Below are 144,179 nucleotides of genomic sequence, written 5' to 3' on the forward strand. Positions count from 1 at the left end.
ACAGCAATTATTCTTCGAGAATTATTCTTTACATTGTAAATAACAGGAACTTTGCGTACAACCGTTTGCCAATAAGAGAATTGAATGTTGATCCCCATCTTTGGCGAGAAACGCACTAACGGTAATAAGAACCAGTAAAACATTTCAAAATATTACAATACAATAACTCACAGATTTAGGAACCTTGATGAAAAGCAGTGAATAGGCGAATTGTATCTGAGGCAACATGTTACAAATTATTATCACTCAATACAACCTGTAATAAACGCAGTAGAGCAGAAATTAACATTGAACGATGTAGTTCTGCTCGTTCGTATGTACTGTGTTTTCAAATAATGTACTCTGAACACATAACAACACTAATTAGTAGAAACATACACATCGCATTTGTGAGCAACGGTCAAAGACTGCAAGTGCCAACTAACTGTAAGAAAACAAACCTGTGAATACACAGGCAGATCAATCATCAGCACCAATAGGTAATGGCAAAGTGAAACTTCCGTATGTAGTTTACACACAATTATAGAAAGGGAAATATCATGTCCCCCCCCTGCCTCCCTTTCCCCTCCCCTTTCCTACACCTCCCTTCCTGCCTCCCCCTCCCTCGCTCTTCCGCCCCCCCCTCTCTCCCTCCCTCTCTCTCTCTCTCTCTCTCTCTCTCTCTCTCTCTCTCTCACACACACACACACACACACACACACACACACATACCAGACTGTGGCAAGTAGCATGGCAGTGAAGTTAAGTGCTGTGATAAGATGTGTTTGGAGATTGCTGGTTCTGTACCTGATGCGCACATCATCATGCGATTGCCCCACAGATCACTGCAGCATTACAAAAACATGCGCTGGTTGCAGTTGTTAGAAACTGGCTCTGTGACGTCTTGTTAAGGGCTGAAACTGAGTGCTACATGTAGAAACACCTGGATACCTTTTCGCGTCACTCGTGTACTTGGGAGAAAGACCACAGAAGGTAGTAATTCGATGTAATATTGCCAGACAGATCACAGAAAATGCAATAGGGGCTGAGACCACAAAAACTTCGTCTTGCTTCTAAATTGATTCACGACGCCTGAGATAGCCACACTTGATAATTGACTTTAGGCCTGAAACCGCTCGTGTATAAAATAAATGTGTAGCTGGTGCTGAAATTCTATTCATGAGCTACAGTTGAGTATACCCTATGTCTTGATGTTGGTCATGTCTAACTATTAAATAAGACAATAACGGTTTTAGTCTGCATTTTACGTAAAAAGCGATCGATAAGAATGATTACCAATATCTGGCTATCTATTCTGGACGGAACGCCAACTGGCTCGAATATGTGTCCTGTCCTGAAGACGATACATGCGTTGCCGACATCTGCAAGGGCTAAAGATTATGAGATGGCAGCACAATTACAACTACCTCATGCTTCCGTCGTACTGGCAGCTGTCTTATATCTGAGATCTTTCTGTTTCCTTCACGTTAACAGAGACTCGTTAGGTAATTACCAGGTGTTACTATAGAACGAGATGAAGGCTCCAGCATTTCGAAGGAGTTCATTTGGTTACAATATCTAAATATCAGTGTATGCTTATTATAGATTTTTTTTAGTCGTCAGTCTTCTGACTGATTTGACGCGGTCCACCACGAATTCCTCTCCTGTGCCAACTCTTCATCTCAGAGTAGCACCTGCAACCTACATTAGCTGGATGTATTCCAATCTCTGTCTTTCACTACAGTTTTTGCCGTCTACAGCTCTATTAGCATGGATGTCATTCCTTCATGTATTAACAGATGTCCTATCATCCTGTTGCTTTTCCTTGTGAGTATCTTCCACATATTCCTTTCCTCTCCGATTCTGCGAAGAACCTCATCATTCCTTATCTTATTAGTCTATCAAATTTTCAACATTTTTCTATAGCGTCACGTCTCAAATGCTTCGATTCTCTTCTGCTCTGGTTTTCGCACAGTCCATGTTTCACTACTGCACAATGCTTTACTCCAAACGTACATTCTCAAAAATTTCTTCCTCAACTTAAGGCCTACTAGCAGAGTTCTCTTGGCCAGAAATGCCCCTTTTCCCAGTGCTAGTGTGCTTTTGATGTCCTTCTTGCTCCGTCCTTCATTGATTATTTTGATTCCTAAGTAGCGGAATTCCTTAACCATCAATCTCGATGTTTCTCCCTGTTGTCATTCCTTTCATCGATTTACTTGCAGTTTGTATTCTGTACTCGTTAGACTTTTCATTCCATTCAGCAGATCATGTAATTCTTCTTCACTTTCACTCAGGTTAGCAATGGCATCAGCTAATCTCGTTATTGAATTTTAATTCAACTCCTGAATCTTTCTTTCATTTCCATCATTGCTTTTTCTATGTACGGATTGAACAGTAGGGGTGAAAGACTGCATCCCTGTCTTATACCTTATTAATCCAATCTTCTCTTGGTCATTCACTCTTATTATTCTCTCTTGTTTCCTCTACATACTGTATATTACCCGTCTCTCCCTACAGTTTACCCTACTTTTCTCAGAATTTTTAACATCTTATAGCTGCAAATGCAGTACTTCATTATCTCCTAAACGTTCGGTATAAAATCAGATTTTTCCCTTAAAAATATTGTCAAATACGGAATACAACTCTTATCATCTAACGTATTAAACCTAGTGACGATGGCCCTTATAATGTCGTACGTATGGAATGTCAATTACAATGTCTTACTTCAGTGGAAGAAAACTCAAACCTAGCGTACCGAATTGTTTCAGTTGGTTACAATACGTAAATACCAGTGCATGCATGTAAAAGTATTATAGATGCGAATATTTAGGATGAAAATATGTTAGTGATGAAATTCGCTGATAAAATTATCATCACTGAAAGTGAAGAATAACTACAGGATCTGTTGAATGTGATAAACAATTTACGGAGTACAAATTATGAGTTGAGAGTAAATCGAAGAAAGACGAAAAATAATTTCAAGTAGCAAAAATTGGAACATCGAGAAATTGGCATAAGAACTGGGACCACAAAGTAGACGAAGCCGGGAAATTCTGCTGCCTGGGTTGAAAAATAATCCATGATGGATGGGGTAAGGAGGACACAAAAGCCAGAGTAGCACTGACTAACAGGGTGTTTCTGGCGAAGAGACTTTTACTGGTATCAAACACAGGCCTTAATTTGAGGGAGAAATTTCTGAGAATGTACATTTGGAACACAGCGTTTTATGGCAGTGAAACATGGACTGTGGGAAAACCGGAATAGAAGAGCATTGAAGTATTTGAGATGTGGTGCTTCAGAAGAATGCTGAAAATTAGGTGTACTTATAAGGTAAGAAATTAAGATGTTCTCTGCAGAACTGCGAGGAAATGTACGTATGGATAACATTGACAAGAAGAAGGGACAAGATGAAGGGATGATTGAGACATCAGGGAAAAACTTCAGCAATATTAGAGGGAGCTATAGAGGCAGATACTGTAAAGGAAGAATTTAGGGAATTGCAGATTTCTAGTCCCATATTGTTTACATGGCTTTCGATTGGTTTAATGTGGTCTACCATGTCTTCTCTTGGGCCAATCTCTTAATCTCAGAGTAGCTTCTATATTGACCGTTCTCTATTATTTGTGGATATATTTCAAGCTGTCTTTTCCACAGGTTTTTCTCTCTACGACTTCCTGTTTTTTCATATTTAACTTTTCCGTCTATTCTGTGGGTGATGTCCATATTTCTTAAAAGTTCATTTAATTTTCTGATTCTGTAACGCCAAACTGCAAATGTTTCTATACTGTTCTTTCTAGGGTACCAAACGGTCCAGATGGACATTATCAAAAAAGTTTTTACTCATATCAGTACCGATGTTTCATGCCAGAAAACTTCTTTTATCGAGGAATGTCCTCTATCACTGTGCTAATCTGGTTCTTACATGCTCCTTAGTTCCCCCATTATGCGTTATTTTGTTCAAAAGCTAGCAGAATTCCATTGTCTGTTACATGATTCCAGATTTTGGTGTTACGTTTATCGCTATTCCCATTTCTGATACTCCTCATTACTTTGGTACTCCTTTGGTTTACTTTCAGTCAATATACTCTGATTATTACGCATTCAACGGCTCCCGTTATTCCTGCGAACTTCCACTGGGTACAGCAACGTCATCAACGAATCTTGTCATTGATATGTCTCATATTTGAACTTCTATTTTGCTTCATTTCTTTTTCAATGTACAGGCTGAACAATAGGAGAAAAATATTGTATCCTTGTTGATATGCATTGCGCAGGATGAGACGCTATGAGAAAACAGCCCCGGTAAATAACGTAGAACAGTATAATTACGTAGGATTCCGCGGCCAGAGTCAGTCGACATGAAAGTTTTCTGGCTGCGATACCGCGCCATAATTTATAAAACTACTGCTGCTGGAGAAAAACCAACGTTTCGACCACGGTTGCAGCGGCCTTTTTCTGGGTCTACGCTATACCACACCCAGAAAACTTTTATTTCAACGTAGAACAGCTTCATTAATAAACGTATCAGCCGGAAGCTGCTCTTCGTAGAAATCACCACGATAGTTTATGAAAATTCGTGATTAGCACTGAGTTTACACCAGTGTAGGCTGTAGGCTGTAATGATCTAACAGTCACAGTTTAATATTTACTCGGAGGTAGGTCTAAGTTAGTGGAAGTCGATGACCGGTACTAAGTCCTGGTCGTCTCCGATGCAGAGGTCAAGCCCTGATGATGGTGAAGGCAGGCACTGACGGCTCTCTCGGTTGGCGGTGGCTAGTGCGCCACCGTTTCGTATGTGGCATAGATTCCGAACTGCACTCTGATTGGGAACTGCGGATGTAGTCAGCACGTGGGCCAGGCTTCGACATGAGACTGGCTTGGAGTGGCGTTGCACCGCCCCAAATGCCCAGTCCACGTAGAAGGAACTATTGGCGATCACGTGGCCGACAGAGGCAAACAGGTCCACGTGGCCGGCGACCTACAGCAGCCCTTGCGCTACCACCCATTGGCCTAGTCAACGTGCGTGATTGTAGTTTTGTCGTCTGAGGATGTAATCCCTTTTGGGATACACGCTAGCATACCACAGGTGCGAGACAGGTTGCAGGTCTGCCGGGTGAGCGGCCCATACACCACACTAGCCTTACATACTCTTTAGTCCAAAAAATTCTCTCTCCATAGGTACCATAACTAAAAGGAGAGGTGGTAATATCACTGATTATCTTTCAAATTTCAAAAATTCCTTCTGGGTTTGTGACCTCGTCATAAGTAATGAAGCTACTGTAACCGCGTGGCAACTAGACGTTACTTTAGGTGATAGCGTTAGGTCGTCGAATTCAGGATCAGGCTGGACCGTGTCTGCCTAGGGCATGGTTGAACGACACCACGGTGGAAATTGGCCTGCTTGACGCTTGAAGACACTAATACAACGTCATTAACAAACAACATTTAGTTGTTCCAAAAAATATTTTTAGCTTCATTTAGGGCTGCCAGCGGTAGCGGCGGAAAGGAGGTCGCTAGCGACGCCAGAATGCTCTGACGCCCGCACGTGCCATCTCGGCTGCAGCTGTAGCGGAGGCATGTACTCAAGGCCAACGATGTCACGGCTCATTGTCTACAGTTCGGTTGGTGTCATCCGCGCTGCCACTGGTGTTAACAGCTCGGTACAGTGGATTTCCAGAGACCTAACCGTAACATCATAGGCGACGCCCCAGTAAGCATCCACTGGCTCTGTACCGAATGTGCGCCGTTAGGATAGGTGACACACAATGGTCCAAATAGCTCTAAGCATCATGGGACCTAACATCGGAGGTCATCAGTCCCCTAGACTTAGAACTACTTAAACGTAACTAACCTAAGGACATCATACACATCCATGCCCGAGGCAGGATTCGAACCTGCCACCGTAGTAGCAGTGCGGATCCAGACTGAAGCGCCCAGAACCGCTCGGTCACAGCGGCCGGCTAGGTGACACAGCCTTCGACGAGATAAGGCCCGCAGCTCTGCAGGGCATCAGCAACCGAAATTGGACAGCGGCTACGGCATGTTCCTCCACAATGACAGTTGTTTTCTGATCCTTGGACTGTCTGGTTAGGAGACCAAAGAGTCTGTTGGTGTTGCCAGAGCTTTCCATCAGTCTTGTCACCAACAGCAGCACTATAGCTTGCAGTGCAATATCCCCCACGCTGTTCCACTAGGGGCTGAAGATGATCTCGTGAGCAGAGGATAGATTGACAGACGTCGAGGTTGTCGGCTGAGAACTGAGCACAAGTAGACCAAGCCAAAGGTGAGAGAAATATTTGTACGGGAAACGTCTCGCACACATTGGTATTACGGTGCGACGGAGACTTCAGTTGGCCTGCTTTTACTGACTGACTGGCTTTCTGGACACTCTGTCCGTATCCGACAAAATGTCTTTCTTTTGTCTTGGTATTGGAGTGCGTATTCTCCAGCGTCAGTGCTCAGAATAACCATCCTTACTTCCAACTTAAGCCTGTTACTTTTCTCTGTCTGGTGAACAAACTAACGGCATCCTACAATATCTGTGACGTCGTTCTGTTGTGCTGGCGCTTTGCACACTCAGCTCTTACGGTTTATAATCGTTTATTCTGTATTGTGGCTGTATGACGGAACATCAGCACTCCCTTCTTCTTGGCATTCCACCTGTCTGTTGCGTACTGACTTGCTTTGCTCGCCTCTTGCATTACCGAAGGAAGACTTCTAAAATTCTACTCAATTCTCATGCCTATTCCTTGGGAGCTGTTCACCACCAGCGTTTTGGGTGAAACTGCCAACAGTCATCATCAGGGTGACTACTGTAGCGTATGGTTGCTTCCTTTTCTTATTTAGTTATCAGTCTTCTGACTGGTTTGATGCGGTCCGCCACGAATTCCTCTCCTGTGCCAACCTCTTTATTTCGAAGTAGCATCTGCAACCAACGACCTCAATTATTTGCTGGATGTATTCCAATTTCTGTCTTCCTCTACAGCTTTTGCTCTCTACAGCTCCATCTAGTACCATGGAAGTAATTCCCTGATATTTTAACAGATGTCCTATCGTCCTGTCCCTCCTTGTTGTCAGTGTTTTCCATATATTCCTTTCTGCGCTATTCTGCGGGGACCCTCCTCATCCTTTACGTTATCGGTCCACTTAATCTTCAACATTCTTCTGTACCACAACATTTCAAATGCTTCGATTCTCTTCTGTTCCAGTGTTCCCATCGTCCATGTTTAATTACAGTCCAATTCTGAGCTCCAATTACATTTTCAAAAATCTCTTCCTCAAATTAAGACCTACGTTTGATATTACAAGACTTCCCTTAGCCGGGAATGTCCTCTTTGCCAGTGCTAGTCTCATTTTTTGGTCCTCTTCATTCTGTCCGCCGTGGGCAGTTTGCTGCCTTGGTAGCAGAATTCCTTAACTTCATCTGCTTCGTGATCACCAATTTTGATATTAAGTTTCTCACTTTCCTCATTTCTGCTGCTTCTCAATACTTTCGTCTTTTTTTGATTTACCCTCAGTTTATATTCTGTACTCATTACACTGTTCACTCCATTCAACAGAAACCGTAATACATCTTCACTTTCACTGAGGATAGCACTGTCATCAGCAAATCTCAATGTTGATATCCTTTCACCGTGTATTTCAGTTCCTCTCTTGAACCTGTCTTCTATTTCTGTCATTGCTTCTTCGACGTATAGATTGAACAGAAGGGGTGAAACACTACATCCCTGTCTTTCTCACTCCTTTTTAATCCGAGTACGACATTCTTGATCTTCCACTCATATTATTTCCTCTTGGTTCTTGTACATACTGTATATTACACGCCTTTCCCTATAGCTGACTACTACTTTTCTTACACTTTCTATGTCCTATCGTCCTTTCCCTTCTCCACTTGACATTGCTGAACATTTCTCAAGGTCAACAAATCCTATGAACGTCTCTTGATTTTCCTTTAGTCTGTCTTTCATAATCAAAGGCAACGTCAGCGCTGCCTCTCTGGCCAAACTGATCATCGTCTAACATATCCTTTTCCATTCTTCGGTATATTGTTTTTGTCAGAAACTTGGATATATGAGCTGTTAATCTGATTGTACGATAATTATTGCACTTGTCAGCTCTTGCAGTCTTTGGAATTGTATTGATTAAGTTTTCTGATGGGACATTTCCAAACCCATGTCTGTGTTCTAGAAGCCAGCGTGAATAGTTGTTTTGTTGCCACTTTCCCCAATGATTTTAGAAATTCTGCTGGAGGGTTGTTTCAAGTCTTCCAAAACTCTTATGTTTCTAATTTTTGATACCCTATCTATTCTACATAGACATCTCCTTTTTCTAGTGTATAAACTTTGTCGGATGGGGAGTTTTTCAGTCGTTATCACATACCACAGCGTCCTCTCCGCAGTGGGAAGGAAAGGCGACTGTATGCTATTCCACCCAACCAGCTGCTAGATGTCGCCATTCAGTCACATTAACAGGCAGTGTCCGTTGAAAGTAGCGATAGAAGCCCTTGGTTCAAGGCACCCCATGGTCGGTGGGACATCCAGCTGGTAATTCATGTCGACTATATAGGTGCGGTATGTCCAAGAGGAATCGGTGGCCGGAGGCTACCCTCTCAATCAGTTTGTCAGTCAGGGTGTTGTTGTCCGAAGCACACAGGTGATACATCGTCAGCAGAATTAGAGACCGCGCCCTATTTTGCCCGTTTATCATTCCACTGCCAACACCATGTGTGGGCAACGTCAGTTTCTCATAACAGGTCTCGAGCATTCTACAATCACTGAGAAAGTGGCCTAAGATCTCCAGGAATTTGGTAGCCTCTGTAGCGGGCATTGGGAGGACGTGTGTGTAGTGCAAGATTCGGAGCGAGATTGAAGTTCACAAAATGTACCCCCAAGACAAGCGTTTGAAAGGTATGTGGAGAAACTTGTGTGCGGATAATATTAAGTAATCTGTGATAGGTAGCTGCTGCCGCACGCTGTACGTTCCCATGTAAGGTCATTCCCAAACATTTCATTGTTGGGACCTCGGTAATGGGCACCCGCGTACCGACGGTGAGTCTTCTGCCCACATCCATGTAGTTCGACTTCTGCAGGTTGATACGGCTGCCGGCCACCTCGCCGTGACGTGGAAGCCACGCGACTGTCGTACAGACATTTTCTTCCGATCTCGCCAAGAAAACTGCACTGTCCACGAAAATGACACATTTAAAATGCACATTGTGGGGGTAAATTGCCCCCCAAAACGCTGACGTAGACCATGAAGTGCAAGCTCGAAGGTGACGGCGAAAAGGAACGCTGAAGAAGACAGCCTTGTCGCACCGAGTACTGAACAGTGAGTGGTGGCGAGCGGTAGGTATTGACCAGCCTCGCGGGGGAGACGGAGAATCACGGCAGCTGATTCTGGGGACAGACCCATCTTCTCAGCCCGCAAGGAACGGTGCTCAAGCCGGTCGAACGCGTGGTCTAGGTCAACCACCATGAGGGCTCCTTCCAAGCGACCCGCCGAGAAGAGCGCCATCACATCCCTATGTGTGTATTACTGACATCTCCCAGGCATGTTTGGCCGACGTGAATGGCATCCGGGGCAGTAGCTTGGAGGCGAACACAAAGTACGCACGCAATGAGCTTATAATCCGAATTCACTAACGTCAGCGACCGGCCGTTCGGTTTTGGCACACAAACCTACGTTCCCTATCAGGACATAAAAGGTGCAATAAAACTTAAGCGAAAGACCATGTGGTCCTACGGATTTGTTTCTCGCTCCCCGCGGCAGGGCGACGCGCAATTCTTGTAGGGTGACTGCTTTCAGAAATGTGTCGTCTCCTGGTGCTCTACACGAAGGCAGAAGGTGGTGCAGGTCGTCCTCAACGTCATCGTCAGATCGTTAACCAGCCAGATGAAGAGCAAGTAATCTGTGATGACACGAGTGATGACGATGTGTGTCTCTGCACGTTGCCCGTTCACCACAATAACTGCTGTGATGAGTCGTCTCTTACGATGTTTCTTTTCTCTGACGACGTATAGAGAGAGGCACGTTCATCCGTGATGGAATATTGAAGTCTCGCTCTAACCCGAATGCCTTCCAATCTGCCCTCCATGATCTTCAGGAGCCACGCCTGTTTCTGGTGGACGGCCGTATGGCATTCAAAGGAAGGTGGTATCGATGCAAGTTCCTTAAAGACCGTGTAATGAAACGCAGAGGTTGATCATTGCCAAAGCGATCTGTCTCGCCCATACGTCTTGAGCGTTTGACGAATAGTTGATTTGGCGCAGTGTGTCGACATCCAAATCGCAGAATCATAGATGTGGGTGTGAATCGCAAGCATGACGTCGTTCGCATTTGTCCCAAATATCAGTGATAACTAAACAGCAAGTCACTTCCATGGGAATGTTGACGTTAAAAGGCCATGGCCCTCCAGTACAGTTCATCTGTTGTAGTGGTAGGGTCTCGGCACAGATGAGGGCCTGGTTTTTGGTGAATGCGGTGGGCCATAGCTTGGCACCGACAGTTGAAGCCCGAAGACCTCAGAAAATGTAGATCCTATCCAACCACCCAAGTGGCTGGTGAACACGTATGCCCGAGTTGTTCACAGTTAATGATTATCAATGTATCGTGCAACGGTAGGTCCCTCACCATCGAGTGAAGGGCCGGACTTGGGATATGAGAAGGGATCTGATCCTTAGGGAATAGGACGCTGTTAGTCTCCGTCCCCCCCCCCCCCTCACACACACACCACTTACACTAAGTGCTCTGTGGCGCCTTGAATCAACAGAGCCACTCCAGTAGAGTAACAGTGTGTTCGCTCTCGTCTTTTCGCTATTCCAGACGGGGCGTACAGATTCACAAGGTGGACCACACCGACGGTGAGCACAATGCCTAGCGCTGATGGCAAATACTGAACATCCGTCGCTTCCGTGCTATCGCTTATTAGTACTGCTCTACCACCACCACCTTCGGTAGTTGAGCTGCCGTAAGAAGTGTGTCCATAAACATACAGGCGCAGATCAGGCCGTACCTCTTGCAGAAGCACGATATTAATGTCCGCCGCCTAATCATGTCCTGATGGTTTTGATCGTGGACCTAATGCCATTGATATTGACAGTACCTGTCTAATGGATCTGAGTCATTGTATACTACGGTGACGTATCCTTCAGTCGTCTGAGCCAGTAAGCACCATGTCACCCGTGTGATCGTCCCTGTTACCGGTAATGTGGTGTTACCGCCAGACACCACACTTGCTAGGTGGTAGCCTTTAAATCGGCCGCGGTCCGTTAGTATACGTCGGACCCGCGTGTCGCCACTGTCAGTGATTGCAGACCGAGCGCCGCCACACGGCAGGTCTAGAGAGACTTCCAACCACTCGCCCCAGTTGTACAGCCGACTTTGCTAGCGATGGTTCACTGACAAATTACGCTCTCATTTGCCGAGACGATAGTTAGCATAGCCTTCAGCTACGTCATTTGCTACGACCTAGCAAGGCGCCATTATCATTTGCTATTTATCTTGTGATGCATGTACCGTCAGACCGATGTTCACCAATTATGGATTAAAGTTAAGTGTTCCAGAAGCTACGTACCTTTTTTGCTAGTCTCTATTCCTTTAACTGTTCCAGACCTCACGCCAGCCTGCGTGAGCTTAAACGCGTGCCTTTCGGCTACCTCCTAGTGGCTTGGCTGTCTTGCCAAGTCACAACAGGTAACACGCTTGTTAGTGATCGGCCGAGACTAGATGCCTGTCCGTCGGTCCACCAGTCGCGGGCATCAGACGGTCTCTCGAGTCCGACATCATTCTTTTCATCTCCACCTCAGACGCGCAGTCACCAAGCTGGAGGTGCGGTACGTTACCGAACTGATGACGTTCGGGTGGTGTCTCAGCCGCAACATCTCCAGGGAGCTCGTCAGTGCGTTGAGCAAAGTGAAACTTTGTTCACGGTCGGTCATTGCCTGTAACGAACTATGTCTGCGTCCTGCGGATCACGACGAACAGTAGGCACCTCCAGCATCTCCGTGTCCGAGCCTTAATCGACCTTCAGGCGCTTCCCTTCTTCAGACTCATGAAGTGCAGACGGAATCCCTGCTGTCGGCACGTCGACGGTTCCCACCCAGGCAGTGGCGTCGTGGGCTTGGAAACCAAGCCCGCAGGGGGTCGGTAACTGGAATGGATAAATGTTCGTGTTCGTCATCTTCCTCGCTCTCTCAGCTAGTTGATAGCGTCGTCAGTTGCGGTGTAGACGTCGAATCAGCACGAGGCATCTGTAAGAGAGATCTATGAAGGCATTTAGAACGAACATGCCCATCCTGCCCGCACTCCGCACAAGTCCGCGGTTGACCGTCGTAAATGATGATCGCTCGACAATCACCAAAGGTCACTTACGAGGGAATGTGACTGTGCAGTTCGATTCGACCTGGTGCACACCATTTAGAACAGTATAGGTCTCGAACGTGTGCCACTTATCTTCCACGTGACTTAGTACCTCCTCGTAAGGCCATCGTCGTTCGAGGTGATCTGTTTACACTGTAGTACCACTACCCGCGCGAGAAAACAACGGCCCGCTCGTGGAGCGCCGCGCAGAGGCTCGCACACGTCCGCTTCGAAACACGGCTCATATGACCCTAGACCACGAGTGCTTCCTTTACAATTGTTATTTGAAAATGGAGTAATATTATTTGCCTGCCCGGCTAGCCACGCAGTCTAACCCTTTCAGGCCCATGAATAAACATAAGAATAAATTTTGTAACGGTTTCTTTCAAAATCTATTTTTATTGTCTCAAAAAGCAATAATATAAATAACAATAAAATTTATATTCCATAATAAAATATTCTAGGTGGTTTCAAAGTGAAACCACTGGGCTGTTACGACAGTTTTCATGGCTACATTCTCTTATGAAATTCAGTGAAACAGTTTTTTGTTTTTGTTAAGCACAAACCCATATTACACGTTTTGCAGAATGATCTTGTTCGATGTGGCTCTTTAGCAGTACTACAGCGTGAACATCTTCGAGACGGTCCTTTCTCTGGCACACGGGATGCGCTGTCAAATCGCTTTTCTGGTGCAACAAATAGCTTAAATTTGTTCCGCTGGATCTGAGATCTCTCGATTAGGAGTTGATGACAAAGTTGCTCCAACTAGACCAGCAATTACAGACAGTCTAAATGGCTTCAGAGTTTTCTGATCATTATCACAATGTTCACTATAAATGATGCAGGTACTTACAACAATGACATCAAGAAAGTGCCAGAAAATTCTGTGCCACCATTTCTTGCTTTTTCTATCAATCTCATAGATTGATTTCAACATGTCGGATTAATCTACAAGACCCATATAGGTATTGTAATCTTTTACAATATCTGGGCACGAAATTTCTGTGCGAGAAACATCTTTGGATTTCCGAGATGCTGTGTTCACATTTTCAATGTAGTGGAAGTTTCAAAGAAACTGTATTGGTTTACGATCTTTCCAAACCAATGCCGTGATACCTTGGCTACTACAACGAAACTGTAACTCTCCTCGAGACATGTTCCTTTCATTTTTGAAGTAGTTTGGGAACCCAACTCTGCCTTTCCTCACTGTCTCAAAGGCATATATTCCTTGTTTCTTCAGATCGAGCATCAGGGGTACAGAAGTAAAATAATTATCAAAGTACAGCTTCTGATGCTTTCCTGCTAATTCTGAACTAAGGTGTTTTACAACTCTGGCAGCTAGACTCTTTTCTACCTCCTGACCAATTTTCCCAGTATGAAGCTGAAATTTGGAAACGTAACCAGTTTCATTTGCCAATACCCAAACTTTGTACCCACGTTTTATGGGTTTTTGTGGCATATACTGCTTGAGGCTGGATCTACCTTTGAAATGAATCATTGATCGTCCACAGAAAGGTGTTCTGTTGGCTTATAACTTTCTGCGTACCTCTTGCTAAGGTATTCCAATAGTGGGCGTGTCTTGAACAATTTATCGAAGCCTTTTTCTCCCTTTTTTGATTGCTGGCTGTTATCATTTGCATGAGTATGGGCTAGCAACCACGAAAATCTATTCCGAGGCAGAAGATCTGAAATGTATGAATCATGGAGAACTGGGTCAGAGCACCAATAATCCCTATATGAAGGGTACTTTTTTATACCCATTGGTAAATGTATGGCAAGAAATTTTTACAATTCGCCAATATCGGTTGGTTTGAAAACTGTGGAACCTCCAAGCTTTTGAGTTGCAAATAAATTTGTTTAATACACTAGATGGTCTAATAAATCATCACCAAATAAGCAACCAAATATTTCAGTGGGACTTGATTTGTTATATTTGATATTTGAACCATATTCCTGTGAAAACTGAGTTGTAGCATTTGACAGTATCTGTTGCACCCATTCAATATGCTCATTTATTTCTGTATTGTCATCACACACATCGCCGTCATTGTTGTCACTATTAACGCGAACAGAGTCACATTGGGGTTACACTCGTCTGGTGTGAGACGTTCCCGGGGGAACGGGGGGGGGGGGGGGGGGGAGGGAAGGGGTCCACTGGAGGCCGAACCGCATAATAACCCTGGGTTCGGTGTGGGGCGGCGGTGGGGTGGGTGGACTGCTGTGGCCTGTTATTGAGTTGTGAACCACTGAGGGCTACGGCGGGACGAAGCCTCTCCGTCGCTTCTAGGTCCGCAGTTCAATACGTAAAACAATATTTGGCCATAAAATCAATGGGAAGGAGTTTCAGATCCTGCAGTTGGAAACTTCGATGGCGACATAAATGAGAGACAAATGTAATACGTCAGTTTAAACAAGGGCATGTTTTAGTCAGACAATCGCTCAGTACTAAGTGAAAAATCACAGAGGATGTCAAAACACCAAGCAAGCATCGATCATGGAGCGCGAGGGGTTTCTACGTATCTTCGCCATCCTTATTTCCAGTAATCACAGGCCGGCGACGTGTCGAATGTGCTATAGGATGTGCCCTATCCCGAGACATAAACACCACAATGTAGGCGACAGGGAGCAATGGCAGCTCTCAGAAGCCGCCAGCCACTATGTTAATAACACTGCGTAGCGATGGCAGCTACCACAAGATTAGCCGATGACTACCAATAAAAGTAAGCATCTAATATTCATAGCAATAAGCATAAGAAAATTGAGGATTCCATAGCTGGCATTCAGTCTGGCTTTAAGACAGGTAAAGGCTACAGAGAGTCAGCTGTGACATAGCGCTTCACGATGGTAACAAGACTTAAAGAATTCAAGAAACCATTGTTTGATTTATCGACACAGAGAAAGCGTTAGAAAACGTAAAATGGAGTAAAATGGAGTAAAATGTTCAGAATTATTAGAAAAGTAGGTGTGAACCATCGGGAAAGATGGGTATTGTACAAAAAAAATGGTTCAAATGGCTCTGAGCACTATTGGACTTAACTTATGAGGTCATCAGTCCCCTAGAACTTAGAACTACTTAAACCTAACTAAGCTAAGGACATCACACACAGCCATGCCCGAGGCAGGATTCGAACCTGCGACCGTAGCGGTCACGCGTAGCGGTCAGACTGTAGCGCCTAGAACCGCTCGGCCACCCCGGACGGCTGGGTAGTGTACAATTTGTATCAGAACCAAGAAGGAAGAATTAGAATGGTATGACAGGAACGAAATGGCCGAAATAAAAATTTGTAAGACAGGGATGCAGTCTTTCTCCATTACTGTTTAATCAGTGCGTAAATGAAGCAATGACGGAAGTAAGAAACTAGCAAGAGCGGGTTTGATTTGCGGTGAAAGAACGTCAGAGATAATATTCGCTGATAACGTTGGTATTCCTAGTGAGAGCACATATGAACTGCACGACATACTGAATGGAATACGCAGGCAACTGAGCACGTACTATAGACTTGGAATAAATCGAAGAAAGGCGAAAATGAAAAATATTAGCTGAATTGAGAATAGCGGTAAACATCAAAATTGGGGACTACGTGACAGACGAGGGGATTTTGCTACCTTGGAAGCATAATAATGTAGGCTACCTGTACGATGGATGAATCAGGAGGTCATAAAATGCAGATTGCAACAGGTCAAGAAGGCATTTCTGGCCAGAAAAGTGTACTAGTATCAAACATTGTCCTTGTTTGAGGAAGAAGTTTCACAGAATGTGTTTGTGAAGCACAATATTGTTCGGAAGAGAATCAATGTCGGTGGAGTAAACGAGAAAGAAGAAAGTCGAAGCGTTTGAGTTGTGGTGCTGCGGATGTGTGTTGAAAATTAGGTGGACTGATAAGAAATGGGCAGTTTCTCCACAGAATGGGGAGGAAAAAATTATGTGGAAAAGATTGACATAAAGAAAGGGCAGCATGATTACACGTGTATTAAGACATCGCGGCTTAATCTCCACAGTACTGGAAGGAACTCAAGAGAGTAAAAGCTGTAGGCAAAGGCAGAGATAGCAACACATCCAATAAGTAACTGAGTGTGTTGCATGTAAGTGCAACTCTAAGGCAAAGAGGCTGGCCCAGGAAGGAAGTGGCCTCATCAAACCACATGCCTGTCGGAAAAAGGAAAAAAAAAATCTATATCCTCCGTCCCCTTGTCTATTCTGCAGCCCATGAAAAATATACTACGCTGTTTCCAAATAATAAATATACACTGTGACAAAATCATGGGATAGCGATATGCATATATATACACTCCTGGAAATGGAAAAAAGAACACATTGACACCGGTGTGTCAGACCCACCATACTTGCTCCGGACACTGCGAGAGGGCTGTACAAGCAATGATCACACGCACGGCACAGCGGACACACCAGGAACCGCGGTGTTGGCCGTCGAATGGCGCTAGCTGCGCAGCATTTGTGCACCGCCGCCGTCAGTGTCAGCCAGTTTGCCGTGGCATACGGAGCTCCATCGCAGTCTTTAACACTGGTAGCATGCCGCGACAGCGTGGACGTGAACCGTATGTGCAGTTGACGGACTTTGAGCGAGGGCGTATAGTGGGCATGCGGGAGGCCGGGTGGACGTACCGCCGAATTGCTCAACACGTGGGGCGTGAGGTCTCCACAGTACATCGATGTTGTCGCCAGTGGTCGGCGGAAGGTGCACGTGCCCGTCGACCTGGGACCGGACCGCAGCGACGCACGGATGCACGCCAAGACCGTAGGATCCTACGCAGTGCCGTAGGGGACCGCACCGCCACTTCCCAGCAAATCAGGGACACTGTTGCTCCTGGGGTATCGGCGAGGACCATTGGCAACCGTCTCCATGAAGCTGGGCTACGGTCCTGCACACCGTTAGGCCGTCTTCCGCTCACGCCCCAACATCGTGCAGCCCGCCTCCAGTGGTGTCGCGACAGGCGTGAACGGAGGGACGAATGGAGACGTGTCGTCTTCAGCGATGAGAGTCGCTTCTGCCTTGGTGCCAATGATGGTCGTATGCGTGTTTGGCGCCGTGCAGGTGAGCGCCACAATCAGGACTGCATACGACCGAGGCACACAGGGCCAACACCCGGCATCATGGTGTGGGGAGCGATCTCCTACACTGGCCGTACACCACTGGTGATCGTCGAGGGGGCACTGAATAGTGCACGGTACATCCAAACCGTCATCGAACCCATCGTTCTACCATTCCTAGACCGGCAAGGGAACTTGCTGTTCCAACAGGACAATGCACGTCCGCATGTATCCCGTGCCACCAAACGTGCTCTAGAAGGTGTAAGTCAACTACCCTGGCCAGCAAGATCTCCGGATCTGTCCCCCATTGAGCATGTTTGGGACTGGATGAAGCGTCGTCTCACGCGGTCTGCACGTCCAGCACGAACGCTGGTCCAACTGAGGCGCCAGGTGAAAATGGCATGGCAAGCCGTTCCACAGGAGTACATCCAGCATCTCTACGATCGTCTCCATGGGAGAATAGCAGCCTGCATTGCTGCGAAAGGTGGATATACACTGTACTAGTGCCGACATTGTGCATGCTCTGTAGCCTGTGTCTATGTGCCTGTGGTTCTGTCAGTGTGATCATGTGATGTATCTGACCCCAGGAATTTGTCAATAAAGTTTCCCCTTCCTGGAACAATGAATTCACGGTGTTCTTATTTCAATTTCCAGGAGTGTAGTTAGCGGTAGTATTGCATAAACAGGGTACAAAAGGGCGGTTCATTGGCAGAGCAGTTACTTGTATTCAGATTATTCATGTGAAAAGCTTTCCGATCTGATTATCACGGCACGACGGGTATTAACAGGCCCTGTGCGCGGAATGGTAGTTGGAGTTAGACGCACGGGACATTCAGTTTAGGAAATCATTAGAGAATCCAATATTCTGAGATGCACAGTGTTAATAGTGTGCCGAGAATACCAAATATCAGACATTATTTCTCACCACGGACAATTCAGTGAGCGACGGCCTTCGCTTAACGACCGAGAGTAGAGGCGTTTGCGAACAGTTATCACAGCTAACAGATAAGCAACTCTGCCTGAAATTAATGTAAGACGTACGGAGAAGATATCCTTTAGGATTTGTTGTTGTTGTGGTCTTCAGTCCAGAGACTCGTTTGATGCAGCTCTCCATGCTACTCTATCCTGTGCAAGCTTCTTCATCTCCCAGTACCTACTACAACATACATCCTTCTGAATCTGGTTAGTGTATTCATCTCTTGGTCTCCCTCTATGATTTTTACTCTCCATGCTGCCCTCCAATACTAAATTGGTGATCCCTTGATGCCTCAGAGTATGCCCTACCAACCAATCCCATCTTCTAGTCAAGTTGTGCCACAAATTTCTCTTCTCTACAATTCTATTCAATACCTCCTCATTAGTTATGTGATCTACCCATCTGATCTTCAGCATTCTTCTGTAGCACCACATTTCGAAAGCTTCTATTCTCTTCTTGTCTAAACTATTTATCATCCACGTTTCACTACCATACATGGGTACACTACATACAAATAAAACTTCCTGGCAGATTAAAACTATGTGCCCGACCGAGACTCGAACTCGGGACCTTTGCCTTTCGCGGGCAAGTGCTCTACCAACTGAGCTACCGAAGCACGACTCACGCCCGGTACCCACAGCTTTACTTCTCCCAGTACCTCGTCTCCTACCTTCCAAACTTTACAGAAGCTCTCCTGCGAACCTTGCAGAACTAGCACTCCTGAAAGAAAGGCTATTGCGGAGACATGGTTTAGCCACAGCCTGGGGGATGTTTCCAGAATGAGATTTTCACTCTGCAGCGGAGTGTGCGCTGATATGAAACTTCCTGGCAGATTAAAACTGTGTGCCCGACCGAGACTCGAACTCGGGACCTTTGCCTTTCGCGGGCAAGTGCTCTACCAACTGAGCTACCGAAGCACGACTCACGCCCGGTACCCACAGCTTTACTTCTGCCAGTACCTCGTCTCTTACCTTCCAAACTTTACAGAAGCTCTCCTGCGAACCTTGCAGAACTAGCACTCCTGAAAGAAAGGATAAAGCGGAGACATGGCTTAGCCACAGCCTGGGGGATGTTTCCAGAATGCGATTTTCACTCTGCAGCGGAGTGTGCGCTGATATGAAACTTCCTGGCAGATTAAAACTGTGTGCCCGACCGAGACTCGAACTCGGGACCTTTGCCTTTCGCGGGCAAGTGCTCTACCAACTGAGCTACCGAAGCACGACGCACACCCGGTACTCACAGCTTTAGTTCTGCCAATATCTCGTCTCCTACCTTCCAAACTTCGCAGAAGTGCTTCGGTAGTTCAGATGGTAGAGCACTTGCCCGCGAAAAGCAAAGGTCCCGTGTTCGAGTCTCGGTCGGGCACACAGTTTTAATCTGCCAGGAAGTTTCATATCAGCGCACACTCCGCTGCGGAGTGAAAATCTCATTCTGGAAACATCCCCCAGGCTGTGGCTAAGCCATGTCTCCGCAATATCCTTTCTTTCAGGAGTGCTAGTTCTGCAAGGTTCGCAGGAGAGCTTCTGTGAAGTTTGGAAGGTAGGAGACGAGGTACTGGCAGAAGTAAAGCTGTGGGTACCGGGCGTGAATCGTGCTTCGGTAGGTCAGTTGGTAGAGCACTTGCCCGCGAAAGGCAAAGGTCCCGAGTTCGAGTCTCGGTCGGGCACACAGTTTTAATCTGCCAGGAAGTTTCATATCAGCGCACACTCCGCTGCAGAGTGAAAATCTCATTCTGGAAACATCCCCCAGGCTGTGGCTAAGCCATGTCTCCGCAATATCCTTTCTTTCAGGAGTGCTAGTTCTGCAAGGTTCGCAGGAGAGCTTCTGTAAAGTTTGGAAGGTAGGAGACGAGGTACTGGCAGAAGTAAAGCTGTGGGTACCGTGCGTGACTCGTGCTTCGGTAGCTCAGTTGGTAGAGCACTTGCCCGCGAAAGGCAAAGGTCCCGAGTTCGAGTCTCGGTCGGGCACACAGTTTTAATCTGCCAGGAAGTTTCATATCAGCGCACACTCCGCTGCAGAGTGAAAATCTCATTCTGGAAACATCCCCCAGGCTGTGGCTAAGCTATGTCTCCGCAATATCCTTTCTTTCAGGATTGCTAGTTCTGCAAGGTTCGCAGGAGAGCTTCTGTAATGTTTGGAAGGTAGGAGACGAGGTACTGGCAGAAGTAAAGCTGTGTATACCAGGCGTGAGTCGTGCTTCGGTAGCTCAGTTGGTAGAGCACTTGCTCGCGAAAGGCAAAGGTCCCGAGTTCGAGTCTCTGTCGGGCACACAGTTTTAATCTGCCAGGAAGTTTCATATCAGCGCACACTCCGCTGCAGAGTGAAAAATCTCATTCTGGAAACATCCCCCAGGCTGTGGCTAAGCCATGTCTCCGCAATATCCTTTCTTTCAGGAGTGCTAGTTCTGCAAGGTTCGCAGGAGAGCTTCTGTAAAGTTTGGAAGGTAGGAGACGAGGTACTGGCAGAAGTAAAGCTGTGGGTACCGGGCGTGAGTCGTGCTTCGGTAGCTCAGTTGGTAGAGCACTTGCCCGCGAAAGGCAAAGGTCCCGAGTTCGAGTCTCGGTCGGGCACACAGTTTTAATCTGCCAGGAAGTTTCATATCAGCGCACACTCCGCTGCAGAGTGAAAATCTCATTCTGGAAACATACCCCAGGCTGTGGCTAAGCCATGTCTCCGCAATATCCTTTCTTTCAGGAGTGCTAGTTCTGCAAGGTTCGCAGGAGAGCTTCTGTAAAGTTTGGAAGGTAGGAGACGAGGTACTGGCAGAAGTAAAGCTGTGGGTACCGGGCGTGAGTCGTGCTTCGGTAGCTCAGTTGGTAGAGCACTTGCCCGCGAAAGGCAAAGGTCCCGAGTTCGAGTCTTGGTCGGGCACACAGTTTTAATCTGCCAGGAAGTTTCATATCAGCGCACACTCCGCTGCAGAGTGAAAATCTCATTCTGGATACATACAAATACTTTCAGAAACGACTTCCTGATGGCCGGCCGGTGTGGCCGAGAGTTTCTAGGCGCTTCAGTCCGGAACCGCGCGACCGCTACGGTCGCAGGTTCGAATCCTGCCTCGGGCATGGTTGTGTGTGATGTCCTTAGGTTAGTTAGGTTTAAGTAGTTCTAAGTTCTAGGGGACTGATGACCTCAGATGTTAAGTCCCATAGTGCTCAGAGCCATTTGCACCATTTGACTTCCTGACACTTAAATCTATACTCGATGTTAACAAATCTCTCTTCTTCAGAAACACATACCTTGCCGTTTCCAGTCTACATTTTATATCCTCTCTACTTCCGCCATCATCAGTTATTTTGCTTTCCAAATAGGAGAACTCATTTACTACGTTAAGAATGTCATTTCCTAATATCGTTTAGGATAGTGCAGCGAATTTTGGCGTTAGTGAACTATGGCGGCAGACGACCGAAGTGAGAGCCTTGCTAAGAACACGACATCGCCTGCACCGCCTCTCCTGAGATCGTACCTGTATCGTTTGGGCCCTACAGGGCCGGAAAACCGTGACCTGGTGAGATGAATCCTTATTTCACTTGCTAAAAGTTGATGCTAGTCTTCGAGTGTGGCATAGACCCAACGGAGCAATTGACTCAAGTTGTCATCAAAGCACTGTACAAGGTGGTGGTGACTCCATAGTGCTGTAATCTGTGTTTACATCGAATGGACTGGATCGTTTGGTTGAACTGAACCGATCATTGACTGCCAATGGTTATGTTCGCCTATCTCGACCTTATTTGCAGCCATTCATGGACTTCACGTTCCCAAACAAACATGTCATGTCACCGCACCACAATTGATCGCAATTGGTCTGGAGAACCTACTGAAAGATGCGAACGAGTGGTTTGGCCACCAACATCGCCCGACGTAAATCCCATCGTATATTTAGCGGACATAATGGAGAGGTCATTTCGTGCAGAAAATCATGCAGCAGTAACCATATCGCAGTTAAGGACGGTTATAGAGGCAACATGGCTTAGAATTTCTACAGGGCACTTGTTGAGTACATGTCACGTCGAGGTGCGGCCCTACGTCGGGCAAGAGAATGTCCGACGTGATGTTAGAAGGTACCCTGTGACTTTTGTCACATGAGTGGAAAGCAGGAAGTGCGAGAAAGGGTTGTTAACCTGATGACGGACGTCTAGAACAGCAACTGAAACGTTACTATAGTTATTGGAATACATGATGTGTCCACACAAAAAAATGGGTCAAATTGTTCTGAGCACTATGGGACTTAACTTCTGAGGTCATCAGTCCCGTAGAACTTAGAACTACTTAAACCTAACTAACCTAAGGACATCAAACACAACCATGCCCGAAGCAGGATTCGAACTTAGGACCGTAGTGGTCGCGCGGTTCCAGACTGTAGCGCCTAGAACCGCTCGGCCACTCTGGTCGGCTGTCCACACACCCACAAGTAGTTTGCTGAAACGGAGTCCTGTGACGAACTTTTTCATTATTCACTTTTCTGAATTTAATACCTTTAATCACTGGAATAGCTCACTGTCACGACAATATACCGCGTCATGGCGAACGCAGCAGCAACTTTTTTTTGTATATAGTGCTTTGCGTCATGCAGGTATTTCGTGTGATGTGTCGCTCACAGGGCAGTAATTTTGTCTGAGACGGACAGTTGAGCGGCATCGGTGCCTGCTCCCGCGGGCCATTAATCCGCGGACCGCAGCGGAAGGAAGTCGTGGCTGCCCAGCAGTCAAGACGGCCGGCCGCGCCGATTTATGCGACACTCCATTATCCAGTGGGGGACGCCGCGCGCCGGAAGCGCCGCGACTAAGTTGTGTCGGGTCGCGCCGAGCGCCGCAACAAAAGCAAACATTACCAGCGTAACGGAGCGCGCTGATGTACGGCAGCACCACCCAGCCCGCCGCGGCACAGCACAGCACAGCACAGCTCAAACGGAGCAGCTCTCGCTGAGCCTCGACGCCGAATGCGCCTTCTCTCTTTCTTCACTCCTGCCCCTCCCCCACTCCTTGTCTCTTTCTGCCGCGCATAATGGGCTCTTACGATACTTCAAAGGACGCTTTTTTCCCCCTTTTCCGCACACAAGAGGGGCTGGAGACCGGGGAATGGTTTCCGAGGGGGTGAGACCCAGAAAAAGGCAGTGGTTCTCCCGGTCGTGTAGTAACATACAGCTTCACTGGGCGCCCGCATTCTTCCGGAGGTGTGTGCGCCAAAGGAAGCGCTGCACCGCACCGCACAGCACAGTGCAGCACACCTGCGGTACCGGGCGGTCCGGCCGCACAACCCGTAGCGTCGCTGGAATTACTGCATGCCCGCGATAAGTAAGTTCAACGGGGCTCCGCAGCAGGCAATAAATCTCCGGAAAGCGCTTTACGAATGCGCAGTGACGGCGCTGCGAGATGCGTTATTCGGCCAGTTGGGGCTCAGGAGCAATGGACACGAACGGCCCGTGGCTAGGAGCGAAAGACTGCCTTTAACTATGTTGCAAGAAAGAGTAATCTGTTTCCCACATACGGTTATTTTTATGTTACCTCTGTCCTGAATCAACACATCACACGTCGAAAGTTAACAAATGCAACGAGGTCATCCCCTGAAAATGTTAAAGTGTAGTACATTACACCTACACCCACACTCCGCAAGCGATTTTATGTTTTCTGATGGATGGTACTTTGAAACTTCCTGGCAGATTAAAACTATGTGCCGGACCGAGACTCGAACTCGGGACCTTTGCTTTTCGCGGGCAAGTGCTCACAGTTTTAATCTGCCAGGAAGTTTCATATCAGCGCACACCCCGCTGCAGAGTGAAAATCTCATTCTGGAAACATCCCACAGGCTGTGGCTAAGCCATGTCTGCGCAATATTCTTTCTTTGAGGAGTGCTATTTCTGCAGGGTTCGCAGAAGAGTTTCTGTAAAGTTTGGAAGGTAGGAGACGAGATACTGGCAGAAGTAAAGCTGTGAGTACAGTAGCCGGCACGGTAGCTCATCGTGTTCGGTCTGAGGGTTACGTGCCCCCTGTAATAAAAAAACTGAGTTATACGATCATCAACGAACTTACAACGGATGTCTTACGACGTCCGCCCCGAGCAGACGCAACGAACAAAAGCGAACAAAATAAGATTAAAAAAAAAAGTTGGTAGAGCACTTGCACGCGAAAGGCAAAGGTCCCGAGTTCGAGTCTCGGTCCGGCACACATTTTTAATCTGCCAGGAAGTCTCATATCAGCGCACACTCCGCTGCAGAGTGAAAATCTCATTCTAGAACTTAAAACTACTTAAACCTAACTAACCTAAGGGCATCACACATATCCATGCCCGAGGCAGGATTCAAACCTACGACCGTAGCGGTATCGCAGTTCCAGACTGTAGCGCCTAGAACCGCTCGGCCACTCCGGCCACATGTAATCATACTGCAATGGATCTTAATTTATACTCAGTACGTTGCATTTGTTGTGCAAGAAACCACGGAAATTAGAGGTACCAATAGAGTTATTAGCAAGACCAGCTAACATCAACAGCTTAACGCAGTCGTGTACAATTATGTCGAATGTTAATATGGATGGTAAACTGACTGCTAAGTTACTTGTTGTGCTGGGAGAAGTTGCCACCTAAGATTCTTTCTCGTGAGCGTGATCTTGAAAGGGCAGTAGCGAATATTTATGTGACAGCAAGCGAGAGTGGGAAAATGTCCGTAAGAGAAATACAACTATGGTAATAGCACTGATTTTGGCAAATAGCTGTTCAAAATAACTTGCTTTTGCTTAGTCCCTGTTCGATGTACAAAAATTTTACTATTTAGACCAAACTTCCCCCCTGAAAATTGTGTGATGTTGCAGTTTGTACCACATGGAACTAATGGCCAAATTCAGTCCCTGGATGTCTGAATTTTCCGTGCCTATAAAACATACTATCGCACTGTCTGCAGCTATGCTTAAGGACAGCCAGTTTCACGACTTTGAACGTCGTGTACAGTACTGCCACTAGACACAAGAGAAATTCCGGGATGATGTCAGATTTTTTGCACGCGTGCTATTTAGCGACGAAGAGTCATTTACCAACAGCGGTAACGTAAACCGGCATAATATGCACTATTGAGCAACGGAAAATCCACGATGGCTGCGACAAGTGGAACATCAGCGACCTTGGCGGGTTAATGTGTAGTGCGGCATTATGGGAGGAAGGATAATTGGGCCCTATTTTATCACTGGCTATCTAAATGGTGCAATGTTCTACCGATGTTACTACAAGATGTTTCGCTGCATGACAGAACGGTGATGTACTTCCAACATGATGGATGTCCGGCACATAGCTCGTGTGCGGTTGACGCGGTATTGAATAGCATATTTCATGACAGGTGGATTGGTCGTCGAAGCACCATACCATGACCCGCACGTTCACCGGATCTGACGTCCCCGGATTTCTTTCTGTGGGGAAAGTTGAAGGATATTTGCTATCGTGATCCACCGACAACGCCTGACAACATGCGTCAGCGCATTGGCAATGCATGTGCGAACATTACGGAGGGCGAACTACTCTCTGTAGCGAGGAATGTCGTTACACGTATTGACATATGCATTGAGGTTGACGGACGTCATTTTGAGCATTTATTGCATTAATGTGGTATTTACAGGTAATCACGCAGTATCAGCATGCGTTCTCAGAAATGATAAGTTCACAAAGGTACATGAATTACATTGGAACAACCGAAATAAAATGTTCAAACGTACCTACGTTCGGTATTTTAATTGAAAGAAACCTACCTGTTACCAACTGTTCGTCTAAAATTGTGAGCCATATGTTTGTGACTATTACAGCGCCATATACTAACCAAAGAATATAAATTGCCTTGATTGTACATTCTCAGAAATTAATTGCTCACATTATTCTCTATCTTCGATACTAATAGACTTCATTTGGCCCGGAATTCTGCCTTACTTCAGCTACGCCGTTTTTTGCGTCCTCCATGCTTCGTTCGACGTACTTTACTTTGCTTCCAAGGTAGCAATACTCCATCATTTTGTCTTCTTCGTGGTCACAAATTTTGATATTAAGTTTAGCGCTATCCTGATTTCTCCTACCTCTCATTACCTTTGCCTTCCTTCGGTCTACTCTCACTCAATATTCTGTACTCATTAAAACTTTTATTCCATTCAACAGGGCATAGCGATGTTACAAGCGACTCTTACCACTGATATGCTTTCTCCCTGAAATTTAAACTCACTCGTGTGCGTTTCTTTTACTTTCGTCATTGCTTCTTCGATATATAGATTAAACAGCAGGGGTGAAGGACTACATCCCATTTCAAACAGTGCACTTCGTTCTTGTTCTTACACTATTATTCTTCCTTCTTGTACCCTATGGCTTACACGTCGTATTTTCCTGAGAATTTCGAACATCTTACGTCACTTTAGTTTGTCGAATGCCTGTTACAGGCTCAGAAATCCTATGTAGGTTCCCTGAGTTTCCTTATGTCTGACTTCCACTATCATGTGCAACCTCAGAAGTGCCCCTCTTTCGCCCTTATCTTTTTCAAAGCCGAATTAATCGTTATGAAACAGATCCTTAATTTTATTTTACAATTTTTCTGTCCATTATTCTTGTCATCAACATGGATACAAGAACTGTTAATCTGACTGTATGATAGCTCTCGCACATATGTGATTTTTCTCTCTTCATAACTGCGTGGACGATATTTTTCCGAAAGTCTGATGGTATGCATCCAGTGTCGTACATTCTACGCATGAACTTGAATAGTCTTTTAGTTAGCCGATGATTTTAGAATTTCTGAAGAAGTCTTATCTATGTCCCCTGCCCTATCCCCTGCCCTACTAGATCGCAAGTCTTCTGAATCTCTGTCAAACTCCGATTGGTATAATGCATCTCCTATGCCATTCAAATCGACTCCCATTACTTCCTCCATTACGTCGTCTGACAACAGTTGTCGTCCCACCGCATTAGAGGTCCTCAGTGCTTTCGTGTATTCTTCTCACCTATCGGCTCTTTCCTCCTTTTCTCAGAATGCTGATATCTTTGCTTTTAATTTCACGGAAGGTTGTTTCGACGTTTCTGTATGCTGAATCTGTCTTTCTGACGATGACTTTCTTTTAATTTCTTCGCCTTCTTCCTGTAGCCACTGGGTCGTAGCTTCTGTATATATCATTTCTCAGTGATTTATATTGCTGAATTCCTGTTTTTCCTGCGCATATGTGTCTACTTCATGTTTCGTTGGCAAATTGATGATTTCCTTACTTTCCCCAAGGTTTCTTTGCAGTTACCACCGTTTTTCCTGTATTTTCTTATGCAGCTTCTACGAATGCCATTTCAGAGCCTTCAACTGAACTTCCTTCTGTGGTAGTCAGTAAGGCATTATTTACAATCTCAAGGAAATTACTTCAGCACCTTATCCCACAATGATTTATGCAGACGTTTCTCTCAGCCTTGAACGTAAACATTAGTAAATTGTGGTCTGAGTCTATATCTGATCCCGAATGCGCCTTTCTGTGTAATATCTGGTTTGGAAATGTCTGGCCATGACGTGATCCAGCTAGTGCCTTCCCGTGTCCAGACCTTTCCAAGTATACCGCCTGCTCTTATAATTATTATTGTATTCGCTGTTACCACGTGATATTTACTGTATATTCTATAAGTGTTTCTCCCCTCTCATTCCTGCTCGCTATTCCATATTCTCATTTAACATCACTTCTATTCTTCTCATACCAAAGCGTTCCAGTCCACCATGATTCTTAATCATCTACCTTTACATGATGAATCACTCTTCCAAAGCCCTGGCATATTATCTCTTCATCCTCTGTATGTGCCGGCATAATGTATACCTAAACCATTGCTGTTGGCATTGGTTTGCTATTTCTTCTCATTAGAATATTCGTATCACTGAAATGTTCAAAGTAGCTCATTCTCTAGCCTTCTCTCCTATTCATAAGTAATTCTAATCGCATTATACGGTTTTCCGCTGCTGTTGATGTTACCCTATATTCGTCTGACCAGAAATACTTTTCTTTCGATTTAACTTCACTGACTACATCTAGATTTAGACTTAGCATCACCATTTCCCTTTCCATATCTTCTAGCTTCACTGCAGATTTGGACTTCTCATATTCTACGCTCCATTTCCTAAAATGTTAACCGTTCGTTGGTCACTCAGTTTTTACCTCATGGTTGTCTCCTCCTTGGCGGTCACGAATGCGAGAATTCTGTGGTACTTTTTCACTATGGATAGACCAACGTGAAACTTTTCCAATTACAGGCCACATGCGTTTTCGATAAAAAAATGTATACCTTCAATGCAGTGGATTCCCCTCCGCGGCCTCCGACCATTGCAGGGGAAAGGGATTGCCATGAAACTCTGTCGGCTGATCCGCTTTCTTTGGCAAGGCCGTTGGCAGACCAAGGATGGTTCTCGATGACAGAAGTCTTCGCCCGTCACTAATGATGATTTTTAGTCAGAATTTAGGTAGTGGCTAGAATTGAAACCGGGATTCAGAACGTGCTCATTATTAGTCATAAACGCTATCCCTACACCAAGGTGCATGTAAATGAAATGGATAGGAAAGTATATCGAGGTCCAACCCACATTAAGCTATCAACATATAAACAGGGTCGTTACTACGTGTTTTGCCGTCCTAAGCGAGAAGTGAAAAATTGTGTCTCCTCCTCTTTACTAACGTCAGTCTCCCCGATCCAAAACCACAAATACCCAACGGCCAACAATGCAAATCTCCTATTATACTTGTAATCATTAAACTAAGGCGACCAGACGGCCTTATTTTCTGTGAATAGTCATCAGCTTCCATGGTTTTTCCTCAATTCCTTTAAAACTGATTGAGGACAACAAATCTCCGCAAATTCTTATTTTTTTGTCCTCTGTTTTTGGAATTTCTCCAGATAACTGAAAGAGGAAGAAATGCTCAATATACCAGTGCAACCAAATTTGGCATCGGTTAATTATTTTATGCCATACTGATGGGAAACACGCCAAAGCATTAAACTAGGTCATCTGGATAACAGTAATGTTATTTCGTTTCTGTTTCAATTGAAATACTTTTACAATGAGGAATAAATCTCATCTATAGTAGCATCAACTCTCTTGGGATTAAATAAATAAAAGCCGCCTTGTTTACATTTTCTATTGGGAGTTCTACAGCTTTTATTAGCCGTCACAGTGGCTTTCAATCATTCGTCCGAGATGGTGAACCATGGATGTAATGTTTGTATAAAGGCACTGGCTAAAGCAGAAAATGTTCTTTCGCACGTTATTTGTGTAAATGCAACCGTCAGCAAAGTGCAGGATGCCACACAAAGATTGCAATATGCAATAATGTTAAAATTGTGTTGGCACACTAGCTTAGAAGCACAAAGCAAATTATTTATTCTTATTTTTTGTCCTCAGTTTTTGGAATTTCTCCAGATAACTGAAAGAGGAAGAAATGCTCAATATACCAGTGCAACCAAATTTGGCATCGATTAATTATTTTATGCCATACTGATGGGAAACACGCCAAAGCATTAAACTAGGTCGATAAACAAGTCATGACACTCTCTTCCTGGTTGTTATTTGTACATAAGGCAGATTTTAGAAACGACAGCTAATTTGTTTCAGAAAAGACAATGTAGTTCTTTTTTCGTGCTGCGAGTCTCATACACTCAGAGACAGACTTACAGTTGGCACCAGATCATTGTTATAGATGGGTATGATGAACTCCACGAATCTTTTACTCCCTTTAGATACGTTGAAAGACTAATACAAAACCTAGTTACTGAAAACGCGATCGATTATCCACAGCTAATAATAGAACTGAAAGCGTCAACTTACCTCCTCAATACAACTGACGCTTGAGAAATGATCTGCAGAGAGCAAACAAAGAGAGGGCCCGAGGGAAGTATAGCGTCAAGTCGCAACGTGATCCCAAGCCAGCACACGTTTCCCGCTCCAGTTCTCAACAGAGATCAAACAAGGTCATGTTTGTTTACGTCTCGTACTCAGTAACTGCTACGTTAGCTTGGAGGAACTTAGAGGCAATGTGTTTCTTTTCGTCAAAGTAAATAAAGACTTATTAACTAACAGTTCCGTATATTTTTGAAAACAATTCAGTGTTTAAATTTTTCTTCCTTTTTATTTTTTCTCCTCACCTCATCAGATGTTTCGCTGTTCAACTTGGAATTAAATTTTTCCGCTCGTTGTCGCCCCTAAAATTTTGCCGCCCTAGGAGGCCCGCTAATCTTGCCTAATGGTAGAAACGGCCTTGCATGTACACTGAAGACTCAAAGAAACTGGTATAACTGCCTAATATCGTGTGGGGCCCCCGCGAGCACACAGAAGTGTCGCAACATGACGTGGCATGGATGCGACTGACGTCTGGAGTAGTACTGGAGGGAACTGACACCATGAATCCTGCAGGGCTATCCACAAAGCCGTAAGAGTACGATGGTGAGGAGATCTCTTCTGAACAACAGGTTGCAAGGCATCCTGATATGCTCAATAATGTTCATGTCTAGAGAGTTTGGTACTCCTCGAGCCACTCTAGCAATTTTGGACGTGTGGTGTGACGCATTGTTCTGCTGGATTTGCCCAAGTCCGTCGGAATGCACAACGGACATGAATGGATGTAGGTGATCAAACAGGATGCTTACGTATGTGTCAACTGTCAGTGTCGTATCCAGATGTATCAGTGGTCGCATATCACTCCAACTGCACACGCTCTACACCATTACGGAGCCTCCACCTGCTGACATGCAGGGTCCATGGATTCATGAGCTTGCCTTCATACCCTTACCCGTCCATCCACTCGATACAATTTAAAACGAGACTACCCCGATGAGGCAACATGTTTCCAATCATCAACCGTCCAATGTCGGTGTAGACGGGCCCAGGTGAAGCGTAAAGCTATGTGCAGTACAGTCATCAAGGGTACAGGAGTGGACGTTAGGTTCCGAAAGCCCATATCGACGATGTTTCGTTAAATGGTTCGCACGCTGACACTTGCTGGTGGTCCACCACTGATATCGGCAGCAATTTGCAGAGGGGTTGCGCTTCTGTCACGTTGAACGATTTTCTTCAGCCGCCGTTTTTTCCGTTCTTGCATGATCTTTTTCCGGCCGCAGCGATGTCGGTGGTTTGAAGTTTTACCGGATCCCTGATATTTACGGCACAGTAGTGAGATGGTAATGCGGGAAAATCCCCTCGTAAACGCAACCGCGGAAATTATGTGTCCCATTGCTCTTGCACCAACTATAACGTCACGTTCAAACTCACTTAAATATTGCTAACCTGCCATTGTAGCAACAGTAACCGATCTAACATCTGAACCAGACACTTGTTGTCTTATATAGGCGTTGCCGATCGCAGCGCCGTATCCTGGCAGTTTACATATCTCTGTATTTGATACGCATGCCTATACCAGTTTCTTTGGAGCTTCAGTGTATGACTAATCGCTGTAGACTCACATATTACGCTGTCACACTGTAATTAACCAAAATGTTTGTTTTCGAAGTTACTTACGTCATTACAAAATACAGATGTGAAGGCACCATTTAAGTAGTATGGAAAAGAAAAACGTGAAGCAACATTTGCTGTACCTGCGTTCGAAGTGAATTATAGAGCAAACGTTCCGTGTATTTCAATATAAGTGCATGGCACATGACCGGTAATTCGGTCAGATTTTTAGCTTACCTTCTCGCGATGCTTAACAAAAGGATAAAGCGTACCTACAAAAATTTCCAGTGCCCTCAAATACAGAATAATATTGAACAAATTGCACGATTTCACCTGTTAACGGCATGGAAAATTATTCTACAAGCGAAACGCAATGCTGAAAGTTGTCGCGGCATTTATATTTCCATTTGTTCGTGCAGGAGACGTGATGAGGGAAATTTCACAATGCACGTAACACTACACAAAGTTTTATTACCAACTGCAGTTCCCGTGACGCAGTTCCTTGAGAGGATCCAGCAGCAAGAGTGAGTCATTCAGAATAATTCATCTGTAAAACGGGCAGCGAGAGCTCACACCACATCTTTGGTAAACGTTCCAGAGTCAGTGAACACATCCATGGCACAGAGCCGAAGACCTTCCTACTTCAGGTGTATCGATAGCACAAGTACGTGTGCTCTGCACTTATTAGGACCTGGAGTAGTAAGAGTTGCTATCTATTTATGTGTATTGTACTTTCAATAAATCTTAACGTGATGAAAATTTATTATTTTATACATAGCTGCCATGCCATTCGAATACTTTCAAAGATAGACCAAATATCAGGCCGCTGTAAAAAATGGAAAATAACCTTAATGTAGAGAACGAGAAAGTTACGCACTTTAGGGAATAACAAAAGCGTGACCATGAAAGGAGAAAATACCACAGACGCTCAGTTAAATAAGTAGCAGACGACTGCAGTTGGTCTACCGAGAGGTCTCATTTCTATAGTTGCGCTGAAACGAATGTATACCAGACGGATAGTTTCAATGGTCAGCTGTGTGTACGACACGTCGTACATAATAACAGGAATATTAGAAAATTTCAGCTGACGCATGTATGTATTAAGAAGATTCTGATAAATGTTTTATTACCTATCAGTTTACAGCGAATTTGTCGTACACAGGAGGAAAAAGAACAAAAAAGTTTTTCTCACATACCCTCATTCAAAATGAATACAATTGCTCATAGGACAGTGCCGAGTAAAGTATGACGTGCATACGCAAAAACATTGGCAACTCGTCACAACATAGTTTTGAAGTGCAGAACGAGGTGCTTTCAGCCTCAAGGAAGTTCACGGGTCTTAGCACGCAACAAATGTAGTAGACAAAAGTGACTTCAGCGGGAACTGTCGAATGGCAAAGAAGGAATGAGTAGAGGTGAAACAAAAAGCTATGGAAGGATCCGTAACTATGTGACAGATATATGCCACTTGAGTGGACATTAAAGAAATTTCTGTCATATAGCATTAATATAAAGCACCCTCTGCCATAGGATATTGACACGATGCAACTTCTCCCACACAATGTCTGTGTAGAGCTCCCCCTATCATGTAACTTTGGCACAGAGCTCCCTCTGCCGTGCACAACCTATAAAAACCACCTACTGCCAAACCGTATGGAAAGAGGCTCCGTATTTAATTAAAAACAGAAAACTATAAAAAGCACCCTCTGTCGCACAATACTGCTATGAACCACTCTCCACCACGCAACACTGGATCGAAGCTATCTCTAGTACAATTGATTGGTATGAAGCACCTTCTGCTACGAACCGTCGTCACGAATCACACTCTTACGTAGTACACTCCCCCACAAAGCACTCGTACTAAGTTGCTTGTGGCACACAACATTGGTACAAAACACCAAAGCGCACTCTGTCACGCAACACTGGCACACAGCCCCCTCTGCCACGCAGCATAGTTACGTAGCAGCAACTTCCATGCAACACTGATATGGACCATCCTCCGTAGCAAAACATTGTTACGCTGTACCCTCCGTTATACAACATCGTTATGAAGCAGTATGAACTGCATAACATTAGCACGAAACACCTTGTGCAACAGAAAATCGGTAGAATGCGCACTGTAACATGTAGCATTGGTATGTAGCATCCTCTGCCGCATACGATGTAAAGAGCCCCTCTGCCTCGCAACATTGTCAAAAAGCGCCCTTCGCCACCCAGTATTGGCAGAATGTACCTGCTACCATGTAGCACTGGCACTCAACTCCCTCTGCCACTCAATGAAGATACAAAACAGCTATTTCTATATGGCTATGATATGGAGCAACCTTTGCCTCAGAACATTATTACCTAGTGTCCTCCACGACGCAGCATTGGTATGAAGCAGCATGTGCCATACAACATAAGTATGAATCATCCTCTGCAATGCAAAATCACTATCCTGTCACAAAACATTGTTACAGAGCAGCCAATGTCACATACATGTACTAAGCACTCCCTCCCCCCCCCCCCCCCCAAACTGACAACATGATGTGAAGCACCCTCTGCCGTAAAATATTATTACAAAGCACCCTCAGCCCCACAGCGTTGGTCCGAAGCTCATTTTACACGTAATTTTACTAAAAATAACTTTCTTCCACAAAACATTGTTCCGAAAAACCTTCTACTATCTAACGTGAGTAGGAATCATCCTCTATCATACAGCATTAGCACGAAGTACTCTCTGCGACGAAACATTGGAGCACAGCACTTTCTGCCGCGCAATATTGATACAAAGCACTCTCTACCACACAGCTTTGATATGAAGTATTCTGTCACTCAACACTTGTACACTGATACGAAACACTCTCCGTCAAACAGCAAACGTAGGAAACATTAGCAGGAAACAACCTGTGCCCTGTAACACTGGCGGCCTCTGACACTCACTTTGGAACGAAGCAGCATGTGCCATGGAACACTTGTATAAAGCACCCTCTGCCACGCAATATTGGAACAAAGCACCCTCTGCCACAAAATATCTTTATGAAGCACTGTCCGCCACACAAGAATCTTACGAAGTAAACGCTGCAAAGTAGCATCACTACAAAGCAGCCTTTGGCACGAAACATTTTTATGAAGCACTGTCTGACATGCAACATCAGCGCAGAGCACCGTCTGTCGTGGATCCCTGGCACGCCTCACAGCGTTGGTATGGTGGCGCCACTCAGCGTTGTGAGGGTGCACTAGCTCCAGCACAGCATCGGTATGAAGCACTTTCTGACATGCAACACTGAAACACAACAGCCACTGCCACTCAAAACTGCCACAAAGTAGTATGTGCCGAGAAACACTGATAAAAAGCACCCTGTGCAACATAACATGACCACGATGCATCCTCTGCCACCCGCCATTGATGCGAGAAACCCCCTGCAGTGCAACTTTGATACGGAGAATCTTCTATTACACATCATCGATAAAGTGCAACCATTGCCACACAGTATTGGTAAGAAGGTCTCTTGCACAAAATATCGGTACAATATTCTTTGCACATAACGTTGGAACGAAGCACTGTTTTGCACGCGACTTCCATACGAAAAATCGTATGTCATGTAACACTGTTACAAAGTACTGCCCCAAAAAACTGACACAAAGCTCTCTCTGCCACGCAAAAATAGTATGAAGCTTCCTTGGTCACGTGCCATTGGTACAAAGCAGACTCTTATCAAGTAGCATCGGTAGGCGTCCGACAGCAGTACCAGGCTGTGTAAGAAACAGCGATTCCAACGAGTACTACCACTCACCACAAAATGGCCATGGCATCGTTTTCGCAGCACTAAGGAACTTTATCTGATAATAGGTAAAACAATTGGCACGAAATACGTGTATAAAATATGGAGAAACGTTCTTCTTAAAGTGGACACCAAATCAAAATTCCTACATTAGCTTATGGATTTATCTCGAACATACAAGCTGAACTCCGGCAAGGGACTGAAGTTTATATATGTACAGAACAAAAGTAGAAAAGTGGATAGATATACTCATAACATTGATAAGAAAGTAGAGCTGAGCATTGCGTTCGATCTAGCTACAGGACTGTTTGCATCAGGGTCAACAGAAACGCAACACCTACAACAATAGTTCAGGTATACATGCCTACTTTAAAAGATGAAGAGGTAGCGAAAGTATACAAGGTTATTAATGCAGGGTGTAAAATGAGAAAGGAGACTTGTACAAAAAGCTTAATGACTCGTACACCCAATTTGCTGACAAGGATAATATACAGAAAAATGAAAAAGAAATTTGAAGGTCTGTTATAAGACCAGTTTGTCTTTAGAAGATGTATAAAACCACTAGAGGGCCCTACTAACGTTGCGCTCGATAACGGAAGCAAGACTGATGCCGCTCACTTCGAAAAAGCATTCGACAATGGTAAATAGTACAAGATGTAAATTGTGAGGAAAAATAGGAATAATCTGCATGAAAAGACGGTTAATATACGAGGGCTATCCACAAAGTACATTACGTTTTGGAATTAAAAATAAAGAAAGTATTGGAATTTTTTTTATTATATACAGATGAAAGCGACACTTCAATACTACTTTTCTACATAGTTGCCATTTAAATTAAGGCACTTATCGTAGCGATGGACGAGCTTGGAAATTCCTTCGGCGTAAAATTCGGCCGCCTGCGCCTTCAACCACGTGGTTAATCAGTAACCCGGTAGAAATACGATTTTTGTGGATTTCCTCGAAACAGGCACTACAATAAACTCTCAAAGGTATTGCCAAACTCTGCACAACCTCAGAAGAGCAATACAAAACAAGCGCAGGGGAAAATTGGGCTCAAAGATCTTGCTGATTCACGACAACGCCCGGGCCCACACGGCAAATGCCACTCGTGAAGTTCTCGAATCTTTTAAGTGGGACTTGTTTCCCCATCCGCCGTACAGCCCGAACTGGCACCGAGCGACTTCCACTTATTCCCAGCAATTAAGAAGTGGTTGGCATTGCAGCGTTTTGATGACGACGCACAGCTTCAAGAAGAGGTAACCACGTGGTTGAAGGCACAGGCGGCCGAATTTTACGACGAAGGAATTTCCAAGCTCGTCCATCGCTACGATAAGTGCCTTAATTTAAATGGCAACTATGTAGAAAAGTAGTATTTAAGCGTGGCTTTCATCTGTATATAATAAAAAAAATTCCAATATTTAATTTATTTTTAATTCCAAAACGTAATGTACTTTGTGGATAGACCTCGTACAACATGTACAAGAATCAAGAGGAAATAATAAGAATTGGGGAACAATAACTAAGTGCTCAGACAAAAAAATGTGCAAGACAAGAATGTAATATTTCGGCTATATTACTCGATCTATACATCGTACAAACAATTACCGACATACCAGTAAACGTTCAGGATTTTGATTAAAATTGAGGGTGAAAAGAAATGAACTATAAGATTCGCTGATGACACTACCATCGTCAGTTAATGTTAAAAAGAATAACAGGATCTGTGGAATGGAGTGAACAAGCTAATGAGTACAGGATTGATGGTCACGAAGTAGATGTCGCTCTGGGTAGTACAATAACAAATGACGACTGAGCAAACAGGACATCAAAAGCAGATTAGCACGGGCAAGAAAGGGCATTCCTGGCCAAGAGAAGTTTGCTAGTATCAAATATACGTTTTAGTTGGAGGAAGACATTTCTGAGAATCTATGTTTCGAGCACAGCACTATATGGTAGTGAAACATGGGCTATGGGAAAACCGGAACAGAAGAGAACTGAAGCATTTGAGATGTAGAGCTACAGACGACTGTTGGAAATTTCGTGGACTGATATGGTGAGGAATGAGGTAGTTCTGCGCAAAATTGGAAAGGGACGGAATATGTGGAAGACACTGACAAAGTCGAGGGACAGGATAATAGGACATTTGTTAGATGTGTGACTTCTGTGGTACTAGAGGGATCTGTAGGGGCAAAAACTGTAGTGGAAGACAGAGGTTGGAATACATCCTGCAAATAATTGAGGACGTAATTGCAAGTGGTTCTCTGAGATGAAGAGGTTGGCACGGGAGAGGAATTCGTGGTGAGCAGCATAAAACGAGTCAGAAGACTGAAGACTTGTCCCCGCGATGGAATCAGCAAAGGGAAATGCACCGAGTTAGTTCTCGATGTTTATAGGCAGCAGTGGAGCCTGCATCAAAATTAAAACGTAAAAATGGAGTAGTCGACCCCGTGGCAGGGACCTCGCAAACAGATCTGTAGACGAGGGTATTACGAAAGAATCTGCGGGCATTCCAAAAGAATGTGACACTTCGAGCCTTCAAACAAAAGAAGAAGTAGCTGTTGCAGTGTACTATTGCGTTGAGATGTTGAAGAAATTGTCTATAATAAAACTTAAACAAAATGTCTAACCCATCGAAAATCGTTGGTACAGAAATGGCGGAAAGAGTCACCGATCTTATCAACAGATGGGTGTTTGATGATGAGACAGAATTGTTGACTGCAGAGGAACTGTAGAGAAAGCGTACTGCACAGGCAATCGCCGAAGAAAATTCTTTCACTTCACCATGGAAATGTGAAGACGTGCTAGAAATCTAACCAGTTCCACTACAGTTGAAGTTAAATGGAAATCTATATCGTTTTATAAATTTATTCGCGAGACATTCATGTAACGTTACAATTCTGAGCATAAATTTCATGAGATAAAAGAATTTTGTAAATTTGTGGGACCAAACTGCTTAGGTCATCGGTCCCTAAGCTTACGTGCTACTTAATCTAACTTAAACTAACTTACGCTATGGATAACATTCACATCCATCCCCGATGGAGGCCGTTACAAGACGCCTTAAACCGCGCGGCTACCCCGCGCGGCTAGATAGAAGAATACTCTTTCATTTTTGGCTATTGGTAAAGGCATTAACACTAGTCGAGCTTCATCCAAACTGCACACTGAAAACGATAGTGTCGAAAAGCACTCGCAAGCTACAAAACAATAAACAGCTATGGGGATGTAAGCATGAAGCGAAGAAGGGTGGAACAAACCATGAAAAATATAAAATATAATTCGTGGGTCTACCATTGTTCTGAAGAAGCTAGAAAGAACGGACATCTGGTAACAATCCGAATATTACGCCCGTGGGCGATGGCGCCAGTGGCTTACCTGCAATCCAAAGGTTTTGAATTTAAAGCTTCGCAAATGTGGTATGATACGTCCATGGCAACATGTTACCAAATATGTCAGGACAACGACTGAACTAACTGCCAACAGTCTTAATCTGTCTTCTTTAAGTTAGCGGACAATACGGTCTTCGAGTGAATCACTTAACGGAAAAACATCCGAGCGTGTACGCAATTGCCACACAATCTGGAAAGGTGACGAAAGGAACATACATCAGTTCTGCGATCGTATGTTAAAATGGAGCTATTCTTGTTCATCAGTGATTCATCGGGTGGACAGGGCGCAGGGCGATCCGCTGTTATACGACGAAAAATCATGTATGAAGACTGAATACCAACTTTTACCGGCAAATAAAACATTTAATCCGAAAACTGCACCATTACTCTATGCTCAGTTCACAGTACGGGGATATCACAGCTAACCGCGTTGCAGTAAAAATTCATGCATTGGTTCATAATCAATTGCAAATCATTAGTGATTCATTGGGTGGACAGGGCGATCCGCTGTTATACGACGAGAAATCATGTATGAAGACTGAATAGCAACTTTTACCGGCAAATAAAACATTTAATCCGAAAACTGCACCATCACTCTATGCTCAGTTCACAGTACGGGGATATCACAGCTAACCGCGATGCAGTAAAAATCCATGCATTGGTTCATAATCAATTGCAAAAGCCACTTTTGGGAAAAATGTTTCGTCATAGGTGGTACATACGATATTGCCAAATCTGCAGCAACGTTAATGACGTGTCTCTCCAGAGTAAGCCTCATTGGAAGGTACGTGACTGCGGCAAACCTGCTTTCGCGCAGTGGTCGTGGTGTTCAGAATTTCTGCGATTCGAATCTTTCTACGAAGGATATAATGCAAGGGAATGCACCAAACCTTCCTGAAGAATAAACATAAGACTAGCACATCCGAATTAATACAATAATTTGAGAATGAAATGTAACTGTATGAGGATTTAAAATTATTGTAGCCGCTGAAAATACCATACAAACATACGTTATATAATAAATTTATGACACTCGATGTGACACCCAGTTGCAGTTAGCATAGCGCTCTTGCATCTCCTACCTTGACGACAAACATTCTTGTAGTAACCTCCTACGAACATGATTACATGAACGAAACCGGAAAGAAGAAAATAAGAACGCCGGCCGGGGTGGCCGAGAGGTTCTAGGCGCTACAGGCTTCAACCGCGCGATCGCTGTGGTCGCGGGTTCGAATCCTGCCTCGAGCATGGATGTGTGTGATGTCCTTAGGTTAGTTAGGTTTAAGTAGTTCTAGGTTCTAGGGGACTGATTGCCTCAGAAGTTAAGTCCCCTGGAGCTCCGAGCCATTTGAGCCAAAATGAGAGCAATAATCGGGTTTCAAACACAGGGAGCCGTCACGTTAGCCGTTGCACCAGCACTGCGAAAGATTTTATCGCGAGCTAGAAGGCATCAAAATTGCGTTGAATCTTCGAGAGTCGTTTTCTCGGAAATGGTCGAGTACTTACGAATAAGCCGAGACACGTGTTCGCTTATTCTGAACCTCTTCCACTGAGCGAAGTTTTTAGAAAAATCGTGATATGGCACTTGCCGTGTTCTCCTCGTGAGTGCAGTGCTACGTCGAAAGCAGGGGATTAGCAAACTGAAGAGGTTCTCCAACGCAGGTAGGTGCATATCTGACGTCAACGTTAACGTTACCGGAGCGGCATGCAGTTCTCTGTGAAAATAACTTCACGTCACACTTACTGGCTGAACAACGAAATGTAACGTTAGCATGAAAGCAACCAGCTTAATTCTCAAGGGAGGCTAGGAATATTATTTTACAGAAAATTTCAGGTGGGTCATTAAAAAAACGGTGGACTTCGCTGTATTTTACTTATTTCAAAATCTGCAGTTAATATTCTTGTTTGAGTAATGCATTATAGAGGTAAAATTATCACTGCTGAACTGAAGCAGATACATTAATTGCAATAATAACCATCACTGAGTACTATCAACAAATAATACCACACCGGTGTATGCAGTTAGGACATCCTTCCTTTCATCTTTATTCCCCTACACTTGTGAGTATGTGAAGTTATTCTTGAGTTAACTTTTGTTCTCGTGATTGTAGGAAGCCGTGAAAGATAAAACGTTTCGCTACCAGCAGGTGATATACAATGAAGGAGAAATGTAGAATACTTTCAGTCGATGGTAGGCAATGAAAATCTCGTAACTCCATCTCTCTGCGAAAACTTGTAATTCCAGTAACCAGTAGTTCCGTAATCCAAAAGACATTTGAAAGTGCATGGATTTCTCTAATCTCTCAATTAAAAAAATGGCTCTAACCGCTATGGGACTTAAGAATGAGATCATCAGTCCCTCAGACATAGAACTACTTAAACCTAATTAACCTAAGGACAACACACACATCCATGCCCGAGGCAGGATTTGAACCTGCGACCGCAGCAGCAGCGCGGTTCCGGACTGAAGCGCCTAGAACCGCTCGGTCACAGCGGCCGGCTAAAAATCTGTCAATAACTAAGCTTCTACTGCACAGTTACAAATGTAGCAACTTTTTGTATCACTTTATATTATTTTTTAAGAAACCTTTTTTGCTTCACCTGCAAAATTTTAACAAAATAGAGTAACAAGTTTTCCACTGCCTACCATCGAAACGTATTTTAGGAGAACTTTGGAAACATTAGTATCAAATCACTCTGCGAAAACTTTGTAACTAAATGTGTCATTTCCATTGGATTTACATTTTGTAGCAGGATCAAACCATATGACAGCGTTTTTCTTCTTTTGAATACCATTTAAAAACCAGTAGTAGATTTTTTTTCCATACAAGGTTAAATAAACACCCACTCTATGATATGTTCATAGATGTACGAGAGATATCCTACCACGATTACTTTTGAAATACTGGAGCCTAAGACAATTATGGTCTAACAGATTGAACGTCCGACAGTTCACATCTGTTTCACATCATTTAATCACCGTGGAACTTTGTACTGTCTCCATATCGTGCTAGTGATCATATGCTGCAGGCCACATAGTTTATTTTTATGATTCAGGATAGCAACATATTCATATTCATGTCCAAGGAGGGCCCGATCCGCATCTTGTTCTGGATCTGTGACCAGTAGTACGTCTTACTTCTGTGTATGATTTCCCCTATGCTTCTTAGTCGCAAATAATGAGGTGAATGGATTCCATCGAGTATCACTAGAATTTTGCAGTAATAGCAAATCTCTTGGTTCAGGACAGTGTCTGCAGGCACCGGGTGTGAAATTTGTAAATTCATAATCACTATAAGGATAAAAATCTATAGCGTTTTAAATACCCTGCCATCCTGGTTGTGATTGGTAGATGACGGAAAATTTATCAAAATGTGTGCCGTTGCCGTTTACAGGATTTCATTTGAAATCGCCTGCGGTTAGCAGAGCAAAACATCACATTTTTATGATCTTATAATTATCTTTTCTTTAAATGCCTTTGTTTTCAAAATCACGACATCTTAGTTAGCCATCACTGAGTGCTTTTTAACACACACAATAGTTTAGTTTCTCCATGACTATTTCTAAAAACTCCGTCCGAACAGGTCGCGGAAGGTCCAGTGGTTCTGACCGACCACCCTGACATCCTCACTCTATAGACGTTCCTGGATGCGGATATGAAGGGGCGTGGGGTCAGCACACCGCTCTCCCGGCTGTTATCCGTTTTCGTGACGGGTGCCGCTACTTGTCAAGTAGCTCCTCAATTTGCCTCACAAGGGCGCCCGGCAGACCGTACGGTGGCCCATCCAAGTGCAAGACAAGCCCGACAGCGATTAACCTCGATAATCTGACAGGAACCCTGTTGCCACAGCGGCAAGGCCGTTGGCATGACTATTTCTCAATTATTATATATAATAAACCACCTCTGTGACCATTGGCGCGCACAGAGTGAAAATATCCATTTCAAGCTATATCCATTGCTGTTAGGACATGGCAGGAGACGCTGAAGGAATGTTTCGTTCTTGGTAACACTGAGGAACGGACTTGCGTGCAGGTCACGATACAGTGAACACCTGTAGGTTTAGTTTTCTGGACGGAGTATGGCCCCAGATGTGCACAACTGCACTACTTCAACGTTTGAGGAGCGAAGTTACGACCCAGTAACATTTAGTCATGTCGGTGATAGACTGTAAAGCAGCTTAGTGATGAAGTTTATTCACTAGATGCAGCTACCGACTGCCGAACCAAGTTGCTTATTTGCCACGAAATGAATGTTTTATTGGTAAACAAATAGAATTCAGAATGAGTTTTTCACTCTGCAGCGGAGTGTGCGCTGATGTGAAACATGCTGGCAGTTTAAAACTGTGTGCCGGATCGAGACTCGATCTCGGGACCTTTGCCTTTCGCGGGCAAGTGCTCTACCACTGAGCTACCCGAGCATGACTCACGCCCGATCCTCACAGCTTTACTTCTGCCAGTATCTCGTCTCCTACCTTCCAAACTTTACAGAAGCTCTCCTGCGAACCCTGCAGAATTAGCACTCCTGAAAGAAAGGATATTGCGGAGACATGGCTTAGCCACAGCCTGGGGGATGTTTCCAGAATGAGATTTTCAATCTGCAGCGGAGTATGCGCTGATATGAAACTTCCTGGCAGATTAAAACTGTGTGCCGGACCGAGACTCGAACTCGGGACCTTTGCCAGAATCTCATTCTGGAAACATCCCCAAGGCTCTGGCTAAGCCGTCTCCGCAATATCCTTTCTTTCAGGAGTGCTAGTTCTGCAAGGTTCGCAGGAGAGCTTCTGTAAAGTTTGGAAGGTAGGAGACGAGGTACTGGAAGAAGTAAAGCTGTGAGGATGAGGCGTGAGTCGTGCTCGAGTAGCTCAGTGGTTCCCGGCACGGTAGCTCAGCGTATTCGGTCAGAGGGTTAGCTGCCCTCTGTAATAAAAAAAACTGAGTTAATGGATCAACAACGAACTTAAACGGATGTCTTACGACGTCCGCCCCGAACAGATGCAACGAACAAAAGCGAACAAAATGAGATTGAAAAACAAAAGTGATAGAAGGCTTGCCCGCGAAAGGCAAAGGTCCCGAATTCGAGTCTCGGTCCGGCCCACATTTTTAGTCTGCTAGAATGTTTCAAATAGAATTCAGTTGTAAACCTTTGTTCTCGCGATAGGCATTCGGAATCAGTTTAAAAGTAATCTCTTAATTTTATGCATTTCATATCCTGCAGTGAGCGTTACAAACTGTATGTTGTAATCGATCTATTTCTCACTGATCTACGAGCGTAGCTAGTCGAAAGTCTTATAAAATTTATAAACATCGCTCGTGCATTCACTTAAGCACCTTCTAGCTGGTAAGAAACCAAAATTTCGTTTTCATAAGGGGTATCAGGTCGCAACAGCTGCGTAAAATCAGTCTTCATAGTGAACAAAACAGCAAAAGGAGCATCCTTGTGATATGCCGCCCAAGGTGCTGTCGGCGTGCAGTGGACAAACCACCTCCAGGATGCGGTCAGCATCTCTTCGTGGGACCCGTCTTAAATCTTTTCTGCTTAGGGCTGGGATGAAAGCTCACTCCATTGGTGCTGGTAGATAAAGACGGAAACGTTCGACCTTGTGCCGGTTTGTTTCAAGACGTGGGGGAGGTGTTCATAGGCCGTCATGATAGATATCCTTGTTTGAATTAGCCTCAGTGTCGAGGTCTGAACTTGGCTTTAGATCCACTGGCATTCTTGTTAAGCTGCAGTCTGTCCAGGCTATAGATATATACAAACAAACGATCATAAAGAAAGAACTTGACGTTTTATATTGTTTGGTAAATACATAATACTCCTCTCACTAGTGCATGAACAGCGCTGAATCGTATGGTGCACGGTCGCATGCACACAAGCGTTTGCTGTGCAGCAGGCAGGCGTACTCCTAACAATCAACATTTGGACCCACTACAAAAGTTGCAGTGTATGCTGTGGTTAGCAGGGTTAAAATCTGTAACATGTGTTCAACGGAGTGCAAGAAGAGCTTGGAACATGGACCTTTCCACATGTAAATCCACTTATCAGCGGGACAGAGCACTTTGAGCAACTACAAGTGTGATTTCAAATGCTGTACAACATCCTAAAACACGTGTGAATAACGAACGCTAAGCATTCACTAGAAGCCCACATAAATCCATTAGACAAGCTAGTAGGAAATTATACGTCCCCCATTCAACGGCACACGATACTGTGCACAAATTTCTCTGGTTGCATAATTCCAAACTTTGCGTCACATTAAGCCTAAAGATATCACAGCAGACGTTGTGATTTGCTGTTGAAATGTTGCAGCGTTAGCCGAGAACGACTACTTCATTGCAGTGCTGTTCGGTGATGAATCTACCTTCGCCGGCCGAAGTGGCCGTGCGGTTAAAGGCGCTGCAGTCTGGAACCGCAAGACCGCTACGGTCGCAGGTTCGAATCCTGCCTCGGGCATGGATGTTTGTGATATCCTTAGGTTAGTTAGGTTTAACTAGTTCTAAGTTCTAGGGGACTAATGACCTCAGCAGTTGAGTCCCATAGTGCTCAGAGCCATTTGAACCATTTTTTTGAATCTACCTTCCACGTCCGTCAGATATGGGGAAGTCAGACTCCAGGAGAAATGACTGAGTACGAAAGGGATACATAAAAAGTTTATGTGTGGTTCGGGTTACACAGACATGGTGTGACTGGTTCATAATTCCTTTATGGAGCCTGCAGTGACAGGTCACGCCTATCTCAATATGCTGGCGAATATGCAGTTCCACAGATGCCTCCCGACCTCATTTTACAGCATGGGTGCGCCCCACCCAATTGCTGTGGGGATATTATCACGTCTCCTGAGCGTCGGATCGGAATGGAAGGTCCTATTACCTGGCCCTCTTGGTTTCCCTACCTGACTCCGTTTGATTTCAGTGCATGGGGATTTAGCAAGGATACTGTATACAGAACAAATGTTCGAAATCTAGTAGATTTAAGGCAACGGATCCACGCTGTAGTAGAGGCATAACTTGTTTATGAACATGTGGCGAGAAGTGGAGTACCGTTTCGGTATATGTCGAGCTTCAAACAGACGGTGACCCTATTGAATTGTACCGACCTGCAGAAAATTATTTAAGGTCAGAATTAAATTTTCAATCTGCAGCAGAATATGCGCTGATATGAATCTTCCTGGGAGCTTAAAACTGTGTGCAAACTGAGATTCGAATTCGGGACCTTTGTCTTTCGTGGGAAACTGCTCCACCGAGTGAGCCACCCCTGAGCATGCCTGCGAAAGGCAAAGGTCCCGAGCTCGAGTCTCGGCCCGGCACAGAGTTTTCATCTGCCAGGAAGTTTCATGTTTAAGTACTGTCTGCAATGGTGGACAAATAAAGTTACAAACCTTAACAGGTGCTGCAATATAAAAAAGTTTTTTGAACATGCGTGTCCGAAGAAATATTAGATCGTTTTTCATAACAACACATGTCCGAAGAAACACTGCATCAATTTTCTTAACAACACAGGTACTGCAACATCATTTTTATGCGCTGATAACAGACAGCGAACTATTATTAAATTGTCCTCCCCTGGTGAGAATTAAGTAATATGTGAGGAGTACAGGCTGTGACGCAGGAATGTTGACACGTGGAAGTTTTTGGGTCAGTCGTGGTCGGACAGGCAAAGTAGTTAAGGCGACCACTCGCATAAATCCGGAAATCCCGCACAAATATACTCTGCCATCGTTTCCTTATATAGCTGATTGTTGTCCGTATTCGGAACTGCGAACACATTTTACAAATTTAATATTGTTAACGTGGAATTTTGATGAGTGTTAAACAGCATTATCAGTGGAATCCGAACTGTGAGGAAGGTGGATACTTAGGGCAATATTTCTGGCAACAGGATGGGGATCCGGCTACAGAAAATCTTTAATCCTGTTATTCTATGCACGTAACTAAGACTGACTTATCATCGAGGGCACTGGACTGATCTCCCAGTTGTGGTTCTGCTTACTTCCCACGCACGCGTAGGAACAAGTTTCTGCCTTTCATAGCAGCTGATGCCACATCTTTCTTCATCAAATGTTATGAGCTCACCGAGCTAGGATTTTTCCACATCCTTAAAAAAGCACAGGTAGATCCGGAGCGTGATGGTGTAGAAGTTATACCAGCCAACTGAGGTAATTCATAGAAACGAAACGAGGACTGCTTACCGTTTTTATGGCATCAGGGCACTAAAATGTGTCAAAGAGACGTGACAGACAAGTTCCATCATTTATGGACGTACCCGCAACCACACCGTAAATGGTGGTGAACGATTTGTTGGTGTGTCAACGGGAGCTCTCCAACGGGTCTACGAGAAAATAGTGTTCCATTAGCAGCCATTTAACACAGTACAGCAACAATGACCGTAAAAATATCCTGATCGGTAGTGGTTAGGTATGAATCTCATGCATTGTCACCGATATCGATTTCAACCTCGATAGGAATTGCTGCTGACAGTGAATACAGGTCCATACCAACCAGTTTCCGAGTGAACATTGAGAACGGAGCTGCATGCAGGGGAGATGTGGAGTCCAGTACACCGCAAAAGGCAATTTGCCACAGTGGCACATAGATTTACAAGTTTCCAATGGGAGCCGGCCGAGGCGGCCGAGCGGCTCTAGGCGCTACAGTCTGGAACTGCGCTACTGCTACGGTCGCAGGTTCGAATCCTGCCTCGGGCATGGATGTGTGTGATGTCCTTAGGTTAGTTAGGTTTAAGTAGTTCAAAGTTCTAGGGGACTGATGACCTTCGAAGTTAAGTCCCATAGTGCTCAGACCCATTTGAACCATTTTCCAATGGGCCAAACAACAGAGTATGGACAACTGATGACTGGAGGTGTGTAGTATGGTCCAGTGAGTCGCAGTTACCCTCTTTTCAAATGTCACAAGATCTGGAGTCATCTAAAGACACTATGATGCTTGGAGTCTGTAGTTCAGCTGGAATTGGTTCCGTGTGTTGTGTTATCGTGAAGGTGAACCTGAATGTTTATTTCAACATTCTTGATGTGCAAGTGTTCACCTGCTTAAGGAGTACACTGTGAACATATCTATCTTCCAAGATGACAACAACTTTGTTCGTACAATTGCTCCCTTTTGTTCCAGGTTTGACGATCGATGAAGCACCCTATTGCACGTCATCGTCCCACTAAAACAGTCTATTGTAACCGGATAGAAAATGTACTGCACTGTTTGAAACAGTGGATAAAACGGTGTTTGTAGCTCCGCAGCGTCTAATCCTCGATGGGTGGCTTCAGCTCGTTATGCTATAGCTGAAGAAGAGCGTGCATTTTCTTCCCCGCCAAACTGAAGCCGCTGTGAAGGCTAAAATTGGTGTTAAACGAAAATCTCCTATATAAGAATTAATATGCACTCCACAGTCAGATATTTTGCAATACTTTGCTCGCTCAGTTCCTCCTTGAAAAGCGCTGTAGACAAACGGCGCTCACGTTGATGTTGTGTTCTGTGACTTCATGAAAACATTTGACACCCTCCCGCACTGTCCTCCAGTAAAAAAAAAAAAGAAAAAAAATACGAGCTCCCAGAGATTCGTTACTGGATTCAGGACTTCCTTGCAGATAGAACTCATCTCCCTGTTGATGGAACAGATCTACAAATGTAAAGATAATTTCGTAGTACCCCAAGGAAGTTTGACTGGACCATTACTGCTTACAATGTATATAAATTACCTAGTAGAAAGCGTAACTGGTCTTTAAGATTGTTTCGTAGATGATGTGGTGGTCTATAAGGAAGTAGCAACGCCTGAAGATAGTATCGATTTGCAAAATGACCTATAGAAGTTAAATGAATGGTGCAGTCTTTGGCAGTTGACCTTCAATGTAAATAAATACACTGAAGCGCCAAAGAAACTGATATAGACATGGATATTCTCATACAGATATATGTAATCAGGCAGAATACGGCGCTGCGGTCGGCAACGCCTAAATAAAACCACAAGTTTACTGTCAAAAGTAAGACAACAAGTGTCTGTGCAGTTGTTAAATCGGTTACTGCCGCTGCAATGGCATGTTATCAAGATGTAAGTGAGTTTGAATAAGGTGTTATAGTCGGCGCACGAGCGATGGGACGGACTTAGTATCTGTGAGGTAGCGATGGAGATTTTCCCGTACCATCGTTTCATGAGTGTCCCGTGAGTATCAGGAATCCGGTAGAATATCAAATCTCCTACATGGCTGTGGCTGCAAAAAGATACTGCAAGAACGGGGCCAACGGCGACTGAAGAGAACCTTTTGACGGGATAGAAGTGCAACCATTCCCCGTATTGCTGCAGATTTTAATGCTGGGCCATTAAAAAACGTCAGCGTGCGAACCATTGAACGAAACACCATCGATATGGGCTTTCGTAGCCGAAGGACCACTCGTGTACCCTTGATGACTGCACGACACAAAGATTTACGCCTCATCTTGACCCGTCAACACCGGCATTGGACTGTTGACACTGCAAAGATGTTGCCTGGTCGAACGAGTCTCGTTTGAAATTGTACCGAGCTTATGGACGCGTACGGGTATGGAGACAACCTCATGAATCCGTGGACCCTGCGTGTCAGTAGGTGGAGGTTTTGTAACAGTGTGGGGCGTGAGCAGTTGGAGCGATATGGGACCCCTGATATGTCTAGATACGACTCTGACAGGTGACACATACGTAATCATCCTGTCTGATACCTGCATCCATTCATGTCCATTGTGAATTCCTACAGACTTGGACAACTCCAGCAGCACAATGCGACACCCCACACATCTAGAATTGCTACAGAGTGGTTCCAGAAACTCTCTTCTGTGTTTAAACACTTCCGCTGGCCACTAAACTTCCCAGACATAAAGATTATTGAGCATGTCTGGGACGCCTTGCAATGTGCTGTTCAGAAGAGATCTCCTCCCCCTCCCACTCTTACCGATTTACTGGACAGGCCTGCAGGAGTCGTGGTGTCAGCTCCCTCCAGCACTACTGCAGACAGTCGAGTCCATGTCATGTCGTGTTGCGGCGTTTGTATGTGCTCGTGGGGGCACTACACGATATTAGGCAGTTTTCTTGGCTCTTCAGCGTATAATATATTGCTCATAAATACGAAAAGAATAACTCTACTATACAAGCACAGTATTGAATACAAGCAAAACAGTACATTCCGTAAAGTATGTAGGAGTGACCTTAAGGGAAATGATCAGATAAAAGAAACAGTAGGAAAAAGGAGTCCAGACTAAATCTTGAGGAAATCCACGAAACAAAAGGCTTACAAGGATTTTGTTCAATCGGTTCGTTACCCGTCTGCTGCTCATCAGTCTAAGGTCTTTACCATGTAGGACTCATAGAAGAGAGAGTGGAGACACAACGTTGCGCGTTTCGTTTCGTCAGGGGAGCTTTATTCGGCATGAGAGCGTTGCAAAGATGCTAAATAAATTCCAGTGGCAGACGCTACAAGAGAGGCGTTGTGCATCGCGGAGAGAGCTGCTATTGAAATGTCGGGAGAGTATTTTCCAGGATGAATACTCCCAAGTACATCTTGCGAAATGACCACGATGAAAAATTCAAGAAATTAGAGCTAACACAGAGGCTCACCGACAGTAATTCTTCCTAAGCGCCATTTGCGAGTGATGGAGGGAAGGGGGTTCCAGGAGAACACGGCAAGTGCCATCATCCGATATCCCAGGAACTTTACTCAATGGAAGATGAGTCAAAACAAGCGAACACGGTCTGGGCTTGTCTGTGGTACTCGACCGTTTCTGAACAATCACGCTGAAAGCTTTAGAGGTATTTTCGAGGTACTTTATTCACCCTTTTTCGCGCGATGTCCACAATGGGTAGGGTCGTAGGACCTTAATTTTGCGCACCCTGTTTGACACCCTATTATTGTATACATTTTTTATTTTATTTTTAATGTTTTCATTTATATACCAGAGTCCATAGAAGGTTACTAAGAGTACACGAATGTTTCTTATCAAACTAGGGGATACAAGGACGTTATATTAATTGTAAAATTACAGCTGGATTTCACAATAAGTATGACACATTTGCTATATGATACATGTCTGTATGGTATGGCACCCGAACACGGGGCGCTAACCACTGTGCCACCATTTCGTCTGAGAATATTGGGCGGCAAAAGGCACATAAAATCTTTTTAAATTCACATATTCCTATATTTCATTCTCGTATCAGTTCTTATATAAGCTTTTATATCTTAATCATACGTTTATTCTTCAGGTAGATTTGGTATATTCCCTCGGATGACACCGATCGTAGAAGCATTCGAAACACAGATATTCTGAGCACCATGAGCATCACGTGAATGCAGGTTTCCCCCAGTGACACTTCTATATACGGATCTCACTCGGGAAAGAAGAGTCATCATTGCTGAAGATTTCTTGCGTTGGCTATTACTTCGCGACGAACCTAGCATAACGGATCACTTGTCCGAGAACTGGCGCTAGCTGTTGATTGTTAATCACGATACACTACAGAAATTTCAGAGATAACAATTTCCTATAATTTTCTCATGCTCTCTCTCCCCCTCTCTCTCCTTCTTTAATTCGTTCATGTGACATACAGTTAGTAGAATAATAATAAAAATGGTTCAAATGGCTCTGAGCACTATGGGACTTAACATCGGAGGTCATCAGTCCCCTAGAACTTAGAACTACTTAAACCTAACTAACCTAAGGACATCACACACATCCATGCCCAAGGCAGGATTCGAACCTGGGACCGTAGCGGTCACGCGGTTCCAGACTGAAGCGCCTAGAACCGCACGGCCACACTGGCCGGCAATAATAATACGTTGTATCAATACATACAGGAAAACACTCGTGCAGTAACCTTATACAGTATGGATATGTAAATGAAAACTAAAATAATAGTAATAAATGGTTTTCGAACACAGGCGCTATCCACTGTGCCATCATTTCGTCTGAGAATACTGGGTGGCAAAAATCACATAAAATCCGTGGAAAGTACCTCAAAAACCATGACGGTGGTTTTTTCAGAAACGTTTGAGTGTCTACGGACAATTCGAGATACGCGTTCGTAATTTTGACGCCTCTTTGTCTAAGCGAAGTTTCTGTGAAATCAGGTCACAGCACTTGTCGTGTTCTCCTCGTTAGTCGTGTCAGAAGTATCTCCGCCACACACCGTCAGGTGGCTTGTAGAGTACTGATGTAGATGTAGATTAATGGCATATCTCCCGGGGGTGATTCGTTTTCTGGCTGTTGTACCTCGTCAGCACATAAATTTCTTCTGTGATCTTGGAGATTGATTCTTAATACTTATATGGATATGGTGTCTGTTCTTTCGGACATGTCCGAGAGAACGGACACCATATCCATATGACTATATAGTTCTGGCAATACCGGCCATGACCTTCTTCTGTGCGGATGCACATATATTCCTCGAACTTTTACGGGACTTGGTAAGAATGTCTTCCACGAGCAATGTGTGTGCTAGGGAGGACAGTACGAATGTAGTGTGCGGACATACACGGTGAGAATGTGGGTGTCACGGGAGGCGTGCGCGAGATAGTCCCTGCAGTCGCACTATCCTCCACGCGCTCGGTGGCTCAGATGGATAGAGCGTCTGCCACGAAAGCAGGAGATCCCGGATTCGGGTCCCTGTTGGAGCACACATTTTCACCTGTCCCCTTTGATATATATCAACGCCCGTCAGCAGCTGAAGTTATTGAGATAATTCTAAATTTATTCTTAAGGTTGTAATGTCCATCATCTGCAGACTCTGCCTAGAGGTGGGACAAACACAAGAGAAGAAGAAGTAATGTAGTGATACGAGTGACTGGTGCACCTGTTTGCGCTGTATTTAGCGCAAGCACCTGGGCGCCAGGCCGCGCCAATCGACGCGACGCCAGTAGTCGGTGGCAGTGTGCGGCTATTGCTGGCTGCGCTGCTGGCTGCGGCGGTGTTGCGGCGCGACTGGCGCCACTAATTGCAGCCGCGGGCTCACCCCGCACCAGTCGACGCCGCACCGCGCCGCCGCCGCCGCCACCACAGCCCACACGCACCACAGCACACCACAGGCAGCGGTACGGCATAGCAAGGCGCCTCATTTGCGTCCCACGACAGACACACTGCCTTACGAGGGAGCAGCTCCTTCCGCTGCACTAAACGCCGTCAGATCATCGTCTATGACAAACGCCGGGAGCCGCCACCAGCTAATGTTTGCCTCTCTCTCACAGTCGGTACGTAGCACTCGGCCACTACAATACTGCAGACAGATTGGAATTACAGTATGCGAAGTCAACGTTTCGAATATGCTCAACACAGAAGCTCCCGCTGTCTTGATGGAGACAATAGGGTCATTTATGGAGGACAGTTGGGAAATGTCGACGCTTGTCATCAACTTCCTCGCTGGCTGCAGTCCAGCGGAAAAATGTGAACCTACTACCTAGCCAGTATTGTTTCAGTTTAAAAATTATACTACTTTTCTGTGGTAAAGTATAAAGCGCGGCGGAAACCTCGTGTGAATGCTCTGAAAAGCTAATCATTTGCATAATACAGCATATTCTTCCTTTCGGTTAAATTTCGCGTCTGTAGGACGTCAGCTTCGTGGTGTAGCAATTTTAATGGCCAGTAGTGTATATCAACATAATACAAGAAGCAAACTCTGTATAAGGCTTTGTAAGGCTGGATGGACTAATTGATCAGTGTCTTGAGACTCGTAGATAAGACAGTAACGATAATCGGGTAACATGTGTGGCTGTTATATTCATGTCGTGCAACACGCCCCGCCGGATTGTGGGTTCCGTGCTGCAGAGATACGCGTTGCGGGCAGCGGGCTATTGAACCTCCTAGCCGCGCTGCATTGCCCGCGTCTGCTAGAACAATAGTAGGATCACGCGGAATCTGGACACGCAGCCGATGTTGACTCTGGCGGCGGCGGATGTCGCGGCCATTGGCCGGCCACCGCTGCGGCGCTGGGGGCGTACGTCAGGTGGCGGGCCGGCCAGGTGTCGCGGGTTATCTGCGCGGCGCACGCCGGCACCGGGCCGCACAATGCTCTTTCCGCGCCACGGGTCGCTTTCACGCGCCGTATTATCACGCACCCAGCCCGGCCTCACTCTCTCCACACACCAGACCCCTCCCCCAAACCTCCACCCCCCCCCCCCACACCCACCCTACACACACACGTCGCCACTGGCTACTGGTCGCGGCAGCGTATCTCTCGCCAGAGCGCTCCGGAATGTACGTGGCCCTTTGATCATTCCGCTACGGGCGTTCGCGCTAAATGCGCAACAGCCGGCTATACGATTGGAATACGTGTGTGCATATATGTGTGTGCGTATGTGCGTGTGTGTTCTGCACTTGGCTAAAACGAAGAGAAACGTGGCAAAAATGTTTTGGCCGCATTCAGCGGAGCTCACTGCGGAATTCAGACAATTAAGGACAAAGTATTTCTATTCGAACTGACAAGCAGGCCGAACCAAAGTTTTCCCTGGCTGCCTAGGGGTGAACGTAATACGGTGAGGCACATGGATATAGAGGCAGTAAACCTATTTGAGTAGCATTGTTGTATTTTATGCTTCTGTCGTACTTATATGTATCCAAACTATGATGTAAATCCAGAAAATGTTCTCCACTTCCTTGCTGCGAGTAGTTAGGGGGAGTGGGGAACGGACTAGTCGCTGCTTTCACTCCAGAATTACATCAGTGTACTTAGATCTGGGATAGCGAGTAAACTACATTGTGGTGAGAGGACCTGCATAAAAAATGAAAGGTTAACATTTGTTAACTGAATACTCTGTTTACATTTCAAGTTACAAACGATGTTCAATATCAGACCACCTCTAACAACGACAGCCTGGAACGGCACAAAAGTTCTCATTTCATAATTGTCTGCAGCACTTTTCGAGGGAGCATGGTATGTTCAAAAATGGTTCAAATGGCTCCTAGCACTATGTGACTTAACATCTGAGGTCATCAGTCCACTGGACTTAGAACTACTTAAACCTAACTAACCTAAAGACATCACACATATCCATGCCCGAGGCAGGATTCGAACCTGCGACCTTAGCATCTGGGAATTCCGGACTAAAGCGTCTAGAACCGCTCGGCCAAAGCGACCGGCCATGGTATGTTCAGCTGTAGTGATTGCTTGAAGATAACACATTGCTTGCAGTATTTTCCGCCATGCAGTAACTTCAACATTTGGTCGTAGGCTTTTTCTGTGAACACTTTCAAAATCGCTATTTAATTGAAACTTCCGGATCATGTTGTTCAACCCTGGTGCGAAAAGAGAACCTCTCCCTGCTTCTTTAAGGCATCTGTATTCACGAAATGCTGCAGCACTGTTCTTTCGATAAAAGAGTGAAGACCTGCGCACCTTTTCCCTACCCATGTCGATTGCCTGTAAGTCTAACACACACTCATGTTTATGTTTCAACCTTATGTCGCCGTAGCTGTACCGGCGCCCAATGCCGTGATCCGGCAGCTGTTGTTAAGTCATGACACTAACACTGTTAACAAAGTAAATCCTGCAGACACCGTCTGAACAATATTCCTATGAAGTTGGGGACCCGTACGATAAATAGTTTTCCGACCACAGTGGCTCAAGTAGCGAAAGCTTGTTCCTCCTCGATCAGCGGTCCCGGGCCAAATTGTAGATTTGTATGGATTAACCATTTTCCCTTCTGAAGAGCGTTTTTCGGATTCTTTTGTTTACCTGAGGGCCTGCCCATGTGGATTGGCTAGCGGTCTGACCGCTTGTAGAGAACATGCCACCCAAGAAAAGGCGCACTTTCGCAAAGTGATAGTGTTGGGTGCCAACAATAAATCCGAAAAGATTAGTGAGCACACGGGTAGAACTAACAAATCACAGGAAGTTGACCAAGGTAACGTAAAAACGGAAACACCTTTTCCCAATGAAAAAGTAACGGAATGACGATTTTTCCTTAAGTATGGGAAAACGACCGAAACAAATAGCATTCCCCATTCACACTTTCGCGTAGCCATAGACTGCAGGTGTGTGTTCACAGTGATAGTGCTAACTGAAAAACTTTTAATGGTGAATACATACTTTCAAATGGTTGATGTGGCTCTAAGCACTACGGGAATTAACATCTGAGGTCATCAGTCCTGTAGACTTAGAACTACTTAAACCTAACTAACCGAAGGACATCACACACATCCATGCCCGAGGCAGGAATCGAACCTGCGACGGTAGCAGTCACGCGGTTCCGGACAGAAGCGCCTAGAACCGCTCGGCCACCGCGGCCGGCCAATATGTCTTTTATTGTCTAAATTTTGATGTTGTGAAAGTGGACATACTTCGTTGCTATTAAATGTGAAAAGAGATCAAATGAAAGGACACTGCGCTCAGGCTTTGAAGATCACGCAGTAGCCGACCGACCGTCGTGTCATCCCAAGTCATTCATTATCGTATGCGGTATGGAGAGGTATGAGGTCCGCACACGACGCTCCCGGCCGTTGTCGACTTTCCGATCTTGGATTCACTACCTCTCAGTCAGGTAGTTTCTCAGCTAGTTGGCATCACAAGGCCGAGCACATCACGGTTCAGTTCTTACAAGGAAAAATTCCTGGCAGTGCCGGGAATCGAAACTGGTTCCCCACATGCGGGTCTGTCGCGTTGACCTTCTGGCTACAGAGAAGGGCTGTTAGCTGCTACTACAGTCCCTAAAGGAAATGAATTATAAGAACACGTATCGTGTCCTGGGACACGTCAAAGCTAAGAAATGAAGTTGATGTGGTCTGAGTGGGACATCCATGTCGTTCACGACGGTATTTTTCTGTAATAATACTGTACCAACAGTCGTTATTTTGATATTATTTTATTATGCAACCAGTTTCGACATTCCAGTCCCGTCATCTTCAGGCGTGTCGCATGAACGACACCAAGTATCATTCCTGCTTGCGCAAGTCAAGGCAGCAATAGTCGTATCTGGTTACGTAGGTACCCTAGCTTCATGAACATGTGTGCTCTTCAAACATGCTCATGATGTTCGGATATCTATGGAACCACGTGAGAGCATTGGCACGTTGCTTTGTACATGGACGAGTGGTACTTGGTGTTATTCATGCGACAAGCCTTGGTGGAAGGACTGAACCGCGATGTACTCGGCCTCGTGATGACGACTTGAGAAACTACCTGACAGAGACGTAGTGGATCCAAGGTCGGAAAGTCGACAACGGCAAGGAGTGTCGTGTGAGGACTCCATGCCTCTCCTTACCGCATACGATAATGAATGACTCAGGATGACACGACGGTCGGTCGGCTATTGCGTGATCTTCAAAGCCTGATCGTGGGGTCCTTTCATTTTATATTTTTTCCCATTTAATCTTTACCTAATAAAACAATATCGAAGTAACGGTTGGTGGTACAGTACTATTACACTTCACCACCAGCCGCTGGCCCACGCTTCTCTGCTTGGCGGTTTCGGGTTGGTGCTGCGGAACAGAGGAGAGTCTTTGACAGTGATGGTGATCTGTCAGAGTAATAAGAAGGTACGAACTCTTTAAACAAGTTTACACATATTTATATGAGAGTTATCTGACAAACAATTCCACTAACACAAACACATCAGCTAGATTCTGTTGTATTACATACGGGATTACCACTGTCAAGAGACTAGACTTCTTGCACGTTGTTCTAATCACTACCTGGGGTACCAAACACAGAGAAAAGATAAATCTTTGTCACTTGTTCTGCATTCTGCAGAATCATAAGTCTCTTGGCCTAGCTATTAAATCACTGGTCACATTACCGAATTTTAAATTATTTGGAACTTTGGCCTAATTCACAGGACACATGTTCTATTCAGCTACTTGGTTCCACTAGCAAGTGGAATCCGTCACACTACTATTTGAGACAGAAGCACTATTCAATGAAACATATACAGCGTGTAACCGGTGCAAGTACAAGTTTTTTATTGGTGACTGAGAACAGTGTAATAAACAACACTACATCGGTATTTACGTCATTTGCAGACTAATAATTGTAGCTGTTACGTCGTATGTCATTAGGTTGGTTAGTAACTCAAAGTACATGTGGCAAAAGCAAGGCCTTAATGCTTATTTTTCCCTGGGCAGCAAGTGAAGTGACGAAGTGTGGATACGTTGACCTAAAACGGTTGTCTGTACTGACAGGAGTAGTCCATTCAATGGAGCAGTTTCAACTGCGCAGAAAAAATCAGGTTGTAAATTGTGTGATTTGTTTTTGGGAAGTCAGTTCGATACAGGGAAAGAACAGCCAACACCGTGACGTGAGTAAACTTTAAGGCTTCACAGACTGAATGGATGATTCATTGATACTCTCACCTCTGATCTAAATTATTTCAGATGATAATTGAGGGTGTTTTACACTCGATTGTGAGTGCACACAATGATCTTCATTATCTGTCTGGCCTGCTAGAACTTACCTTCACTATATGACGATCTTGATTTCGTCCAGTAGAAAAGGCTCTAGGACAGATTTTTCCTGTCATGAGCCCAGCTGCGAACCTTCGTCTTCTTTGCCTTCTGGAAAGTGGTAACTAAAGTAGGCTGACTTAAGTGATAACTCAATAGAAAGCTGGGTCCAAACTGATTATCTATTCCAAACATCCTGCCCATCATTCCGTCACCTTGCAGCTACACAGGCCCACCCACTCAGGACTAAGTCGAGCACACTGGTCTTTTCACCTTATAAGATAACATGTAACTAAAATATTACCTTTTTCCCGACACATCCCTCCAAAAGTAATGTGCACTACACAAATTTACATTAAAACAATGAAAAATTTAAATGACTAGCTTACACTACCCTGAAAGAGAACAACGACGTATGATAATTACCGTCTATTTTTTATGTTTGCTCTGCCATCGGTTTCTCTGGGACATCTCTATTGTATCGCAATTTCTTTACTTCTCTCTATTACTTGCGGAAGCAACCTAGGCGTCTCTGGGGAACTCATTACGGTTTTCCTCACACAACTGGAACCGCAATAACTACCTTTTCCAGGTTCCGCGGACAATTTCTTATATAAATATTTGGAACAATTACCTTTGGAATAACACAAAAATACAACAGCAATCATAATTGAACGTATGTATGTTAACTGAACATGTCTAGTCCCTTTTTTCCTATTACTTATCTATGAATTTGTCAGTTTCTTCCAGTCGCCTACCAGCTGTCCTTAAATCACCTAGATTCGATGTATCACTTATCCATAAACTCCTATCCAATGAAATCACTATCTTGCTACAATTATTAGATAAATACTTTCTTCTTAACAACTCACTTCACAGTGTTCTTGGCCATATATCGAAATAATCATAAAGGTTTACTCACAGATTTTCTTCCCTTTGTCCGTCTGTTTACATTCTAATTGATCAGTTGGTAATTTTATGTATAATTTATTAGAACTATCTACAAATAAATTATCTTTCTCTGGCAGTATAATACATATTTTTCCATCGCCACTTTACCTGTAAATGTAACATTTTATATAAATTGAAGTCCATATTCTTAATTAATGGAATATTAATTGTGCACCTTACACATCATTGGTTACTAATACATCTAAATCCGTTATTTTCGGTCGCACATTTTCCGTATACATATTCTTGATTAGAGGTATCAGAAACCTCGCATTTCTGAATTCATCTTGAATCAGCGTTAGGCATTTTATAATATTTACTGGATTTACAATATGCCTTTCTGTGTGTGACCTATTGTAGTCACTAATTGTTAATATCGTATACTTAATTCGCTAACTAGAATTTGTAACTTCATTGAACGTCATGAAAGCTGTAAATCTCTTTTTGCTCATATCGGTTGTTTTTAAAGAGTACTTGATGAACTGCTCTAGTTTCGTCATTCCGTTTCCAAGAAACTGCTCGTTTGTGGTGGTCAAATCACCACCTGATTCAAACTAGACAATGTGGTGTACTTGACTACAACTACTTGATCTTTAGACAATTTCAGCCGTTGTTCTCTCTTAAGGGTCCTGCATATCTAAGAGCATCTTACGATACTCAGAATCCGCCCCATTCAAGGTTCTGAACAACAGTTTGCTAACTTTTCCTATCAAATTAAGAATTCTTCTTTTCTTTCTCCTAACCTAGTTATCATGTGTATTAGGGAATTCGTATCTTGAAACCTCTCTACACTGACTGTGACCGCATCAGTCAACATATTACATTGTGTTTTACTGATATTTAGATTCTGTAGTTTATCCTTACGCTGTTCAACTATCTTTGAACTTCTTTCGTTACCGTATTAAATATTTTATCCATTATTATGAGATATACATCTGTTGCCGACTTTCGGATTGTACTGGTAACTTCGATTTCTTTACTCCATTGCTAGTATGGTTTTAACCTATTGGGGGTGTACCTTTAACTCGTGTCTCTTATTTGCCGTAATTACTACATTAGGCATTGCTACTTTTATTGCTTACTTTGGTCCCCTGAAGTGGGGATTAAGCTTCTTTGATCTCCCCTTCGTTACTCTCTCATCATACAGCAATACTTCATCACATATCGAAAATGTTTTTGAGAGCTCTGTTTTATCATAATGGACTTCGCGAGCTTCTTTGGCTCTTTTGTTTTATCTTTGGCCTCTCCTATTGTAGCTTATCGTAGCTGTCTTTTATTGTAATACTTCTGATCGAGTTACTGTTCTCTCCAACATTAAATAGAATGATGTGTACCCCATGCTGCTATGTGGTGTCGTTTCCAAAACGAAAGCTGTGATCTTCATTTACGGAATGTCTCAAGTATTTCACTAACATTCTGTGAATTATTTCCGATACTACATTTGTCAGGGCAGGACAAGCGATCGTCTGTAACTTACATATTGTCTTTACTTAGAAAATTAGAATCTTGTTCCGTTAACATCAATGATGGATCTCCACAACAGTATACAATTTCTTCTACAAACCTTTTCTCTGCTGTATCAGTGTCTTGACAATCTAGGGGGTGACTAGTATACTTTTTCTTACATCAACCTGGAATATCAAAATACCGGGTGAGTCACTAACTATTGACATCCAGAATAACTCCGAAAGTATGATAGCAACTGAAAAGTTTCTGGGACAAATGTTGCATGGAACAACAGGTGCCTAAATATGATTTTGGTTGTCTGGTAATATTACTGCAGAAACATTAGGTCTGTTATTGGAAAAAATACCTTTAAGAACAATGAACAGAATGTAGTTTCAACACAATGGGTGCCCGGTACATTTTTCGCTGGTGGCTAGAAAAAGAGTTGCAGAGACAATATCCAAATTGTTGGATTGGTCGCCGGGGAGATGTGTCGTAGCCGATTCGTTAGCCAGACTTGCTGCCTCTGGATTTTTTCTTGCGGGGATTCGTAAAAGATATTGTTTATAAAGACGTTCCAACTACACTTGAAGATATGCGAGAAAGAATTGTCACAGCATGGGCTTCGATAAGTGCCGAAGTGATGAGGAATAACACTCAATTCATGATAAGAAGTTGCAGCACTGCATTATACTAATGGTCATCCCTTTGAACACCTTCTGTAAATGGACGTTCATGCCACCTTTTTGACCTTAAAATACCTTACTGTTACACATCATTGGATTCGTCTCGATTCCCGCGTGTCAGAAAATAAGTACTAAACTCTGGCACCCCATTTAAAAAAACAAAGTTGACATTCATATCTCTGAAGTGACCCCACCTATCAACAAAAAATCAACGTCATATTATGGCCCCCGTTGTCCCATGCAACTTTTGTCCCACAATCTTTTTAACTCCTATCAAACTTTCGGAGTTATTCTTGGTATCAATAGTTGGCGACTCACCCTGTATATCAATTTCCTTATTACATTTGTCAAAAACTCCATTTATGTCACGTATGTAATAACTAGTTGCATATTTGTCTTAGTTTGTGTAAATTTATTGACACATAACGTCTCTTTACTTAATCCAACGTGCTATGTGTACTCTGATGAAGACCCAATGGGTTTTCATACATTTCTTTCATAATTTCTGATTTCTGCCCATTGCCAGTTTCTACCGTCTCCTCATCCAGTTTCTCATTATCATTTACTATTCTTGTATGCTCTTCTGACTTTCAGTTGCCTCACCATCTGTTTACATATTCTACTTAATGCATTGACATTAGCATTTAATCAGCCCCTCCTATAATAGATCTCACATGTATATTCTTCAAGTTTCAGTCTCCATCTTAATAATCATGAAAAGGTAGCTTTCACATTAAATAACCACGTTATAGCTTATGTTCTGTCATGATTGTGAATTTCCTGACATACACGTGAGACGGAAATTTGTTAGTTGTCTACACTAGTGCCAAACAATACAGCTCAGTTACTGAGTAACTTTTCCCTGCTTTATTTAGTTTTCTTGAAGCGTATGTTATTGATAGGTCGCCCCCATGGTTGTTTTGTGAAAGAAATGCTCCATCCGATTCAGCACTCGCCTGTGTAATACTAATGAAGGGTTTCACAAAATCAGGTTACTGTAATGTGGAAGGATTTATTAATTTTTCTTTTAAGTTTTCGAAGACATGATATTGTTCTCTGGCCCACACATGTTATTCGTCGGCCTTTACTAAATTACATAACGGGGCCGTAGTTTTGCTGAAGGCTTTATAAATCTTCGAGAGTATCCTGTTAAACTTAGGTATCGATTTAACTCGTTACTAGTCCTTGACTCTACGAAATTCTTCACTTTCTCTATATTTTGCTCTCTGGATGCATTCCAGTATCCGTTATCTTATGGGCCAGCACTTGTCTTGCATGTTCCTGTAATACCTTCTTCTTTGATTCCAACATTAATAGCTTTGCCTTTATCTTCAGCCAGTATGGGAAGTGTATGCTTAACAGTTTCGGTAAATGACAGTCTGCTACCGATTGAAGGGAATACAGCGCAGTATGCATTGCACAATTTTTGTAATTTTTGTTTTTCTTCCGCTGTAAGGGGCCGTGCTTGCATAGCTCATCTAACCAGTGCGACTCCAGTATTGTATTCTGGTTTGTGTTCTGGAGTTTCTCGTAGCAACCTTACTATTGTTTCGCTGCACAGTCCTTAAGTAACCAAATTTACAGAACTTATGTCACACCCATCGTCATTGGTGTTTAATACACTATAAGACAATCTCCTCGTGTATTTTGCACTAGAGCTTCTGGACTGTATGTTCTCTCAGTACTTCTTATTTCGGCTCTATAACTTCTTCCCTGCCGGCCGGAATGGCCGAGCGGTTCTAGGCGCTACAATCTGGAACCGCGAGACCGCTACGGTCGCAGGTTCGAATCCTGCCTCGGGCATGGATATGTGTGATGTCCTTAGGTTACTTACTTTTAAATTGTTCTAAGTTCTAGGGGTCGGGAAAGCGGTCTGCGTGGCTCCACCTGGGGAAGCTGTGTTGCCTTCCGAAATTGGGTTAAAACCGCCAGGAGACACTCTGATTCCCGGAAATCTTCAGAATGTCTGAAGTACTCTGTGGCTCAGAGGAACCTGAGTGGGGCGGGGAACGTAATGTCCTATCCCGTGGCCTTGACGTGGCCCTGGCGCTCAGTAACCCCCTTAGATGGGGCGAAGCTAACACGGGAAGGGCCGTCCATGCATGACGTTAAAAGGCTAGCCCTTAACTGGGTGCAATCCTCACTGAACCGCACTGGCCCACCGTGAATTATCAAAAGCGGTGGGTGAGACATGGTCGGCCATGATCCCCCAGTACGTGTGGAGGCCCTCCGGGGAACGTAACTCGGGTTTGAGTGCCGCACCGTCTCGATTATGTCAAACTCCACAACATAAGACCCGGGCCATACCATCATTTTTTATCACATCATCACTCTCATAACACCTCCCGGCTGTGGAACGGTGAGGGTTGTCGTTGTGTCAAGGAAGGACGTTAAACTCCCGTCAAGGTAGGACGTTAAACGCCCCCAACCCAAGGCGAAAGTGAAGGGTGCGTGGCACATGGAGAGCTGTGTCTGAGGGACTAACCATCTGTCCCTCCCTCAATTCGCAGGGCTCAAGACCAGCTGGTGCTCTGCATGCCGGCGACCTCGTTTGTCGGCGTGGGACCTCGGCGCAAGTCGGCAAGTGCGCTTCGCCGCGCCCGTGGGTAACTGGGGCGTGTTCTGTCAAACCCAGGGGGTGGTGACATCTCCTGGACCAGGTTAGCTGGGTCCAGACCGTCCAACGACTGGGTGACCGGCCAGCCACCTGAGTAGGAGCGGGTCCTTGGCCTGCAGGTGGGAGCTCGGGCTAATAGGCGGCGAAGGACGAGAAGTGCATCAGCTTCTCTGGAGTGCGGGGTGCACTTGCCGATGAACACTGGGAGAAATCGTCGGTGACGAGGCCACTGAAGGGGATCAGTACACTGGCAACGGTGTGCTGAACTCGGCGGCTCGGGGATGCCCTTGACCTAGGGACGAGGTTGGTGGGCGAGCTGCATCTTAGCCCCCCCCCCCCCCCCATGCCAGAGGAGTTGGCCCGGGGTTAGAGAGGGGCTCCCAATCCCCCTATTTTTTCGCTTGTCAAATCATGGCTGAACCAGAGACAAGCGATTCATGTGCTTCTGCGAGAGCTTCGATGTTTTCTGCTCCCGACCCATCGGGGCAAATGGAGGACGTAGATGAGAGTGTAACTGAGAGACACAACAGGATCACGCAACTGTTGGAGTCCAACGTCAAAAACGGAAAGATTAGCCAAACTGCAATTCTGGCAATAAAAAATGAACTTGCCTCCTGGGCGATTGCTCATGCTAGGCTTGAGGGGCGAGTTGTTAATTACAACGGGAAAACTTCACCCTTAGGAGACAACCGGCCAAGACATGGGCAGCTGTAGTGGCTCAGGCTGCCCCCAAAACCCAAACAACCAAAGAGACAATAGCGAAGGTGACACAAAAGCCGGACACGGCGGTCTTCTGAAGACTCCTGCCCAGCAAAGACACCAAAAAGGTCCAGGAAATTTTTACCACCATGGTAAATCCAGTCAAGGACAAAATAAAGGTAAACAAAGTTAAAGCAACAAAAATTGTCGTAATTGTAGATGTAGCAACTGCAGAGGACAAAAACAAAATCATAAATACTCAAAATCTGTGCAAGGCGGTCAGGTGTGAAGCCCCAAAGCAGAGGAATCCACTCGTAATCATGTACGATGTACCGGTTACGATGGACAACAATGAATTGTGCCACACGATAAAGAATCAAAACTATGACAATATGACTGATGAACAATTTAGAAATGACTTTAAACTGAAATTTAAGACGGGACCAAGAGACAGACAAACAGTACACCACATAGCAGAAGTAACAGGATCTATGTGGAAAAAGCTCACATCTATGGGTAGAATATACGTTGGATTTCATGCCATCAACGTGCGGGTGGCGCCCCGCTGCCACAACTGTGGCGATTTGGATCATATCCACAAGTACTGTGACAGGAAGCCGGCTTGCTCCAGATGCGGAGCGGAAGATCACGTAAGAAAGAATTGCACCAAATCTGGAATCTGCATTCCATGTGTAAAGAGAGGCAAAAAGACCTCTAACGCCTCAGGAAGGAATTGCCCAACCTATAGGATGTTGGAGCAAAGATTGATATCAAGAACTGATTATGGCTGAAGCCGCAGCTGTGCGTAGGATGCCAAAAAGGAAGTCTCCGGGGAAAAGGCGCAGAGACGCGGCTAGGGATGCTATATTCAAGCAATTCTTAACCTTCGATGAAGGCAGTAAAACTGAAAGAACAGGAATGGTAGACGTGTCCGTCCAGACGGACCTGTGTGAACGGGAAGATGCCGCTCTCTCCTCCCCCTGGAACTCGAGACCGCCAGAAGATCGGGCATCCGAAGTCAGACGTCCCGCAATAGCGGGCCAAATAAAAGCTACAAGAAACAGCTCCACATCCGAAGAACCACTTCAAGTAAACACAATCAGTAGCACAATAACCACACCTACTTCTGACCAATCGTTAGTAAAACGTCTAGAGGTGGATCCCATCGGGATCTACCCAAATCGGGAACATGCCTTGCAACTTTCCCGTCTGGAGGAGCCGGCTGTCCTGACCACAGCATTTTGGCACATAGTGAGGGTGGGACACCAGTATGGACCTTCTCGGCCATGGAGGCTGTCGATAGAATACAGTTAAAGACCATGAATCTCCCCACTGACTTTGGCACCCTGCGCGACCTTTTCAAAAAGGTTTTTCAAAGAAGAAACGAGAAATTTGATCTAGACGAGATTTACAATCAGGCTGTCTTAGCCAATGGAAGGATAGCATATGACTGGAGGAAGACCTTTCCAGAACAATATGTACACACGTATTTTCCATGACCACTAAAATACAGCTAGGACAACTTAACGCACATAACAGCCGATTAGTCATGCAGGAGCTCCGAAGGGTGGTGGAGGAGATGAGTCTCGACGTACTCTGTCTACAGGAGACATACTCTCTTGCGGGTAACATAGCTTTCGCTGGCGTTAATTGGCAAATAGTATCCTTTGGAGATGACCCTAAAGCCACCACTATAGTCATAAATAAAGCCATAAGAGTCACAGTGCTCGCCCATCTCTCAAATGAACATTGTATTGTAACCGAACTCCAGACTCCAATTGGAGTCATTCATTTAGTTAATATGTACTACCAATATGGTGACGACATTGAGACATATTTAGATCAACTAGCACGAGTCACAACAGCACTAAGAGGCCGAAAGATAGTGGTGGTGGCAGATGTCAACGCGAAGTCCCCCCTGTGGCACAGTGGCACCCGGGATGCCAGAGGGGAGAAGATGGAGGAAACAGTAATGTCACTACAGTACTTGGGTGCCAACAGAGCCGGGAACCCCCCCCCCCCCCACCTACACGGGCGGAGGAGGAGAAGGAACTAACACTGATTTAACATTAATTGCATCAAATTTTGCTGGTCACTTGAACATCTGGATAGTAAGAGACCAAGTAACAACAAGTGACCATAACTTAATCACATTTGAGCTCACCGACAGGGAATGCCACTGGGACATAGGGTGGGAATTTCAATTAAATTACAGCAAAACTGATTGGAAGCGCCTTGCAAGAGAGTTTGTTTCCCCGACATGGCCGGAAGGTGATGAAGACGTCGACAGGCATGCTGAAGAGCTGGTTAGTGCCATCACAAAAGCGGTAAAGGCTGCAGTACCAACTAGGAGAAGGGCTGTCGCGGTACCTCCGTCACCATGGTCCGTTGAACTAGGGCAGATGCGTTAGTCGGTCAGGAGGGCGAGGAGGTCCTACCAGCGAAGTGTCGTCTGGGAAGAAAAACAGAGATGGCTAGAAATCTATAGGAATGCTAAGGAAGAGTTCCAGAGCGAGCTCAAAAGGGTTAGACTGATAAGCTGGGAGAAGTATGTCCAGAGCCAATTGGCTACAGATCCTTGGGGCATGCCATATAAGATAGTTAGGGAAAAAATCAGGTCTCCTATGGTACTATCAACCATCTGGGATGGGAATCGGATGACAGGGACATGGCAGGAAACTGCCAAAGTCCTTCTCCGGTCCCTGCTTCCGGATGACACGGAAAATGAGGATACAGAAGAACAAGGCCTAATTAGGCAAGCTCAGCAAGAAGAGTGCCAAAACAACACCTTGGTGTACCCTTTCTCGGAGAACGAGGTGGCGGTGCACATTAAGGCACTTAAAAGAGGAAAAGCCCCAGGACCAGACGGCATCATAGCGGAGGTGGTGCAATACCTCGCTCCTCAACTAGTAGCACCTCTAGCTAGAATCTACAACGAGGCCCTCAGCCTCAGAAAGTTTCCCACCATCTGGAAACAAGCAAATGTAGTAATAATAAAAAAGGGATTGGATAAGGATCCAAAAGAGGTCAAGTCCCATATGTCTGTTGGATCTGCTAGGAAAATGCTGGAGAGGCTGCTGGCTGACAGGCTGATGGCACACCGAGTGCTTTGTGGAATGAGCAGCAGGCAGTTCGGCTTTAGGCCAGGGCGTTCTGTGTCTGACGCAATCGTCATGGCGGCTGAAGTCTGCAGGTCGTCCACACATAAGTACATAGTTGGCATCATGGTGGACACCAGCGGCGCCTTTGACAACCTGTGGTGGTCTTCGCTCTTCTCTCGCTTGCGAGAGAAGGAGTGTCCAGGGCCGCTATATGGGTGTCTTAGGAGCTATTGCATGGATAGGGAGGTTTGGCTATCATCCCCTAGCGGAAGAGTGGGCAAGAAGATAACAAAGGGGTATCAACAGGGCTCTGTCTTGGGCCACTCTTTTGGGATATCAATATGGAGCCTCTCCTTGAGACCTTGGAGAACTGTGCAGATGTGCTAGAGGTGATAGCTTACGCTGATGACCTCCGCCTGTTGGTTGGCGGTCGGAGCCGAGAGGAATTGGAACCAAAAATTGAGAGGACCATGACATTACTTTCACAGTGGTGCCATAGAACCAAGCAAAAAGCAACACCAAACAAATTCACCTACCTACTCCTAAAGGGCCAATTGGTCAGAAACCCTACAGTTAGGATGGATGGCACACCAGTTATACGTCGTCGAGAAGCTAGATACCTAGGGGTAATGCTAGATGAAAAATGGAGCTTTGACAGGCACATTGAGGTAACAACACATAGGTCAATAGAAGTGTCAAACAATCTCATCACCATAGGCCACAGACGATTTAATCTCCCACCGAACCTCATCAAGCTCTATCATAACACCATTCTTGTCTCCACCGTGGGCTATGGGTCCGGGGTCTGGGCCCACAGGCTCACGAGGGTCGTTCCTGCTACGGCTGTGAGGAGAGTGCAGCGGAACATGATACTACGATCAGTGGGGGCATCACCAGGGGGAGCATTACTAATACTCATGGACCTGTGCCCCCTTGATGTAAAAATCAGGGAGCAGGCTGCATGGTATTGGGTCAAAAAGGGGAAAATTGAAAAAACTAGGGATATAATGGGGGTCAGAGTAGGGGACAAAATAACAATTAAAACAAGGGGAATGGAACTTTGGCAGGAAATCTGGGATGTGGATGAGACAGGAAGAAGAACTCACCAATTATTACCAAACGTTCAGGAAAGATTAAGGATGAAACATTTCCAGCCAAGTAAGGGACTGCTGCACTTCCTCACTGGGCATGGCCTGTACCCGGCATATCTTTGCCGGTTCATGAAAAGAGCGACACCATCGTGTGACTGTGGTGCCGAAATGGGCACACCGGATCATGTAGTATACGAGTGTCCTCTTTTCGACGACGTTGCAGCTAACTTACGGAACTCATTGCCTAACACAGACACCTTTCACCCTATTAGAGACCCTACCACCTTCACTATCATCGATAAATTGGCTAACGAGGTATCCGCCAAGAACCTAAGGGAATATAGAAGGGAGATCGAGTAGATAGGAAACCAATATGTGACATCACGCACCATCCCATTCCGCCAGGGTGTGTACTGGCCGACCGTCAATGACGATCGGGATCCGACGCATCCAGGACCAGGGGGAGGGTGCGACCACACCGACTAGAGACTACAGCACACCAACTATGACTGATAAAAAAATTATTATTATTATTTGTAGAAGTAGATTGTAGGAAATTTTCTTTAGACCTGCAGCGATTGCGGTAAGGCCAGCCCAGTGCCAGGGGCACGCCCACTGGGATTAGCTCGGTGGGTATGGCCATGAAATAGTGGTTTATATTATATACTGGCACACCTGTAACGCTGCAGGATGTAGTTGTTAGTAGTAAAGTAGCATGATTGACTAACAGTAAATCATATAGATACCCATAGATAATATAGATATCCATAGATAGAACTAACTTCCTGTAGCTGATATTAACAACAGAATATAGAAGAGTTGGTAAATGCTGCTAAAATGTAATATTGTATCTAATTTCGACCCACCAATGATTTTAGGTGGTGGGTTAGATTGTATAACATTGGGTTTTGATGAATAAAGATTTTTTTAAAAAAAAAGTTTTAGGGGACTGATGACCTAAGAAGTTAAGTCCCATAGTGCTCAGATCCATTTTTGAACCTCTTCCCCTTCTGGACTAATACCGAGTTTCCTTACTCGAATTTTCATGACCTTCTCATTCCATGGTCCGGTGATTCCCTTTCGACCGCAACGTTCGCTTTTCCTTCCGCTCGTCGCGTAGGAAGACCGAAGAAAGGCAGAAATACTGAATTCAGTGTTCCGAAACTGTTTCACTGCGGAAAATCGTAACACGGTCCCTGACTTCAGCCGTCGCACGGACGCCAAAATGGAAAATATTGAAATAAACGATATCGGAATTGAAAAACAACTGCTATAACTTAGTAGCGGAAAAGCATCCGGACCAGACGAGATACCCTTAAGATTCTACAGTGATTATGCTAAAGAACTTGCCCCCTTTCTATCAGCAATTTATCGTAGATCGCTGGAAGAACGTAAAGTACCTAGCGACTGGAAGAAAGCGCAGGTCGTTCCCATTTTCAAGAAGGGTCATAAATCAGATGCGAATAATTATAGGCCTATTTCGCTTACGTCAATCTGTTGTAGAATAATGGAACATGTTTTGTGTTCTCGTATTATGACGTTCTTAGATAATACAAATCTCCTTCATCATAACCAACATGGATTCCGCAAACAGAGATCATGTGAAACTCAGTTCGCCCTATTTGCCCAAGAAATTCACAGTGCCGTAGACACGTTTAGTGAAAAAAATACGAGCTTACGGAATATCGGACCAGGTTTGTGATTGGATTCAAGATTTCCTAGAAGAAAGAACACAATATGTCATTCTTAACGGTTCAAAATCTGCAGATGTAGAGGTAATTTCGGGAGTACCGCAGGGAAGCGTGATAGGACCTTTATTGTTTACAATATACATAAATGACTTAGTTGACAACATCGGTAGCTCCGTGAGGCTATTTGCAGATGACACGGTTGTCTACAAGAAAGTAGCAACATCAGAAGACTCGTACGTACTCCAGGAGGACCTGCAGAGGATTAATGCATGGTGCGACAGTTGGCAGCTTTCCCTAAACGTAGATAAATGTAATATAATGCGCATACATAGGGGCAGAAATCCATTCCAGTACGATTATGCCATAGGTGGTAAATCATTGGAAGCGGTAACGACCGTAAAATACTTAGGAGTTACTATCCGGAGCGATCTGAAGTGGAATGATCACATAAAACAAATAGTGGGAAAAGCAGGCGCCAGGTTGAGATTCATAGGAAGAATTCTAAGAAAATGTGACTCATCGACGAAAGAAGTAGCTTACAAAACGCTTGTTCGTCCGATTCTTGAGTATTGCTCATCAGTATGGGACCCTTACCGGGTTGGATTAATAGAAGAGATAGACATGATCCAGCGAAAAGCAGCGCGATTCGTCATGGGGACATTTAGTCAGCGCGAGAGCGTTACGGAGATGCTGAACAAGCTCCAGTGGCGGACACTTCAAGAAAGGCGTTACGCAATACGGAGAGGTTTATTATCGAAATTACGAGAGAGCACATTCCGGGAAGAGATGGGCAACATATTACTACCGCCCACATATATCTCGCGTAATGATCACAACGAAAAGATCCGAGAAATTAGAGCAAATACGGAGACTTACAAGCAGTCGTTCTTCCCACGCACAATTCGTGAATGGAACAGGGAAGGGGGGATCAGATAGTGGTACAATAAGTACCCTCCACCACACACCGTAAGGTGGCTCGCGGAGTATAGATGTAGATGTAAATGTAGGACGATTCTCACCAGACAGCTGATTTCGTCTGTTACTCTCATTGACAATGTTCTGTCATTTTAAATTCCTGTGGCCCAAAATGTCAAGCTGTTTCATCTCATGGTACTCATTTACCACATCTTATGTAAATAGTTTCCAATTTGTCCATATATCCGTAGAATAACTTTTTTGATTCCGTTAACCCTTTCGGTACCTCACCATCGGGTATCCTCCCCATCTGAGTGCCCCATCTACTCGCTTCTAACCATCTAGCGTTATACTCAATGACCGCTCTCTGTACCGTGGGAAAACCCTTCTAGTAAATCATTATAAAGGAAGCCTATTCCCTTCCTCAAAATGTGAAACTAGTGTTCTTCGAATATATTTCCCCCTATCCTTGGCTTCAGCATAGATGACGAATTATGTCCAATGTGCCATTTCTTACCCATTTCAATCTCCCCGCCTCATGCATATTAACTGATATATATTTTCTCATACGTGTTCTGTAATTAAACTAATATCCCCTCTCATCCCTTTTAATAAATTTCTACTCTTTACCCGATCCATTGCAATCGGATGACATTACCTCGCATTCTGCCTTGCGGTCGCTTATACTACTCCGGGGCGACATTTGGTTACTCCAAGTACCGCTTACGTCTTTTGCCGTCTGTTTTCCAGCATCCGTCCCGAGTTTCTCCCTATACTCGTCGCTTGTATGTCCATATTTGTTACACGTATAACCTCTGAGAGACCGACAGTCCTTTGCTTTATGCCGACGACTCCGATAATTACAACGAATAATTATATGGATACGCTTCACACCTGTCTGCCTGACTCATCATAATAGTAACAGAAATTTTGAGAGTCCCAGCTCTTTTCATGAGTCGCCATTATTTCAGTGTCTGAATGCAGCAAATCTAAGAAATTCCTTTCGTCAAGTACATAGATTGCGTTCAACACAAGGTACACCCATCTATTGGATGGTGAAAATCCTACTGCGTAAATCACATGTGATCCTAAAATTAAAATCAGATCTTCCAACAGAAAGCGGTGCTTGGACAATCGACAGAGAAGACTACATTTAATGTTGTGTTTAAGGGCCACTAGAGCATGGATAAATGTTTAAATGTGTGTGAAATCTTATGGGACTTAACTGCTAAGGTTATCAGTCCCTAAGCTTACACACTACTTAACCTAAAACACACACACATGCCCGAGGGCGGACTCGAACCTCCCCCGGGACCATCCGCACAGTCCGTGACTGCAGTGCATGGATAATGAACGCCTGTATGTAGTCTCTTATTCGTCCGTGAGATTCCCAGTAATGAAATTCTCACAGGTGTAACGCAATCACATATAATAATAAGGTCCAGTTGCATTTAATGTGCTTCTCCTTGTGTAAATTCTATAATGGGTGAGACGCCATTTTTTCTGATAAGTGTTCATCAATCTGATCTGACATGTCTAATTCCGGGAGCAGATTTGTCCTCAGGAGCCAGTGTTAATTAATAGCTTTCTTAATGTATACTAGTACTGCATCCTGAGTAGGGTCTCACTGAATCTTCTACTATTCCTTTCTATGACGTGGGATTTACTGGCTATGAAAGTAAAACACAGAAGACAGCAAATTCAGGATTTATTTCATAAACAGCATTGAAACTTAAAAGACTAAACATCCATTATTTACAATCTCATTTCTGATGGAACATGGCGGGTCCCTTGGAAGTCATACGGCACGTATGCAGTGATTGCACGACGAGAAGCTGACGGTTGATGAAGACTAATTTCTTACTGGTGCCGAGCAGCTGTTACGGGACCCACCGCTTCCATGCAAATCAACAAATTATGATACCCATCCGTCCCTAGCATACTGGTGGGGCAATGTAATCTTGTGAGTTGCGCTGGTTGCCTTCGAACCACAGTAACTCAAAGGGGTCATCCGTCATTGCTGACCTTTATGCAGTATTTTGCAGGTGTCTGACTTCGAATTTCTCACCTAGGTTCCGAAGTCAGAATACGAATGTTAATCTTTCTATAGCAGAAAGCCCCACTCAGATTCTAATTTTTCTTCGTTGACCATCCCATTCCCAATGCTAATCTTCCTTAAATGACCATGTGACTGTGAATTCTAATCTTTCTTAATAGACGATCCGATTCCAAACGCCCACAAAGAGCACTCCATGCCTGGCGACAGCTCTTCACGCGCCTGAAATTTCGTAACCAATCTCACGCTTTGCCACCAACATTGGCTAGTAGACCAGTTTTATAAAATATCTCACGTTGCCTGCATCAGCTCCACTCCTCTCCTAATCAACTAACTTCTTTACAGCCCGTCTCTGCCCAAAAAGAGGAACTCAAGACGTCACATGCCGCCTATCCATGACAGCTCGTTTATTTTCCCCCGCCAGCGCGATTTCACCACTGTCGGCAGTCAAAAATGGGAAAAATACGTTCTTATCACATAGTGTTGATTTGGACCCCCCCCCCTCCCCAGCCCTACGATAACAGTATAGTAATGTTTTTTGGTACATTTTATAAAGATGCAACCTGCATTCAGAGTTCACCACCTCTGCACACGCAGACGAGCGTTTCTCTGAATTCCCTCAGACCACCGGCGAATTTTACTCATCCACTTGTGGACTCGCTGCGCTATCTGCAGGCTGGCATGGAGGAAGTGGTTGGAGGGGTTGCATTTTTACCAACTTCACCGCATCCTGCTGTATTGTCTTGGGCTTGGACAGTGCGGGGCCCGGAGTCCACCCATCCTCTTATCCAGAACCCTTGCCTGCCGCTCTCTCTCTGGTGTGAGTGGACTGCACAGCTACTAAAAGACACCACTGCCCGCATCCCAGAAGAATGACACCTGCGGCGGTCCCTCGCCTCCTTGTGTTCTCCAGCACTGGATGGCAGAGCATGCATCTTTAGACATCCAGACCTACAACCCCGACAGGGAAAGTGGAAACGTAGACAGTTATTGCTGCCTTTGCAGTCATGAAACATCTGACGTTGTGATTCTAAGTTAAGTTGTCCGATTCTACATGACACTAACAAACTACTCCGTTCCATCTTTATGTATGAATGAAATGGAGCTAGCCGGAAAGGGTAGCCAACGCTCATGAAACACTCTTCGCAATGTAAATTTTGTCCAGGACGTCCCATACTGAAAAACTGCTAGTGTGGCATCTCCACAGCAAAATTTTGAGAGCATCTCTCTCGTCGCCATACCATTGTCATCTTCCTATATTGGAATAGTATAGGATAGCAGTGAAGACGTTCATGTTTCATCTTTCTAACACAAAAAAAGAAATATAGTATCTACATAATCATGAAAATTTTTCACTCATTCTCGTGGGAACCACACTTTTTTAGTATATTTAGTAATGCGCCTGTTCCTGAAGGCAATGTCTGAGCTGTTGTGGAAGGCATTTTAATACGACAAACACCAGTCACCAGAACTTTACATGAGCAAAGTATAAACATGACCCATCAGTTAGTTAAAACCGCAGCTTAAAGAAGGGGAGAATTCACTGTTACAATATTTATCTTTTCCCATTCCACATAATCAAAAAAATGGTTCAAATGGCTCTGAGCACTATGGGACTTAACATCTGTGGTCATCAGTCCCCTAAACTTAGAACTACTTAAACCTAACTAACCTAAGGACATCACACACATCCACATAATCAGTAGTGGTCCCATGCATAATAATTCCGCCATGTAGCTCAATAGGTTGGTGATGTATGATCCAGAGAGACTTACATACATATTATACAACAAAATTTCTATATCAACCGGAACTACGTCAGCAGTACATAAAAATTAACTTGAACAGATATATGCTACGCATGATCTTATGTAACGAATTGGCATCTTTAACTGAACAACGAATATATTATCTTAATCGGAGCAGTATTTACACATCTCTGTCATTGTCTTTAAATCAACAGTAATTGACTACTAACATATATTTAATTATATAGTGACATGGAAATGACATAAAAATTATATCAGCAATGAGTAATAATGTATGTAAGAAATATACTAAGTATACAATAAAACCTCACTAGTTTATAGTTTTGTATTTGAAGTCACGACCTAATAAATTGGTACTTCCCCAGACAAGGTAAAATCGTTCTGGTTGTGACATGGTGGAAGCATGAGTAGAGAAAACTTATCTCCTTCAAAATGGTGGCGGTTAACTACCCAAATACTATTTTATTCAAAATCCATTTAAATAAATATGTACAAGCACAGTAATGTGTGTATGTGTTTCACGAAATATCAATGAGTAAATGAGGAAGCTACATTTTCGCATCCATAATCCTATGTTTATAAGGTATGCCAAATAAGACCTAAGGCATCAGTCCACTGAAGAAAAGGAGAAAAGGCACAAATACCATTCACAAGAGAGCAGAACATTCTGTCTGTACTTAAAATGAGTAACACTGGCATTCATAACTTGGTTGTTATCGTATGCACTTCCACTCACGAGAATGGTCGTTCAGTGCTGGCATTGGAACGTATGTAGGCACAAGGCTGTCCTGAAGTTGTGACCCTAAAACTAGCTGCTTGTGCTTCCCCGCTGATCATTCGTATTACTCCCTAGCTCAGTTGACACGGTCTGAAATGTGCACAACCATTAGAACGCACCCTATTATTCCTCTGTTCCCGGTCCGGTCTCTGCAGGATGGTAGACTTCAGTGTTGTGTAAACACCATGGTTTAAAAATTCGATTTCCTGCAGAAGGTCGTTGATCTCGTCTATATCACTGCACAACACAGAATCTCAGGGTCTCTTCTGTGGTGTATGGTACATCAAAAAATTTGTTTTTCTTCAGCATATTTCTGCTCTTCTTGAACGCATGATATTTGTCTCCTGACTTGTAGTGCCTAAAGTTGAGCTGAGTGCCTTTGATATGTGCCCAATCACCCTTTCCACCCTTTCAGATCCTCAGTCACAACAGCCTTTGTAAGTCATCTAAGCACCACACAGTTGTGGAATCGTTCCTTACTATTGCTTGCAACTGTGGTGCTCATCTCCTGTGTTTTCAGCCCATTGTCATGAACTAACTGCCGTAATATTCCCATCAGATATTCTTATTGACAGAACCCATCTATCAATATACCCTTCCAGAATATAACAACACTGGTCAATGCCATATTTTAATTGACAGATGGTGTTATCACCACGTCCAACACATACACTATGTGATCAAAAGTATCCTGACACCTGGCTGAAAATGACTTACAAGTTCGTGGCGCCCTCCCTTGGCAATACTGGAATTTAATATGGTGTTGGCCCACCCTTAGCCTTGATGACAGCTTCCACTCTCGCAGTATACGTTCAATCAGGTGCTGGTAGGTTTTTTGGGGAATGGCAGCCCATTCTTGACGGAGTGCTACACTGAGGAGAGGTATCGATGTCGGTCGGTGAGGCCTTGCACGAAGTCGACGTTCCAAAACATCCCAAAGGTGTTCTGTAGGATTCAGAAAAGGACTCTGTGCAAGCTAGCCCATTATAGGGATGTTATTTCGTGTAACCACTCCACCACAGGACGTGAATTATGAACAGGTGCTCGATCGTGTTGAAAGATGCAATCGCCATCCCCGAATTGCTCTTCATCAGTGGGAACAAGAAGGAGCTTAGAACATGAATGTAGGCATGTGCTGTGTTAGTCACACGCAAAAAAACAACGGGTGCAAGCCCCCTCCATGAAAAACAAGAACACACAATAACACTACCGCCTCTGAATTTTACTGTTGGCAGTACACACGCTGGCAGATGACGTTCACCGGGCATTCGCCATACCCACACTCTGACATCGGACCGCTACGTTGTTTACCTTAATTCGTCACTCCACACAATGTTTTCCACTGTTTAATCGTCCAATGTTTACGCTCCTTACACAAAGCGAGGCGTCGTTTCGCATTTACTGGCGTGATGTGTGGAATACGGGCAGCCGCTCGACCATGAAATCCAAGTTTTCTCACCTGCCGCCTAACTGTCATAGTAGTTGCAATGGATTCTGATGCAGGTTGGAATTCCTGTGTGATGGTCTGGATAGATGTCTGCCTATTGCACGTTACGAGCATCTTCAACTGTCGGCGGTCTCTATTAGTCAACAGACGAGGTCGGCCTGTACGCTTTTGTTCTGTACGTGTCCCTACACGTTTCCACTTCACTATCATATCGGAAACATCCAATCACCTGACCACGTTCGAAGTCCGTGAGTTCCGCGGAGCTCTCCATTCTGCTCTCTCACGATGTCTAATGATTACTCAGGTTGCGGATATGGAGTACCTGCAGTAGGTGGCAGCACAATGCACTTAATATGAAAAACGTATGTTTTTGAGGGTGTCCGGATACTTTTGATCACATAGGGTATACGTACATTAAAATACAAGGTGCACAGAAAGATATACGTACTATTATTTTCGTGCTTGTGGTCTTATTGCAAATGTAATCTTCTTTTGTCCTTATTCTATTCTGTTCAAAAATTTCTTGCAGCCATTCCTTCCATGGCTACCAACGGTACTCTAAAATTTTCCGACGGTTATTGGAAAGTAAAACGCATTTTCAAATCCTGCCAAATGTGAGATCCCAAACCCCAGTCCAGATAAGCTTTCACCTAGCTGACCTGACTGGTCTAATTTTGGTAACAGATCTCTCCTCAGGAGCCAGTGCTAATTAATAAAGTTATGCAATGGAGTTTTGCTAACGTGATCTGCTAGAAGGGACGCTAGGCGCTGCATCTTGAGCAGGGTCTCATTGAATCTTCTATTACTCCTTTCTGTGACATAGGCGTTATTGGATATGAAAGTAAAATGATAAAATACAACATTAAATCTTCCAAAGATTGAAAATTCATTATACTCGATCTCATTTATGGTGATACATGGTAGATCACTTTAATCATTATCAGTACTGAATGGCACGGTCTGGAAATGACGATGTCAGTTTGGGTTTGGAGATTCCCTATATAATTATCGAAGGATGAAGTCAAATGGTAGGCATGCAGGAGGAACTGACAGTGAATGAAAACAGCAAAGCAACCATAATGGAAGCCACCGCTTCCATCCAAATAAGCAAATTGTGCTGCCTTTCCATGCCAGCATTCCGATGTGGTCTTACCGTGTTTTGCACTGGTTGCTGTCAAAGGGTGGTAACTCAAAAGGGTCCTCCATCGATGCTGGCCCTTTTGCACTACTCTGCAGCCATCTGGCTTCAAATATCCTGGTGAGATGTCAGATCGCGCTTAAATTCCAAAGTCAGAATACATACGTTAACGTTTCTACGTCAGAAGTCTTTATTCGATTTCTGATGTATCTTACTTGAATGCCTGATTCCAAATGCTAATCTTTCTTACTTGATCATCCAATTCTGTGTCCTGCGTTAACTGCCCAACTACGAGTAAACACCACTGCCTGCATCCCAAGAAATGACTCCTCCAGTGGCCCGTTCTTGCCCTATTCTCTTCTTCTCTGGAGGGCAGTGTCTGACTTTAGACCTCCAGACCAAGAGGCCTGATAGAGAAAGAGCAAGTATGTACAATATTTACCCATGCTATCGTGCCACATCTGATCTTATGATTCTCCCATTCTACATGTGATTAGCATATACAACACCATTCTCTCCTTACTTATGGGTGAGTTGTGGCTAACTGCAGAGGGTAGCCACCACACGAATGCTAGCACTGCTATAATGATCGAAGATTTGTAATCACACTAGTGTACTGCATCGACCCACCTATGTTTGTATGTATGTATGTATTAAACCGCGGACTTAGAAACGATGGGGAGGCTTCGTCTGCCGTAGCCCACAGTGGCTCACAATGCCACAAAGGCCGCAGCAGTCCACCCACCTCACAGCCACCCCACACCGAACCAAGGGTTATTGTGCGGTTCGGCCCCTAGTGGACCTCCTCGGGAATGTCTCATACCAGATGAGTGTAAACCCAAATGTTTGCGTGGTAGAATAATTATGGTGTATGCATACTTGGAAACGGAGTTTGGCAGGAGTCGCCGACACAGTGTAACTGAGGCGGAATTAGGGAAACCAGCCCACATTCGCCGAGGCAGATGGAAAACCGCCTTAAAAACCATCCACAGGCTGGCCGGCACTTGGGATCTCGACACTAATCCACCAGGCGGATTCGTGCCGGGGACCGGCACGCCTTCCAGCTGGGAAATCAGCGCTAGACCGCGCGGCTAGCCGATCGTGCGACCCACCTATACAAATGTTTTGTTATTCCATCGAACAAAGTCGTAGTAATACTCAACATCAAATATCTTACACAAACACAGCTTTGCTGCCACACCTAATGTCTAATACACTACACACAGTGTGGTGTCTCTTACTTCACACACAATATTACACATCTAAAGAAATACTTCACAAACAGCTCCAGAGTGCATGGTGGAGGGTATATTGGACTACCTTCTTGTAGACAACTGCGGACATGCGAACCCAATGTTAGAGGTAGACCCAGTGGATACACATGTGCTGAGAAGCACATTCACACAGACACGCTGGAATAATGTGGAGTTAAGCCTCACATTACACTATTAATTTTTTTATTTAGATTCATAAAGGCCGCGCGGGATTAGCCGAGCGGTCTCAGGCGCTGCAGTCATGTACGGTGCGGCTGATCCTGGCGGAGGTTCGAGTCCTCCCTCGGGCATGGATATGTGTGTTTGTCCCTAGGATAATTTAGGTTAAGTAGTGTGTAAGCTTAGGGACTGATGACCTTAGCAGTTAAGTCCCATAAGATTTCACACACATTTGAACAATTTTTTGATTCATATAGAAGAACAATCCTAGGTTTGTTTCACACAGTATAGCACCCTTTAGGTAGGTGTGTCGGATGGCTGATAGATGACAGCAGCTCACCTAATCGGTAATACTATGATGCTGTACATGAAAACGTTTTATTTGTTTCTTTTTCTTCATGTATAGGTTTCCCGCCTCAATGTATCATCTAAGTGATGGAACTATTTTAATCGGCATGTTTTGTCAGTTTTATGTCTTTAATGTGCCATGGAACCTGACGTATGTGCAACACTACATTTGTAATATTTGACATGTGTATGTGATGGAACATGCCTGTCCCCATGTCACAAAAAGCAAATTTATAAATATGAAGCACACATCATCAGTATCATGCATTTGAAAACCACTTAATCCAGAAACTGGCCGGTAATGCTGCTTATATGAACGATGCATTAAAGGAATAAGACTGACAGACTACCGTGGTTAAAATGATTCCATCATTTAAACACTTCATTTGCCCAACTGCAGTTCACAGTGTGTAAATGCTGGGATTTGACCTGACATTCAGGTTAAGGTGGTAGCTGATTTAGAGGATATTGTACAATTTAGGAAAGTTCAGCTCATGCAAAGGCTTGAAAAAAAGAAAAGAAAAGAAAAAGAACATCTGTTTCTGTGGCATAATTTGTTGGAGGAGCGTGTAGGGAAAGAGGTGGCATTCGCATATGTGAAGTGCCCCGTAAACATTAACCTCAAGGACGTTATAGTTTTGACTTCATGCGCTAGGAGCGCTGCTGTCAGATCACGTGACGTCGCTGCTCGCGAGCTGAAGTAAGCAAGCGAATCAGACCCACAGGTCACCAGGGGTGCGTGATTTGCAGTGAGTACGTAGTCACCAACCTCAACGTCTCGGCTCTTCTAGAGGTACTCATCGCTGGACGACAGTTTTATGTTCCTGTCATGGCTGCGTACAGAGTGTGCTGATCCCTGTACATGTTCCATTAATTTGCCATATCCAATTGTAGCCCAGTTAAGCTGTCCGAGATGATGCTACAGACAATTATTAATCTCAGTGGCGAAAATCAATACTGTGCCGATCCTCTTCCTTTTATTTTGAGCTAGGTCCTGCTGTACCCCTCGCGTAACGTGGAACCTTTCCCTTGAAGTGTGGCCTGAATGTTCTAATGACTTGCTAATGCCTGGAAAATTCGTACTTTGCCTGTCTTGTAAGCAGTCTTGTAACTTACAGTCAGTGGTTACACGACCAGTGGCCTGTCGTTATGTGACTGTTCTCTTTCCCTGCAGTCCGTGACCTGTTTGCTCCGATTCATCAAACTGCTTTTTATCTAAGAACTGAAAGCTGCATGATATTATCCACTCAGTTGAGACACTTAGTGCATCGAAAAGTAATTCATACGTATTGACATTCTGTATGAAGCAACTTTAAGGGTCACTCTCTGAAATCTCGTAATTGTCTTCCAATGCGGTCGGAAGTTTGAAATTAAGCCCAAGTTTGCCTACGACCCTCCTCTGTAATTGTGTAATAGCGTGTGGCACTCTGCGACATCACTGTCGGCGACACTTCAAACAGCAACACAGCAACATGTCGACACACGCTGCAAGAAAGGCCAGTGCCCAGAAGTTCATGAGAGCTATCAGGTAAGTTAATGATGTCACATTAGCTCAAAATTTCGCAGCAATTCTGCCTAACGCCACCGTGGACATGTCACATGACGGCCACACTTCATTCCTTCACTTCACTCCTATGCAGTGGAGGACATAAACGCCATGCCTAGCGTTAAAATCACTCGGTCTTCCTCTGGGTGTATGGTTGTACGACGAAAATATTTCAGACACGCTGCACCTCGGAATCGACACGAAAAGCCCTCAGAAAAAGATATAAATGGCTTCACTGAAACCACCCCTTCCATTGGGGCGTTTATTCCCATACATTTTGCTGTTTAAAGCGTCAGTTCGCAGTGCGGTGAGCATCAGGGCGACGCTCCTAACAAATTACGAAATTGCTCCCCCCCTCCCCCCCCCGCGCCCTCCCCCGGATAATTCAACCTTTTCCTAAGGCCTAAGGACACCACGGAGTTTCAGCCTCATGCATGGGGTTGGGGGAGGGGGAGGGTCGATATTGACGGACACGTGAATGAACTAGCAAACGGTTCCTCTAAGAGCCCCCCATCCCTCCTCCACGGATTTCTCATCACGCTTGGCACTATACGAACACCTTTGTTGAACACTATAAAAATGTCCGTATCCATATACACTCATTCACCGATACCTACCCGCTGGTGGGACCGGCAGCTCGCCCAACACTAGCGCCTGCTGGCCACATGTCATATCAGAGGATTGTTGAATGCGTTGCCTATCTGGTCGGTGGACAGAGATCCCTTGATGTGCGTCTCTCTTCAGAGACATTTTGAAAGTGCTCAACAAAGTTGCGCAAATGATACCGACTACGTTGCCGAACTCTTAGAGGGATGCTTTGCCATTTTTTTTACGCACGTTTCAATGTCTCATCCCCGCCAAGTCTACCCGTGCTCACGCATCAATAGCTGGCTAAAGAGGAGTAGTGAAAAAGTGTAACGAAGGATTTTTGTTTCGAATCATGTCAGATTTCATCGAATGTTTTTGGACGTTCTCTAGTGGTTCCATCTGGTATATCGTTGCAAAATTTGTGGTCCATCTACATTCGAAATGGGTGGCGTCAGGTTCAGTGAGTTGCAGCACCATGATGTCCACAGAAAAGGGTTGAATCGTCAGAGGTATATTTTCGATGAGAATCTTTGTCAAGAACCTCATCCTGTTTGTCGGTCACGCATAAGAAAACCGCGTTATCGGACTTTCATTGCAGAGGAGTCAGACGAGGAGGTGAGACATAGGTAAGAGGGAGGAGGGGATGGAGGTGACGACAGACCCATCGTGTGACACGTACACAATGGCGTTGGACGGAATTAAGCCGAAATTTTGTGCCAATGAGACACAGTTAACACACTTTACAGCTCACATGAACTTTAGAGCTCTGGCTTCTTTTTCGCATGTTTCGACTCGTCTCTGTCTGAAGCTTCGTCTAACACGAGTGTAACGTCGCAGGCCGTCACACTTCTGCATCAGTACAGAGGAAGGTTTTAGACATCTTTGAGCCAAATTTGAAACTTGTGAGTCACAATGGAAGGCAATTAAGGGGATAAAAAGTGACCATTTAATTGTGTTGTGCAGTTTAGAAATTGTTTAATGTACAGGATGACAATTATTGAACTATATGAAAAAAAGTAAATTAGTTACAAACTATTGCGTTCACACGCTTTGTCCTAGATGTAAACGTCTCCACAGATATTCGGATTTAGGTTATGACGCGTTCTATATGCCTGCCATCAATGTTCATTCAAACGTTCAAATGTGAATGAAATCTTATGGAACTTAACTGCTAAGGTCATCAGTCCCTAAGCGTAAACGCTACCTAATTTAAATCATCCTGATGACACACACACACACACACACACACACACACACACACACACACACACACACACACACACACCCATGCCCAAGGGAGGAGTCGAACCTCCGCCGGGACCAGCCGCACAGCCCACGACTGCAGCACCTTGGACCGCTCGGCTAATCCGGCGCGGCTGCCTGCCATCATTGGTGATAATGTGGCGCAGACGAATAGCGAAATTCTGCATAATCGACTGTCGACGACCTCCTGAATGGCTGTCTTCAGCTCAACAATGGTTTTGGGGTTATTCCTATCCACATTGTCTTTAATATAGCCCCACACAAAGGAGTCGCGTGTGTTCAGATCCGGGGAATATGACAGCCAAACGAGGCCTATGCCAGTGGTCTCTGGGTACCTCAGAGCCAGAATGCGGTCCTCAAAGTGCTCCTTTAGGAGATCAAACACTCTCCTGCTTCGACGGAATCGAGCTTCGTCTTTCGTGAACCACATATTGTCGAAATCAGGTAACTGGGATGAAATCATCTTCCAAAACCTTCACGTACTGTTCGGTAGTCAGTGTTCCATCGAGGAATATCGTACCAATTATTCTGTGACTGGACACTGAACACCACACAGTCACCCTCTGATGGTGAAGAGACTTCTCGATCGCGAAATGTGGATTCTCAGTCCCCCAAATGCGCCAATTTTGCTTATTGACGGACCCATCCAAATGAAAGTGAGCTTCGTCGCTAAATCAGGCCATGCGTACCCAACTAATTTCCGTCATGCTCTGCGGCCAAACATGTAGTTATAACGTCCTAACATGAACGGTTCAGAAGTTACGACGATTTTGTTTCATTTAGTTCAATAATTATCATCCTGTATTAGGCTGTTCATGCAGGCTATCGAGAAAATCTTCAAAAAATTGTAGTTGTCGAACTTGTGATAGCAATCTCTGAGTGTGAAACAGAGAGTTTTTAGACTATTTTACGCAGTAATTGATTCGGTTTTTATGCGCCTAATTCCAAACAGATGAAACGCACTCTTCTGCCTTTATGAGAAGGCGTTGCATTCTTGTTCCCTATCTGCAACGAGACAGACTGTCGCAGTGCTGGGCTTGGGTAAGAGGGCAGCAGAAACGGCAGAGTCAGTGGATGAGAGGGAAGGCCACTGCAGAGGGAATGGGTGGGCGGCGCCGTTTCGCTGAGGAGCGCACATCAGTGGGTGGTTAGGCTGCAGCCAGAGCCGCGCTGCCGGACAAGTCCCCGGGGATCCGAGCCGTCGGTATTGGCTGCCGGGCGGCGGATAACAAGGCGGCGCCGCGATGCCAGCTGGACAGCCGCGGCTGGGATGGGGGGGGGGGGGGGGCGGAGGGCGAGGCGGCGACAAGGGGCTTTAGGGACCACACGGATAGCCACCGGCTGAGGCGGCGTGAGGCCCGGCATAGTCTGTCTGCAACCTGAAGAGCGGAGGGAGTTCTTGGCGGTGGAAAAGGGTGCACCCAGGAGAACAACCGCCAGGCGGGCACCCAAAGTGGATAACAGCTGATGCTCCTTGAGACCCTTTTCGGATGATGCTGTTGTGTATTACAGACGAATCGCAATCGTAAAATCGAGTATTAAAGTCACACTCTGACAGGTCTTTAGAGGACTTCCAATCATACGCTACTCAAAAGAATAAGGGGAAAACTTGAAGCAAAGTCCGGTATGTTAAATTTTTACACACACGCTATCTGTGGTGTTAATACATGACTTGAGATAGTTTGTTGTAATGTATGCAATAATTAAAATCATCTGTTAGGGGTGTCATATATTACTGGGAGGTGACTCCTCAGAAGGAAGTGAGTACCAGCGTAGCAGTTGTTTCTAATGTAGTACAAAGAGGGCAATTGTCATTTGTGGACTTTGTATTCACCGAAGCACTTGCAGTGCTACATCCCAATGCAATACAACTTGCAAAGCAGTCTGTTTAACCAAAAGGATTGGAGTTTCCGTCGTTTTGCTCCACCTGCCGTGCATAGGTTGAGGACACGATACAGGGAAACAGATCAGTACACAAGGCTGGTTAGACGAGATCACTGACATATTACAGCCGCACGATACCCATCCATATGTGAGCTGCGGCGTCGCACGGATACCGTCAGAGCACTGCAAGAAGACGTCATAAGTGTCGTTTGAGCCGCTTTGTCCGATCTGACTGTAATGACCATGCTACGAGAAAGTGTCTTACGACCGAGACGTCTTGTTCGAGTACCCTGCTTAACACGAGATCTTCGACGTCGCCCTCAGTTCTACCACTGGCAACTTCGTTACTGGAGAAACGTGTAATTCACAGACGAGTCCAGATACCGTCTGATGCATGATGATGGGCGTGTTCGTGTGTCGAGACCCGTAGCGAGCCATGTCTCACGGATGTCGCCCAGGAATCGACAGATTTTCCAGGTAGTAAATCCAACAGATCCTGTTGTACCGTATGGTGGTTGGTGCATCAGATGGTGGTCCTGAAATCTTTCTGATGCGAGGGTCTATGTGGCGGGCATCGGCAGGGATCTTGGACATTGAAGTAAGGGAGTGGCTGGCCCCGTCGAGTAAGTGTGGGACATGCATGACAAACGTGTTCTTGGTCTTTCTGTTCCACTACAGACACTCCAAGAACTCTCACGACCTCTCATTCAAGAATGGGAACAGATATCAAAGGGCGACCTTCGTAGACATACGTTGCATTCCATGTAGGTTTTACACAGTGATAAACGCTCAAGGGGGGCATACACGTTGAAGCAATCAAAGTTCCATGAAAAGCACCCAGAGTGACGGGATGAATGATCGTTTCCACTTTGTTTTCGACAATTCTGCGACATTTCAGTACTTTTTATGTAAATTATCGAGGATGTAATGGTTTTTTGTTGTGAACTTAATCTGTGAAAAACAAAGGTATAATTTGGTGACATACTCGGTCCTCAGTTATTGCTCAATAGGGTGTGGCAGACGCCCAGCGTGTTGTTCCACTAATTATTTTTAGCAACGTATAAGGCGGGTGCCACTGATAACGCTTCTTCACATTTGCTATAATTACTGGGGGACGCAGCAATCAAACAACTGTTCTAGCTGGTGAGTTGAATCTATTGGAATGGATATATACCATCACATTTCGAATAATATCATCCACACAACTCTGAAGATAGTAAAGGCAGACCAGTGAGACAATTATCGCAGAATTAGCTTCTTGTTGGTGAAAAGAATAATATACAGAAGAATGAGTAGGAAAATTGAGGAACTGTTAGCTTAAGATCAGTTAGGACTTATGAAAGGTAAAGGCACCAGAGAATCAATTCTGAAGTTGCACTTCATTATTGAAGCAAGACTTTAGAGAAATGAAGACACTTTCATAGAATTTGTCGACTTAGAAAAAGCGTTGGACGATGTAAAATGTAGAACTCGTTAAAAATTCTCAGGTAAATGGTTTAAACGTAAAATCATGTGGCACGATTGGAAAGGAGTTTTGTTACCCTTCGCGCACTCCCACTCCTTTGTTCTGTAAGTGTGCGTCATGTATATGTGGATCTGTTACGTGTAGATGACTTTAATGTGCGTTTGTGCTTGTACGTATGTAGTGTGGTGTCATGATCGCGTTGTATGATGACGAGAGAACGAAGAGTCTGAAACTGAGTGCCACCACACAGCCTACTCCTCTCACATAGGACGAAGAGGGCCGCCGGGCTCAACATCCCCTCAGACTGATGGTGTGCTATCAACAGTGTTGCATGCCCACATTCCATGTGACATTGTGCAGGGATTTGGAATTTAATCCAGGACATTGGCACAAAGCCTGGTGACCAGGAACCTTACACCTCCACCATCTCTCCGGTCCCGTTCGCGGGAACTGCAAAGAAATAGCTACCAACAGTGCGTGGCGTACCCAGACGGCTACCCATCCAAGTATCTGCCACGGCTGACTTCGGATACCTTCAGTTACTTCACTGATCTGATGGGAACGGGCCAATTCTTTTTCTTTTTGATCAGTGAGCTACGGACATTTTTTAAAGGCGGTCTTTGGGGGCTCAGGGTGCAGAGCGGGCAGGTGGGGTCGAACCCAAGACCTGGCCACAGTGTGTTACCTCACCACCATCGAGCCAGATGGATATAGGAAGCTGGAGAAACGGGAAACTTTATTCTTCGCAAAAACCTAGTATATCCTGGAAGGAACCCGCTGTCGTCAGACAATGAAGCAGGAAAACAGCAAAGACGTGGAGCCATATGTGACATCCTTCAACAGTTCACAAACACAACTAAAAACAAAACTGAATGCCTCGCAGCTGTCATCTTTGGTAACTATCTGGCAAGTCTGCAAAAAAGTTACTAAAAAATTTGGATGTGCCACAACGCCATGTGGCGTGGACTCGACTAATGTCTGACGTAGTTCTGAAGGAAACGGACACTATGAAACCTACAGGGCTGTCCACAAATACGTAAGAGTACGTGGAGGTGGAAATCACTTCCGACCAGCACATTGCAAGGCATCCCAGATATGGTCAATAATCTTCATGTCTGGGTAGTTTGGTTGCCAGTGTTTAAAGTCAGAAGAGTGTTCCTGGAGCCACTCTGTAGGAATTCTGAACGAGTGGGGTGTCGCAGTGTCCTGTTGGAAATGCCCAAATCCGTCGGAATGCACAATGGACATGAATGGATGCAGGTAATCAGACAGAATGCTTACGTACGTGTCACCTGTCAAAGTCTTACCTAGACGTATCAGGAGTCCCATATCAATCCAACTGCACACGCTCCACACAATTACAGAGCCTTCACCTGCTTGAACAGTGCCCCGCTGACAAGCAGGTACCATGGATTCATGAGGTTGTCTCCACTTTGAAACGAGACCCTTCCGGCCAGGCAACATGTTTTATCAACGATTCAATCTCGGTGTTGACGGGCCCAGGCGAGGCGTAAAGCTTTGTGTCATGCATTCATCAAGGCTACACGAGTGGGCCTTCGGCTCCGAAAGCCCATGTCGATGATGTTTCGTTGAACGGTCCGCACTCTGATACTTGTTGATGGCCCAGCGTTGAAATCTGCAGCAATTTGCGGAAGGATTGCACTTTTGTCATGTAGAACGATTCTGTTCAGTCGTCGTTGGTCTCGTTCTTGGACGATTTTCTTCTGGCCCTAGCGATATCGGAAATTTGATGTTTTACCTGATTCCTGCGGTACACTAGTGAAGCGGTGGTCACGGGATTAGCCGAGCGGTTTAGGGCACTGCAGTCATGGACTGTGCGGCTGGTGCTGGCGGAGGTTCGAGTCCTCCCTCGGGCATGGGTGTCTGTATTTGTCCTTAGGATAATTTAGGTTAAGTAGTGTGTAAGCTTAGAGACTGATGACTTCAGCAGTTACGTCCCATAAGATTTCACACACATTTGAACATTTTTTTTTTTTGAAGCGGTAGTACGGGAAAGTCCCTACTTCATCGCCACCTCGGTGATGCTGTGTCCCATCGCTCGGACGCCGACTATAACACCACGTTCAAACTCACTGAAATTTTGATAACCTGCCATTGTTACAGCAGTAACCCATCTAACGACTGCACCACACACTTGTCTTATATAGGCGTTGCCGACCGCAGCGACGTCTTTCACCTGTTTACATATCTCTATATTTGAATACGCAGGCCTATACCAGTTTTATTGCCGCTTCAGTGTAAGACGTAATGGAATTATTTCCATGGTACTTGAGGGAGCTGTCGAAGATATATCCGACAACTAATTCAGGACATTTGGTAAAATTGTTATGCCGAAGTGCAGAGTTTAATGAAATACGTAAGTCGTGGCGGGCTGCAGCAAATAGAGGACTAATGAGATTGAAAAAATTTTAAAGGTGCACTTCCAAAAATGTCCTGGGAGGGATCGACTCATTGTGAACCGATTGTCAGCTGTACGCCGAAATAACCAGATGTAGCGTAAATAGTGAAAGACCCAGTATTGTTTGATTCCACGATTAGTGAACAATCACTGGAAACACTGAAGGAAGGAAGGACGAAGAGAATTTAACATCCCATCAACGATTAAATCATTCGAGTAGGAGCACAGCCGTGGACTGGGAAAGGATGGAGGTGGAAATGGACCGTGTCCTTTCCAGAGGGACCATTCTTGCATTTTTTCTGATCCGTTTGTGGGGAAATAGGGAAAACTAAATCTGCATGTCCTAACGGTGATAAAGCGAATCCAGTATCTTACCAGTACGCCACTAACGCGAAACGCAGATCCATCAACGATAGGGGAGTATGCGTGCAGAGCGATTTAAAGTAGAAAGACTACATGATATTATTCGTAAGTGGAATCATGGAAGAATCATCCTCGTTTATAGTCTGCCGACGAGGGAGGTAGCTTACGAAACCCTCGTTGAGACTTCCTCAGTCTGAGACATTTATCAGGTACAACTGAGGCGTTACAAGAGAGGTGCTGTGCATTTTGGTTTCATGGTACGGTTTACTATCGAAATTCCATGAGCCAAAGTTGCTACAAGAATAAAGAAATTACTTCCTTCTACAAACATTTCTAGAAAAGGCTGTGAAGGTAAAACTGAAGTGATTCGAGGCCATACGGAGATTCATTCGTAACCAGAACAGAAAAGGACAGTGACAGTAGTACACGAAATATCCTCTGACATACCACGAGGTGGCTTCCGAAGGATAGATGTAGATGGTTGTTTACCCTCCTGTATTGTTTTATAGCTCGTGGTGGTAGGGTAAAGTATTTACATCTGCACCTTTTTTGTCACTTTAGCGTACTTTTTTAACAGTTTCATAAATTTTACAGTTATGTAATTAGTGAATTAGTTGGTAACATAATCTTTAAGAACCGGTACGCTGTTATATTTGAAGTGTTGATGGACAAACTTTTCACCTTGAAATAAAATAAGAGCGATATGAAGAGAAGTTACATGCGCAGTAAACAGCGTTTATTGATTGCAAGACTTCTTTAATATAAGATATTTTGCAGCCACAAGTGCTGGAAACACTAATTACCGCATCCCAAAACGCTGGGTAATAATAGAGGGCTGTTTGCCTGGGTTGTCTGCTAGAGTGGTGAAAGGTGTTTGCTACTGCTATGGAGGTCTGGTTTGTTTTCGGTTCTTATCTCGATGGAAGCAGATAGACTATCAGTAAAGCAATTTAAAGAAATTCTCGCGCTCCCAATACGTTTTATTGCTACCTTTATTCTGTACCGGGGCCCTGTGGATGTCAATATGAAACTCTTGTAGAATTTCATACTTGTTACTGCCTACTTCTTTCGCTTCTGTCAATAGCTGAATTGACCTAACTGAATTTCGTTATGAATCTTCACGCATTGCTAAATTTGCACACTTTCATGGTAGTTCAGCAATGGTAATCTAGTGTGACTGGCCTGAAAGTTGACGCAGACTGTTTCGCGGCCGAATGTGCATAATATTTTGCTACTTCGTAACGATCTGGGGTTCTTCGTCTTACTAAAACAGTTATGTTATCTCGATAAGCTGAAATTCATTTTTATTAGTACAGTTCATACTAATTAGCGTTTATTCTATCATTTACATCTTATATTTACGTGTTGTGTTCAACACACTAATCAGCATTACCACAATTGAAAACAGTCTGACAAAGGTCGGATAGTTTTTCAATTTCACGCCTGTGCATCGTATGTTGGTAGCACTTGGCCCCCTTGCCTGTTATGCTGTGTAGCAGACTTTAAAACTGTGTGGATCAGCAGAGCGAAAAGGCGAGGAGTCTCGCTCGTTCGGTCCACGACTGTACATTCATTGAAATGTTAAATGATTTTGTGATGTTCATAGTACCTAACTATCTATTTAGGTATATATGTACGAATACCTTTCTGGATTTGGCTCATCTGAAGATGGTAAATATCTGCCAAAACCGGCAATGTGAATACTTTTTATATATCTAAGGGATTGTTGACTTAGTAGATTGTTATCTTTATTGCCCAATTTGAATGGAAGAAGGGATTAGTTGATAGGACTCATTCTGAGGCATCAAGCAATTGTCAGTTTGGTGTTGGAGGTAAGTGAGGGGGTAAAAGTTCTAGAGGGAGAAAAAGACTTGAACTCAGTAAGCAGATACAAATGGATGTACGTTGCTGTTGTTACGACGAGGCTTGCACAGGATAGACAAACTTGAATAGCTACATCAAACCAGTCTTATGGCCGCAGAGCACAAGACCGACAACTGGTTTAACTTTTATATCAGTTATCTTTGGTGCGACAGGGATGATGACCCTTACTTGCAGTACGTGGGCAGTTAGATAAACTGTACATTTGCTGTAAAAGTTAACTGAATTGTGCTATGTATAGTTTGAATAAACATTGCCATCTACGTGGGAACCATTTCAAGTGTCTTACATGAAAGTGACTGGGTGAAAAACACTGTAAAGGGCTTGGGTGTAGTGGGGGTATAATAAAGAAATGCATAGTAGATTTCGCTGGAAGTATGCTGCTGAGTTGAGCTGATGGCATGTTGGAGACTTACATGCCTTTCCAGTAGTGGGTTAGTGTCCGTAAGTATGGCGAAAGCGTAATGGGCGCGCAGGCGACAGAAGGCTCACATCGGCCGTTCGGTTCGTACAGTTCATGACAGGTGTGAGGAACACCTTCATCATACGAGGCTACAACAGCCGGAAAAATCGGCAGTAGCAGAACACTGCTTAAGTGAGGGACACGGTATGAAATTTGACGAAGCTGTTATAAGTGCCAAGACTTACGGCTTTTGGAACAGTGACTATAAAGAGACAATTGAAATTAGATTGGCGGATAGTTTTATTAACACAGACAATGGGTTTCCTCTTAACAGGAAGTCGAATCCTGTGCTATGCCGCATCAAATCAGAACGCTCTTCGGGGAGGCCAGTCCGAGTGGTCAAAAATCGTCCCTGAGTGCGATATATCGTTCTGTAAAGGGCGGCGGCACCTGTCCACTCTTGGAAGGCAGCAACCGTGATGGGCGGCTCATGAGGCGTGTACGGCACGGAGGCCTATATAGGACGTAGATTTGCAGCGTGGCGTCAGTTCTCAGCTGGACTCATCAGCAGAAGCAGCATTCTCCTGAAGGTGGTGATTATTTGGATCTTCGAACTATCGAATCGAGTTGATTTTAGGATCCGGTAGCAAACCCGAAGAGACTTTTAAGACATTCTTAAGCGCCTAGCATAAAAATGGTGTTTTTCTGGGGTTCATTCAGAGGGTCCTATTGCTGATAGGGAAGCAGGGCAAGTGGTCTGAATAGCCCTTGGATTAGGGACTACTTGTTTACCCTATAGCACACGATCAAAGTTTACACACTCCAGCTTAAGCAAATGGAGCAAATTGTTGTTTCTTTCTGCGTTATATGTGGTCGCGGTGTGCTTTAAGGGACTTATGGAGGTACCATTTAGTTCGTGGGCGGTTACTGAGGAAACCAGAAAGACATGGATTTTGGGTATCAAAATCGAACCGCGGATTAAGACAGCTTTGCACAGCATGCAGCTGAAATTTTTTTCCAGTTTTTTCCTAAGAGCAAAGATTTGGAATAACCTTGAAAATTTTCTTGATACACTCCTGGAAATTGAAATAAGAACACCGTGAATTCATTGTCCCAGGAAGGGGAAACTTTATTGACACATCCCTGGGGTCAGATACATCACATGATCACACTGACAGAACCACAGGCACATAGACACAGGCAACAGAGCATGCACAATGTCGGCACTAGTACAGTGTATACCCACCTTTCGCAGCAATGCAGGCTGCTATTCTCCCATGGAGACGATCGTAGAGATGCTGGATGTAGTCCTGTGGAACGGCTTGCCATGCCATTTCCACCTGGCGCCTCAGTTGGACCAGCGTTCGTGCTGGACGTGCAGACCGCGTGAGACGACGCTTCATCCAATCCCAAACATGCTCAATGGGGGACAGATCCGGAGATCTTGCTGGCCAGGGTAGTTGACTTACACCTTCTAGAGCACGTTGGGTGGCACGGGATACATGCGGACGTGCATTGTCCTGTTGGAACAGCAAGTTCCCTTGCCGGTCTAGGAATGGTAGAACGATGGGTTCGATGACGGTTTGGATGTACCGTGCACTATTCAGTGTCCCCTCGACGATCACCAGTGGTGTACGGCCAGTGTAGGAGATCGCTCCCCACACCATGATGCCGGGTGTTGGTGCTGTGTGCCTCGGTCGTATGCAGTCCTGATTGTGGCGCTCACCTGCACGGCGCCAAACATGCATACGACCATCATTGGCACCAAGGCAGAAGCGACTCTCATCGCTGAAGACGACACGTCTTTATTCGTCCCTCCATTCACGCCTGTCGCGACACCACTGGAGGCGGGCTGCACGATGTTGGGGCGTGAGCGGAAGACGGCCTAACGGTGTGCGGGACCGTAGCCCAGCTTCATGGAGACGATTGCGAATGGTCCTCGCCGATACCCCAGGAGCAACAGTGTCCCTAATTTGCTGGGAAGTGGCGGTTCGGTCCCCTACGGCACTGCGTAGGATTCTACGGTCTTGGCGTGCATCCGTGCGTCGCTGCGGTCCGGTCCCAGGTCGACGGGCACGTGCACCTTCCGCCGACCACTGGCGACAACATCGATGTACTGTGGAGACCTCACGCCCCACGTGTTGAGCAATTCGGCGGTACGTCCACCCGGCCTCCCGCATGCCCACTATACGCCCTCGCTCAAAGTCCGTCAACTGCACATACGGTTCACGTCCACGCTGTCGCGGCATGCTACCAGTGTTAAAGACTGCGATGGAGCTCCGTATGCCACGGCAAACTGGCTGACACTGACGGCGGCGGTGCACAAATGCTGCGCAGCTAGCGCCATTCGACGGCCAACACCGCGGTTCCTGGTGTGTCCGCTGTGCCGTGCGTGTGATCATTGCTTGTACAGCCCTCTCGCAGTGTCCGGAGCAAGTATGGTGGGTCTGACACACCGGTGTCAATGTGTTCTTTTTTCCATTTCCAGGAGTGTAGATTGACCCTTTTCCGGGATACAGAGGTTCAAATTTACTCTGCTTGTGAAGTGCGTAACTACTAGACTGTGTGAGTCGAAAATGTAGTATATAAAGTTACGTAACCCAAAGAAATATACTGTAAAGTGTTTCCGTTATCATCTGAAGTGTCTTGGAAACCACATTTTGTAATACTAATACACATTCAGAATTTTTGTACACTTCAAGTCCTATTGTTTATTTCAATTTCTCATAAGCTATGGAAGATGTACGGACCCTTAAGTTCATCTCATGGAGTGAAATGCATTGCTATAGCTACGAAAAGAAAAAGAGGTCTCATACGCTGCTGCTTTAGAAGGTTCTGAACAGTGTGTTATCAGCTGACTTATGTTACCTTCTTCAGAACCTTTAAAAACTTTAAAACTGGGTAACAAGCGAGCATTCGAAACGGTTACTAATGTACGAGTGTTTACGTGTTCTACGTAGATTTTTAGGTGACAAGGATATCATTTAAGTGACTTAACAAACGAATGAGTGTAGCCCACACAACTTCTATTATAGCTTCAAAACATTCAACACTGTAAGATAAAGACCATTCTCATATACATTAGTTGTTTAATCAACCTGAAGCAACTTGACTTGTGTTTTTTTATCTTTTTTATCTTCTTTAATTTTTATTTTTATTTTCTGGTACGTTTTCTGTTACGTTTTCTGCGGAACCTGCAGAATGAGGCTGTCGCCCTCTTGACCACCGTCTGAGTTTCCGTACTTTTGCTGTGAGTGCGGCAGTATTTCATTTAATTCAGCATTGCAGAGCCATTACTTGTCCTGTTATTGTCACATAACTGCGCAAACGACGCTATTAACCGCCGAATTCAATTTCCGAGAGAACGAAGGCCGCAGCGATACAATGCAGCGCAGACTAAAGCTGGACTGCAGGATTTCTGGGAAGTCTAATACTCGGGCGCGTTTAGTAAGGAATTCACTTCCCACACCATTTCACTAGAAACTGTCATACGACGTTCAAATCCTTTTGGATTGGATTAAATATTCACGTCGCGTTCCATTTTCGTCCCGGATTTACAAATCTAGGAATAATACCAACGGGGAATGAATAATGAACATACGGCAGGGTTGACACTTGTGGAGCAGCTTTTCGGTCGATAACACACATACTACATAAAAGATGAAAGAAAAAGTATTTTTTTAAGAACGTTGTTAATGTGGCTGGTAATTACTAACAGACACGTGTACTGAGTGGTTGAAAGTATTGGGAAGGCCCTGAACGTGTGGCGAGTCACTCCTCCATGACCCGTTAAAACTGTAGTTACACGTCGAGGCATGCATTGTACCAGGGACTGCTCCGGATAGGTACTGATCCACGCATCATGCAGTGGGTATCAGTTCCTTCCCATAAATACTTGATTTGGCCAAGTCCAGGCGATCTGGCAGCAGGAAGGGGAGAGGCGTTGATGTTGGGGGCGAAAGTTATATTCATGAGTTGATTAGAGTGCTCAACAAGAAATTTACATGAACAAAAGAGCAGTTACAAATCGTATTGCCCTGTTGAAAACTGTCATTGAACATGGCCGTGGTGGTCTATTGGTTGCTCTCAGTAGCAAAAAGAAAAAGTCATCAATGAGGTATTCAACGATGAACCTGAAGGGGTGTCATGTGACGTCCGCCCAGACCAAATGACAGAGAAAAATAAAAGCGTGTAAAGCACTGGAATCTGGTTTTGGAGATCCCAGGTTCAGTTCTGGATATGGACGTGGATTTTCTTAACTCTTCAACCACCATACTCGGTCATAAATTGCCCGTAAATTTTTCTTTTATTAAATTTCATTTGGCAATGTCGAACGTGAGTTTTACAGTGTGTTGTTGGGAGTCTAATTGCAGAGTTTCATTTTCATTGTTGATTACTAACCATTATTATTAGCACTTTGTCTCATAGATGAAACGCCTTTTTTGTAAAGTAAATTTCCTAAAATGAGTTATAAAGGCTTGAACGACGCAGAAATTCTTGATAAACTTTTAATAGACAACGAATTATCATATTTCAGCGATTTTGAATCGGATCACACAGAAGTAGAAGAGAATTCAAACGAAGGACCGGAGGACACTGAAGAAACAAACCATGCAGGTAGCCCTTCAAACAAATATGTTACAAGTTCCGGTAGAACGTATATTGCAGAAGCTCGAAGGCATTGTAAAACGGATTTTGCCAATAAGGTCCGTGAACCTAAAGGAATAACTACTGCTGGAAAAGTAACAAGTGTATGTGCATCATTCAAGAAATGTTTCACTTCTGAAATAGAACAGAAGATTGTTGACATACAAATGAAGATGCACAAAAGGAAAAGTAATTATTCCGAATGTTTTATTCCGTTCTCAATATCGGTTGAACTCTTACATGTGATGCATATTACTCAGTCGACTTTTCCGCTTCGTTGAGAGAAGTTGTAACCATCTGCCGTTAGATGTATCCGAATTGGTGTGTGTAACGTGACGGAGTGTGGCGTAAATATGTCGCTGCATGAGAATCGAGGAGAAAACAGCAGAAAACTTTGTCCACTCATGGAGCAACCTTTCCTTCAGCATTACAATGCCAGCAGACACGGGCGTTGCGACATTTACAACAATCCGATCCTTGGGTTCGATGTCGCTTATGTTCATCCGTACAATCCCGTTTCATCTATTTCCAAAAGTTTTAGAAGACCTTCGATGATTTCACTTCCATAGTGATGAAGAGGTGCAAGCAGAGGTGAGGAGGTGGCTCCGTCAAAATAGTCAAACATTCTACAGTGACGGTATCAACAAACTGGTCTTCGGCTGAGCGAAATGTGCTCGTCGCCAGGGTGACCACATTGAGAAATAAATATGTAGACAGTAAGACTAAAGGTGTAGAGTGTTGTAATGTAGTTTTATTTAAAAAACCTGAAGAGTTCTCACGTAAGAAATTGGCAGGCGTAGCTTTTCAGAACGCCCTCGTATTTTACAATGTTTTTCCTGTACTTTTTGATAACAGTAAATACAAAAAATACGATCAGATTTGTATTCAATACAATATTCATTACTTTTCTTTGTTGACCTCATTTATCCGCACTATACACGAGTCCCAAAACCACCCCATACTACCCTATATCGCGTTCCTTGACTGAAATACGTTTATTCAATCCGATGATCCCTCATTTCGTCAACGTTACTTTCTGCTGTGACCAGTGGTACCATTCCACAAGTTCTGTGTTAGTTATAGAAAGATCCATCCGAGCATTTTGCTCGTAGACTGTTACTTGACATTCCGCAGCCACGCAATCCACCTTCCAAAAACCTAAATTATGTTTTGGGATGACTCGATTATACCCAAACTGGAACCTTTCTACTAACCAACCAAAAGAAAGTCCACAGTAGACTAAAACTACTAAAACCGCCATCAGCATTTCATATAGAACCCTCATCTGTCACATCCTCAGGTATGTCATTCTAGCATGGAATTTCGCTCTTCACGTTTCTCGCTTTCTACATCCGATCGCGTCCCCCCCTGCCCCCCCCCCCCCCTCCCCACCGCTTTCCCTATACTCTTCAAGTTTCCCGCTTTCTGCATACACACAAAGAACACCTTCGACTCTCATACATCTCTAGTAAATTTCGGTCCCATAATTTTACAGTGGAGCCCATTTTTGAAGTATATCATCTGCTGCACGTGTATATACCCCACATTCTCTTCATCAGCCAACCATGCCATATATCCCTGGATTTCGTGAATTGAAACCGTCTCACATGTGGTTCATGCAAAGACTTAGTAGTAACTCTATCCTACCCTCGCCAAGTGAAGATCAACCTACCGTTTCCTTGTCCAGCCGGCATCGTACCCACCTCCTAACACTAATATCCCTCCAGACCATTCTTTTCCATGTATCCAACACATTTTTCGACACATACTGTCCGACAGTAGAAATGAAATACCCAGAATGGGAGGAGCAAACGAGATATCATTTCAGTGGTTACGAAATCTCGTCAAATTTACGAGTAGCTTGGCTCTAGAAACCTACTTATCAGTGTGACTTTGCTGTCCCTCTGGCCTGTACGCGTCGCTGATTCTCTTGGGAAAGGTGTCAGAAAACCATTGTACCTTCACCTGACCAACCTGGCCCACAACCACTGTTATTTGTCATTGATATTCTGGCAGTGAGACAGAGTTTACGTTTCAGCTGGTCCTGGTCCCACACTTGTACTGTCGTGGACAGATCTGGCGATCTTACCAGTGTGAGCGTGGGGTTGCTACAGAAGTCAGACAGACGCTCCTAACGTTCTAAAGACAAATGCCTGAAAAACTTCAGCAATAAATATCTTCTGGAGTCGTCCGCTGTAAGGAAATGACACAAAAATTCACAAAATTTATTACGTAACTAGTGGGATACTTGGGTACTGGAGTAGTGCTAGTTAGTGTAAGAAAAACATGAAACTAACAAAAATTATTATTTATTTTGCAAACATTCTGAGAAATCACAATGGCACTTTTAGTTATCAACTGAATACGTTATTTTCTGGTTCTTTTCGGAATGTGAAGTTACCTCTCAACGATAGGATTCGCTAATGACATTTCTTATACAAAGATTAAGATTGTTATTGACTTGGCAGAATGGCTGAGAGCCACGCCTACTCAACTTGAATAATTATCCGTTAAAATGTTGCTAGGTATGGTCGAGGCTGTCGCATGTGAAATGCAGTAAGTGTACTGTGGTGTAGGAAATATGGTGCTCGCAAGAGCTGTAGCGCACAATACCGTAAGCTGTGATGAATGGTGTCTCCGCTGCTTGCTGCTGATGAATAAGATAACTCTCATTCTATCTGGATTGACTTTCGCCAATCAGACTCTCCCTATGCCTTGATGAAGTAAACGACTCCTATTCGCCCCTAGTCTAACTATTGGCATGGCACACCAGTCAGATAACCAGTCCACCACGATGCCACTCAAAATTCGCTCACAGGCATCTAACTATAACTCTCTCCGTTCACACTGCACAATAAGTGTGGTGGCCAACACAGTGAACAACGCTTAATCACAAGGACTCAATATAGAGTGGCCCTTCGATTCACTCTCGACAGAGGTCCACTCCCAGTGAAGTACTGAGGAGAGACTTGTTCCTCATTCTTTGAGTACACGTACGGGCGCGCACACTCTCGTTACGTGTTCTCGCTCCAAGAGCGACAACAGAACGTCTCCTCTCCATGCCAGACGTGAAGGGGTATATATTTCGGTCTCTTCCATTACTCCTTCAGCTCAAGGTGTCAGAAATATCGCCTGCTAATCAGGATTGCTTTTCTAAAACGGGAGAACGACGTTTCGTTTAAGGCAACCAACCTGGAAATCTGTAGTATCGGCGTTTGGAGTTTGCTGTCTCCCTGTGAAAAATCTCTGAAACTGCGTGCTATGTGTAAAGAATGCGTAGGCTGGGTGCTCCCACACAATGTAGCAGAATTTGCTTTTAAGTCGAACCTCCCTTTTCACTTAGGCCAACGTTGTCTGCTCTATGGGCGGTCACCGGCTGACATGGATAGGCTGAGTCGTCCTCTGAAGGGACCAGCATCCCGTTGCATGGTTTGCATCTCCCAAGCTAAAAGCAAGCCCCTGTGACCGTCGTGTCTTGAATGAGTGTGTGTATGCCAGCCTCGAGTATTTGAACCATGGTGCGCTTACTTGTTATTTGCATATCGTTTACATGAATTCATACAAAATTGACTTTATGTTATCGAGTTTAGGTTCGAATGAAGCGTCTTGATGTGCTGAATATGATTGTGAGAGCGGAATATGTAAGCAATGAAAGTCAGGAAACCACGTCATCTTACACCGGTCATGAGAGAAACTGCATGTCACTCAGTCGGTTCACAAAGACAGCAATAGTTGTGGGTGAGGATTGTATTATTGAAATACGACAGCATGATTCTGGCTCATAAGAGGTAACATACAAACACGCTGGATGTCCGTGGCATACCAAATTGCAGTCATATTTCCCTCAATTACTACCACTAGTGATCTGAAGTCCGCAAACAAAGATGTCGGAAGCAACCGTCCTGTGCTATCCAAACATTGCGGGAATGTTACGTCTTGCCAGGTTGCCACATAATTACCGACGGTGGTCTTCCTGGGTAATAAGGAAGCGCTCTTCATCACAGGACACAAAACGACGCGGTTCATCAACAGTCCATGTTTCCCGTTCACGGCACCGCTCGAAACGCAGTTGTTGGTGCTGTGGTACTAATGGCAGCCTAAGTGTAGGACAGTAATCCCCTAGGTTGGCTGCTGTCAGTCTCCGACCAATGGTGCAGGTAGATACAGGATGTAGCAGAAAGTTCAGTTGGAGTTTACGGATAGCAAGAGCAGATGTGAAGAGGTTGCGATGTGCATGGTGCGGAATACGTCGATGCAGACGTGCTCGACAGAAATCTTGACGACGAGTAAACTTGCCCTCATCTTCCCATGCAATCCAATGCCGGGCTACTGTCACATCCGATTGCCCCACAAATCTGGATATTGCACGATTCTACCTGTCAGCTGTTGATATCGTTGATTCATGCGAGTACTTGGGACCTCGTCTGACTTTCGTAGTGGGCATTCGCCATCTGACGCTATTCATGTCCCTTCTATACGCCATAAGGCCTGGTGACGACATTAAACACTCCGGTGGCAGCTCTGCTTGTCGCAAAGAATTGCAGCGAAGACATTTAGAAACCTACTTTGATATCCGACCATGTCGTCTGACTGTTTCGCTCATTCTGCAGGCAGTGTAATATTTTGTCTTACAGTCTTCACATCGCGTTCGCTACCCACAATTAGCAGACCCTACCGTCATATAATGCTCTTAATGAAGAGAATGTATGGGGTTCAATCAAATGAAACCTGGTCAGTGCGTCTACTTTGGATTACACGCAAGGTGGCACCACATAACTGCGGGTATGGTGGTGTGAACTGTTGGTAGAGAGACAGACGCGTGCGCACACCATTTGATGTTGCATAGCACAATGTAGCTTCACGCGGAAGAGAAGGTGATCATACAAGTTATCATCCACTACCGAACACGCAGGCGAGTAAACAGGAAGAACGAGGAGTGATTCGATTTTTGGCGGCGGAGGGAGTTGGAGGCCGTGAACTGTATTGACGGATGAAAGCTATGTACTGTGCATACAGTCTGAGTCGTTCAAGTGTTGTGAAATGGAGCGAACAGTTCCTCACCGAAAGACGATTCTCGTCCTGGAGAGGCTTACGGTGTCATCACACCGGAAATTGTTGCGGAAGTGAATGCTTTAGTCTTAGACAACCACAGAATCACCGTGGACGAGATTAATCGGTTACTGTGTATTAGCGTGGGCACCGCCCACACCATAATGCATCAACACTTGAACTTTCGAAAAATCTGTGTGCAGTGGGTTCACCACCAACTGACCGCCGAACTGTTCTGTCTTTGAGTCATATGCAACGTTATCATGAGGAGAAATCCGGCTTTCTGTCGCCTATTGTAACAGGTGCCGAAATATGGAGTCACCATTTTGAACCGGAAAGCAAGCGTCAGAGCAAGCAGTGGAAACATGTGACTTCACCACCTCCAAAGAAATCAAAGGCTGTGCACACCATTTCTTGTAAGGTCATGATGTCCTTCTTTTTTGACCACAAGTGCCCACTGCTTGTCCAGTTCTTGGAACGGGGAGCCACCATTAACGTCCAGCGTTATCAAGCCACTATACAGAATCTTAGACGAGCCATCAAGTCCAAACGCCGAGGCATGTTGTCCGATGGCGTTATCCTCCTGCATGCTTATGCACACGGCCAATGCGGTGAAGACGACATTGCAGTAGTTTCGGTGGGAAAGCCTGGAACATCCTCCGTACAGTCCCGACCTTTTACGGTATGATTGCCATGTGTTTGGACCTCTAAAACAAGCAATTCGCGGACATCAATTCGCAACGAACGTCGAAATGTTTGACTGGGACGAGGTCTGGATCCGTCGGCAGACTACTAACTTCTTCAAGGATGGAATCGGCCGGCTGGTGTCGCAATGGGATTAATGTGCCAGCAGTTTTGGCGACTATTTTTGAACATGTGTACTGTGTATAACTGCACTTTATGATTTAAAAAATTCGTTACTGTTACTTTACACTAATGACCTAGTTTTATTTGAATGCCGGCCGGGGTGGCCGAGCGGTTCTAGGCGCTACAGTCTGGAAACGCGTGACCTATACGGTCGCAGGTTCGAATCCTGCCTCGGGCATGGATGTGTGTGATGTCCTTAGCTTGGTTAGGTTTAAGTAGTTCTAAGTTCTAGGGGACTGATAACCTCAGCAGTTAAGCCCCATAGTGCTCAGAGCCATTTTCTTTTTATTTGAATGCCCCTTATACATCACTTCACAATTATGTTGTCAGTAAATGTCATCACATGTTTAGTGTTCAGCATTTCCATAATACAATTTTAAAATTTACATCACCGCAGTGCTGACATTACGTCCCTAGCAAGAGAATAAATCTAACCCAAATAAGAAGGGAGCCCATCTGCCTTACAAACTTATATCTCGTCATTTTAAAATAAGAAATACAAGCAGAGTAAGTGTGTCAGTCCGGTGCGCAATTCAGACGCAAGCGGCATTGGATGAAATCCAAGAACAACAGGAGACTTCTCAAAGTCACCGGGAGCATTAAAAATCTCCCCCAGCATACAGTTCCTCGATTTTATCGCACGTGGAGCTGCGATATGGGTCATACAGCTAGTGTAGCGAAACCGCGCAGAGTTGAATACAAAAACCGAAACCGTCACGACAGCGGGGCCCCGCCCTGAGTTGAAATTATGATTGTATTTTGCTTCTGAAGAACAATATTTCAGCAGGCGGGCGGCTCGTGCTTATCTGGAGCTATATATTTTATGAGCTTATCGGGAGGCCGAACGGGGAGGGGGCGGTTCGCCACGTCCCCGATTCCGAGCAGGGAAACTTGAGACCACGAGGAGACGTGGTAGGAGGGGGTGGAGCGGGGGCGGAGCGGGGGCGGGAGAGGGGCAGGACGTGCGCGCCGTGCCGATAGCGGCGACACGGAGGCGCGTGGGGGCTGCGGTGTCGCGTGTCGCAGACCCCTGGTTCCTGAGCGTGTCGTATCCGACCCACACGTGTGAGTCACGTGGGCAGGAGACGAGAGCGCTGTTGCGCGCGATCTTGTGACCCACTTACGCACTTTATCCTCAGTAACAGACATGGTACTGTAGAGGGGACAGATCACAGTAGGAAAGGGCTACGTACGTATGGATTATGCTTTATTGGTTCCAGCACACACCGTTTTAAGAAATACAGTTGAGTAACATTATAATGCAAACAGGACATTTGTTTGACTTCATTACCAAATAAGAAACACAATGTATTACATAACAAAATTACGTAAAGATTGGCTATCAATTGTCTGAGTTATTACTCTACACGTACAGGGTGACACAAGGGAGACGGACGGTTTCGAACTGCGTAGTACTGAGGGCGCGGTGTTGGGAGGTGGTCGTGGTGGGGATAGTTGTGATCCACACGAGACGCCGTTTCATTTACTCAGTCACTATGGAGCAGTGGGACTTCCAGCGTCGAGTGTTTGTCTATGACAGTTTCGTGAAAAGTGGTGAGTCTGTTATTGCTACACAGTGATTATTTCGTGCACGGTTTAATGTCGGTCGACATCGAGCTGCTCCGAGCCGTAACACAATCCTCAGATGGGTGGAAAACGTCAGATCAACTGGAAACATACTGGATAAGAAGCATCCTGGCCCGAGACGCAGAGTAACGACATAAGAAAATGTTGAAAGGGTAAGGCAAGCGGCAGTCTGAAGCCCAGGATGGTCAGCTAGACGTCATGCTAGGGAGTTACGAATCAATCGTGAATCGGTTAGACGAATTTTGCATAAAGAGTTAAAATTCCATCCCTACAAAATACTCATTGTCCAACAATGGTTGGGGGGTTGGAAGTAAAACGGGCTGGCTTGGAGCAGGAGAGGCACCATAGGACATTTTAATTTCCACTGTCTGTACTTTTTCAAGTAAATTCATAAAACTATCTCAGCATGACCACGAAGGATTCAGGATTCACACTCACAGCAGTGGAACTTCAAAAACATAACAAAAAAAATTTTCTTACATGTGAAATTTCATTATTTGTCGAGTTACTCTAGGCTGTATTTGTTGCTATAGCTACACTTTTCCCCGTAAGTAAGAGAGATTCTTCAATGAATTTCGCACAGCATACAAACCATACTTACAGGTGAATGAAACTCCTGAGTTTACGTAATTTATGAAAAAGTGAATGAGCTGTTACATTTCAAACTTCATGTTTAGAAAAAACTCTAATGTTGTAGTTAACTGTTTCACTCTTTACAACGGTTTTTAATAGATTTAGAAAATTCTACAGTTTCATACACCTGTGTGTATGGTCTGTATGCTGTGCAAAATTCATCGAAGAATCTCTCTTACTTATGAAGAAAAGTGTACCTATAGCAACAAATGCAGCCAATAATAAGTGAAAAATGATGAAATTTCACAAGTAAAAAAAATTAGTTTATTGTGTTTTTGAAGTTCCAATGCTATGATTGTGTATCCTGAATGCTTCCTGGTCATGCAGAGAAAGTCTTATGAATTTGCTTGTAAAAGTATAGACAGTGGAATTTAAAATGTCCCGTGGTGCCTCTCCTGCTCGAAGTCAGCTCGTTTGGCGTCCTACCCCCCTTAAGGAAACTGATTTTGCTGTACGAGAATACTTTGCTTACAGAATGCAAGTGGTTTTGGGACCGAATGAAAATGAAATTTTATTGATGAGCGATGAAGCTCATTTTCATTTAAACGGGACCGTGAAGAAGCAAAACCTACGTTACTGGGCTCCAGAGCATCCACACCTTATCCACCAGCGTCCTCTACACTCAGTAAAAGTAACAGCCTGGTGTGCTCTTGGCTCTGTTGGCATTAATTACTATTAAAAACAGTCTTGATCACGATTTATTTTATAAGGTGACCGGTTTCGACCACTACTGTGGTCATCTTCAGACCATTGAGTGGAAACCCCTTTCTGTTGGAGAATCACAACTCATAATTTTAATAGTAATTATTTACAAGACATTGATCACTGCTGTTCCCATAATGCATTCAAAAGTAATTCTGTTGGCATTGTTGGACCTTATTTTTTTTTTTTTTTTTTTTGAAGAGAACGGGGCCACAGTTACTGCTAATTCGGTTCGTTACATTCGTATGCTTGAAACATTCTTTAAACCAGAACTAAGAAGACGATGAATCCCTTTAAAACGCGTTTGGTTCCAGCCGGATGGGGCAACGTCGCACACTGCAAACACTTCAATTACAGTTCTTAGACGAATGTTTTCTGGCCAGATTATCTCACGTTTTGGCAATGTTTCTTGGCCTCCCAGGTCTCCCGACTTGTCAGAATGTGACTTTTTTTCTGTGGGATACCTTAAGAACTGTGTCTATAGCCACAAACCACGAAATTTTGACGAGTTGAAGAATGCAATGATTCAAGAAATTGCTGCCATCTCTGCAGAGATTTTACTCCGTGTGGTGGAGTATTTTGAGAAGAGACTTGACTCCTGCATTCTAAATGATGGAAATCACTTTGACGACATTATTTTTCACAAATAACCTTGTTAACTAAAATGGCAAATAATGAACTTTGATTTTGTGTAAATAAATATGTATTAATTTTAAAGTTGATTGAGTATTATTTCAATAAAAACCGTCCGTCTCCCGTGTGTCACCCTGTACATCCGTCAGACTGCATCAGTACAATAAAAAACCACAAATTTTAATGTAAAATGTAATTAATTATACATACAGAAGTACATATACTGAAATATGGAAAATAATCGTTGCTATGATCTAACAAAGACGTTAAATAATGAGAGGACCCAATCAATAGGCCCTAGTGGAAGGACTGAGTAACAAGTTGAACATCGATTGACTTTATTTTATATAATAGTCATGAAATTGATTATCACAATACAGTTCACCAATGTGTTACAAATATTCTTATGCTTCTTTATTTTGAGAATAAATCTTTTACGCGCCACAAAAATTAATTTTTTTCCTTTTTAACGTGCGCAACGTTCAGAAAAGTTCTTCTACATTGAGAATCCGAACTTTGCATTATGTTCCAAACGCATTAAAAAACAGTTTACTAACTTCTGGCATTACACCTTCCCGTGTTCATCAGTTAAGCTTCCAAAATTTCATGCAAAACAATTTACTCAAAGAGGTTCCTTAGACCACAATAAATTGTGAGGAACCAGTCTGGTGTGGCATCAGGATGACAGTCCGCAGACGGCGCATGCATTCCGAGGTAGATCTCGGGCACCCGACCCGCGGCGACAAGGCATGAAGTTACTACCATCTGATCTACAAGATACATAAAACCCCTCTTAAGCAAAGCAGGGATAAAACAACAGTTCATTGGTCCATCTCAAAGGACACTATACTCAAGGCTAGAGCAGAAGCGGGCACGAGAAATTTAATAACATCAAAATGCAAACATTAATCTAAAAGAAAATCATATTAAAGTTAAACAAGTGTGCCAAACAATACACAGTGTCTTTTCAGGGTGCACCGCACCAGCTACTGGTTACTTCGACACTGAATACATGCTGGTATAGTAAATTTAAGTTAACCACAACAACATGTAATAAGCACTTTAGCTTGTCCAAAGAGCTGCTCATGCAGTTATCAACTAAAACTTGGCAAGAATTACAAATTACTAAAGCTTCCGCACAACAGTTGTTATTAATACCAAGGAGAGCTCCCTTTTTGATAAGCAAAAGCTAGACAGTTAAAGCGTAAAACAAAAAATACAGGTCGCAAGACCCTTTAACCGAAATTAAACAACAATAACACTACAAAATTATAACCTAGAACGATCTCCCCGCTGTATTTGCCTTTTTTAGTTTAAGAGAATATGCGCACACCAGCAATGCTGGCCACATGTGACTAAAATATTAATAGTACAGGTAGTCTGCAAAAATGAGCGCAGTCCTCTAACTGGGGAGGTATTAAGAATGTTGTCCCACAGGGTTCAATCTTGGGTCCCTTATAGTCCTTAATATGTATTAATGACTTGCCACTCTGTATTCATGATGATGCGAAACTACCTCTTTTTGCGGATGATACAAGTATAGTAATCACATCCCACAAAGAAATATCAGCTGAGGAAATTGTTCTCTGCAAATGGACTCTAAGTAAATTTTGGGAAAATACAGTTTATACAATTCTGTACAGTAAATGGCATAACACCATCGATAAATATAGACTAGGAACAGAAGTCTGTTGCTAACGCAGAATATTCAAAATTTCTGGGTGTGTGCATTGTTGAGAAATTGAATTGGAAGAAACACATCGATGATCTGCTGAAATGGTTAAGTTCAGCTACTTAAGTTATTAGTGCTATTACAAAAATTTGATGATAAACATATCAGTAAATTAGCTTACTATGCCAATTTTCATTCACTGCTTTCGTATGGCATCATATTTTTAGGCAAATTGTCATTAAGAGAAAAAGTATTCATTGCACAAAAGTGTGCAAACAGAATAATAGCTGGATCCCACCCAAGATCATCTTGCAGACATTTATTTAAGAACCTCAGCATATTCACAGTACCGTCGCAATACGTATATTCACTTATGAAATTTGTTATCAATAACCCATCCCAATTCAAAAATTACAGCGAAGTGCATAGCTATACCACAAGAAGAAAGGATAATCTTCACTATCTTGGATTAAATCTCACTTTGGCACAGAAAGTGGGGAACTATGCTACCGGAAACTATGCTACCACAGATATCTTTGGTCATTTACCAAACAGCATTAAAAGCCAGACAGATAGCCAACCAAAGCAAATTAAAAGAATTTCTGAATGACAACTCCTTCCACCGAATCTTTAGATATGAAGTAGTAACTGTATAAAAATATATTAATTAATTATTTTTTTATAAAGAAAGCAAATGTCGTATTCATAATCTATGGAAGAAGTATTAATGTAGGCATGTAAACAAGTACACGCGCGCCGTCCTCTCCAAGACTCCCCCCAATCCTCGGCCCAACTCTCACCTCCACGGTTCCCCCACCAGAAAGCGCCGGCTCCCCATACACCCAAACAGGTGCTCAAGTTCGTTGGGTAGCAGGTATCTACCACGCCACACGGCTCACTCCTTTTACAAATACTGATGAAATGGAAAATAAATTTAGCAGCTGACCTAGTCATTGAACTTGGAGTTGCTCTAAAAGAAACGACCTAAATGTTTAAAATATTGCACACTGTAACTGTTTCAAGATGATTACATTTTCACAGTCTTTTAGTATACTAACGACGCCCTCTTTAGAGCAGGAATCACATTTTTGAAGAGGGTAAAAATTTTAACATCTCTCTTGTTTTATTAGTATCCAGTGTAATCGAGTCTTGACCTGTTAAGATTAATAATTTTTTCCACTTAAGCGCCGAGCTGAGAAAACAGATGTGGCGTGGAATCTGTTGCTCAGTCACCCATTACCTTGCGCCTTTGACGTTACGGTACATGTCCCCTAACAATTTCTGCACTACATTTCTCTTGATTGGCGAGTGTACTATGAAAGTCACTGTATGCTTTGGAAACATCGATTGGAAGAAGCTGCTGCACCACTTTCGTCAGTTTGTCGGCACGTCCGTTGCCCTAGCTACAAACTTGTCCTCGTATCCATTGTAAACGGATCAGTGGGCGCACCTCCTTTCCTCTGTTGAATGTTATCAATGTATCGTGTTGCAAGGAATTTACAGTTTTTCTTTTGGCTGCCTTAGTAGGTGACCGTAGAGCACTCGTCCTGTCAGTATACCGGGTGATCAAAAAGTCAGTATGAATTTGAAAACTTAATAAACCACGGAATAAAGTAGTTAGAGAGGTAAAAATTGACACACATGCTTGGAATAACATCGGGTTTTATTTGAACAAAAAAAAAAAAACAGAGTTCACAAAATGTCGACAGATGACGCTGGACAGTAAAACGTCAGTGACTGCGCATGACAATCGTGTATAAAAGGAGGTGTAATGAGAGAGAGAATCAGATGCGCCAGCAGTCGCAGCATGTTGACGTTACCTGAAAAGGTGCTTTTAGTGAAGCTGTATTATCAGATTGGGGAATGTGGTAGTTCAGCGTTACGATCCTATCACCATAGGAAGGGGATTCGAACGGGTGAAGGTCCGTTGACAAATGCAGCTGTGGCGAGAATGATTTCGAAATTCGAAGCCACGGGTTGTTTATACGATAGACCCCGTAGTGACCGACCGAGCACAAGGCGTAATGCTGCTGAGACAGTTCAGGAAGAAATGGAGACTGTAGCGGGTTCGTCTACGCACCGGGAAGTCAGTGCACGTGCAGTCGCACGTCGCACTGGCATTCCATACAAAACTGTTCGGTTGGCACTTAAGCGTACCCTCCGATGCTATCCGTACAAAATCCATCGGCATCACGACCTGTTACCTGGCGATTTGGTGAAGCGGAGGGCATTTGCAGTGTGGGCGTTTCAAAAGATGGCGGAAGATGACGATTGGTTGACTAACGTGTTGTGGACCGACGAAGCTCATTTCACGCTCCGAGGGTCTGTCAACGCCCAAAACTGCAGAATTTGGGCTACCAAAAATTCTATAACTGTTTTGGAAACTCCATTGCACAACGAAAAAGTCATCAAGGCTGAATGTCCTTAACACCAAGAATGGCAATTATAAAAAAATTAAAAAACATACAGTAAAACAGCAATGCAATAGCTAAGGTTATTTTAAAAAGACAGGCAACTGATCACCAAACGGGTGAGACAAAATGATGATAAACTTGGTAGCATAACCCTTTAAACATGCTGTAACGCCAAGAATGGCAATTATATAATAAATTAAAAAAATGTAAATTAAAACAGCAAATACAACAGCAAAGGTAAATTTAAAAGGGCAAGCAACTGATCACCAAACAGGTGAGACAAAACGATGGTCGACTTCGTAGCACAATCATTTAAACCTGCTGTAACTCCAAGAGTGGAAATTATATAAAAAGTTTAGATACATACAAAAAAACAACAAATACAATAATAAAACACAATGGCCGGTCACAGATGCTGCACCAGGAATCGACCTCTAAGTAGGTCCGGCGAAAAACACTTTTGGGAGCGATGAGATAGGCAGCCAAGAGTTGCATTCACTTCACAAGATGGTAACTCAGACTAGCGGCAGTCTAACGAATGACTAATGATAATCTTGCTGAGGCTACCTAACGTCCATTGAACCAAATGCAAAGATGTATAAATACGCCAAAACCAGAACCGGCGGTCTGGACTCCGCCTGCATAATACTGTGCTTAGAGCGCCCGGAACGAGAAAGGAATCACTACCACCAGAGTAGAAGAATCGCCATCCAATCTACAATCAAGAAAGCTGTCAAGACTACATGCCTCACCTGACAGCATCGGCAAGGTGAGGAAATGTACTCTTCCGTTACATGCGACTGCTGCGTTCGCAGGTTCGAATCCTGCCTCGGGCATGGATGTGTGTGCTGTCCTTAGGTTAGTTAGGTTTAAGTAGTTCTAAGTTCTAGGGGACTGATGACCACAGCAGTTGAGCCCCATAGTGCTCAGAGCAATTTGAACCATTCTTCCGTTACATACACTAACCCCTCCAGGACAGGTAACTGGGGCGTTAGCGGCCATGGGTCAGGAAAAATACCGCTGGTTGAACTTAACAAACAGTAACAAACTGAACGCAATAAATTGTAAGTAAAAGTCCAAGAAGGTTAATGAAATTCGCCTTCCCCAAGCACTCCACTCTCTGCTCTTCGCCTTGGCAACACTACAAGCAGCAACACGAACCCAAGTCACTGGAGAATCGCAAGATCTCACAGTCGTGGCGATTTCTCTACTTGAATCCAGCAGCACTGAAAGCTTGCAGGATCCGATTTACTACGAAGTCGTGCCCCATCGTGACCACAGTCCTTCGATCCCACAGTCCAAGCACGCCACCAGCTGTACCGGCATTTTCACGCACTGCACGGATCTCGTTCCCCCTGAGTCCCAACCGAACTACACACCCTCTCGACCCGGTAGAAGAACGATGTCGCCCCAAAGATAGGGCCACTGTTGCTACATATCGATAACCACCGCTGCTGCCACTAGGGAACATGCAACGCTTATGAACCCAAGTGGCGCCAGTCAACACGAGAAGAAGACAAACAGCACCAACGCGATGTGCAGCAAGGCTCAGAGGTTGTCACAGAAAGAATAGTCAATATTTAGAGATATGACAGAAATGATCATTTGTAACGAAAGAAGTTTTTGGATACATGGGCTCTAAGAAACGTACCTTAAGAGCTACGAGCACTTTTCATCTTCAATAATGTGAAACATCCCATCTACTGCAAGCTATTTTATTTCCTTATTTCGGGCCGGCCGTTGTGGCCGAGCGAATTTAGGAACTTCAGTCGGGCACCGCGCTGCTGCTACAGTCGCAGGTTCGAATGCTACCTCGGTCATGCTCAGAGCCATTTGAACCATTTGAACCTTATTTTGGGCGGAGGTAGTATGCACCAAGATAACTGAAAAGCGTCTGCCAAACATGGGCACTAAACTGAGTAGAAGATACGTGTTTCCCATTGGCGAAGACAAACAAACGCTTATAGCTCTCAAGGTGTGCACCTTAGAGCCCATGAGACCGAAGCTTGAATCAGAAGTGAATTGTGTTACAATATTGAAGATGAACAAATACTCGTTACTCTTACGGAATGCATTGTAGAGTCTACTTTTACTTGAATTTTTTGCTTATAAAGGTCGTTCCTCTAAGTGAGAAAATTTTAGGTTAGGCTTTACCGTGACTGTTAAAGGAAACAACAAGTTTACTGTAACCAGTCACTGTTTATTTATCTCCAAGACGCGTTTCAGTGGTTTAAAGCTCCATCATCAGGTGGATTTACATTTTTTAGTATGACTTTTGTGTGTATTTTGTTATGATTTTTTGCAGGAACTTGTGGCACTGTCTATTGGAGAAACAGAACACTATTTCAGAACATGGTTTTGAGTTTCTTTTGACAGAAAATTAAACGTATGTCTAACGGTGAACTTAAAATAAGTAAAATAGAGTACCTCCAGTGGTCACAGGTTTCTTTCGCTGTCGTAACGCATCACATGTACACTATCATATTCTGTAAACAAATATGGCGTCTGGAAACTATTGGGTGCAAGGATCTTATAGCATTATCTCTGTTTACAGCATAAAACTCTGTGTATTAAGGTCCCACTTGCTGTTCTTTACACTTCGACGTCTAAGAATGCAATCGTCAGTGGGATAAAGCATATACATACGTACTCTCTTATGAAAAACTTTTAATTCATATTTTCCGCTACAACACTTCGGGTTGTCAGCAGGTCATCACTGGTTTAACATGTGTTTTATTACATATAGTATGTGCTGGTGTAACACTATTCTTGTGCTTCGTTTTTTATTGATGAACTCGTTCTTTTATTTGTAATACTAAAATGTCTGTCATAACATCACACGAACTCTACACACACACTTATACGAACTACGTTATTCCGTTTCATTTCTTGTATTGTTGCCATCTGCTGAAAACGTAGTCCATAGAACTTTTCTTGGTTTGTGACCACATTATCAATACGTAAAAACTACCATTTCGGTCACCATTGCAAGTAACCTTCTTCAGGGTGTTTTTGTATACTGCTGAATGAGAAAACTTTGTTTCTTATATATCTGCAGATGTGGCAGTTATCCAGTTCTGACAGGCTGTTAAGGATGAAGGGGAGGGATGTAAGAAGCTCTTCTTTGGTGTTTTTATTATTTCCTTTGATTGATGGAAACCCGACGTTGTGATTGGTGTTTGCATTTCTGCTTGTGGTTGGTGGAAATCGGCGAACGAAAAAACCAGGTGGCAGTTGTGAGGAGGCATTGTTTTCCTTATTTCTAGCGCCGGATTGGGCACACCAGTGCTCTATGTACCTGCGACCTCGTACTTTCAGCAGGAAGATTAGACAGGCAATAGAAATAGGCAAGCGACCCGTCAACATGAATAGAGAAGATGGGTACCGCTTTCCGACGTCTTGGCTGCCAGCAATAACAGCGTTACGGGACCACAGCACACGTGAAGCAATACACACAGACGCGCGGGAGACAGCATCGGCCGCACGAGCATAGAGTACTGGCGCGCCTCAGTCGGCGCTAGAATCCAAGAGAACAACTCCACGTCACAACTATCGCCTGGTATTTCCATTCGCCGATTTCCACCAATCACAAGCAGTAATCCAAACACCAATCACAACGTCGAGTTTCTACCAACGAGAAGAAATAATAAAAACACCCATAAAGCACTTCTAACATCCCTCCCGTTTATCCTTGTCAGCCTATCAGAATTAGATAACTGCCACGTCTGCAGGTATATAAGAATAAAAGTTTTCTCATTCAGCAGTAAACAAAAACACCCCGAAGAAAGTCACTTGAACAGTGACCGAAACGTCGGTGGCTTTTACATATTGACAGTGCGGCCCAAGCCCAGAAAAATTTTAATGACTGTGACAATGGCTGCGGAAGCCAATGTTTATATGCTGAAAACATGTAACTGACGTATATGATCAGTGGTTTTATTTGTGTGTGTGTGTGTGGGAGAGAGAGAGAGAGAGAGAGAGAGAGAGAGAGAGAGAAAGAAGAGAGAGAGAGAGAGAGAGTGTTGTAACTGTTCCATTTATTTAGTCAGGATGTGCAGGGAATTATTGTTTTGTGTTTCTTCATTTATCAGCTTCTTCCTACCTACTGAAATATTTTGGCTGTCGTCACTGATCTTGTATTGAGCCGAAATGTTTTCTGTAACCATTAGTCCCGAGATTCTCATGTCTTGTCCAAATATTCATGGAGTAAAACCATTTTGGTTGGAAAGTTCGGTGTATGTAAAATGACTGGTTTCATACCATCATTTGATACCTTCCTTATATACAGTTTTCTAAAATTCCTGGTAGTTATTACTGTGTACACGGCACTGCAGTAAAACATCCAAGTTCATACGAACTCGTATGTGACTGTTCACTAGTATTCACCTCTCTCGCCTGCTCAGTTGCTTAACTTTGCGTAAACGATGTTTGTTGCTTTATACAGTATATGACAATATCGATACTGTATACCGTGTACAATTTGATGTACCAGTTTATGGTTGTATATCTGTATCCTTCTCTTCGTTTCTGTGTTATTATCAGCGTTTATATGTGTGTGTGCGATGTGAGTTTATGGATTTATCTGAATTGCGTTTTTCTTAATTCTGATTTAATTTTAATTTCGTGGCTGAGACTGCCCACATCTGAGCGTGTCATACAAATAATAGGTTTGATTGTTTTTAGCCCCCTGTCAAAACTTTTTTACACTTTAACACTTCATCAAAGAGGTCGGAGGAGCGTACAGGATGTCAAATCAGTCTCTTGCTCTTGCTTTCGGAAACTAATAACTAAAGGCACAAGATGTGCATGCACAGGACATGTGTCATGATGATCTCTCCATTGACAGAGATTCCGCTTTAATCGTACACTCCCGTTCGGATCGCCGTGAGGAAGGGGATGGGGTGTGAGGAGTGAGATAGGATGGGAAAGCCAAGGGTGAGATGCCAGCAGAAAACGATTGAATAACCAAAGAGAGGATAACATTCTAAGACTGACCGTAGGGTATCAGAAGCTTACAAGTGAAGATGAACTGAGAAACCTGAAAAAATGAAATGAAAGAGTGTAGGTGAATGGGAGTTAACGAGAAAAAAATGGAAAGAAGTATCTTTGGTCAAACGAATGTATGGGATTATCAACACCGACAGAAAGTGATCTACGGGAATAGGATTCCTTCTGAATAAAACGTAAGGATGGTGAATGAGTTGGTGTGAAAACTTCAGCGGTAAGGTTGTTCCCATCAGGATCGATAGCAAACTAATATCTACAAAAATAGTACAGGTATACATTCCGACGTCAAAAGCATAGGCTGAATAGGTAAAGAAAACATATGAGGATACTGAACGGACAAATCAGTTTATAAAGGGAGATGATAATCTAATAATCATGGGGGATTGGAACGTCCCGGCCGATGTGGCCGAGCGGTTCTAAGCGCTTCAATCTCGAATCATGTGGCTGCAGCGGTCGCAGGTTCGAATCCTGCCTCGGTCATGGATGTTTGTGATGTCCTTAGGATAGTTAGGTTTAAGTAGTTCTAAGTCTGGGAGACTGATGACCTCAGATGTTACGTCCCATAGTGCTTAGAGCCATTTGAACCATCCGATTGGAACGTGGTATCAGGGAAGGAACCGAAGACAAAGTTATGACAGAGCATGATCGTTGAGGTAACAGCAAAAACATTATTCACAAAACACAAGAGGGAGAGGTATACTTGGAAAATGTGTGGAGACACGGGAAGATACCAGCTGAATTACATCATGATGAGAGAGAGTTTCCGACATCAGATATTGAATTGAAAGGCATAACCAGGAAGAAGACATAGACTCGGATCACAATTTAGTAGCGATGAAGCGTAAACTGAAGTTTAAGAGAAGCGTCTGTAAAAATCTATGTGAAAAGAAGTGGGACACAGAAGTATAAACGAATGAGTACATGCATTTGAAGTTCTCTAAAACTGTAGATTCTGCGACAATGAAAACCACCATAGGCTGTTTAGTCGAAGACGAATGGACATCTCTGAGAGGTCAGTCACAGGAACTGGACAGACAAATATAGATTCAGGGACGGTAAATGTGAAGAAATGTGGGCAACATAGTAAACAGTATAATAGATCAAGCGAAAAAGGATGTACAAAAGTATTCAAGAAATGACAGAAACCAAAGAAATTGAATTAGGAATAAAATGAATTGAAAGTGTAGAGAAGCCTTGGTGAAATGGCTGCAGGAAGAAATTCCAAAAATAAAAAAAAAATTAATAGTAAGGACGTCGTCCGTTATGAGTGCAATCTGTAAACACAAAGGAGAGAGCAGATAGGTGGAAAGGGCACGCTAAAGGGCTCTAGTAGGGGAAGGATTATTTTGATGTGACAGGAGAAGAACTGGTGGTCGATAAGGAATACTTAAGATATCCAGTTTTAGAATCAGAGTTGAACAATGCTCAGACAATCGGAACATCAGCGATCAAATAAGGCAGAAGGGATTTATTACATTCCTTGGGAATGTCTAAAGCCATCGACAGAAATGACAACCAAACAGGCTGCAGGTTGCTATGCAGAATCTATGAGACTGGAAACATGTCTTCAAAATTAACATATCATCCATACAGTCTCGAAGACAGTACAGAGAGGTAAGTGCGGGAACTGTCACACAATCGCATAGTAGTACACTTGTAGCAGGGTGGCTTTGAGAAAGGTAAACGCTCCGGAGAAGCAGTTCCAAGGTAGCGATTGATTGCGAAAAAAAGAATTAAGCAAAATTAAGGTCCCTTCACAGGATTCGCCGACCTGTAAAATGTAAAGTGGTGCAAGATATTCGATTTTTTGAAAAAAAAGGAGTAAGTACGGTGCAAGACAAATAATTCACAATATGTACAGGAACGAAGAACAAACAATAGTAATGTAAGACCAAGATCGAATTGCTCAGATTTAAAAGGGTGTAAGGCAGGGATGCAGTTTTTCGCCGCTAGTGTTAAATCTATACATAGAAAAAAAGTTCAAGAATTCAGCCTGAATGGATGTCAATGATAAATTTCACTGATGATCTTGCTATCCTAAGTCAAGGTGAAGAGGACGTACAGGAACTTTTGAATAGAATGAACGGTCTAATGAGCACACACAGAGAATTAAGAGTAGAGCGAGGAAAAACGAAGGTAATGAGGATTTACAAAAATAAGATTAAAATAATCTTAACACCAAAACTGGCGACCACGAAGTAGACGAATATGAGGAACTCTGTTGCCTTAGAAGTAAAAAAAAACACATAACGGAATTAATAAGGATGTCATAAAAAGCATACTTGTACAGGCAAAGAGGACATTCCTGACCAAAGGATGTCTGCTAGTACCAAACAAAGACCTTAACTTGAATAGGAAACTACTGAGACATCTGAAGTACAGCGTTGTATGATGTGAGTCATAAACTGTGAGAAAAACCAAGAAAGAAGAGAATGGAAGCTTCTCATATGTGGCTCAGCAGGAAACCTGGAAACCTGGTAAGATTATAAATCAGCACTTTCTCCAGAGTTTTGTTGAGGAAAGGAGTATATAGAAAGCACTGGCAGGATGAAGGATCGGAGTAATAGGAGTCGTTTAAAGACATCAGTGAATAACTTCCGTGGTAATAAAGGGAGCTGTAGAAAACTAAAGAGGAAAACAAAGTTTGAGGTACATCCAGCAAATAAGTGAGGATGTTCGGGGTTAGAGCTACTCAGCAATAAAGATTTAGGTATATGTGAGGAACTCGTGGTGGATTGCTGCTCACTTTAAGTGTATTATCTACGTTCTAAAACAAGTCATATTTTGCAACTCCATGTTACGTAAAAAAATCTGTATACCATCGTTTGGCCCTCAAGGACACAGATTTATGCTTGTCTCGAACGGAGAAGACACTCTTCATCGTACTAAACGACTGTACTATCCACAAATTTTGTACTAAAGGTTTTGTAATTCATAATTGTGTGCTACACCACACGTCACTATGCTAAATTACTGTACTGGATATTAGGAGCTATTGCTGGTTTCCTCTTTTGATATTAATTGTTAACTGAAGATTGCTGCAGTGCAGCTCACATCGGTTTTGAACTGGCATAGTGTCTTCATGCATCTTTCCGCTTTTTAGGCTGTACGGACTGGGAAGATGAATATTTGTTGTTGTTGTTGTGGTCTTCAGTCCTGAGACTGGTTTGATGCAGCTCTCCATGCTACTCTATCCTGTGCAAGCTTCTTCATCTCCCAGTACTTACTGCAAACTACATCCTTCTGAATCTGTTTAGTGTATTCATCTCTTGGTCACCCTCTACGATTTTTACCCTCCACGCTGCCCTACAATGCTAAATTTGTGGTCCCTTGATGCCTCAGAACATGTCCTACTAACCGGTCCCTTCTTCTTGTCAAGTTGTGCCACAAACTCCTCTTCTCCCCAGTCCTATTCAATACCTCCTCATTAGTTATGTGATCTACCCATCTAATCTTCAGCATTCTTCTGTAGCACCACATTTTGAAAGCTTCTATTCTCTTCTTGTCCAAACTATCTATCGTCCATGTTTCACTTCCATACAAATACTTTCAGAAACGACTTCCTGACACTTAAATTTATACTCGATGTTGCCATTTTCTCTTCTTCTGAAACGTTTTCCTTGCCATTGCCAGTCTACATTTTATATCCTCTCTACTTCGACCATCATCAGTTATTTTGCTCCCCAAATGGCAAAACTCCTTTACTACATTAAGTGTCTCATTTCCTAATCTAATTCCCTCAGCATCACAAGACTTAATTTGACCACATTCCATTACCCTCGTTTTGCTTTTGTCGATGTTCGTCTTGTATCCTCCTTTCAAGACACTGTCCTTTCCGTTCAACTACTCTTCCAAGTCCTTTGCTGTCTCTGACAGAATTACAGTGTCATCGGCGAACCTCAAAGTTTTTATTTCTTCTCCTTGGATTTTAATACCTACTCCGAATTTTTCTTTTGTTTCCTTTACTGCTTGCTCAATATACAGACTGAATAACATCAGGGACAGGCTACATCCCTGTCTCACTCCCTTCCCAACTGCTGCTTCCCTTTCATGCCCCTCTTATAACTGCCATCTGGTTTCTGTACAAATTGTAAATAGCCTTTCGCTCCCTGTATTTTACCCCTGCCACCATCAGAATTTGAAAGAGGGTATTCCAGTCAACATTGTCAAAAGCTTTCTCTAAGTCTACAAATGCTAGAAATGTAAGTTTGTCTTTCCTTAATCTATTTTCTAAGATAAGTCCAAGGGTCAGTTTTGCCTCACATGTTCCAACATTTCTACGGAACCCAAACTGATCTTCCCCGAGGTCGGCTTCTACCAGTTTTTCCATTCGTCTGTAAAGAATTCGCGTTAGTATTTTGCAGCTGTGACTTATTAAACTGATAGTTCGGTAATTTTCACATCTGTCAACACCTGCTTTCTTTGGGAATTATGTTCTTCTTGAAGTCTGAGGGTATTTCACCTGTCATACATCTTGCTCACCAGATGATAGAGTTCTGTCAGGACTGGCTCTCCCAAGGCTGTCAGTAGTTCCAATGGAATGTTGTCTACTCCCAGGGCCTTGTTTCGACTCAGGTCTTTCAGTGCTCTGTCAAACTCTTCACGCAGTATCGTATCTCCCATTTCATCTTCATCTACATCCTCTTCCATATCCATAATATTGTCCTCAAGTACATCTCCCTTGTATAGACCTCTATATACTCCTTCCACCTTTCTGCTTTCCCTTCTTTGCTAAGAACTGGGTTTCCATCTGAGTTCTTGATATTCATACAAGTGGCTCTCTTTTCTCCAATGGTCTCTTTAATTTTCCTGTAGGCAGTATCTATCTTACCCCTAGTCAGTGAAGCCTCTACATCCTTACATTTGTCCTCTAGCCATCCCTGCTTAGCTATTTTGCACTTCCAGTCAATCTCATTTTTGAGACGATTGTATTCCTTTTTGCTTTCTTCATTTACTGCGTTTTTATATTTTCTCCTTTCATCAAATAAATTCAATATTTCTTCTGTTGCCCAAGGATTTCCACTAGCCCTCATCTTTTTACCTACTTGATCCTCTGCTGCCTTCACTACTTCATCCGTCAGAGCTACCCATTCTTCTTTTACTGTATTTCTTTCCCCCATTCCTGTCAATTGTTCCCTTATGCTCTCCCTGTAACTCTGTACAACCACGGGTTTAGTCAGTTTATCCAGATCCTATCTCTTTAAATTCCCACCTTTTTGCAGTTTCTTCAGTTTTAATCTACAGTTCATAACCAATAGATTGTGGTCAGAGTCCACATCTGACCCTGGAAATGTCTTACAACTTAAAACCTGGTTCCTAAATCTCTGCCTTACCGTTATATAATTTATCTGACACCTTCTAGTATCTCCAGGATTCTTCCATGTACACAACCTTCTTTTATGATTCTTGAACCAAGTGTTAGCTATGATTGATTTATGCTCTGCGCAAAATTCTGCCAGATGGCATCCTCTTTCATTTGTCTCCCCCAATCCATATTCACCCACTATGTTTCCCTCTCTCCCTTTCCCTACTCTCGAATTCCAGTCACCCATGACTATTAAATTTTCGACTCCCTTCACTACGTGAATAATTTCTTTTATCTCATCATACATTTCTTCAATTTATTCGTCATCTGCAGAGGTAGTTGGCATATAGACTTGTACTACTGTAGTAGGCGTGTGCTTCGTGTCTATCTTGGCCACAATAATGCGTTCACTATGTTGTTTGTAGTAGCTTACCCGAACTCCTATTTTTTTATTCATTATTAAACCTACCCCTGCATTACCCCTATTTGATTTTGTATTTATAACCCTGTATTCACCTGACCAAAAGTCTTGTTCCTCCTGCCATCGACCTTCACTAATTCCCACTATGTCTAACTTTAACCTATCCATTTCCCTTTCCAAATTTTCTAACCTACCTACCCGAGTAAGGGATCTGACATTCCACGCTCCGATCCGTAGAACGCCAGTTTTCTTTCTCCTGATAACGACGTCCTCTTGAGTTGTTCCCGCCCGGAGATCCGAATGGGGGACTATTTTATCTCCGGAATATTTAACCCAAGAGCTTCATGCCCTCGGGAAAAATTATGGCTGTAGTTTCCCCTTGCTTTCAGCCGTTCGCAGTAGCAGCACAGCAAGGCCGTTTTGATTAGTGTTACAAGGCCAAATCAGTCAATGATCCAGACTGTTGCCCCTGCAACTACTGAAAAGGCTGCTGCTGCTCTTCAGGTACCACACGTTAGTCTGGCCTCTCAACAGATACCCCTCCGTTGTGGTTGCACCTACGGTACGGCCATCTGTATCGCTGAGGCACGCAAGCCTCCCCAACAACGACAAGGTACATGGTTCATGGGGGAGATGAATATTAGGGTCTCGATAAGTTCTTCGTGGACCTCCCTGAGGCTAGTCTCCTCACGGTTTGCCGAGTTCGTTGCGACCTCTGCCGGCCTGTATTTCGGTCAGATCGACAAGCAATTCATATTCTGACATTTTGCCAGTCGACGTGTCCTGCTTGTATAATGGATACTCAGCTCTCATTATGCTGTAGACGGTTGATTGCTGAACAGATGTTTGTCTTTTTATAACCTCATACAGAGTACCAGATGGTGTGGTTCTGTTCAAGCATCCGTTGTGCTTTGACATAAGGCTGGTATTACACTATCAAATTTCTTTGTCAAATATCTTTGTCAAAAATCTTTGTCAAAAATCTTTGTCAAAGATATTTGATGGTGTAATAGGAACATCGTCAAATATCGTCCAATATTTGATGAAATGTAGGGCCTCGCTGTAGATTTGATCAAAGAAATCGCTTGTCTTCTGTTCACTGCAATGTGACATGTTACCACATGGAGCACTAGTATCGCTGCAGCGTTCTGTCGTCTGTAGTGTTTTTATAAACATTGCCGGTAAATACAACTGGTGTGTACCGACAACTATAAAATTAATAGAGATGATATGAAGCTGATGACGCGCTTTACAACGTGAGGCATCCTGAATACAAAAATAGATTAAGAAGATTGGAGACCTGACGTGACCTAACCTAACGTAACCTAACATAACCCTCTCCTGTAGCAAGGAATCGGAGTGTCACAGTAAGCCTGTCTTCTGTAAATGTAGCAGTTCTTAAATGAATATTGTGCTTTGTGATATGAGGATACACTTCACTGAGCACATACAGAAATGTATGCTCATCCATTCTTAAGTAATTGATGTACGACTTGACGTCTTCCACTGTAAGCTCACGTAACAAGTTTTGTTGAATGCTTTTATCGTGTCGTTGTAAAACCCACGGCTTCACCCAGATTACATTAGTTTTTCGTTCCATAGATCCATGCTGAGAAGATCCTCGTGGATGTGGAACATGTCAATTTTTTAAGCTGAAATAACAATACTAATAGTATGAATAAATACAATACATCATTTGTTTCTATTAAAAATTTCGTCAATGGAGTAGGAGTTGGCCACTAGTAAGTCTTTCAGGCTCCTTTGAAACTGATCTTTATTTGTAACCAAATTTTTTATGTTTGCTGGCAAATTATTGAAGATGAGTGTTCCTGAGTAGTGGACCCCTTTTTGAACTAAAGTAAGTGCTTTTAAGTCCTTGAGCAGATCATTTTTGTTCCAGGTCCTGTATGTATGAACTGAGTTGTTTGTTGGAAAAAGAGATATATTATTTAGGACAAATTTCATAAAGGAGTAAATATACTGAGAGGCAGTAGTTAGTATACCCAGTTCTTTGAAGAGGTTTCTGCAGGATGTCCGTGAATTTACTCCACAAATAATACGTATTACACGCTTTTGGACTCTGAAAACTTTTGTTTGACTTGAAGATTTACCCCAAAATATTATACCATATGACATTATGGAATGAAAGTAGGCAAAGTATGCAAGCTTTCTCATTTTTATGTTGCCTATGTCTGCTAACACTCGAATTGCAAATACAGATTTGTTAAGGTTTCTCTGCAGTTCTGTGGTGTGCTCCTCCCAACTGAATTTATTATGAAGTTGTAATCCCAGGACTTTTAAGACTTTCAACCTTGTATGTATGGTTCCTTTTTTCCCCCACTTCTTTTCCGCATGTGCACACAATGCAATTGTGGTACATGCAACTGCTGCATTTAATAACAAATTGTTGTCAGCCATCTTGAACTTTGACGAAAAATTTGATGACAGTGTAATACCCCTTCTAGTGCTACGTCAAAGATCTTTGTCAAATATATTTGACGGAATATTGGATCAAATCTTTGACAAAGAAATTTGATAGTGTAATACCGGCCTAACCATAGCAAACAAATCAGTGTATGAATCGCTAGATAGTGTGTTACTCCAGTGGTTGGCGAAAACTATTGCACTTACTAAGTTTTCTTTATTTATAGTGAAGCTGAAATCCAGAGTCAAAATTCGAAATTTGTTCAGAGGTATCTTCTGGCAATTTTGGTACAAGGGTAACAAATAATATACTCACATATGTCGTTTCTCAATTGTAATTGTTGTCGGTATCTGCCATACTTCTTAAACAAAATTAATAATTTAGACTTCATTCACCATTAACAAAGAAAAACAAAATTAGTTTAAATTTATTGTTTACATTAAAAAATTTCATTTTGAAGACTTATTTGTCAAGCCAACGTGAAAAGTGCGGTTTATTGTCAATATGGAAAACATGCACTACAGATGTTGCAGTTGTTTATATTATTTACGCAGGCGTAGTCTATCACGTGATCTCTGTCACACATGTTGTAAGGTAGCGTCGTCTCCTGACCTTCATTTCTTACATATTCCGTCCTCACAATCGTATTCTGCAAATCAAGGCGCTTCATTCTAGCCCAAACTCGATAAGGTAGAGTCAATTTTGTATGAACTCATGTAAGCAATATGCATATCTAATAATTAAATCGCAAGTGCGCACCAAGGTTGAAAAAGTCGAGGCTGGCATACACAACATGATGGCCACAGAAATTTTCGATCTAAAGAGGAAACCAGCCCACTGGGTAGACTGTCCCTTCAGAGGGCTGAGTCACCAACATACCTACTTCAGCTGAAGCGACTGCCCAGAGAGAAGACAGCTTTTACCAGAGCGAAGGGATAACGACCCCCGTGTTCAGCTTAAAAGCAAATTCCACTACATTGTGTGGGAGCGCCCAGAAGACGTTTTTTCATGGACCAACTGCGTAGTCATGGAGTTCTCACAGGAGGACTGTATATACCTAACGGAGATGTTACGGATTTCCGCATTGGTCGACTTAAACCAAACGCATTCTCCTGTTTAAAAGAGCAACGCTGATTGGCGGAATATTTCTGACGCAAAGAGTCTGAGGAGTGAGGGAAGACAGTGAATGATACGAGGGTTGATTTTTAAGTAAGAGCCGTTCGCGCGCATAGTCCCATAGTTCGCGCGGATGCCGCAACAAGCCACCGCGCCACTTGCCGGCATCCTTCCCGTTCGCGCTGATGCAAGTTGCAGCTCTGTAGCTGACGTGTACGCATCGCTGTGCTACTTTATATTGTTTACGATTATTGAATCGCCCGCCGCGTGTGAGATACAGTCAGTGATACGTTTTTTGATGGCGAGAAGCCTATCACCTGCAGAAATTCATCGTCAGTTAACAGAAGTTTATGGCTTGAATGCAATAAGTGAAGGTAAAGTACATCAATGGGTTAGAGAGTTTAAAAATGGCCGTCAAAACGTCCATGACGAAGAACGCTCAGGCCGGCCATCTGTGATCATTGATGATTTGGTGGCTGCAGTCGAAACAAAGATTCGTGAGGACAGAAGATTCACAATTTCCACTCTTTCTTTGGAATTTCCACAAGTTTCAAGATCGGTTTTGTACAAAATTGTGTCTCAAAACCTAAACTTTAAGAAACTGTGTTCTCGGTGGGTACCCAGACTCCTCACAGAGGACCACAAAGGGAAGAGATTTGCCACTTCATTGGACTTTTTGATTCGTTACGAGGAAGAAGGGGATGACATGTTGAGTCAAATTGTCACTGGAGATGAAACATGGGTATCCCATATCACTGCCGAAAGCAAGCGACAATCGATGGAATGGCGACACACAACCTCACCCATCAAGGTCAAAGCCAAACAGATGCTGTCAGAGTGCAAGATTATGGCAACTGTGTTATGGGCCCGCACGGTGTTTTGCTAGTGGACTTTATGCCACAAGGAACGACAATCAACTCAGATGCCTACTGTGCAACTCTAAAGAAGCTCCGCAGAGCAATTCAAAAAAAAAGGCGCGGCATGCTGACAAAAGGAGTTTTGCTCCTGCACGATAATGCTAGGCCTCACACCTCTCAAAAGACTTGGGATTTAATTGATTCTTTAGGCTGGGAAGTTTTGGACCATGCACCATACAGCCCCGACCTTGCTCCTAGCGATTTTCACCTTTTCCAGTACCTGAAACAACATCTTGGTGGGCAGCGCTTCAATGGCGACGATAAAGTGAAAGCGGCCGTGAACTCTTGGCTGTCGGAGCAGACGGCTGAATTCTTTGAGGAGGGAATTAAAAACTTAGTTGTACAGTATGACAACTGCTTAAGTAAACAAGGCAACTACGTAGAAAAATAGGTAAAAGTGTGTAGAATCAGAAAATAAAATTTTTTTACAAAAGTATTTGTATCTTTTTTTGAAAATAAAAATGGCCCTTACTTAAAAAACAACCCTCGTATACCCTTGCAACTTTTCCAGAAAAAGGGGCCATTCTGTTGTCGCTGTTGGAGCGGGAACACATAACAATAGCGAATCCGCTCGTGTGTGTGTGCAAAGAGCGAGGAATAAAGTCTCTCCTCAGTACTTCACTGGGAGAGCACCTCTGTCATTAGCGAATCAGAGTGACACTCTATATTGAGTCGCTCGCAATTAAGCGTTTTCACTGTGTTGGCCACCACACTTATTGTGTGGTGTGAACACGGACAGAGTACTAGTTAAACATCTGCGAGCGAGTATTGAGTGGCATCGCCGTGGACTGGTTATCTGACAGGTGTACCACACAAATAGTTAGACTGGGGGCGGATAGGAGTCCTTGACTTCATCAAGGCATAGGGAGAGTTTCATTGGCGAAGTTCAATCCAGATAGAAAGAGATAGTTTTGTTATTTGTCAGCAGCGAGCAACGCAGGCAGCAGTCATCACAGCTCATGGTACTGTGCGCTAAAACGTAAGCAAGCCCCATCTGTCCTCCCTTACAGTACACTCCACTACACTTTTCACGCGACAGCCTTGACTGTACCTAGAAAAGTTATTCAAGTTATGTAGGCACGGCTCTCAGCCATTGTGCCGAGTAAATAACATTCTTAAAGAACAGGGAGAAAAGAACCTTTCCATACTTTGTAAAATAATAGCGTTCCTATCCATAAGAGGCAATCTACTGTTCCGAAAAGAACCCAGAAATTTATTAATTTTTTATATGAAAAAGTTTCACTTGATTTCGCAGAATTTTTTGCTACAAATCATATTTTTCGTTTGTTTAATGTTTTTCTTACACTAACTAGCAATACTCCAGAACCCAAGTATTTCACTAATTATGTAAGAATATAGAATGTTTTTGTCTTTTCCTTACAGCGGACAACTCCATAAGTTATTTGTTGCTGAATGTTTTTCAAGCAGTTCTTGCTGGTACATTAGGAGCGTCTGTCTGACTTCTGTAGTAGTGTGAGGAGGAAATTGTTTCTTGCAGGAGCCAAAGGGCAATTGTTGGATCAGTCCATTGCACAACTTGACAAAATAAAACCCATACACTCACACTGTCAACGTAAAGAATTGAGAATGCCCCATCTATGAACCTAATTTTACCATCAGGCACAACAGTCGTTGGAGTTGTTTGCTTTCTTTAAGCAAGCGTTGTGTACTGCGCAAATAAACTGAATTACATCAACGTTCAGCATCAAAGGTCAGTACCGTTTACCTTTATAGCTTAACTCGCAACTTCTTTTCTTTAATTTTTAGTTCTGCATCGTTTTACACCGTTTGCAACGTCACGTTATACTTCTCCTAACCTCAACAGCATGAACGGGTATCAAAATTCCTAACACCATTACTACAGTCGTTAAAGTTTTATCATTACCGTATTCAGTGCCATAGAAATCAATGAATAAAATGTTTCAGAATTCTATTTAACGGCGATTCTGTGTACAAAAACGATGATTGTACAACAGTATCTGAAAATGCCATTTCCATTTCGTTACCTGGAAGGCAACAGTTTACCACAGTTCTGATTCTGTCCAGGTGGAAGGAGTAAACAACGTTCACTTGCATCCCGTAGAAGTTTCAACTTTTTAAATCTGTCCAGTTTTCCATCTCATCAACTGCTTTCAAAGAGAAATGCTACTATTATGATAATTTGCAATCTTAACGCTAACCTGGCATTAATTAACATTGTAAGATCAGTGGTAACTCACTCATGCCAGTACATAATCACTGCTAAATTTATTGACTGTGATAAAACGGTGCTCATACCCCGCATTAACCCCAAATTTTCTAATCCAACCACACATTACTAAATGGTAACAATTCACAATAAAGGTAGCCCTCCCTATGAACGTCAATAAAGTACAAAGCCAAACGGTTCATAGGGTAGGACTATATTAACCAGAACCTGTTTTCTCGCTTGGATGTTAAATGTGGCTTTTTCACGAGTTAGTACATTCAGCGATATTTATTTTTGCGATAAGCCTAAAAGTAAACCATGATCACATCACAACTGCTAACATTCTCTTCAAAGTAATTTTGTAAAAAGGAATTTAAAAAGTAAAATTAACGTGATGTACAAAATATCTGCTTTTTATACGTTTTACAGTTAATCATATTGTACACAATGATGTTGATTTTTTTTACAGTGAGACTGGTACCTGTTAGTACTATTCAAAATACAATATTCTTTATTAATTAATATTTGCATGTACTTATTTCTGCAAAACTACACGGCGCGTTCAGTAAGTAATGCAGCAGATATTTTTTCCGGACCAATTTCTGTTGAAAAAATGCAGAATTTGTTGTGGAACACCGTGGAATACTCCCTCTTCAAGCCTTTTAGTTTAATATAGTTCTGACGGGTGGTTGCGCCAAACGCTGCCTTCAGAATGGCTGTATTGGAGGTGTGTTTCAAGCAGAGAGCTGTAATTGAGTTTCTTTTAGCGGAAAACCATAGCACCGCATACACTCTTAGGTGTTTTCAGAATATGTACGGAGGCCTGGCAGTGAAAAAAAAGCATGGTGAGTCGTTGAGCGAGGCATCTGTCATTATCGCAACAAACCTGTCTGATGTCCAGCCTACCGGCCGGCCGCACACGCTCTCAGGAAGTTGACGAAGCGACTTCAGCGTGTTCGTCGCCTCAGAAATGCATACAAACTTCTTACCCATGTCAACGCAAGGCCTCACGTAAGTCTACGCATCCGAGAGGGCTCACAAAACATCACTGGACCCTTCGTTATCATCCACCCTACAGCCTGGATCTCCAATCTTCCATATGTTCGGCTGTATGACGGATGCACACTGCGAGAAGCAATACGTGGATGATGAGGAGGTTATTTGTGCAGCAAGACGTTGGCTTCGACGTGGACTAGCAGAGTTGCACCATGCAGACATGCTGGCCCTCCCGGTAAGGTGGCGCAAGGCAGAGGCATTGAAGGGTTTTGTAGCCAAAGGAATGGGGCATAATATGGTGCATTGGAATCCTGAATAACACCAACATACTTACGGAAAAAAAAGTGTTGCATTACTTACTGAACGCCCCTCGTATATTACCTGTAGGTGACCGATCAGGGTAGAGTGTGAATTATTAGCACAAGTGAGCTAGATCTGATTTATTCCGTTTGTTGTCCGGTTCGATAGCTGAGTGGTCAGCTTGACGGACTGCCGCCGCCCGGGTCGATTCAGGGCTGGGTCGGAGATTTTCTCCGCTCAGGGACTGGGTGTTGTGTTGTCTTCATCATCATTACATCCCCATCCGGCGCGCAGGTCGCCCAATGCGGCGTCGAATGTAATAAGACCTGCACCAAGGTGACAGGACCTACCCCGCAAGTGGCCTCCCGGCCAATGACGCCAAACGCTCATTTTCATTTCCATTCCGTTTGTTGCCAGAGTTAGCTTTGTTTCTGCAAAAGTACTTTCGCAACAGTGAAGAAGTCTGTAATATGCAATTACTAAAACGTATAACTCAAAAGACATTGTAAAGCAACGACCTTCCTCTACAAAATCATTGTGGTGTAGCTGACATGTTGCAGGAACACCTCAGCATAGCAGCGTTGTGACTTTCTGCCACTGCTTTAACTGAATCCCCTCACGAGGTGCATATCGACCAACTTCGTCATTTAACACATCCACGCTATAATATGTCACTCTTAATGTACGACTGACTCAAACCCGAGACATAGCCGAGCATTAATGAAAGCAAATTTCAGGGCGAAGAGCTGTTGTCAAGCAGCCTACTCCTCATCTGAGCTTGTGCTCCGTATCTAATGACTTCGGTGTCGACGGCTCGTGAAACCATAATACGCCTGTCTTCCTTTGCTCCTCATTACATTCATCTTTCCTTAGAGCAGTCCCAATCTATATTTTAAGCTCATCAGGTAACTCAAACCGTTCAACACGTCCTCGATTGCTTTTTGTCATCATTCCCATTACCGCCTTTCCATGCACAGTTGAACAACAAGGGGAACGGACTGCGTCTGTACCTTACACTCACTTTAATCAGAGAACTTGGCTTCGGGTCTTTCATTCTTATTGTTACCTCATTCTTTTTTAGACAAGCGGAAAACAAGACCGGCGGGGGATCGAACCTCGTTAATGAAAGTCACAGAAGGTGCTGGGAATGGCCACTGTTGACGTCGATCCAGCAGTGCTCGGTCTATCAAAGTGTGAGACACGTGTAATAGCACTGCTTGAGGGATTGTAGCAATAGTTATTTCGATTTTCGACGTTCTCTGCGAACTGTATTTTGAGTAATAGTCCACAACGAGGACGCGCTGTTTCATAACGAGTACGATTTTGTATTGCACTCATCTGCCCACTAAAAACGTCCATTCCAGTCACTCACTCAAACGTGATGTTGCAACGAAGCGCTCTGGACAGAGTACAAGGGAGATGCGAATGTGTAGAGATACGATGCATCTAAATCACGCCTTCCAGAAATCGTGTGAGGGACAGATCTCCTATGTAAAGGGCCAATTCCACGTCATTATTATAAATATTTTCCATTTAATCTTTATTTCGTCCAGCCCTATCTCTCTCTATAATTTACGTCTTTTTCCCTGAGATTTTCAAAATTCTACATCGTTCAACGCTTTTCTGAGCGATAAATCCTGTGATAGTGTCTTGATCTTTCTGAAGTATTTCTTCCATTATCTGTCGCAACGTTATAACTGTCTCTATGATGCCTTTAGTTTTCCTAATGCCAAACACTTTGTTACGTATCTAACAGATCCTCAGATGGTTGGTATCGAGAAAGTTAAGTATTCAGGCAAACCGTCACCAAAATACCCTACAAGTTACCTACAGATTTTTCAACACTGTCTACAGGTGGAGTTTAAGTCGATCTGGTATCTAAAAATATAGGCAAAGAAGACAACCATCGGCATATCCTCCTCATCCTTGCGTGCAAAGAGGGAATAAGTTCTCACATAAATCATCTCGTTGCATAGAATCATTTCTATCCCTAATGAATACTTCTGAATCCAAATATTTCAGTGATAAAATATTCGTATTCGGATTTCAAAAAAGGGGGCGAGTGGGCAGAATAGAAGCGAATTTATAATGAAATAATAAACACACATTTGGAGAAAAGAAATTTAATTTCTTTACCGGTGACGGGGACTTAGTGCCCTTCTTCAGAAGGCTATGCTTATCTCGTTAATTGCGAGTGTCAATAATAAAGTGCATACAGTATAATGGCATGGTCATGTAGTTCACAGTGTGTGACTAAAACTGACTAATTTTGTTCAGACGCTGTGAACTACATAATCAAGGCATTTTGCTATATGCACTTTATTATTGACACTATGCTATGGGCAAAACCTTGTGAAGAAGAGCACTAAGTTCCCAAAACCGGTAAAGAAATTAAATTCCTTTTATCCACCTGGTTGCTTATTAAATCATTATATACGACTACAGTGCTGAAGATGGATAAAATAATGAAAGGGAATTTACAGTGAAAACTTTTGTTAACGGTTCCAAGAAATTGTCCACATATGTGAAATTCGTAATCCTCCTTCGTGTATACGAGTCAGAATGAATTCAGGATGAAATTGTTAACGAGTTGTCATGGAACTGATGAATATCGGGCCGTGATCCAAGAAACATGTCTTTCATGGGCGTGCTTGTCCAACTAAAGCTCTCAGCACTGTATGTACTACTCAATCTGTGCAGCTGCAGATTCTATCACTTCAAGGTCATGAAATCGATTCAACTCTTGCTGTACCTTAAGTTTTGTGAGAAACAGTGTTAGTGCAGCCCTAAAATATTGAGGCGTCGGTTCAGGCTAAGGGGGACACATCAGCTTCGAAACTAGATACTTGGTGTAATCCTGGTTCGATTAATGGAACGCACTACATTCATAGCTCGTCTAAGCCAGAAAATGTGATGTCTGCATTATTAAATTTACTGCAATTTGGATCATGACAGGAAACATGGCGTGTGAATCAAGAGCAAAATATTTATGCATTACAGCAATTTTTTCTCAAGGATAATCAAATCCCATCTGACTTTCTACATTTACCTTTCAGACAGAGTTTCCTCTTACTGGTAGGGACTATTTAATAAACAATATTCGACCATGTTTTAGATAGCGGAAGAGCCGATAGGGAAAATGCGTATCTTCTTTTGTTAAGGTGACACTTGCACCTGTACAGCTTGTCGGAGTATGGTATTAAATCTTGGTTTCAGATTCTGAACGCGAACCAGCGACCTATAAAGAGGCTCTATAGCAGATGTAGTCTAGCTACTTTTTAGACTTCAGCGTTGTCTGATAGAAATGAAAAGCTTATTTGATACATCAAAACAATCAGAGCTTGTTAGATAAATTGGGTATCTAAGCTTCCGATTTGGGCAGAAATGAATTTATGGCACTGGCTGCTTACTGTCTCCACATATCAGTATTGAATTATGAGGACACGTATCGTGCAAGCGAATGAATGGCTCGGGAAAACGGTCATACAACACACGTTTGGGGTAGATTGTTGTCCCGAGTTTGGTGGTGGAGTCTGGCAATCTACGGTGTTCCTAAGTTGTATGTTACCTGCGTAACTGCTATGGAACAATTTCCCTGAAAAGACAAAAACCAACCAAGAGTTAATTGGGAGAGAATAATTTTCTATTTTTCTCACAAATAGAAGTGGTTTTCAAGTGCCACCAAAACATCAGACAGTGCGACTAATTTTCTCAGGGTCGATCTATTCAGAGTCACTCTGTGTTCCAAGTTTCAACGAATTAAACTTTTAAAATACCTGTAAGTACAGATCGGAGGCCATTCTTTTCTGTATAATGGTCCTCAAAAGTTCGCGACCGGTAACAAGCGTGCTTCTGTTTTAACAATTAATTTTACTTTTCTCATCATACTTGTGGAGCACTTTTGATCATTATCGGGAAGCGCGGTCGGAACGGAGGGCTCCCGTGTTTTGAAAGTTGGCGGTCCAATGAAATATTACAAGCGGCGGCCGGCGTCAACCTCGGTAGGAAATAAATTACCACCCTTTGTTTCCGTCATGTTGGCGGTGATTTATGTTCACGCTTGAACTCGCAGGTCGCTGCGCCTCGCTGGCGGTCGGCCCGCTCCTTGCGGTCGGAATAAGTTTCCCGAGAGCACCAAGAACTCGATGCGAAACGAAACGGCGGCGCCCTTCGAAAAATTCTGCCGCCGGTCTGTGGCCACGGAATTTCAGAGTTCAGCTCACTCTAAAACGAAGTGAGAGGTGCGAAGGGAAAAATTTTTAATGGTGCACTGGTGGTTTGGTTAAGGACCACCAGTAGGTGGAAACTGAATAACGAGGGACTTGCACACATCTTACGTAATGAAGGTGAGAGATTTAAGGGTAGGATACCTTATGTTGAGGAGCTTTTGCAGGGAAGATTATAGCGTCTCTTCTGTTTTTCAAGGTCCATTTACATTAATGTGACCACCGTCTATGTTCCACGCCAACCAAGATAACCACTCACAGACGGCAGACAGCTGCACTTCCTGTTGAGGATATACACTGAAGAGCCAAAGAAACTGGTACACCTACAAGCACGCAGAAGTGCCGCGACACGACGTGGCGTGGACTCGGCAAATGTCTGAAGTAGTGCTGGAGAAAACTGACACAATGAATCGTGCAGGGCTGTCCATAAATCAGTAAGAATACGAGGAGGTGGAGATCTCTTCTGAACAGCGCATTCCAAGGCATCCCAGATATGCTCAATAATGTTCATGTGTGGAGAGTTTGGTGGCCAGCAGAAGTGTCTAAGCTCAGAAGAGTGTTCCTGGAGCCACTCTGTAGCGGTTCTGGACTTTTGGGGTCTGGCATTGTCCTACTGGCATTGCACAAGTCCGTCGGAATGCACAAGGGACATGAATGGATGCAGGTGATCAGGCAGGGTGCTTACGTAAGTGTCACCTGCCAGAGTCGTTTCCATAAGTATGGAGGGTCCCATATCACTCCAATTGCACACGTCCCACATCATTAGAGAGCCTTCACCAGATTGAACGGATGGATTCATGAGGTCGCCTCCATACCCGTACACGTCCATCCGCTCGGTACAATCGGAAACGAGACTCGTCCGACCAGGCAACACGTTTCCAGTCATCAACAGTCCAGTGTCGGTGCTGACGGGCCCAGGCAAGTCGTAAATCCTTGTGTCGTGCAGTCATCAAAGGTACACGAGTGGGTCTTCGGCTACGAAAGCCCATATCGGTCATGTTTCGTTGAATGATTCACACGTTGACACTTGCTGAGAGAACTGAAACCTCACAAGACGGAGCGCGTCAGCTGTTTGTACAACTTTTAATGCATGCAGAGCTCTAGCTTCATGTTTCTTAGTTAAACATAAGTCACTGTATGATACAAGGTTTCTGAATATGAGTCTCAAGCAACGACTGAAATTGGATCACGTGACACCTGCGTGTTCGGAAAATACAAGTATACCTTGCCATTGCAGAGATCCTCATCATAATGGCTTGTGAGCGGTGGCATCCCAGTACAGCAAGAAAAGAAGAATGAATTGATTGTTGGTGTTAATGACGATCATCGTCCCCTAACTCCTCTGCATTACTGCAGGTGACGTGTCTCTGAGCACATTTGTTCTGTGTATGCAGTACACGTGAGGCGCCTAGTTGTTTCCACTGCACTGTGTGGAATACGAAGGTTCTGTTATAGTTCATTAACCTGCTGTCTTCAAATTGATGTCCCCAGCGCAGAAATCAGCACACAAGTCGTAGGTTCTGTATCTTGAGGCAGAAACTGACTTTTAGCGAGGTTCTGTCCTGAAATAATGTATCACTTCTTTGGGATGCCACTCGCGTATTTTAATATAGCCACACGAGAAGACTACATGGTCTTAATACAACACCTTCTGATACAGAAAAGAACATGATCAAACACAATGTTTACGAAAATGTATCTTTACACTATTTGTGGCACGTGTCTGTGCCTCATGACTACCGGAGTGAATCTTTTAATACTGAATATTGGCAAACATATCCTGCCACAGACAACATGACTGTACATCTCGACTGCCTAATCCAGAGTGACGAACAGGAACTTAAATAAAAATTGGAAACACATCCTACGACAGACAACATGTCTGTTCTTCTCGACTGCCTAATCCACAGTGACGAACAGCCCGAAACACTTCGCGCGCCATACAAGAAAATGCGTGACCCTAAGGCTTCCGAACTGCTTCGTCTGCAATTTCGTCAGTCTTTTGATTATGATTTAAATTATTTTTAATAATTCTAAAATGACTGATTGATAGTCAGCTGTTGAGAGATATTTATATTAAAAAGTGAAGTCATTCCAATGAATAGTTTAACTAATAATAATAACTATACTTTAACGTTTTGGCGCCCTTGCTCCGAACACAGCAGCCATTCACAGAGCAGTAGCATTATGCAGGCGGTCTTTCTCACGGGAATGGTACCGAATGTAACATCTGTCACAGGTACCTCACACCACATTTCGTCATCTATATATTTTTTGCATGTCCACTGCTCTGAGAACAGCTTCTTGGAGCCTAATATGATGGCTGACTAAGCCAGAAATTTTACACCAGTCTCTCGGCAACCCGTAACCAGAAGTTGTCAATGGATGAGAGATCTAGAGAATGTGTTGATTGCTGAAAAATAATTCCAAGGAGTTTAGGACGATAGGGCACAGCCACCGGCCTTAGCACCTCAGAAATGCAACGAACTCCACACGTTGCAAGTGCTGGTTGTAGTCGTAACAGTGTTCTGTGTAGTAGTGAGTGTATTATGCCGCAGCTACGTGAGTTCGAACTTGGGCAGACTGTTGGTGCCCGTAACCAAGGTAGCCAAAGTGTGTGGTACATCAAGAGGCACCGTATCGAAGAATTATACGAGGAAAGGGGAGAACATCATTCGCTAATTCACAACGTGGACGAAAGTATCTGTTGAGTAATCGTGACGACGATCATTGAAGAGGATTGAGACGAAAAATAAGACAGATGCAAAAGTCACTGCAGAACTGAACGTCGCACTCGCGAATCCTGTCAGCACGAAAACAACACGGAAGGGGCTCCAGAAACAGAGAACTGCAGGACGAGATGGAATATAAAACCACTTATTAGTGACGCAAATGCCCGTAACAGGAAAACGCGATACCGAAGCCAAAAAACTGCGCTGTGGATCATTTAGCCAGATGTGTCTCGTTGCACACTGTTTCCAACTTCTGGCCGTTTACGTACCAAGAGAGAAACGTGGCGGGGGTTCTGGAAGATTTGGGCTGCTTGGTTACTCTAAAAGTCGCATTATTGCCAAGGATTATGTGGTCACTTTCGTCGGTCAGGTCTTCTATCCCATGGTACAACGTTTGTTCCCGCGGGGTGATGGTAGGTTCCAAGAAGACAGGGGCCATGTTCCAGGAGCTTGCATCGTCCAGGACTGGTTTCGTTGGCAGTATGATGAATTGGCGCAACACCCCTGCCCATCACAGTCATCAGATCTCAGAATTACTGAGACACTAGTTTTGGGAGAAGGGTCGCTGTCCACCTCTACGATCGTTACCTGAGTTTGCCACTAGTTTGCAGAACGAACGGTACAAGTTTCCCCTTAGAACCATACGAGACCTGTATTTATCTATTCAGATACGAGTAGAAGGTGTTTTTAATGCCAACGGTTTTGCTGCACCATATCAAGCACGGAAATGTGTTTCTGGTGTTACGGTATTTTTGTCCACACTCTGCACGTGACACAGTTTACGATCCTGATGAGAAAACACTACATCTGTCCTTTCGGGCTCCTGTTTGTTACACGGGGTGATTAAGTTCCTGATCGGTGGATTTTGGGGTCCTGCCGAACTCATTTATCTGATATTCGCTTGACAGTTGCGGAACTCTACGATACCGCAGAACGATAAATCGCAGTCTCGAATGGCCACGGTCCTGCCAATGTCGAATTCCGACAAGTGCTGGTACACATGTTTTCCTTCAACGAAGCATAACAGAATCTTGCGATCAAGCGAGAGAAAGGTGCTTCTTAGCCAAAATCACTTGTAAACAAGCTTTATTGTTGATTCCCTGAATTACTCTGTGTATTATAATTTTAACTTAAACAGCAATGAAGATTGTTTATAAGCTATCTTGGCTAAGAAACTCAACTTTTCTCAAGTAATTATCGCAGATAGTGCCTCACAACTCAAGATGAGTAAACTAATGGACAAGACCATGAGTTTCCTATTCGTAATCTGTGTCTGAAGATGACGAGTAGTAAACTAGTGGAAACGCTGCGGCAACACGACATCACTACTGAGCTGATAACCCGAGAACATTTCATCAAGGAAATTCGGAGAGAAAGCCTACATTCCCACATAGAAACAACCAACGTTCAAATCTGATTTCTGTATGAGAAACTCTCTCCTTAACCTTTCCTTATTGCGCAGAACGTAGAACTTTCGCAAATATAAGCACGTAACACATTTCGTGCCAGTTTGACGATTGTTACTGGCCACTTTCATGTTGTAGCAGTTAAGTAGCTAGCAGCGTATTATGGTCAATGTCTGAAGAGAAAGCCGTACCTAACGCCAAAGAGACTAGTCTAGTTTATTTCTCAGAACGTAGTGTTGAGACAGAATACGCCACAAACGTGCACGCAGTTGGTTACCCCTTTGTCCACGGCCGCTGGCCAGCGCCGTGTCTGCGGTGCTCGTGCAGCCCCCCGCGGCCGGCGGCTGACAGGAATATACGCGCGCGCGCAGCCGGCTGGGTAATTACAAGGGGGGCCGGATGAAGCGAGTGCGGCCAGACGGGGCGCCGCTGGAACTCTTTCAGACGGCAAGTGGGGGACGCGGCGCCGACATTTGTTAGCGTCCCGGCGCGGCGCGGGGCGGCGAGTGGCGGTTTCCTGCAGGCTGAGTGCTCGGCTGTCAGCCGGATTTCCGCGCCAAAGTATGCCCGTCTCTCGCCGCGCCGCCGACGGACGGCACGGGGAAGTTGGGAGTGCCTGCCTGCTCAAAGTGCGCGCACACTCGGCGTCGTTTACGCCACGCTACTTCTCTGGTGGCCCGGCTTCCGATAAGCGGCATAATTTTCGCCGTCTCAGATGCTTTCCCATATTCGTCGGATTATCTGTTCTTCTGTACAGCAAATGTTCAGTGGCTGCGAGCGTGGGAATGAAGTGGCAGCCATTCCTGTTCCTCGCGCAGTGATCCCGGATACTTGTTCCATTCCCCTGTTTATCGACGGCTGTAACGTCGATGAATCGAGCTCTACAATTACCGCGTGAAATTTGTACTGTCCTTGCTGTCTGCGAAATTAAGAAAACTTTAATTGAAAAGCTCACGTTGACAGTGTAGCACCTCAAGTACACTCACGGAAAAAATAGCAACACTAAAAAATAATGTAGGGGAATGAAATTTCGGCAATACATTTGTCTACGTAATGTATTTGAGTGATTCACATTGCGAGGTCACATCGACTCGTGCTACACCTTGTGTTTGGATTGCATTGGTTTTCCTTTTCTTCCCCTGACACGTTTGTTTGATATGTTGTCTGTCATTAAGTGGGTGCTTGGTTGTCTTCTCTCTCTGCTATCGATATCTGCGTTTTTGCGTCCGGGAAACTGCTATGGAGGAAGTGAGATCTCTGACCGGTGGTACCTTTGTGTGGTGGCGCGGAAGTAGGGAACTGTGCGCTGAGAGTCTGGTGGACACGGGAGGGCAGGGTGGCTCGCCAGCGCGGACCAGGCGTGGTCGGTTGTACCGAGTCGCCACGTGATGTACGTCGGTTGTGTGTAACGAGCGGGTCGAGTTGACGAAAGAGCTCCCCGCGGTTTGGTTGTATACAGAATCGCCCCACGAGTAGTTGCTGTTCATTTCACCTTGGTGGGACGTTAACAAGCTTCTTTAAGTCCTCCGTTTCAACACTGGAGTTTAAAAAGGAGACACCTAACATGAAGGAGCGGTCACTACCCGTCAACGTTGCAGAGAAGACGTGAACTCCGGTGGCAGAGCGTGTTGTCGCGTGACCGTGGCGTGTTGGGTACACTGGCGACGCGTGCGCGGTCGGATGTGTGGATCCTTGCAATCGGAGGTCGTGTACTGCCTGTTCGAGCATAATTGAAAGTTAAGTTAGTTGAAGGTTTAATCATTAAGTAATAAGTTTGCGTAACCAGTGTGTCTTCTGCCTTGTGGCCTCCGGCGATCGGGTTTCCTGTCCCCGGCACCGGTATAATTGAAGACAGTGATATTTCCTCCTCCTCTCGTTACTGCCCGATGGGAGTTTAGTTTTGGCAGTTTAATTGTTTCGCTATTATGTCGTGTGTTATGAGTAAATTCATGCTTCTTGTTGGTTGATCATGTGGTCGCTCATTCAGGACTGTGTGGTGTAATGTTTCCTTGCACGAGGATAGCTCTAATTCTGTCTTTTTTTTTTTTTTAATTTTTTTGAAGCTGTTTTTTTGCTGTAAATGACTTGACTGCCGTTTTTAAAAGAAATTTTTAAACTGTTGCATTGCTGTAAATTACCTGATTGCCGTTAGCGACGTGTTTAAAAGGCTGTTTATTGCCGTACTGCTAGTTTCTGTAAAATATGAATAAAACATTTGTGTGTTAAAATGTCAACTCGACAGTAAACTACTAGAAATTTGGCCCCGTTTCCCAACTTGTGGTGTGGCTTGTAGTAACCGTAACCACTGTGTGTGTCACACATGTTAATGTAAGCCACTGAAAATGTGCAATGCTGGTCCATTAATAACCGGCGTAACCGCCACAACGTCGAATGCAAGCATGAAAACGCGCGTGCATTGGGTTGTGCATGTGTCGGATGTTAGTTTGTGGCATACAGTTCCATGCCTATTGCACTTCGTCGATCAATAAAGGGGCGGTCAATGCCGTTAGTGGATGACGCTGGAGATGTCATCCGATGATGACCCATATCTGCTCGACTGGAGCAGGCCAATGCGACACTCTGTAGGGCTTGTTGAGTTACAACAGCGGAATCAAGGCAAGCGTCATCCTGTTGGAAAACACCTGCTGGAACGATGTTTATGAATGGCAGGACAACAGATTGACTTCCAAAGGCGTAGTCAGAGTGCTTGGGATAACCACGAGAGTGCTCCTGCTGTCATGCTATATCGCATCCGTTTTCACTTCGTCGTCGGAGCTGAATCTCTGGGACCACAATTAACCCTGACAGGTACTGTGAGACTCTGAAAAAACTCAAACGGGCAATTCGGAACCGGAGAAGAGGAATGTTGCACAAGGCCGTACACATTCTCCATGACAACGCTCGCCCACACACCGCTCGGCAAACCGTTGCTCTCCTGCAACAGTTTCAGTGGAACATAATCAGCCACCCACCCTATAGTCCTAGCTCCTCGCCCCGTGACTATCACCTGTTCCCTAGGTTAAAAGAACATTTGGCCGGAAAGCGATTCAGCTCCGGCGACGAGGTGAAAGAAGAGGTTCATAACTTTCTGAACAGAATGGCGGCGAGCTGGTATGACATGGGCATACACAACTGCCACAGCGTCTACATAAATGCATCGACAGAAATTGTGATTATGACGAAAAATAGCTAAATATTCAAGCTGTAAACTGATGTAAACCATTGTAGACATAAATAGGTCTATGTACTTATAAATAGTAGGAGACCCTACTTTTGGGATTACCCTCGTACAATGCTGTGCTCCAAACGCACATTCTCATAAGGTTCTTGCTCAAATTAATTCTCTTGGCCAGGAATTCCCTTTTTGTCAGTGCTAGTGACTATGATTCATAATGTTAGGTTTCTCACTGTTCTCATTTCAGCTACTACTCATTACCTTCGTCTTTCTTCGATTTACCCTCAAACCATATTCTGTACTCATTAGACTGTGCATTCCATTCAGCAGATCATGTAATTCTTCTTCACTTTCACTCACAACACCATTGTCATCAGCAAATCGTATCATTGATATCCTTTCACCTTGAATTTTAATTCCACTTTAGTACCTTTCTGTTATTTCCATCGTTCCATCTTCGATGTACAGAACAGCAGGGGTGAAAGGCTATATCCTTGTCTTACACCCTGTTTAATCCTAGCAATTCGTTCTTGCTCGTCCACTCTTATTGTTTCCCCCTGGCTCTTGTACGTATTGTATATTAACCGTCTCTCCGTATAGGTGACCCCTATTTTTCACAGAATATAGAACAATTTGCAGCATTTTACACTGTAGCTTTTCTCAAGTCGCCACATGCTGTGAACGTGCATTGGTGATTCTTTAGTCTCACTTCCAAAATCCATCGCAACGTCAGAAGCCTTTATCTTTGCTAAAGCCAAATTGGTCGTCATCTAACCCAACCTCAATTTTCTACCACCCGTGAATTAGTGTCTTGCTAAACTCTGTATGTCACTTCATTGGTATCTCCTATAAGGGAGAGGGCCTGTTACGTGACGCCAAGTTTCGTTCTCGTTCCCTCCCATTTGCTGAAACAACTGTGAGGGGTGAGTTGCTGTTATTTACGTCTGATATGGGTTTATCCTCCCCATGAACCATGGACCTTGCCGTTGGTGGGGAGGCTTGCGTGCCTCAGCGATACAGATAGCCGTACTGTAGGTGCAACCACAACGGAGGGGTATCTGTTGAGAGGCCAGACAAACGTGTGGTTCCTGAAGAGGGGCAGCAGCCTTTTCAGTAGTTGCAAGGGCAACAGTCTGGATGATGGACTGATCTGGCCTTGTAACAATAACCAAAACGGCCTTGCTGTGCTGGTACTGCGAACGGCTGAAAGCAAGGGGAAACTACAGCCGTAATTTTTCCCGAGGGCATGCAGCTTTACTGTATGATTACATGATGATGGCGTCCTCTTGGGTAAAATATTCCGGAGGTAAAATAGTCCCCCATTCGGATCTCCGGGCGGGGACTACTCAAGAGGATGTCGTTATCAGGAGAAAGAAAACTGGCGTTCTACGGATCGGAGCGTGGAATGTCAGATCCCTTAATCGGGCAGGTAGGTTAGAAAATTTAAAAAGGGAAATGGATAGGTTGAAGTTAGATATAGTGGGAATTAGTGAAGTTCGGTGGCAGGAGGAACAAGACTTCTGGTCAGGTGACTACAGGGTTATAAACACAAAATCAAATAGGGGGAATGCAGGAGTAGGTTTAATAATGAATAGGAAAATAGGAATGCGGGTAAGCTACTACAAACAGCATAGTGAACGCATTATTGTGGCCAAGATAGATACGAAGCCTACACCTACTACAGTAGTACAAGTTTATATGCCAACTAGCTCTGCAGATGACGAAGAAATTGAAGAAATGTATGATGAAATAAAAGAAATTATTCAGATTGTGAAGGGAGATGAAAATTTAATAGTCATGGGTGACTGGAATTCGAGTGTAGGAAAAGGGAGAGAAGGAAACATAGTAGGTGAATATGGATTGGGGGACAGAAATGAAAGAGGAAGCCGCCTGGTAGAATTTTGCACAGAGCACAACATAATCATAACGAACACTTGGTTTAAGAATCATGAAAGAAGGTTGTATACATGGAAGAACCCTGGAGATACTAAAAGGTATCAGATAGATTATATAATGGTAAGACAGAGATTTAGGAACCAGGTTTTAAATTGTAAGACATTTCCAGGGGCAGATGTGGACTCTGACCACAATCTATTGGTTATGACCTGTAGATTAAAACTGAAGAAACTGCAAAAAGGTGGGAATTTAAGGAGATGGGACCTGGATAAACTAAAAGAACCAGAGGTTGTACAGAGATTCAGGGAGAGCATAAGGGAGCAATTGACAGGAATGGGGGAAATAAATACAGTAGAAGAAGAATGGATAGCTTTGAGGGATGAAGTAGTGAAGGCAGCAGAGGATCAAGTAGGTAAAAAGACGAGGGCTAGTAGAAACCCTTGGGTAACAGAAGAAATATTGAATTTAATTGATGAAAGGAGAAAATATAAAAATGCAGTAAGTGAAACAGGCAAAAAGGAATACAAACGTCTCAAAAATGAGATCGACAGGAAGTGCAAAATGGCTAAGCAGGGATGGCTAGAGGACAAATGTAAGGATGTAGAGGCCTATCTCACTAGGGGTAAGATAGATACCGCCTACAGGAAAATGAAAGAGACCTTTGGAGATAAGAGAACGACTTGTATGAATATCAAGAGCTCAGATGGAAACCCAGTGCTAAGCAAAGAAGGGAAAGCAGAAAGGTGGAAGGAGTATATAGAGGGTCTATACAAGGGCGATGTACTTGAGGACAATATTATGGAAATGGAAGAGGATGTAGATGAAGATGAAATGGGAGATACGATACTGCGTGAAGAGTTTGACAGAGCACTGAAAGACCTGAGTCGAAACAAGGCCCCTGGAGTAGACAATATTCCATTGGAACTACTGACGGCCATAGGAGAGCCAGTCCTGACAAAACTCTACCATCTGGTGAGCAAGATGTATGAAACAGGCGAAATACCCTCAGACTTCAAGAAGAATATAATAATTCCAATCCCAAAGAAAGCAGGTGTTGACAGATGTGAAAATTACCGAACTATCAGCTTAATAAGTCACAGCTGCAAAATACTAACACGAATTCTTTACAGACGAATGGAAAAACTAGTAGAAGCCAACCTCGGGGAAGATCAGTTTGGATTCCGTAGAAACACTGGAACACGTGAGGCAATACTGACCTTACGACTTATCTTAGAAGAAAGATTAAGGAAAGGCAAACCTACGTTTCTAGCATTTGTAGACTTAGAGAAAGCTTTTGACAATGTTGACTGGAATACTCTCTTTCAAATTCTAAAGGTGGCAGGGGTAAAATACAGGGAGCGAAAGGCTATTTACAATTTGTACAGAAACCAGATGGCAGTTATAAGAGTCGAGGGACATGAAAGGGAAGCAGTGGTTGGGAAGGGAGTAAGACAGGGTTGTAGCCTCTCCCCGATGTTGTTCAATCTGTATATTGAGCAAGCAGTAAAGGAAACAAAAGAAAAATTCGGAGTAGGTATTAAAATTCATGGAGAA

This window comes from Schistocerca americana, chromosome 4 (assembly GCF_021461395.2).
Source record: "Schistocerca americana isolate TAMUIC-IGC-003095 chromosome 4, iqSchAmer2.1, whole genome shotgun sequence".
Classification (NCBI taxonomy): Eukaryota; Metazoa; Arthropoda; class Insecta; order Orthoptera; family Acrididae; genus Schistocerca; species Schistocerca americana.